Below are 105,811 nucleotides of genomic sequence, written 5' to 3'. Positions count from 1 at the left end.
CCATGTTTCACTGACGAATGCATCTTTTTCAAAGATACCTTCAGAACTGAAGAACTCCATAGAAATTTATGGAACGACGTATTGACTTTGAAAATATTTGCCAGCGTATGTATATAGGAATTCCATGCAAAATATTCATTTTGGCAGTGTTTTTCCTATTTCAAAGGGTAAGGCTTAATGAGTCCCATCTATCAGCATCCAAGGAACTCTTTGTTTATATCTTACTCATATTGTTGTTTATTCGTTTAGTCGCTTCCGACTCTTCGTGACTTCATGGACCAGCCCACGCCAGAGCTTCCTGTCGGTCGTCAACATCCCCAGCTCCCCCAGAGACGACTCCATCACCTCTGGACTGTCATCCATCCACCTTGCCCTTGGTCGGCCCCTCTTCCTTTTGCCCTCCACTCTCCCTAGCATCAGCATCTTCTCCAGGGTGTCCTGTCTTCTCATGATGTGGCCAAAGTATTTCAGTTTTGCCTTTAATATCATTCCCTCAAGTGAGCAGTCTGGCTTTATTTCCTGGAGGATGGACTGGTTTGATCTTCTGGCAGTCCAAGGCACTCTCAGAATTTTCCTCCAACACCACAGTTAAAAGCATCTATCCTCCTTCTCTCAGCCTTCCTTATGGTCCAGCTCTCGCAGCCATATGTTACTACAGGGAACACCATTGCTTTAACTATGCGAACCTTTGTTGTCAGTGTGATGTCTCTGCTCTTAACTATTTTATCGAGATTGGTCATTGCTCTTCTCCCAAGGATTAAGCGTCTTCTGATTTCCTGACTGCAGTCAGCATCTGCAGTAATCTTCGCACCTAGAAATACGAAGTCTTTCACTGCCTCTATATTTTCTCCCTCTGTTTGCCAGTTACCAATCAGGCTGGTTGCCATAATCTTGGTTTTTTTGAGGTTTAGCTGCAAGCCAGCTTTTGCACTTCCTTCTTTCACCTTCATCATAAGGCTCCTCAGTTCCTCTTCGCTTTCAGCCATCAAAGTGGTATCATCTGCATATCTGAGATTGTTAATGTTTCTTCCAGCGATTTTAACTCCAGCCTTGGATTCCTCAAGCCCAGCTTGTCGCATGATGTGTTCTGCGTACAAGGTGAATAGGTCTTACTCATATTAGCTGAGAAATATCACATGGGCTACTTCAGTAAGTTGAGTATATAGATAAAAAGGATAATTACTTAATGTATAAATAAACATATCTTTGCCTATTGCCATCAGTTTTGACTTAGAGCTGTATTTTGCAATTTGCCCATATGGGTTAATCAAATGCATCAGAGCTGGAATTAAAGTACTGTATAAGGTTCAGAAATAAACAATGAAATATCAGCACAGAATGTCCATTCTAATGAATTATGCAAAAACCATGGATGTCTTGCCTAACAGCACACACCAAGGATTCAAAATATAAACAAAAATATCAAAGGAGAAATTGAACCTCCTTGTCTAGTCCCTTTGTAGAATGAACAAGTAGGTAAAAAAAGGGCCATTGACCTCTTTAGATTTTGGGACTGCACATTGATTCTGGGACCCATAAAATTCACATGTGATCTTGAAATGAAGTGCAAATTTATTAAGACTTATTGCACCATGTGGCATTTTGGTTTCTCTCAGCCACTGATTGCAAGCTGGTTGGATTTAGCATGTATGAGCCCAGTCATGATTTATTCAATAACCACAGTTAAGCAAACCATGGCTTTGCCCTGTGCAATCCCAGTTCCTGTATCTTTTTTCTAGAGTGTCCATCCGCCTTCCCCCACTTGGAGCTTCGGGGACATGCTGAACTCCAACTCCCATAATGCTCAGGCAGCATAGGCAGCGCTGAGAATTGTGGGAGTTGATGTCCAACACGTGGAAAGGGCTAAGAACAAATGGTATGCGTCCATGATCTTATTTATGTGACTAAAAACCGTTCCTAAAATACTGGCTTCTAATTGATTGAACTCAAAGGCACTACGTTAAGCGTTCAGAAGTAACTTTAGTGCTTTACTACAGATGCCTAAAATGAGACAGACAGCATTCCCTGCCTTATGAACACGCGAAATTATTCCCGCGGTAGCCTTTCCACCAGCCAATGGGCTCTCTAGTTGGGGTGCACATGCGCATTCTGCCTTTGAATCCGTGCGCATGCGCTGTTTGAAGACGGCTGCATTCCGTTCGTCTTCGCGTCTCACTTATCTCAGCAGCCGTGTCTCCGGAACTTGGGGGTTAAAATAGAAGGGGTCTAATAGAACGCGGCTTTGACCTTTGCCCCGGAGGTGAGAGGTGAAGAGTCAGGGAAAATGGCGCCCGTGTCTAGTGAAACGGAGATGCCGATCGGGCGTGTGGAAGCGGCCTAAGGCGAGCCGGGAAGCGGCGCTCATCTCCCCGGAGTTGCGTATGTAGAGACCTCTCTCGCCGGCCGGGACCCTGAGAGGAGACGTCCCTCCGGCTCCGCCAGGAGGCTTAAACGTCGCTGCTCTCGGAGGTCGCCCGTTGCCTCCCGGAATACCCACTCGCTTTTCTTAGAGCTTCTCGTCACGGGCCGCCGTTTCCTTTCCGAACAAGCTCCCTTGTCTGTTGGAGAGCTCCGCCGACCATCCTTTCTCGGTGCAGCTGGAGCCCCATTTCATCGTACTCCTTTTTTTTCCAACCATCCTAACTTGCTGTGAACTGAGATCGTGGCTTTGAGCCCCTCGGCAAAGTGTCCCTGTCCTGGGCAGCCTCATAAATACACCGTTTGAGAAAATTTGGCAGCTGGACATTCCCTTTTTTTTAAAGTCAGATGCTCCCCTGGAGATCAGGTCCGAAGGGTTGCTAAAGATCAAGAAACTGGAATAGAAAGTCTCCACACAATAAGCCTAGAAATATTGTAAGATTACCTGGAATAAGCCCCGACGGGGTCTGTAGCTGAAACATAAATTCAGCCATGAGGATTACTTGTAGATTAATGTTAGTGTCCTTTTCTCCAGATGTGAACATCACTAATAATACAGCCTAGAAGTATATGGTGACATGATACAACCCGCTATTACAAATCTGAGAAGCCTCTGCACTGCATAGCTAAATGGCTGTAGAAAATGTTTTAACAGTTTGGTTTGGATACCAAGAACTACTAATAAGAGTAATCTTTTAAGTACAGCAGTATAAATCTGCCATTCTGTAACTAGCGAGGGAAAGCTTTTTTTAAAGATATGATTCCTTGCTATATAACATATAATTACATCACATTATGGCCTTGAATATGAAGTGTAAATAACCAAGTCTTAGAAATTGGTGTTGCTAGTTTTCTGATTTAGAAAAAAAAAAGTATAAAGGACTCCTTAAGTTGATCGTATGCATTTTTACACCCATTTTTCATTTTTAAATGGGTAATGCTGCCTCTGGATGCCTCTTTGGACTATTCTGAGATTTACTGCTGAAAATGCTTTAATAAGAAGAAACTTGTCAAAAAAGGAAGAATTAGAAATACCTGTGGAAAGACTGAGAAAGAGGGTGGTGGTGGTGGTAACACATGTTTGATTTTCACCAAAATTTGGTGCTTCCCCTCATCATGAACAGGAAGAAAGGAGACAAGGGATTTGAGAGCCCAAGACCTTATAAATTATAAGTATACTTATAACTATAATTTACATTTTTAAGCTATCATGAAGTATCATTCAAATGTCCAAAATTTACCTACTTGTTGAAGGCTGGTATAAGCAACAACAAAATTAGAAATTTGTTGAACTTGTATTTTAATGAATAGATATCAATTTCATATAAAACAGAATTCATCTTTGTGGGAGGGGCCTCTGCTTCATGTAACCACCTGGGATATAGCTTTTTATATATCAAAAATAGCTTTGTGCCTAAAGGTAATATGCAGCATGTTCCCACAAACAATTTGAACTGGATTTTTAATGTGAGTTTTATGAATTACTCAGTGATGTAAGATTGTCAAATACATTTAACAAGTTTTTAAGTTTCACACTGGTTCTTATATTTACAAGGTATTGCATTGATTTCAGCATAGTTAATGTGGGAGTGTACTTGGATTATTTATTGCTACATATGGTTGCTCTGTGATCAGCCGAGAAAGATGAGAACAATTGAGAATTTGGGGACAAATAAGCATGACATGTGTGCTTGCAGTGAATTGGACAATTGAAATGTCGATCTTTCTCTGAAATTCTCATAATAATTCTTATCTCAAATTTGGTAAGAAAGGAAAGCTCTTGGTGTCAGTGAAACAATTTACCTACCTAGTTCAAAATGTATATTAAGAAACATACATTTCTGAACTGTTTTTAGTGAATGAAAATGAAATCTCAGTATGTTTATACTGTTAGTGCTGAATGTGTTTTATATTCACACATGGTATAAAACTTTTTCATTAAATGTGAAATAATGCATAATGAAAATACATTTTGTTTAGCCTTAGCCAGCCTTGGATTGAATAATTCTAAAGAAATGTCTAGCAAGCCTCTTAAAACTATTATGTTATATACAGCACACCCAAGAAGATGAGCTAGGAACCTGTTTTTACAAATGTTATGTATTTCTGTAAACTTAGATTTATCAAATTCTAATTTATTTTGAATTTTCTTTTTTTCCCAGCACAACCCACCAAGTGGTTTGCATCAACAACATAAATTTCCAGAGAAAATCTGTTGTTGTAAGTATGTTAAGAAGAAGGGAGTATAGCTTAGTAATAGAAACCAAACTTTGCATGCAAAAACTTGCAAGCTCAGTTTCTGCATCTCAGATAGGCTCAGATAACAGATCAAGGGGAAACATCTCTGAATTAATGCCCAGTGGCGTAGATGATGGCTGGCTGGCTGGCTGTACTGGCTTCACACGTGGTACAGATTTCATTAATGATTTTTCCTGAGTTAATCACAGTTGGTTGAGTTCAGAAATTATTTATGCTAAGCTATAAGCTGTAGTTTACATTGGTTTGTCGTAGTACAATGAGTGTTAACATTTTTATGGTTTTGTGGTTTTATTGTGTTTGTGAGCTGCCCAGAGTTGTGCTCTAAGATGGTTGGCCATACAAATATTTTTAAATAAATAAAGTATTACAGGGTTTAGCACAATATATGAACTAAGCTGTAGTCTGATATGGTATAAAGAACTTCTTATGTAATCTCCAGCAACTGCTGCTAGTAATGGATTGGATCCGCAAGATCTAATTTCAGATCTCTGCTTAGCCATTGAACTTGTTCCTGTCATCTTCCTCAAAGAGAAGATGCGAAGAAAAATACTTCATTTGACACTATCTATTTGCACAATATATTCTGTGTTTGATTTTAGCCCAGATCATAGTTTGAATGTTTCTGCACTAACGCATTTTTGTGAGCTAAACTCATTTTGCAAGTTAATTGAAAAGAAAAGGAATATATGCTTTTCCTTCTAAATAATATAGGGGCCTTAATCTCTGTGTGGGAATTCCTTCACTGATCAAAAAATGTATCCAAAAGCGTCAAAAGCAAACGTTCTAAAGTTACTGTTTTGTTTCTGAGGAGGACAGTGCAACGCTAGACAGTAATATTAGAAACGTCAGTGGGAAAGCAAAAGTTACTCAGATGATAGAGGAGGGACCTCTTTTTCATACTATAAATAAGGGTCTGTTTGAAATAGAAAATAGGTTTTGGTTTGTCCCTCAAACAAACCATTGCATCCTAGAAGTTCTGCTAATAGTTTTGCATCAGCTTTGGTATGAAAGAAAGAAAATTCAGAACAGTTTGATTGTTCTGAGTTTTAGCTATGAAACAAAATCCAGAGAGATGCCAGAGTGAACATCAGGGGCAAGGCTGAAATAACCTCTTGCCTCTATCTGGCCGCAGTTTTCCTAGCATCTTCTCATCCCTCCCTCCCCTGTTTTACCTCAGCTGCAAATGTCCCAGCATTGCATATCACACCAAAACGCATAAGTTTTGTTTGGGTTCAGATCATCCCAAACCAGCTGTTCCTTGGACAGAATCATTTGTGCACCTCTTTGTTTTATAAAAAACAAATAGCTTTGAGTATGAGCTTTTTGAGCTTAAAACTTACTAATTATATGGAGTCTGACTTTTTTTTTAATTGTAGGGCTATGTGGAGCTGACAATATTCCCTACAGTTGCAAACCTGAACAGAATTAAACTGAACAGTAAGCAGTGCAGGATATATAGAGTAAGAGTCAATGATCTGGAAGCAGCTTTTATATATAATGATCCAACACTAGAAGTTTGTCACCATGAGTCAAAACAGTAAGTACCAGGTCACACTGGCTAATGTACATGTCATTATCATTGATTTTCATGGCAGATTATAAATTGGATTTCAGAACCACAGATTCCTTCTAAATAGAGATGTTTTGAGAACTAGAGCAAAAATATTGATGATAATGCAGAATTTAAAAGACTATTAGGAATATAGTGTAAAGCCATGTAGGCAAACAAATCAACTGAGTGTGAAACCACAACTGCTAGAATGCAACAGGATTTAGATAAGTTAGCCATAATGAACAGGATTCATTGTTACCACTTACTGGAAAGTTAATTCTTAATTCACAATTTCATTCATTGGTAATTCAAAATTTTATGTATCCAAAAACTCTGCATGTACGACATACACAATATAAAGTATATCAAGTCAATTGTATAGGCAGTCTAGTCATTTGGAAAATTGTTTTGTCACGTGTGGAGTAGCAAAAAAAGCTATTTTGTCAATTTTATGGCAATTATACTGATTTGATTTTCTGGTCCCGTTGATAGTGACAGCCTCTACAGTCTGGATCCAAGATTTTATTTTGCCATAAACGCTCAGCCTAACTTATATAAAGGGTTATATATAGCCCTGTTTTGCAACCTGCAGAAGCCTAGATCATAACCCCTAAAATTGTTTTGTATAAGGCCTTGCTCCATGTGCTGAATCCATGTTATGGGATGATACAATATGGGATAGTTTTCTCATGGTTAGTGAATGATTTTCTTAAAACACTTAGTTCAGATGTTCTGTGGTTATTGAATGGCTTTTCCAGGTTGGTAGAAGAATGTATTGTCTTAGAAATACAGTAATTGCTTGAAGGGTTATTACTTTGGAATGTTTTGTTATTTTGGGGAGGAGCTGCTTCCAAAATGTGAATTACCTTTCTTTAATCCAGTTTGTGTTGAAACTTGAAACAATATATTCATGTTGCAGGCGAAATCTCAATTACTTTTCCAATGCCTATGCTGCTGCTGTCAGTGCTGTGGATCCAGATGCTGGGAATGGAGAGTTGTGTATTAAAGTGCCATCAGAGCTTTGGAAACATGTTGATGGTACAGTATACCTATTGATTTGTGAAATAACGATACTGTATCTTTGAATTCCAGTTGTTATAAATGACATCTATATACTCCATATTGGCAGTGGATCAGTGCCATTTAGTAATCACTTGATTTTTGAGGAACTGTAGAATGGGTAAGCAATTCAATTTTGGGAGTTCTCTCAAGCATTGTAGGCTAATATACAGGAAAGACAGTATTAAGAGAAATGTTTCTGATTTCTTATTCTCAGCCAACACATTTTAAAATAGAGATTTAGGATTTTGTTAGGATTCCTACACTGCTTTCAGCTTCCTAATTTTCTCTTTCCAAGTACATTAATATTATAAGTGCAGAATTCTCTTGAAAGCAAGGATGAATGTATACATTTTAAAGTAGTGGTTATTTTCTGTTGTTACAGAATTAAAAGTGTTAAAGGTACACATCAACTTTTCTTTGGATCAGCCAAAAGGAGGCCTTCATTTTGTGGTCCCTAATGTGGAAGGCAGCTTGGCAGAAAGAGGTGCTCATGTTTTCTCTTGTGGTTATCAGAATTCTACAAGGTGAGATTTGTCAGTCTTATTTTCTTAGTAACTGGTATGTGCATTCCTCTCTGTCATGTCTGTTGTAAAGTGCTGAAAGAGTTAGACATTTAGCCCATTTTGCTTCACAGTTACTTCAGAGTATTTTAGGATTTCTACATTTCTTGCCTGTTTGTTTCTAAGTCATGAGGAAAAAAATGTCATGAATATATTGATAAGGAGTATACTATCTACTGCCGTTTTTCAAAGCAAATGTAGATAGCATTTTATAGTTCTTTTGTACATAACTAAATTTATTTTCTTTTTTTCTATACTCAATTGATTATGTACCATCAAGTCGCTGTCAACTCTTAGCAACCACATTTATTTATTTATTTGTTTGTTTGTTTGTTTATTTTTCGAATTCTACCACCGCCCATCTCCCCTGAGAAGATTTTCTCCATGACAGTCTATCCCCAACCTGGACTTTCAGATCTTCCAACGGTGCACTCATTGCCACTGTAACTGAATCCACCCACCTTGCTGCTGGTTGTCCTCTTCTTCTCTTTCCTTCCACCTTTCACAGCATTAGACCCTTCTCCAGATAGCTAATGCTTCACATAACGTGTCCGAAGTAGGATAATTTGCGCCTGGTCATTTGTGCCTCGAGTGAGAACTCTGGATTGATTTGTTCAGTGATCCATTGGTCTGTTTTCTTGGCTGTCCATGGTATTCTCAGAGTCTTCAACACCAGAGTTCAACAGTATCAAAACTCTTCCTATCCCGCTTCTTGAAAGACCAACTGTCACTTCCATAGAGTGTTACAGGGAATTCCATGACTTGCATGATTCTGATCTTTGTGGGTATAGACACATCACGGCATTTAAATAACTTTTCCAAGGCCTTCAATGGCTGCTCTACCAAGTGCTAGTCCATGGGTTATTTCTTGCCTGTTTGTTCCTTTGCTGTTAACAGTTGATCCTAAGAGGCAGAAGCTATCTACCACTGATATCATTCTCAGTTCTAAGGCAGTTGTTGTATCTGGCTGGGAAATTATTGAAGTCCACACATCTTAAAGTTGCCAAGTTTGAAAAACACTGTTCTAAAGTATCTTGGACATTGACATCTCTACTGTACAGTATTTCAGGATACTCCTTCTATCTTTCTTTGATCTCCTTTGAATTGGTTGCTATTCTTCTATACTAATGTAGGATTCTTAGTTGGTTTATACTAATGTGCAGAAAATTACATTTTCTGACAGTTTAAGAAGTGCTTAAAAGTTCAAAATCAGTGGTATAGTATTTTTCTTTCTTACAGTAAATGTTCAGTATTGCCTTAAATCTATTGTTTGTCTACTAATTCAGATAAAACTGATAAAAGTATTGAAATTCTGTATTAAAAGATAGAATTTTTAAATCTTTAAAGTAGAAAAAAACTTCCAATTTTTTTAAAAAATAAGTTTTCAGAATGTTGAAATCCACAGATCACACATGTGGGACTAGCATATTATTTACCTGAATGGGAGATGTCTGTCAGTAAAGGAATTAATGAAGGTCCTTTCCCCCCCCTCATTTTGATGACAGACAAGTCATTGGTTTAAGGTGCAACTAAGATATTTTCCCCAGATTAAGGCATGCACATTTATTCAACATTACTTACTGAACAATGTGCTTTGTTTCTTGCTAGGCTATTATGATCAGTGGCACCACTATCTTGAATCAAAAATATATTACAAATGTTCTTTGAAGTACAGATTCCTGAAGCGTTACCATAAAGTAAAAATTTAATAGAAATCCTAGAGTCATCCCAAGTTTCAGTACTGTAGGACTGCATCCTGATGTTTAAACGCTTTTATCCATTTCTAAATTGATAGGTCTTGCTGCTTCTGATCAAAAAACATTATACAGCTGTTATATATTTTACCTTAATATATTGATTGTGGTCTGTAAAGAAAAGCAGTACAATTCGTAGTTGAAGCCTTATCAGGAACTCAGTCAAAAAAAGGCAGGTTTGTGGTAGTTCTTGAGATAAGTCGTTCTTGCATCTTTTTGTTATTGATACAATGCAGTAAGGGACAAGGGTTTAGTTAGGATCAGTGATTATAACTGCCTATACAATGATTGTTAATACAACTATATTCTTTGGGTAAACTTAAAAGCCAAAATGCTTTCATGTACGTATCATGTTTCACAGTATCACAGTATCTATCTCCTGTAGGAGATTAGCTTAACATTAGGGAAAGGAGTACAAAATCCATTGCTGGATGCAAGTTTTTAAGATTTTTGTTGGTCCTGATAAAGCTATCACTTAGCTGTGGACTTTGATGATTCCCCCCCGTCTACTAATGCAAGTATAAGGTAAAGGTAAAGGTTTCCCTTGACATAAAGTCCAGTCGTGTCCGACTCTAGGGGGCAGTGCTCATCTCCGTTTCTAAGCCTTAGAGCCGGCGTTGTCCGTAGACACTTCCGGGTCATGTGGCCAGCATGACGACACGGAATGCCGTTACCTTCCTGCCGAAGCGGTACCTATTGATCTACTCACATTTGCATGTTTTCGAACTGCTAGGTGAGCAGGAGCTGGGACTAGCAACGGGGGCTCACCCCGTCACGCGGATTCGAACTGCCAACCTTCCGATCGGCAGCTCAGCGGTTTAACCCGCAGCGCCACCGCGTCCCTCAGAATGCAAGTATGGCTTCTCTTTATTGTGGAAAGAGTAATTCTTTCTGTTTTATCAACTTTCTCTCTAGGTTCTGGTTTCCTTGTGTTGACTCATATTCAGAACTCTGCACGTGGAAACTGGAGTATACAGTTGATGCCACAATGGTAGCAGTCTCAAGTGGTGATTTAGTGGAAACTGTGTATACTCATGATATGAGAAGAAAGACCTTCCATTATATGCTGGCGATACCTACTGCTGCATCTAACATCTCTTTGGCTATTGGACCTTTTGAAATTCTTGTTGATCCATATATGCATGAGGTAATGCTCTTGGATGATTTTATGTGACTCTTAATATTGAACTAGATTTGTCTTAGTGTGAAGTTTTGGTAATATGATTGAGATACCACTTTATACACATTTTAAGATAATTATACTTTTACTAGGATACTCATTGTGGTCTGTCCTTAATTTTCAAGGCTACAGTTGGATAAAGAGGCAAAAGAAATTGATATTAAACTTCTACTGGCTTTTGTCCTTTTCTGTTTTTGCTTTGTAATATTTCATTATTCATATATCTGATTCCATATAATTTCCCAGTTTTAGTTTAATGTTGCTTTTTATGATATACAACTTATTTTCCAAAGTTTGAGACCGTTTGTTGAAGGCTATCATTAATGTCCTTTTCCTGGATTTCTAAATACTGTGTTATATTTAGCAGCACATGCCAAAAATTGCTGGTAGCACCTGAGCAAAGAGTTATTCCTGTTGTTATTGTTGCTATTGTAATCAAATTATTCAATTACATTTTAAGTTCGTTTTATTATCCTAGGTCACCCATTTTTGTTTACCCCAACTTCTCCCCCTGCTCAAACATACGACGTCATATCTCCATGAAATATTTGAATTCTATGAAGAGATACTTACCTGTCGTTACCCTTACTCCTGCTTCAAAACAGTTTTTGTGGACGAGGCCTATGTGGAAGTAGCTGCTTATGCTTCTATGAGCATTTTTAGGTTGGTATTTATTATAACTGTTCTGTCTAAGCAAAAACTAAACTGCCATGGTTTGTTTTAAGTGGGGCTGTCCTTGAAGATGGCTTCAAAACTGCAATTGACATAGAATGCAGCTGCTTGCTTGCTGATCAATATTAGTCGATTTAGCAAAATAGCATCAGCTTTGTAAGAGATGTATTGGTTGCCAGTAGGTTTCCAGGCCCAGTTCAAGGTGCTGCTGATTACCTATAAAGTCCTGCTTGGGGATTTGTTACCTGTGGGACTGTCTTCTTCAGATAGACTCTGCCTGCTCTACGCAGTCTAGCAGAAAGAAAATGCTCCAGGGGTCCACCCTAGAAGAGATCAGGGGGTTGGGACATTCCCAGTAGCGGTATGTGACTAAGTTTTTGTAAGAAATACCTGGATATCAACTATGTATCGCTGCCTATGCAGTAAAGAAAGGTTTTAATCAAAATCATTTTTGTATTAGTGTGAAGGAGCAGGCTGCTGGAACAAAACTGCAGACACCTCTGCTGCCTTCTTTCCCTCCCATTTGAGCCTTCTCCCCAGCAGCAGCATGGCAGAGTGGCCAATAAATCTGCAACCTTGACACAGGTGTGGTGGTGGGGAAATGAGAGGACAATGGAGGAGATGTGTGGAGTGCTTGGTGCTCTCTGAGCCTACTGTGGAGCCAGGGACTCCGCAGTTCAACCCTGAGCTACAAATACTCGCTTCGATTGGAGGAGATGTGTGTTTTGGAGCTCTGCAGACACCAGCAGGCAGAGTACAGCAGCCAAATGAAAGAAGGCATTTTTCCTTCAGAAGGAGTGGATGGTCTAGGGAGAGGAAAAGATATATAGAGGCCCAGGAAGAGAAAGCACAATGTAGAAAAGGCTCAAGAGCTCTACATGCTGTCCATTAACAGAGGAAGAAGAAGAAATCTCGGGAGAGGGGACTTAAGACAGAAAAGGCTTAAGAAAGAAATGTTGGTACTTACTAGTAATAGTATAGAGCAGTGTTTTTTAACCTTGTCAACTTTAAGATGTGTGGACTTCAATTCCCAGAATCCCCGGCCAGCCATGCTGGCTGCAGAATTCTGGGAGTTGAAGTCCACACATCTTAAAGTTCCCAAGGTTGAGAAACACTGGTATAGAACATAGTATATAGGTAATTGTAAGAGGGTACTAGTTGATAAGAGTATTACATATTGAACAGTAATAGATACAGTATAAATATAATAATAATAATAATAGAATAGTAATAGTAATAATAGTAGTAGAAATAGCAATAGGAATATAGGAAGCACTCACATATTGCTTTTGTATGTTTGTTTTTACAAAATAAGGCATCTCCCCAACCCTTTTTTTTTGTTGTTTATTCGTTCAGTCGCTTCCGACTCTCCAACCCTTATAGGGAGATATAAAGAAACCCCTTGTCCAGGGTCCAGTGCTTTTGGGTCTCTCTTGATTCTGGGTCAGTCTAATTGACTACATTTAAAAAAGAACCTGTGACAGTTAGCCAGGAAAAATATATTAAGCAAAGGTAGATTTTTTTTTTTTGAGGAACAGTGAACATTCACTGATAGGATAGATAGGACTATTAGAATTCAGCTTTAGCATTGTTGAAAATTAATCTGTAGAGTGAATGGCTTTGGATTGGTTCTAGTTTAGGACTGATGATACCAACATATTCAGTTCACAGCTTATGCTAAGTTATCATAGACTTACGATAGGGGTTTTTTACTATTGTGGAATGAATCCACCTGTTCAGTGTTATATGTAGACTAGACCATTATGGCTTATTCATCAAACTATAGTTAAAAGTTCTTGATTAGTATTGTATGATGAATCTGTAGTCTACTGATGAATAAAAATTTAAATAACAAAAATGCTAACCATTTAAATGACATTTGTCAATTTTATTTTCAAATTGACTTGGTTCTCTGGAGTCAGGTTTAAAGACATAGGGTGTTGTCTGTGTTGAGGGCTTCAAATTTCAATTCTGTAGCTACAAATTATGAATCATGGCAAGATGTGAAAGTTGCTATTCCTTAGAAGGCTGAAGTACGACTCTGTAAACGTTAACCCTACTTTGAAAGACTCTTACAATTTTTGAAGCAAACTTTATACCTGATTTTTTGTTCAAAAAAGCAAAAGTGTATGTGTGCATATGTGGGGAAACAAAGCAATTTGGTGGTATTTGTCTTTGTAAGAGAAATACTGAAATAAATATTTTTATGGTTTTGAGTTCTGAAGAACATCAGTTCTTATTTCTAAGATACTGGACTGATGTAGCTGAAATAAAAAAGAGCCAATAGGGTAAAAACGATTGATAGAGTTTACTCCGTTGCATGATTAACAAGAGTTGTGCAGTTTTATGCATGCCTGCTCAGAAGGTATGCCACCATCTGCATTCATAGTGACTTCAACTTTTGCAAAATAAATACAGTTGTAATCTAATAAACAAATATCAGTATTACTGATAGGTGATTTTGGATCCAAATAGCAAAACTAGATAGGACAGTATTAAGTAATAGTATTTCTATTTTATTGTCAAGATTGTTAGGCTGATTTAATACTGAAGATTGTTGAATTCGATTAATACAAAAGTTGTATTTCAAGTTTATTGGACTCCCCAAAGAACGTATTTGAAAGGGTGGCCATCAGATTTTGTTTGTTAGAGGTAACGTATAGAAAGGTCGAAGGCTCATTGACACACATGATTTGGTCTTGGGAAATATTGGTACTCTTTTGGAACAGTATTTCAGTGTATATAAGTAGATTCAGGGGGAAATCCTTAAATGATAAAGATGTTAATGTGATTCTGAAGTATATCCCCAAACTGGGGCATCTGTCTGTCTTTGAGGAATTATGGATGGGGAGTGGCAAAGAGAATTACAGTGAGATATTGAAAAAGTGATATTATTCCAGATATTAAGGATTGGCTTTGGAAATGTGTAATGTATCTCTTCTAGAAATACATTAGTATCTTCAACTAATCAAAGAATGAAGCAATATGTTCTCCTTTGGTATAGATTTCATGGTATTTTACAATAATGCAGGGGTATGATTAGGCAATGCTTCGAAACTTCTTGTATGTGATGATAATATAGTATTATAAGGAATATTTTGTAAACTAGTGACATCTGTATGTTTAACATATATGTTAGATGTTTAATACTGCAATTTGCTATGTTCTGTTAAGGTCTTTAAGCGTTGGGGGTGTTTTTTCCTTTTAATCTTGGTTTAGTTTAGTTTTAATTTTGTTGTATATTAATTGTTTTAATATTGTATGGCTCTTTTCTGTTGGTTACTTTTGGTAGTCTAGCACTCTATTTTTTGCAGTCTTTAAAAAAAAAATATTTAAAAGGAGTGATTTTTTTATGTCAAGACTTAATTGCAGCATAGTGATATTTTTCTTAAAACAATTGGTTAATCTAATACACATTTATTATGTACTATATATTAAGTTGTTTCACTTGCTTTATAAAGCTACTAATAAAAATAGTTTGTTTATATTAGTATAAAAAACTATGCTTGCTTTTTTAATTTTTCACCATTTGACATTTATTTTGTTATGTTTTTAAATTAGCACAAACCTTTTGCACAGTGCCATGATAATAGATGAGACTCCTCTAACCAGGAGGTGCTTGGCTGAAGCTCTAGCCCAGCAGTTCTTTGGCTGCTTTATATCTAGAATGTCTTGGTGAGTAAATGAATACTTTGGAGAAAGAATTTTGCATTTGAGTATATGAAGGATTAGCATAATGCTAAATATAATGTAGATTACTACTAGTACCATCATGGGCTTCATGAATAATTGTAAAAACCATCATTGACAGCACTGCTGAATTTACTTAGATTAGTGTTTCTCAACCTTGGCAACTTTAAGATATGTGGACTTCAACTCCCCAGCCAGCATAATAAAGCCCCCAACAAATATTCAACAAATACCTCAAATCATGGCTGGTTAATTAGCAGAAACTGAAAGCATTTCTGAAAGGATAAATTGAAAGTACAGGTAGTCCTCATTTACCGAGTGCAACTGAGACCAGCAACTCTGTCAGTAAGGGACATGGTGGTAAAGTGAAAAGTCGCATGACCGTGCCCAGCTTATGATGTCAGTTCTGGCTACAGTCTTTAAGTGAATGTTTTTTTCTCCCTCCCTCCTTGCAGAGCAGAGAGATTGGAGAGGAAGGGATTTCAAGGGAGTAAGCTGTTTGCTCTTCTACACATAGAGAGAAATGCAATCACACCAGCAGCCTGGGGCTGGAAGCCATGGGCATGCTATGCAAACAGCTTACTCTTTTGAAATTCCTTCTTTTCCAATCTCTCTGCTCTGCAAGGAGGGGGGAAGGGTCAGGCAAAGGAGGGATTGCCTACAGAAATTGCTTGCTCGTTTTCTCATCCCCCAACTCGCAGAGCAGAGAGATTGGAGAGGAAGGGTTTTCAATAGAGTACTGAAAGCTGTTTGAGTAGCTCACCCATGGTACGCAGCCCAGGGCTGCCAGCACAATCGCATTGCTTTTGATGTGTACAAGACAGGCACTCAAGCCTTCCAAAGGGTGGGGGAGTGGTTAGGAGGTAAAAGCTGAAGGTGTGAAACTGACTAGTCTTGTCTCTTTCCAGACAGGAAGCAGAGTCGCGGTCACGTGATTTCCCACTTAGTGACCACTTCACTTAGCAGCGGAGTTGCCGGTCCCAATTTCGGTCATTAAGTGTGGACTTCCTGTATAAATACTGTATTTCTCCAGTGTTTATCACAGTTGCTTACATCAAACTGTACATGCCTGGTCTGGAGAGGTCCTTTTGGAGCTCTTCCCAATTTGTCTTTGAGCAACGATTTCTTTCTGGAGATAAGACTTGCCCCATCTTTGCTTGCCTTTTGAAAGCTGTGCTTTGAAAGACTGAACTCTTTCAAAGTGAGTTATAGAAAAAGAGGATGCCATCTGTGATGGCTGGGTATTGTTATGGTTTTGCTGTTAGACGATGGTATGTGTACCTTTGGTATCTTAATTTGTTTCATTTATTATTTTTCTTCAATTTTTTATTGTAGACATTTTAGTTACTTTGGCTATAGTTTTTAATTGTTGTTTATTCATCATTGAGCCAGTTTGGTGTAATGGTTTAGGCACCTGCCTAGAAACTGGGAGACCCTAAGTTCTAGTCCCACTGTAGGCACAAAGTCCAGCTGGGTGACCTTGGGCCAGTCACTTTCTCTCAGCCCTAGGAAGGAGGCAATGGCAAACCACTTCTGAAATCTTGCCAAGAAAACTGCAGGGATGTGTCCAAGCAGTCGCCAGGAGTCAACACTGACTCAAAGGCACATATGTATGTATGTATATATTCACCTTGTAAACTGCCAGGAATCTGAGAGGATTTAAAGTTAGACAAGCTTATAAAAATGAATAAATAAAATCTGCAACTTTGGCTACTCTTCAGAAACAGAACAATTTTCAGTTGCCAAGTTTTTCAGTAGCTTTGGGATTCTCCATGGTCCCACTTGAGGACATATACCTCAATTGAGAGATGATCTGTCTTTTGGTTACTTAGATGTCTAACATTGTTTAGCTGTGAAAATATTGGTACTAGGAAAATACCAGGTAGGAGCAGTCTGAATTTAGACTACTTTGTGAATCAAGAGAGATGTTCTTTTCTTTTCTTTTCTTTTTTGCTTACAGGTCAGATGAGTGGGTATTAAAGGGAATCTCTGGCTATATTTATGGACTTTGGATGAAGAAAACCTTTGGTGTTAATGAATATCGTCACTGGATTAAGGAGGTAATACATCCAGCACTTTTGGAAGCATCTCTGAATCTCCAGAGGATAAATTCACCAAAGCTGTTGGTGCTCTTCATATATTTAAAGCAAAGTTATCACAAATAGAGGGACATAAACCAAGATCCAAATAACATGTATGTGCCATTTTGGAACTATTCTGTAAAACAATGTGGATTAAAGGCCTGGGTGGTCTATGGATCAGATAAACAGCTTTCTGAAATACTAATGTAATCTAATGATATATTTTGATACAGCATTTTGTTGTGTTGAGGTGCCGACCTAACCTAACCAATTAAGTATTAGTTAAGTGTCAATAAGTCACTGTACAGAAAAATCCACAAGGCTCTGAGAACTGGAAAGCGCTTGGTGTGATTTTGGTTGTGACAAGATAGCTGGTAGGATGTTAGGAAGAACAGTTCTATATTAGTCTTCTCTTTGATTTTTTAATACTTAATGTGGGGGGAATTTATATTTAAAGAGGAGTGTTTAGTTATGTGAGCTCCCTCCTGGTGTCAGTGGTAGCCTAACCAAGATTCTGGTTTACTACCTGAGTCAGAATTGGGCTCTTGTTTTAGAGAACTTTGTACTTCTCTACCAAGAAAATGCTTTGTCTAATTCAGCCATTCCTGATCTGGAAGTTCTTCAGATGTTTGGAGATCCATATATCTACCCTGGTTCAGGAAACCAGCATACTGTAGTTCCAAGTAACAATTCCTCTGAATATTAGGAATAAGACACCCAGCAAGAAAATGTGTGTGTGGGGAGGAAGCAGCAGTCCCATGATGGGGCTATGTAGAGCTTCATTTTCTACAGTTGAAAGCAAATTGTTCTTCTATTATCAGTTTACAAATGTTTTGGTAAAATGTTTGTAATGTAATATAACTTTATTGATTCGTCAGTTGACCATATCAAAAGGTAAAATGTTTGTATGGAAATGTGTATTCCTTTTCTTGAGTGGGGGGAGCTTTGAGTCAGTCTTGACTCTTGGTGACTGCATTTCCTTGACAACGTTTTCAGAAGTGGTTTGCCTTTGCCTTCTTCCTTTGGCCGAGGGTGAGTGATTGGCCCAAAGTCACTCAGCTGGAACTCACAATCTCACAGATATGTCTATGATGTCACCAAGTCAAGCTCAGATCAAAGGAGCTTTGTCTTTTTAATGCATGTGTGTACATATATTTAATTGGAAAACTGCATTGTAACGTTCGGAGAAATTAGAATGATAATTGTGTTCTGGTTCATGTATTTGTTGGGAAAGGGCAAACTTGGTTAGTTCAAATTAAAGTGTGAACCAAATTAATCCTTCCTCATCCATCCCCAAAATTTTCTCTGGTAATTTATCCCATTATCTTTGCCATCAGTAGTAGGGTTAGATAAGCAGCCATTTCTCGGCAACTATATTCCATTGCAGACCTCTGAATTAAGTACAGGTAGTCCTCGCTTAACAACCACAATTGGGACTGAAATTTTGGTTGCTAAGTGAAGCAGTCATTAAGCGAATCTGACCCGATTGTCCTTTGCGGTGGTTGTTAAGTGAATCGTGTGGTCATTAAGCGCATCAGGCAGTTCCCCATTGATTTTGCTTGCTGGAAGCTGGCTGGGAAGGTTGAAAATGGCAATCACATGACCGTGGGATGCTGCGATGATCGTAAATGTGAACCAGTTGCCAAGTGCCCGAATCATGATCATGTGACTCTGGGGATGCTGCAGCGGTCATAAGTGTGAGGACTGGTCACAAGTTGGTTTTTTTCAGCACCATCGTAAGTCTGAACCATTGCTAAATGAATAGTCATTGAGTGAGGACTACCTGTAATCTTGATAGGCTTCTGAGAAACCCCAGGATCCTGTGAACTAGATTACAAATCATTATAGAATATGGTTGTTAGTGGAACAGTGGAATGTGGTTTAAAATAAGAATGTGCTTGTGATTCAAATTTACAACCTCTCTGGGGTGCGTAAATATGTAAGAAAAAGATAACTAGGTTCAAAGAATATGCTTTTTGTTCTTACGTGCCTTGATATGTGTGTTGTGGTACTAGTCTATAACTAGTCTGCGCTTTTTAACTAAGTACACGCTCACAATATAATATGTTTTGCATTTCAGGAACTAGACAAAATAGTGGCGTATGAATTAAAGACTGGTGGTGTCTTACTGCATCCAATCTTTGGTGGAGGAAAAGAAAAAGACAAGTATGTTTAGTAAGCAATGGGTAGAGTTACAGGTCAATTAATATATGCCTATTAGAAAAGTAATGTGAAATTGGGCCTAAGGCTTAAATTATTTCTTTATGATGGTCCTGTGAAGGACACATTTGTCAAATATTATCCGTATGTGTGTGTGTGCGCCTGTGAAATGTATATTAACTGAACATATATAACTGAACATGTAACATATATTAACTGAATATATGTTCAAAAACCTTTCCAGTGAAAAGAAACAGGTTCACTGGAGAAATGAAAATAACGTTTGGCTTATTTCATAACTATTAATACGTTTTCCAAAAGTTATCTTCCATAAAATTCACGTACTGAGGGATGAATTATGGAATAGCCATTATTTCTTAGCATGATGATAAAGAGGAACAACAGTGTACTTTTTTTTTAATTGTTCATAGAATGCTACTAATATCCAGGTAAAAGCAAATCACTGTTTCTTTTCGAAACAGGTGAATGTTTTATTTATTACTTTGGTTTTAATTTTACATCCTACACTTAGCTTAGATGTTCTTCAGAAATGAATAAAGTTTACAATAGCATGAACTCTGTTTTTAGTATTGTAGATAGTTAGTTTACAATAGCATGAACTCTGTTTTTAGTATTGTAGATGTTTATAGTTAATACTGTGTAATTCATGAACTGGTAGAATCCCATCTGCCTTTTTTATTTCTGTTGTAGTCTCGGCTGCAATACGTTTTTTATATAAACTATACCATGAATGAAAAATTACCTTGCTTTAATTTTCCAGCCCTGCATCACATTTACATTTTTCTATAAAGCATCCTCACACATTATCCTGGGAATACTATACCATGTTTCAGTGCAAAGCCCACTTAGTTATGAGACTGATAGAAAACAGAATAAGCATGGAGTTTATGTTACAAGTAAGTATTTGGATCATCTCTTGAAAAATATTTGATTCTTTTACAATTAGTGTTTCATTTCTTTTTTATTTATAACTTGTTAAAAATGATTGATTTCAGTTCCTTATATATAATTTATAAAATATAGATCACAAATAAGGAAATTCTCTCCATTATACCCTCCATTAATGCTGAGAGGTTATGAAAAGTTACCTTGTGCTTCAGAAAACTTTGAGATACTTTGTTTAAATAAGACTTGTAAATGGGGTTTGAATTTGGTTAACAAAGCTGGCTAAGATGAGTGGTTAACCTGTACCCAAAGATGATGTTGGATAAGATTTCTGCAGTCATATACATATTTAAATTGTGAAAAATTACATTAAACTTAAACATTGTAACTGTACAGGTAGTCTTCAACTTACTACCGTTCATTTAATGATGGTCCGTAGTTATGACGGCCTTGGAATGGGCGCTCTGTGGCCTGTAAAGCACTTCTGAGCGTCACAAAACATCGCCCCCCCTGTGCAGTCACATGATTGCATTTTGGGTGCTTGGCAACCAGCTTGTATTTATGACTGGTTGCAGTATCCCACGGTTACGTGATCACATTTTGCAAAGTTTTTTTGCCATTTTCCGGCAAAAAACACCCATTGGGGAAGCTGGATTTGCTTAACGATCATGGTGATTCGTTTAACAACCACTGAAAAAATGGTTGTAAAATCAGGTCCAGTCATGTGGTGACTTGACTTATGACCGCAACAACTTATGGAAATTCCAGTCCCAATTGTGGTTGTAAATTGAGGACTACCTTTAATCCAGACAAATGGATGGGAATTGCCTTTGGGAACAGGTTGTAGGAAAACAATCTGTTGTCACTTTATATTGTTTGGTTTGGAAAAGTCTTAAAAGAGAAATCCTGAACAATATTTGCTGTATTGATACTTGTTTGGATTTTTTTGTTACATTTCTTACAGACGAAATAGGTGATTAACAAAGCAACTGCATCATGTTACCTTGTCATCATTTTCTGAGTCTAGATCAGCGTTTTTCAACCTTGGCAACTTTAAGATAGGTGGACTTCAACTCCCAGGATTCCCCAGCCAACTGTGCTTAAAGTTGCCACGATTGAGAAACACTGGTCTAGATAGTATGAGCACCTATTTACATGGCTGGCCTTTAATTGTCCCTTGCAGTTTGAGTTGTTCTGTACCTAAATCCAGATTTCCACTTTTGGTCTACAATAGCGTGCCATGGAATCAGATCTCTGCTTACAAAACGGTTACACTCATTATTGATGTAAACAACTCAATCTGTTCTGAGGGTTTTCCCATGGAAACAATTAAAATAAACCTAATGCTTTTAGAAGCATGTTTTTTCTTACCTTGTATTGGATACTGAGTGTATAAACAGTGATGTCCTAAAAGGCATTCTGGAATATAGGCTGTATTAATCTAAACAGGAGTAATTGGGATAAACAGCCAGGAAAAGCTCTCGTGTGTGTTCTTAGAGACAGAAAGTTAGCTCAGAGACATTGACATTAGGCTGATCCAGCAAGACATTGTTTATGTTTAATTTGCAAACAGAATGCATTTTGGCACTAATCAATTTTCAGAAATGTGTTCATGTCAAGAGTAGTTGCAGGAGTAATGACGTTATACTGTATGTAACAGATGTGTTTTGAAGTTTAGATTTAATTTGTATATTGAGCAAGGACTTACTGAACTCTGAGTTCAATAAACTATAACTGGCTGTATTTTCACAGCGCTAAGACATAAATATAGTTGAAAAGTACACTAGCTGAATTCACATGCTATGCTGAGTTCAAAAAGTAAGCTAACTTTTGTTTCAGTGAAATATTTAAATTTGGTCTTTCTGATACTCCCTGCTTCTCTGTTCTCCATAGAATGTTTAAAAGCAGTACGAATCTTGTTTTTTATCAGAGGTGCAACACAAAGGAACACAACCAAAGTTCCTCCAACATTTGCTGCTGATGTTACTTTTTAAGTGACAGAAGGCAGAAATTATCTAGTGTAGGAGAAATGATCTTTTAATTGTTTTAATTAAATTAAATGTTTTTGGTCTGGTTCTATGTTCAAAGGTCAAGTGTGATTTTCAGTCTTCAGACACTTGAACATTCCTTTTTTTAAAGGTGTACAATTATGTTGCTGTCACTTGCATTACTCAATAATTTAAGAATCACTTCAAATTAATGAATCTGACCAATTTATGAATCTGACTTAATTTCATCATAGGTTTTCAACAAATTGTTGAGTCTAGCTAGCACAGCCTCTTCCCAGAAGTTCCAATCTCATATGTGGAGTCAGATGCTGGTTTCTACATCTGGGTTTTTGAAGTCCATCTCCAATGTGTCTGGCAAAGACATCCAACCTTTAATTAAGCAGTGGGTGTATCCTTTTCTATTGCACTTTGGGCTACTCACATGAAGGTGAAAAGCAGCTGTTCGTAGGGCCAACTAAATGAATGGTTTGAGATATGAAAAACAATCTTTGACAATATTGTTCAGACAGTGGAGTCCTTGGTGCTCTCTGAGCCTTGTTGTTTTCTTGCAGATGTTACATTGCTAGACTAGGCAACATTTTCAGTATGAAACACTGAAAAACACTGAAAGTTTCGCACTGAAGATGTTGACTAGTCTGGCAATGAAACGTCTGCAAGAAAACAACAAGGCTCAGCACCAAGAACTCCACAGTTCAACCCTGAGCTAAAGATTTTCTCTTTGACTGGTATTGTTCAAGCTGTTGTCGCCTTTAGTAAGGACCAATCCCATTTTGATGGTGGTTTTATTTAATGCTTAAATGTTTTATGGTAGTGGGAGTATCTTGGAAGGAGTGTGGCCCCTCTGAAAAACAGACAGGAACTCTAGTAGAATTCAGGGCAATGTTACCCAAGGATTCTTGTAAATCTTCATTACAGATTAATGAAAATACCACAGGTAAATGGATTCTCAGGTTTGAATTTTAAAAATGTAATCATAACACCAAAACAATTGTGACAATGCATACTAGTAATTTAAATTACTGTACGAGTTAATGACAAGGAATGGTTGGTGCAATCTTGAAACTCACAAATCTACTTGGCAGTTCTAATCTGTTAGTTTGTGGGGATATTACCTTGTGGATAGAATGACGTTCACAAAAGTAAATACAACAGGATTTTTGTTTCCATAGATAGTTTTCACCCATGTAGTGTCCTCGATGATTAAGGTGCAGATTTCTGCCAATCTCAGTGCAGCCACTCCTTGTTTAGTTACTACCTCGGTTAACGACCATTCACAAATTCAAGTAGTCCTCAGTTAACGATCATTCAAAATTATGATAGCGGTGAATGAGGAGACTTACAATGGGCCCTGGAAGTTGCATCAGTTGCAGTGTCCCTGCGGTCATGTGATCATAATTCAGGCGCTTGGCAACCAGTTCGCAATTACAATGGTCACAGTGTCCGGCGGTCGCGTGGTTGTCATTTGTGACCTTCACTGTTGGCTTCTGACAAGCAAAATCAATGGGGAAGCTGGCAGGAGATCACAAATGGCGATCATATGACATCATGCCTAAAAAAGGAATTTGCCTGATGACTGGAACCGCTGTCATAAGTCGGTGTGATCATGTGATGTTGCGCTTTAGAACCCTGTCACTTAGAAACAGAGTCCCTGGTCCCAGTTACCATGGTTAGCCAAGGACTACCTGTACAACAATAGAGGTAAAGAGTAGTAAAAAGTCATTTTCTGACCAATGTGTGCACTTATGACCAAATTTCTGCACCTGACAACAACACACGCTAGATTGGGTAACACTGGTCTAGCTTCATGGGAAAACTTTATCTGAAAGAGACGGCAGCAACCAGCAAACTTTGCAGCGTCCCTCTCAGTCACATATTCACTTAGCGACCATTTGGCTTCACAACAAAGTCACTGGAATGGATTGCAGTTGCTAAATGAGGTGAGGGTGTAAAGGTGATCTGTATTTGGGGTTGATGGGAGATGGAATCTAAAACATCTGTTTTAGATGCATTAATCATGGAAGATGATTCTGGACGATGAATTTCATACGTTGTTCACATCTTCATCACGTACAGAAGTATATTCTTTACCCAAAATATAGTGTACCTTGATTTGCCGTTTCCTGAAGCCATATGTTGTGGATAGAGGAATTCCAAAAATGGTAATTCCTTCAGTAAGGAGAGACTGTGCTTCTCTTTTAAAAGTGTGCTTTGCTAATCCTAAACTGTTGCTTCAAAAACAGTTCAAAATCTAGCACATGAAGGAGATTCTCAAATTGAAGCAAACTCAATTTAGTTCATTTTACAGGTGTCTTATTTGGCATCAGCACAGATTGTCATTCATTAACCCATTACTTTTAATCAAGCCTAATTTTCTAAACACCCCGGGAGCTCTCCAGAATATATGAAATTTGCAAAATGATACAATGAGCCAGTTCCAGCATTTGTTTTTCCTTTAATTGCTCAATTTTTTTATGATTTGCAGCCGGCTGCAACTTTTCTGTTAATGGAATGCTTCCATCAGCAGCCTAAAAAGAAAGTGATTTCATTTGAAGTCTACTCTAGAATATTTAACCTAGGGCAGATTTGAGGTATTTCATTCTGTTGGACAGAGGTGGGGGAGACTTGACATGTGAAGCTCTGCAGTCAAAAAATGTTACGTGTAACTACAGGTGGTCCTCGCTGACTGATCACTCTTTCAGCAACCATTTGAACTTACAACAGTGCTGAATGGGTGGTACTTACGACTGATCCTCATACAGTAGTTGCAGCTGTTGCAGGGTCCCCAGTCACATGATTGCAATCTGGGCGCTTGGCAACCGGCTCATGGTTATTACATCACAGCAGCCCATGGTCACATGATTGCGATTTGCAACCTGCCCTGCTGGCTTCCCACTAGCAAAGTCAATGGGGAAGCCAGCAGGAGGTCGCAAACGGTGACTTCATGACATCGCACTTAATGACAGCATGATATTCTCTTAACAGCAGCAACTGGAAGTGCCAGAACTGCTGTCACTAAGTGTCATGGTCACAGGATGTTGCTCTTTATGACCATGTTGCTTAGCAGTGGACAGTCTGGTCCCAACTGCTGCTGTTAACCAAGGACTACCTGTACATGTAACTAACTTACCTTTATTAATCTACATTAGGACTGTTCAGATTCAGATTTCATACAAGAGCAAGATAAATATTTGAAATGCAAAGATGTCTGTATGCAAAATAACTTTTAACAATTTGGGATTGTTATTGACATATTCATCAGAGAAGACACGGTTCTTCCAAACCCTAAATAGGTGAAACTTGCGCATTGCAGTTGAGTCTATAAGCTTGAGAAATATATAAGGTATCAGTTTTTATCCTATTAAGTTTGGCAGAGATCAAAGCAGTGTGGTCAAATTTTATGGCAGTTTTGCATTTAATAGAAAACGAAATGTACTCGAGTTAGAAATCAAGCAAGACTATACCTCTCCTGGAACACAGAAATATGTGGTAAGTTTACTTTTTTCCATCTTTTCCTGAAATCTGTCAAATTGGCTAAATATTGCATTATAGTTCCTTTTGTGTTAAGTTACTACCATTGAATTAAATGGCCATTTTATTAGCCTGACCTCTGTTGGCAGAAGTAATGGCCCCCACTTATTTTAAATGCTTCTTTTGTGTCTCATTAATGAAAGTTGAGTATCCTTTCATTCATTAAGCTCTAAGGCTGTATCCTTTTTTTCTGTCCACCTGTGGAATATTTTCACTTCCTTCTCTATAGCCCCACTCCAAATATCCTCTAGAGTCAAGGATACCATACTCCAGAGCAGATGAGAAGAATAGCTTAGGGAACAAGAGACAAAATGGAACTGAATGTTTCTTTGCATGAATGGAATTCTGCTTATGTTATGTTGGATTTTATCCATGTTTTTTATAATTCTTTCTGTTATATGCTATTACCGTCAACTAAACCTTGGTCAATACTTAAATAAAACTAGGTAAAGGTGTTGAATTCATTTCACTTCTAGCCTCTGTTTATGTTTTGAATGTCAAAAATATCCAAGCCTGCTTTTTAATATGTAAAATAGTACGGCAGTAGGATTACTTTAAAGTTTTTCCAGCAAGAAATAGCTGACAGAGAGCAAATATATTAAACACAGGATTTAGTACGTGCAATAAATATATTCAAGTTCAAACCTCTGCTTGTCTTTGAAGTACACTAAGTGACAGTGGTCAAATCAGTTTCTTCAGCCTCCCCTGTGCAGGTGAAGAGGGTATCAGTGGAAATGCAACTTGGGCTGTCATAGATCATTATGAGTAATGGTACTTTACCTGCTAACCATATATCTTTTCCAAGGGTCCACTAAAAGTGACAGTGCAAGAGCTTGATGGATCCTTCAACCACACGCTTCAAATAGAAGAAAACAGCCTTAAACATGACATACCCTGTCATTCAAAGAGCAGACGGTAGGTTTATACCACCAATGGGATTTCCTTATGAAATTTATATTTGAAGTGACTACCACATTTTTGTTATTATTAAACATGTTATATCAAAGTCTCAGAACTATGGTAGTGCTGCATTGTTCAGTATCAACATGGCAGTGTGAAAACTGTAGCCTGCGTGTGAGGAACTCACACCTTGACTCTTCCAAATATTAACATTGTTTTGCAGAATTGATTAACACAGCATTGATGTCTCCAGTTTGATCTGGTCTTCTGACATTGCTCCAGCAGGATAGATACAATCAACTCTGCCACTGTCGTGCAGGAATCTTAGTTATAAGAAGGTGGTGGTCACTAATACGCACTTATGTCTCCCTTTCAGGGATAAAAAGGTTAAAAAGCGGTATTCTGGGTATCCGGACAGTATGAACTATTTGCAGTCCAATTAAAGCAATTGCAAGAAATGGCAGCTATACAAGGAAGTAGGCTCAAGGAAAAAACAATTGCCACAGCAATAAGAACCAGCAAAAATATTTCACGATGCCTAGTTTGATTGACAACCTAACCATAAGCTTCTCTGCATTTGTTTGACCATGATTTAATCTTTTTCTTTTTTTTTTTACAAAAGAAAAAGACAAAAACATGATTTCAGTATCTCTTGCTGGTTTTTATATGCAGCAATAAGAAGAAAAAAATTCCTTTGATGAATGGAGAGGAAGTGGACATGGATCTTTCTGCCATGGAGTAAGTAAATTTATGAAAATCACAGGAGTTTTTAAAATCTTCCATGTACAGTATTGTCAAATACATAATACAGTATTTGTCCAATATTGTAAAAGAGGAAGTACTAATCATTTGTGCTGGGGACATTTCCTTGCCCTGGTTCTGCATTCTGACACCTCTGGACTGGAGGGAATGTTCGAAGTACAGAAGAGGGGGTTTGGGAACATTCTTTAATTTGGAGAGCCAAGAACTGCTTTATAACAGTTTGCTAATAGCTTACCTAAGTAGAAATTGAGGCGCCCGAAATATCCAGGAACTCTGATAAATTTTGTTATGCAGTATGAAATAATTGTCTCCCTAAACCTCTTCCTATAATCATGGATCAGTGGCAGGTAACAGGCCTATTCTTGCATTCTTTCTTAATTGGAGTATAAAAAGGTTTAAGTAGCCATGTGAAATATATTAAATTTATAACGTTCCTACTTTATAAAATTAATACTGTTTTGCAGAGAGGAAGAGAAATTGCTCAGTAATATTTTTAAAATCACAGTTTAGTGTTGTGCATGATCTGGTCCCTTCTGTTCTTGGTTTTTATTAACTGTATTTTGTATGACACTGGAATTAGCAAGCTGGAACTAACAATGGACTTCTAAACAGCGTTTGAAGTGGGTTTGTAAATCAGGCTTTAAAAGTTAAGAATCAGATTGTACCTTGTTAGTTGAGATGTCATGGCAATTCAGGGGTACTGGACAACCAGATTGTAAAGAAGAAAGCCCTTCTGAGAGAGAGGAAGAAAAATGTGTAAGTCATGAAATGTTCCTCAGTTGCCAAATCGTAATACTGTATACTTGAATTATGATAGCCCCCAAATTTGTCTATGTAGTTATGACTGTTTATATTGTGCTACCAGGGTGAGTGGTGTCTTTGTAACCCTCCAGAAAGCTTACCTTGTAAAATTTGACACAAGATAAGACACCAAGGGAATCAGTAGAAACTGAAATGAGGCAGTACAGAATATTTCTGTTACGTTTGCTTAAGGTTATTTTCAAGCATATAGGTTGTGATGTTATTTATTAAGGTTACAGGTAAACGTTTATTAAAGCACAGAGTTCACTATCCTGAATGTGTTACCAGTTTTCATACTGAAAATATCAGAGATTCCACATTCAGGAAAAAGAAAAGAAATAAATAGTGCTATTAATTAGTTTGCTGCCCTGGCCTAAGTTTTTATCATCTTCTTTCAGTGCTGATTCCCCTTTACTGTGGATAAGAATAGACCCAGATATGTCTGTTTTGAGGAAGGTAGAATTTGAACAGGCTGACTTCATGTGGCAATATCAGCTCCGCTATGAGAGAGATGTGGTTGCACAAGAGGAATCCATTTTGGCTCTTCAGAAGTTCCCCACCCCAGCATCACGGCTTGCACTGACTGATATTCTCGAACAAGAGCAGTGTTTCTACCGAGTGAGGATAATGGCGTGCTTCTGTCTTGCAAAGGTGAGAAGTGGCCGGGGGTTCTGTCACGTGCTAATGCGGGTTCTTAAGCCTGAGCAACTGCTAAAGGTGAGGTGTGATGCAGCAAACTGGGAACAGGGTTTTTACCCGCCTCTTCTCACTTTGAAACCACAGATCAGGGTCTTCTACTGTAGGGTCTATGGATACTGTTGTACTCAAGTGCCACTAGATGGCATCAGCATACTGTCAAAATAAATAAATAAATAAATAAGGAATGGCCAAACCTTGTGAGATAGAGAGATTAGATAAAATTTGTATATTCTCGTGCATAGTTTTTGTTGAGGTTTCAGCTGTTCTTAATTTTTTAAAGTTTGAAAACAAAATAAATTTTAAATGGTTAGTTCAAAAAGTGCCCACAACATGGCTTGAGTGCGTGTAGTGGTGCCCACTAGCAAGCTCAAACTGCAGCAAAGGTGGCTTGAATATGTGAAGTATCTAAGCACATTCCATGATCTCCTGTATTTTTATTTATCTTGGTAACATCATGTTTCTATGATACTCTGTAGTTTACCTTATCACCATATATGGAGCCTGTTCAGAATCTGGTCAGATTGCTGAATTTTGCATGTAATAATCAATCTATTTTAACCTTGTATTGTTTGATTTCACTGTCAGGACCAGAAAAATGTGCAACATATGACTGTGGTCTTTTGAGGTTGGAAAAGTTAAATTTATTCATTTTTCTTTCCTTTCTGTAAATGGTATACTCAGCTTTTAAAGAATGGTATGAAATTCCAAGTGTTGTGGCTCATATTTCCAACTCTTATAAGTTGTTTTAGAGTCCCTTGATTTAATATCTTTTCGTCATAGCTATAAGCAAACTAAAATTATGCATGATATTGGTACCCTCAATTCAAAGTACTGTGCAGCTAATTGGATTCTTGGCAATTTCTGAATGTGTTTTCTTTAAACCCACCCTCTGTGCCACTGCAGAACCTTTTAACTATCTAGGTATTTTAGAAGGTTATATAGCATGAAAGGAATGAGTAACTAAGATTGGCATCTGTTTTCTAATGGAAGAAAATCCCTGTCACGTTAAGACATACGGCAATTCTTGGGCACCTCTAAAGTATTTCTCTAATTATGACAGATTATGATGATCAGTTTGAGAAACAGAAACTTGTATTTTATTGTTACAAAGCTGCAGTGCTTAATACAAAGTAAAATTTTGCCTCACATTCAGAATTGTGTAGGCATCCAGGTATATGGAAGGTAAGTGTTTATATACCTAACTTGAAAAAAGGTTCATTATAATTTTCATAATAGTTGTTGAAAGTGAGGTCCCAAACACATTTCTATCTCAGTAATCCTTAGGACTAAAGAAAATTTGTTGTTCATTTGATATTTTGACAGATGGTTGCAATGCATATCATTTCAATTTATCAGAATTACCTTAATCACTTTGAGTGGTAGTAAAATGTTCATGTCAACCTGAATAATGTTGTCTTTTCCATGTAAGTTAATTGTGTTAAAAAGAAGAAAAATCAATACTAGAAATCTGGTAATTTAAAAACAGTATTTCTGGCTAGCAGAAAAAAAGTATATAGTATGAGGTATACAGCAAAGTGTGCATCAGCAACATAGCTCAAAGTGAAACTAAAAATCTTTTAAGAATTTATATGGGAATTGTTTGAAAACACTCACTATCCCACACTGCTTTTAGTTGCAACAGCTGATGTAAATGGTTTGCTGTACTCCCCATTTCATCCTCACAACAGGTGCATGAAGTAGGGTGGACTGAAAGTAATATAAAGCTCAGAAATACACAAAACTAACAAATGTGCTTGGAAAGGATAGTGAACAATTTGCTTGCCACTTCTGAAACAATGCTGGCTAGGATTGGGGTAGCCACTTGCCTAAACAGGAACGGTGAGGCACTCAGAGAAAGTCACATGGATTGCACAGTACTACAGTAAAAGAATAGAACAAGAGTGTAAACTTGCCCAAATTGTCTGAAGGAGGTTCACAGCCAAACAGGGTTGGAACCTCTAGCTCTTCCCTTCACAACAAATGCATAGGTACTATTTCCATAAATAAGATGTCATTCCCTAATGTGGCCTCTGTTAGCAAGTTCCTTTGGCATTAACCCTTTTGGAATCATTGGTCACTGTCAGGGTTGATTTTACTGCAGGATTTTTCTTTCATGTGCCAGTACTTTTTACTTTTTTTTTTTCTTTGAGGAGCAGTGCCAACATGGATATCCACAGGGGTCAAGATGGTGGCACAATCCCATGGCTGCCATCCTCACCTTTTTGACTCCCCTTCCTGGAGACACCTCTGGGTACCATTCTTGCCTGCTTCTTGGGCTCCTAGCCACAGCATTCGTTGTCAGCACTGCCATAGCCTTGTATTGCCAGCCAAGGATGGAGCTCACTGTTTATTGATTGCTTCCACTTTGCCCCACGCTCGTACTCCACGCCTGTTTAGGGACATGGGTTTAGTGCTCTCTTAGATACATTAACCTAAAGCTCCACCATATGTTAAGGAGACAAATCAGTAGTAATTTTTACCATTGGTAAGTGATACCCAGTTGAAAAGGAAGCAAAGCCAGGGTAATCCACCCACCTCTTGTCCTGCATTAAAACACTAAAGATAGTACCACTGTCTGTCATACTACTAGGGTAGAATAGGGATTGACAATGAAGTTTAGCCTGGCATACTTTTCTGCTGGTTGACCAACTGGAGGAAAGCACTTGAGCACAGCTGTCTTGCTGTGATCTCCATCTAGCCATTAGGTAAAAGAGGACTACTTTGCTACCTTTTCTTGTGAGGGTTTGCTTAAAGAAAAGTGTTCTTCCGCGTTCTGTACTGTGTCTACAAACGGGGTAGATTTCAGTCATTTACTAGCTAGTAAAAATAGTTGTCTTAATTCAGAATGCAGGGCAGATAGACCAGCTGTTAACTTTGCTTTACTGCCATGTCTGTTTTCCAACTGGAACTCTATACTTGGCAAGATTCTGAATTATCTTTCTCTGTGGGTGATCTTGTACTCCCCGGGTGGCGGAGGCATGGTTGAAATCTTCATTGAGGTTATTGGCAGGATAAGTTGAGGAACTCAGTAACGCTGGTGCCTCTTCCATGGCTAGCTTCTTGTCAGTCTTCTTCAAAGATTGAATATGTGGCTTTTGTAAGTGGGGGGTGTTTCTGAAACATGGATGGGAGGAAAATAATTAAAACCAGATATTGATTGTGGAAAATAATTAGTTACACATGACCTATAGGTAAAAACTCTTCCATTGACTGAAGTTAAAGTATCTGCTGAGATTACAGTGTATTTACATTATAGTGGTGAGAAACTATCTATGCTTTAGGTAGCACATTTATTTATAGATTTGGTTTACAAATTATGTTCAAATCTCAAGGGTGACTCAGTGACCTCAGTGACAATATTGGAAATGACAGAGAAGCTGCCTGACAAGTGTTGCTTGATCTTTTTTTGCTGTGTCAAGCCATGTCGTATAGGACAAATGTTGGGCTACTTCATTCTTACTGATCACATACAGTACATAAATGCAAGAGCTTTTGCATGCATCAGTGCTTTAGCTTATGGCACAACTATAAGTTGAATTGAATTGTAAACCGCCCAGAGGCACTTGGCGAGATGGGCGGTGGTGAAATGTGAGAAATAACTAACTAACTAACTAACTAACCAACCCCCCTTCCTCACCCCCAGATTGCAGGGATTCTGTATCAGATACATATGAGTTACAGTATTCAGCAGGCGAATGCGAAAGTGGGAAGATATGAAAAATGCTGATTGAAAGGCTCTGCCTTTTAAACAATTAGGAATATTTATTTATTTATTTGTTATTCACATTTCTATTACCTATTATTCATTTACAGAATATTTTTTTTCTTCTTTTCCCCACAAGCTGGAAATAAATACGATGAAAAGAAAAGTTGGCACTGAGAGGTAGCAATAGACCCAGCTTTGCAGTGTTGTTAGTAATGTGGCTTCTTTTTTCCCTCCTAATTACACAGATCGCAAATTTCATGGTGAGTACGTGGACAGGACCACCAGCCATGAAGTCTCTCTTCACTAGAATGTTCTGTTGTAAGAGTTGCCCAAATATTGTGAAAACCAATAACTTCATGAACTTTCAGAGCTACTTTCTGCAAAAGGTAAAAAAGGGATTTATCAACTTACATGGTTTTCTGAACACAGCAGCTTTCCATGGTAGAGCTTGGTTCAAGGCTGGATTAGAATAGTGGGAGGAAAAACAAAAATAGTTGCTGTTCTTTGATACATTTGATATCATCGTAAGACACAGCATTTCTTTGCAATGAAAAGCAAAATGTGCTTCAGAAAAATGATAATTAAAAATGGTAAGTAATGATTGTCTGCACAAAGATAAGCATAAATATTATTAGATACGTTTGGACAACTTGTCTGTGGTTTATAGCCAACCTTTTTGTGACTGGCTAATTTGGTACATTCTCCCCAGTGCTTAACTGCCTGGTTAGTGCTCTTTAGCATTTCCTGGTATTAATCATTTGGGAAGTAGGAGTGGGATATATTGCTATTTTCATACCTTGTACAGTTAAGTAAGTAAAATTCATTTAATGATAGCCACCATACAAATGAACAAATAGCAGAAATAAGCCATAATGGGTATACAAAACTTGAGCTTCCAGAAACATTTTGTTTATCAGGAGACCGCAATCCGTCTGCCAGCCACTGTTGTCAATAGTGTACCCAAATAGTTAAGTCTTCTGTTCTGATCCTGCAAATCAATTTTTAAATGCAGTCTCACACCTCTGTTTCTTCAGAATTGTGACTGTGACTCTCAGGAGTCATTTTATAAGGGAATTTTGTATGATACTAATCTTACTGTTAGAGAGTTAAATTAAGTAGAGAATACCATATGGAAGGCAGAACGATGTTCTATAACCTAATGATTTAATTAAAATTTTAACTGAAACAATTACTTATTAGGGTTGTGTGTTTTTCCCCACAGACAATGCCAGTTGCAATGGCCTTGCTGAGAGATGTTCATAATTTGTGTCCTAAAGAGGTTTTAATGTTCATTTTAGACCTGATCAAGTACAATGACAATAGAAAAAACAAGGTAAGACATTGTTTAAACTAACAGACTTTTTAATTCATGAGCCTACTGTTTTTATATGTAAAGGACAACCACAAGGCAGATGGGTGCATATTTTTATGGAATATATGAGGGACCATCATCTATTTACTTATGCAAAAATGTGTATACCTCCTATCCACTGTACATCAAAACTATCCCCAAACATCAACAAATGAAAAGATGAATAAAAATACGATAAATAAAACACAATGCCTTAAAAATAGATGATGTCAAAAAGGTAGGCCACAACTCCCCTTAGTGACCAAGAGCTTGGCAACATTGTGTAATCTTAACTGTCTTACAAAAGTCAAGCAGATTGGGGGTCCCACAAAGCTCAGGGGGTAAGCTTCATAATGTGGGGGCTGCCATCAAGAGGAACCATCTCTGGGCCCTCATTCCCTTCATCTCACATAGGTTGGGGATGTTCTGCACCTTCTTTCAGGGAGAAACACAAGATAGGCAGAATCTGATTGGAAGGGACAGTCATTTACAGTGTAATATATGCACATGCACACACAGATTTTGTGCACATGTAACATTGAATTCAAGAACAAAAGGACTGTCTTCACAGGTGTGGGATGCATGTGGTATATTGAATGTTGTGCTTCGGGAAAATGGGACAGTAGATGCATCTAGGAAGGGAAATAAGTTCAGCCAAAGTTCAAAGTTAAAGAGTCATAAATAGCCCTTTAATTTCCAGGTATCCGTGAACGATCAGGAAGTAAGGCCATTTACACTTTAAATTGATAACCAGTGCAGGGCCCACAGCACAGGTGTAATGTGCTCTTGGTGCCTAGTGCCAGTTAGCAGCTGTGTTGCTACAGTTGCTGAGTGTTCTTTAAAAGTGGCCCCACGTAGATTGCATTATGCATTGCACTAGTCCAACTAGGTAGACCACGAATTATCATTGTGATAGCCTCCTGCTCCAGGCAGGACTGCAACTGCTAATCATCCCAAATTGCATTTATATTGCATCGCTTTAGGAATCCTGGTGCAGAACATTCTGATTAAAGAAATAAAACTTAGCACAGATGTTCCAGTCTTTTTCAGCTGGAGCACCTTCCAGATGTGTGTGAGGACAACGGTCACATAATTCCTTAGCCAGCCAGCCATTACTGGCATTTGAAGTCTGCACACCTGGAGGGCACCCATATTGGGGAAAGCTGACAAACACAAAACTTTTCCTAGACTCTGGATCTGGAATCAGAGTCTAGACCACTGTTTCTCCACCTTGGCAACTTTAAGGTATGTGGACTTCAACTCCCAGAATTCCGGGAGTTGAAATCCACAAACCTTAAAGTTGCCACAGTGGAGATACACTGATCTAGACACTAGAGCAGGACAAGTAGAAGATAAAGGTAACAAGTAAGGGGTATGAGAGCTAAACCCCTTGATTCTTAGATTTAGATGATAGGAAGTTTCCGCACTGGGCTCCATGGTAAAAAATGCACTTGGTGGCCAGAATCAAGGATATTTAAAGACTTCACAACAAGAATTAAAATTGGGGACTGGATTCAAGATTGAATACAATAAAATGTTTGGTTGCTTGAAGAACGAAAGGAGACCTTAGGAAAGTCCCTGGCTATTTGATTATTCTAGCAGAGCATTGACAAAGGCAGTGAATTACCAAAGGCATGAACATAGGGAACAGTAAGTTGTAAATACAAAACAAAGAATATCATGAGGGCTATCCAGATCTTCAGCAGAGCTATACAGGGGTGGGCAAGCTTCAGGATTGGGTCACATTTTAAACAGGCTCTGCACTGTCCAGGTTAAAGATCTCTGGAGAAGTTGGGTAGGAATTTGGAAGGGTGGTAGGCATGTGCAGATATATGCAATGTGTGAAGCCAGTTGAGTATTCTTTTGGGGGGAAGCTTCCTTTTTTATATCCTTTAGGTGATGACTTTCGTATTTGCAAAGCTTTGGGATTGTTTTAACTTCATACCTGCTGGTTCAAATGATTTAGTGTTACTATTTTTAACTCTGTTCTGTTGCATTTTATTCTGTTGGCATTGTGATTTTTCATTGCATACATTCTTCATGTCTATGTAATGCATGCAACTTCAAGATGTGTGGACCTCAACTCCCCATGCTGGCTGGGGAATTCTGGGAGTTGAAGTCCACACATCTTAAACTTGTCAAGGTTGAGAAACACTGCCCTATACTAAAGGTTCATTTCCTTAATTAGAGCCTCCAGTTTAGTGGATTGTGTTTGGCAGATGCTTTTCTTTGTCATATTCTGCACTGCATCTTAATGACTTTTGGTCTTTGACTTTAGTTTTCAGACAACTATTACCGTGCAGAGCTGATTGATGCGCTAGCAAACTCTGTAACTCCTGCAGTCAGTGTGAACAATGAAGCCCGGACTTTAGATAATTTAAATCCTGATGTGCGCCTTATTCTTGAAGAGATTACCAGGTTCTTAAACATGGAAAAACTGCTACCCAGTTACAGACACACAATTACAGTCAGGTACGATACAGAAATGTTACGATTTTCTGGAAATATAAATCTGAAAGAAAGTTAGATGAATTCCCTCTTTTTCCCCTTAAGTTTGTACTACTGAGCAGTTAATTCTGATTCAGTCAGTCAAATCTTGTACCAAGTCGCTTTTAAAAATGTTCTGATTATTATCAGTAGATGCATAAGAGCCAAGAGAAAAAGGAGAGATTTAATAGGTACCTGGAAAATCTTTTCAGAAAAAAATGGCCTTGAGGAAACCCCCCCAGTAAGCATTAATAAAACAAACGTGTTTGTAGTTCTTTAACATTATTTTCTATTTATCCTGTGAATTTACAGTTTATGGAGTCCTGACAGCCAGTCAAAGGTATTTTGGGTAGCAGGTCTGTGCGATTGTAAAACACATTCCAGTCCGTGCTGTGTGTGACACAGGGCAGTCCCTTTACAAGCCTAGATCGTTGAAGAGGGGGACTAGCGGGAGGGGAATCTCATGCATAAGGAACACAAAGGGAAAAGAAGAAGAAGTCACAGGAGCAAGAGGTTCTTAATATAGGCTTACCTCCATATTTACTTGCAAGGTTTTTCTGACTGCAGTTGAGTTCATGCTGTACTGGATAACACAGTGAAAATATTAAATGGCTTTAATGTTTCTTAATAAGTTTCAGAAAAAAAACACTCTTCTTTTCATTACTTTCACACTTCTGTAAGATTGTACGAGAGGCAACTTGAAACATTAACTACAGGTAGTCCTCAATGTACAACCATTCATTCAGCGACTGTTCAAATTTTCAATGGCACTGAATGAGTTGGTTACAACCGGTCCTTGAAGTTCCGGCCGTCCCAGGACCCCCACGTTCACGTGATCACGATCTGGATCCACGCTTGCGATAAGTCGCAGCACCCTGCGATCACGTGATCACCATTTGCAGCCTTTCCTGCCGGCTTCCCCAGAAAGCCAATGGGAAAGCTGGCAGGGAAGGCCGCAAGTCACTGGGGTAAGTCTCCCCCACCCACGCGCTCTCCCCCGGCCCCTCTGCAATTGCACCGACCACTCATGCACTCGACCTGTGCTGCACCTCTCCTTCACCCTCCCTGACCCACACCACATCTCTCATGCATCCCCGTGCACCCTCCCTGGCCTTCCTATGCACCCCCTTGCTCCCTCCCCCACCCGGCAGCAGCCACTTACCTGCCTGCAAGCTTTGACTTGCAACTTCCTGCCAGCTTCCCCACTGATGTTGGTTGTGGGAAACTGGCAGGAAGTTGCCTCGCCTAGCGATTGTGGGATTCAGTTAACAATGGCAGCCGGGATTGCAGGGATTGTTGTTGCTAAGCAATGTGGTCGCGCTTTATGACTGCATCACTTAGCAACAGAGCTTCGGGTCCCAATTGCCATCATAAGTCAAGGATTACCTGTAATGAATTTTGCATAATTCAGAAATTATGGTAATCTTCAGTTTATTTTGGTCATGCTAAAGCATGTTTTTTATTGCCAGTGGCTAGAAATTTGGATTTTATAGCAGATTTCTTTTTCTCTCACACCTTTCCTTCGCAGCTGCTTAAATGCAATTCGGATCCTGCAGAAGAATGGGCACGTTCCAAGTGATCCTGCTGTCTTTAAATCTTATGCAGAGTATGGTCATTTTGTAGATATTCGAATAGCAGCTTTGGAGGCTGTTGTTGACTATACAAAAGGTGGGGAGGATAACGCATTTCTTTTAATAAAAGAAGCTCCCAGTTTTCTTTCCCGCTCTTTTAAAATGCATCACATTTTAAATCCCTTCAGAGATTTTGCAGCTCTCTCTGCACTCCATTTGGTTCAAGAAGTCCGCCTGCTTTACCCCATTCCCTGCGTTATAAAGCATCAGGCAGCCTGTGGAGAAAATAACCTCTTCCTGCAATTTCATAAATTCCATTGCTGTTATGGATGTGAGAGCAGTAACCTTGTCTGTCAGTAATTTAAATGCTTCTCCGAACACCCCCAGGTTGATGATGCTCTTCGCAGCCTGCCAAGTAATGGCGTAAAAGTTTGTGGCGCTTAAAAGTTTGTGAGCCCTTTTGAATTTTCAGTATTTCTGCATAAACATGACCCAAAACGTGATCTCTTCTTCACACAAATCCTAAAACTAGATAAAGAGAACCCAATTAAACAACTGAGTCAAAAACATTATACTTGTTTGTAACTTAAGTTTTAGATCACATTTATGCAGAAATACTGAAAATTCAAAAGGGCTCACAAACTTTTAAGCACCACTGTAGTAGGTTGGAAAAATGCAGCCTCTTCCTCCTTCCACTGGCTATCATCAGCTTAATGCCTGTTTTCAGTTATTTTGGTTCACAGATGAGATTTAAACCTTGCCAACCCCATAGATGAGGTGGGTATAAGTCTGTGTGTGAGTACACGGGCATACTCTTATGCTGAATGGGTATAATTCTCAACCTACTTTTTATTATTTCAGAACACTCAAGAAACAAAGCCAGAATCATAGCATGCTGGTTTGTTTTTAATTACTGGAATCCCTGTTATTTATTATTTCAGTTTTGAGGCCACCCAACTCCCCAGTGACCCTGGGTGGCCAGGGAACTTAAATAAATAAAGTCAGGGAATATAGCTGGCTCTCATTGTTATGGTTCTTATTCTTTTATTTTCTCCTTCAGTGAATAAGTAGGAATTGTTCCATTTATCCATACCAGTAATGAATCTTATCACAGTTGCTTGATATCTAAGTCTTGAAAATGGCGTGTTTTTTTCATAGACTTATTTGCTAGAGACTCTTCACTACTATCGTAGCATGTAAACAGAGGGCATACCAGACAGCCCTCATTTCCCCAATGTTTTAGGGGATCTGCCCATGAAGAGTGGAGCACCATTTGAGAACTGCTATACTTCGATCTAGGAAAGAAGATACTACAGCTTCCTGCTGGAGTAAGAGGGATACAGTACAATTCTTTTGACCACCAAACTGTTTAAGAATCAATAGAAGGGAATATAATCTGTAGCTCAGGGTTGAACTGTGGAGTCCTTGGTGTTCTCTGGGCTTGGTTGTTTGCTTGCAGATGTTTCATGACCCAACTAGGTAACATCATCAGGGCACCAATGATGTTACCTAGTTGGGTAATAAAACATCTGTAAGCAAAAAACCAAGCTCAGAGAGCACCAAGGACTCCACTGTTTAAGAATCCTCCAAGGTACAATGCTGATTTGTGCCGAGAGGCTTTTACATGGAAGCAGTTGAGTTGCCGTAGGTACTATGCACTCAACTGCACAACCAAAAGGAGGAACTGCAGGAATGTGAATGGCATGAGTAACCAAAGCATACTTCGCTTCCCTCTGTCTGAAGTTTTAATAGTGACACTTCATGATGCATCTGCTTTGTGATGCTTTGTAAAAATTGTTTTGTAAGTTTCTTCCTTCTTCTTCCTCTAGAAAGTTTTTCTAATTACTAGCTGGTGAGGTAGATTGACCATCTTGTTTAACAGGACATACTTTTATCCTTATAGTTGACCGAAGTTATGAGGAATTACAGTGGCTGCTAAACATGGTCCAGAATGATCCAGTGCCCTATGTCAGGTTAGCCTTTTTGACAAAGTTGCAACTTTTCAGTTTACTTTATATGTAAATAATACCATAAATATAAAATTGCTTTTCCAATAACCCCTTTATAACTACCTGCTTAAAACAGTATAGTTTTGGGTTACAAATCTCAAATGATTTTTCTCCCTCCCTCCCTCCCTCCCTCCCTCCCTCCCTCCCTCTCTCTCTCTCTTAGAAAATACATTATACTGCTGTGTTTCCTTTCCTTGGAAAACAAATATAGTGCCCTATTAGCCGTAGTCCCATTTTTCAGCAGGGAAGATTTGTAGGACATCTTAGTTTCTCAAGACATGGGAATTATCCTTGGGTCATGGCTAGGTTCATGCAACATGCTAGACTAAATTCTATTGATCAGTTTGTATGAAGCCAGGCTCCACGTCTTATGTGAATCCAGGCATGTTGTGTGAATATAGCTTATAGCAGTAGTACTCCGATTGTTATTGCTTGAGTCAGTAGGTTTAGTTTATTGGTTTCAGTTTCAAATCATAGCCAATTAAGCAAGAGGGCAGCAGTTTTCCATTTCTGTGAGAAGAATTATTTAAAGTGAAATCCTAAAACGCTTTTCCTAGCAGTTGCCCATATTTAACTGGTTTCAAAAACATAGCAGGAGATTGCAGACCTTTTTTGTTCTTTGTTTTTTGTTTTGTTTGTTTGTTTTTGAGAGGGAGACCCTCCTTTAATTTTTTCTTTAATTTTTCTCCTTTAATTTTTTTTTCTTAAATTCACACTACTCCCAGTGTATTAGAACAGAATAAGGCATCATTCTATGTGGATACTAAAGAAAATATTACAGATAGTCCTCGACTTACAACTGCAATAGGAACCGAAAAATTCATTGAGTGGTGCGGTCATTAAGTGAGACATCACATGACCACACCCAATTTTACAACCTTTTTTGCTGCAGTCGTTAAGCGATTCACAGCAGTCATTAAATGAGACATATAATGTGACTTGTGACCTTCCCTGCCGGCTTCCCCATTGACTTTGCTTGTTAGAAACTAGCTGGGAAGGTCACAAATGGTGATCACTTGAGTGCAGGACACTGCAACCGTTGTAACTGGACAATGGTTGCAAAGCACCTAAATTGCAATCATGTGACTGCGGGGATGCTGCAATAGTTGTAAGTGCAAGGACCAGTCATAAGTCACTTTTTTCAGTGCCATCCTAACTTTGAATGGTCACTAAACAAATGGTCATAAGCCAAGGACTACCTGTACTTGGTTTCTGGTTTGTAACTGGGGACAAAGATTATAAATAATACATTTGTTGAATGTTTTGCCTGCTGACTTTAAGTTAGAGAGTTAATAGTCCAAGTCTGTATCCCCAATGACCTGAATACTACAACCTTTGAACAATACAGTATAGCCTCTTTTCCTGTTGGTTTCTTTGTTTTGTTAGTTCCACTGACCATTATTGATCTGGGACTTTTCTCTAAAATGTCTGTTGATGCATTTTTAGAAACCTAGGCAAATTCGCTGAATGTGATTTCTTAAGCTTTTGTGAGCACAAAGGACACGTTCGATCCTATAATATTACATTTAAGGACTTCCTTCAAAATTTGAGAAAATGCAAGAATAAAAACCTGCAGCTTAGAGTTTGTGTGGATTAAAAGTTGATTTTTGTCTTCTTTTAGACATAAAATATTAAACATGTTGACAAAGAATCCACCATTTACCAAGAACATGGAATCTCCTTTATGCAATGAAGCTTTGGTGGATCAACTCTGGAAGCTTATGAATTCAGGTTAAATCTTTTTTTTAAAACTACTTATACTTTTTATATTATAAAACATTAATAATTTATATTTTGGTATAATAGATACACCAGATAGCTGTTCCTACGCATATATTTGCTTGTTAGTAAGTCCCACTGATTTTTGGAGGGCTTATTTTATTAAATTCATATTCTTCTTTTCTAGCATGGTACTTGAGGCAGCATGTGTTTCCCAGGCACTCTCTGTTGTTATACAGAACAAAGCTAGACATAAACATTCATGTACCTTCAGAATTTACCCTATGACATTATAACCTAAAGCACACACATGGAACTTCTTTGGACTTAATTCCTGCACAATTTTCTCTAACATAGACTTTGTCTTGTAGTCAGGTCTGCAATAAACATTATTCTAAGTATGCTATAAATGGGAACCACCTCCACTGTATACTGGTTTGCCTTTGTAATAGTGAACTTACGGGCTTGGCTTGATCCTTATGATAGGTTTCTTCAAAATTCAGCTCAACGTGGAAAGCAAATGTCACATCGAATAAAAGACCAGTGATTTCTCTAGGAAGAATAAACATAAGACTTTCACTAACAGACTTAGTGCCAGAGATCGCAATCTTCAGACACTGAGTTGTTATAGTCCTTCTTGTATAATGGGGGAGAATACATAGGAAGAATATTCAGCAATTTGCTATTGTTCATCTGTTAACTGAGGATGCAATGTAACAAAGGAAGTTAGCTTTTATGCAATCAAGGCTTTCTGCTTCCATCAGCAGAACTGGGAGGAGGCTGTTCTCCCCTTTGCAGCCCTTCATACATCCTGTCTGCACAATGTGGACTTTCATCTTGCATACTAACTTTGTTATGCTCTTTGTTTCAAATTAATTTGATTAGAAATAGGTCTGGCTGCAAGGGGAATCAAACAATGCATAATTAATTTATAGACTTCGTTGCCACAAGTTGTGATGGCTACTAGCTTAGATGCCTTTTAAATGGCATTAAGAAATTCATGAGAGTTAGTAGATTGGATGGTGACATTGGTCACTGTGTTTATATGGCACTTCTGGTTTCAGAGGTCTAACATCCTGCTTCCCACAGTGGCTAAACATACTTCTGGAAGGCCCGCAAGCTGATTATGAAGGCATTCAACCTTTTTCCACTCATCTCTCCCAGGAAGTGGTATTCAGTGGCACTTCTTATTCTCATAACAACCCCTGTGTTTTTTTTAACCACATATTAATCATACATATAAAAATATGCTCTGGATTTTAAAAATCTGTAAGAGTTTTGCAAGTGAACCATTTAGTGGAATATTCACGTGTCTTGTCCTGGTAAGCTGGTTTATTTTAAACGCACAATACTTTATAGAAGAAAAATGTTACACAAGAGTTCTGTCACTGTTTTCTGTTTTCCTGTAACAGACCCTATCTTACCAAGGGTGTAAAAATTGATTTTCAAAATCTGACCTATGGTTAATAATGCTTACATCAGAACATTTATATGTGACTTTAATCTTGTGTGACCTTTATACATTTGCAAGTTTACAGCTGTGCTAGCAGCTTAAGTAATTGGGGGGACAACCCACCCACCCCAGTTATTTTTGGAAGGATTCGCTAGATGTCAAATTCAGGAAGTAAATAGTTTGGATCTTGTCTTGTATTTTAAAAAAAATACTGAAGTGAGTTGGTCTTACAAAGTTAGTCTTTAACTTATTGACCTTGTTGTAACAAAAGAAGTGATAATGGGAGAGATATTCTTGATTTTTGAAGGGTTAGCAGCAAATCTCTGTGAGTCTTATGGACCTTTTATTTGTATTGTACTTTCTGTAAAGAACAATTGTGAAGTCCCAGATTACTAGTAAGAATATTTATTAAGATAAACTCTCTCTAGTTTGATTATTTGGAAGGCCCATTGAAATAATCAGATCTTCACCATGTCATTACATATTAGGGGGAGTGTAAACTGCCTCCCAGAATAAAGCTGGAACTAGTGAATGCCAAACATTCCTTAAATAAATATTCGTATTTAAAATATCTGCTTCCAAGGCAATCAGGGTATCCAATAACTGGTTTTAAAGTTCAGATTGCATGCTCATATTGTTACCTTCATTATCTGAATGAACAAACTAATTCTTGGCAAAGATCTGTTCTTTCTGTCTGTGGTTGAAATCAGTCTATATATAAATTGGAAAGAAAAGAAAAGCAAGGGGAAATAATCTCTGGTTTATTATCTTCTGGAAGATCGGTTCAACTTTGGGTGGCAAGAACTGTTGAGCTTCATTTCATTGTGTTTTTAGTCTGAGCATTCTTATCAGGGCAAAAGGGTCCTTGTGTCCATACAGTATCATATGCCGTAGGATCTTGTAACAGTCATAGGCATATGGGTCCGCCTTATAATTTTCCTCTTGGGTGAATTGTGCTTGAGAAACATGCCTTTTACTTCATTTACTGGCTAAATTTCAAAATATTTTTGCTTCCCACATGATAAATATATCAGCTATCTTTTCTTGGCCTTACCTTGCATGCAACTTCAGGTGTGCACATTGTGACATAAGTTGCAACAAATTTCTGCAGAATACAGATGAGTGGGGCTCTACTGGCTGGTAACTTGTTTAAAAAATAATTTAAACGTTATAATTGCAATAGTAAAAACTAATACAAACTAAAAGAAGGAAAGAAGAGGAGAAAGAAAGAGTAAAAAGTGCAAAGGAAAAGAAAAAATAGAGAAAGAAAGAAAGGACTTCCAACCTTCACCACAAGTGTAAATGATTTTAGTAACTTTTCACCTCCTCTTAATATACAACCAATGATCCTGAGCATTACTGGCAGTTTGGCAAGAGAAGGAGGTGCACTACTTACTCTGCACATCCTCCAAAAAAACCTCTAGATTTCAGACATGAGCAGGACTAAACCCTGATATGTGAGGTTATTTGGTGATAGCAGTGGAGGAGATAGTGTGCTGCTTGTTAGGTCCTGTCTGGGATATGGGAAGGATACCCAGGCTTTCCATTTTGGGCTTTGTAAAACTTAAAATAGTTTTGTTAAAAATATTTAAAATTTCTGAATAAAGAATGCTGATTATTAAAATAGTCATGCTGCCACTAAAGTCATCTGTGATATTTCTCGGAGTAAATCAATCAGAATAAAAAGACTAATAGAAACTAAGCTTGCTAGATCCCCTACTTGGGCACTCATTTTTGTACCATTAAAGTTGAGGCAGTGAGCTTATTGTTATAATGGAAATCTTCAGAGAAAAAACTTGGAATATATGTCTGTGTGTGACAGTTTCAAATCAATGAGTTTTGTTATGAGTTTGCATTTTTTTCCTTTTAATTAACCCTTATATTTGGTATATCCATCTGGCCTTGTATTGCAGGCCATGTGTAAGTCAAGGGAGGCTGGGGGAGGGCTTGGGAGGCCCAGCGCAGGCTGCATGTGAGTCAGGGGAGGGCCAGCAGAGACTGTGGGCAGGGAGGCGCTGCGGGCAGGAGTGACTTCTGGAGTGACTTGAGACCTTCCCTGCCGGCTTCCCCATTGACTTTGTTTGTGGGAAGCCAGCAGGAATGTCACAACTGCCAATCATGTGACTGGCTCCCTGCGACATCATAATCGCAAGCCAGGCCCCCCAGCTGCCAGATTACGATCATGTGACCATCAGGGTACTGCAATGGCTGGAACTTCGGGGAATGGCTGTACGTCCATTTTTTCGGCGCCTCCAAAACTTTGAATGGTTGCTGAACGAATGGACATAAGCCGAGGACTAGCTGAGGTAGTCCTCACTTACCGAACACTCATTCAGTGACCATTTGAAGTTACGCCATCGCTGAAAAAGGAGACTTACAACCAGTCCTCAAAAGTTGCAGCGCCCCTGCAGTCATGTGAACAAAATTCGAGTGCTTGGCAACCAGCTTGTACTTAAAACCAGTTGCGGCATCCCAAAGTCACTTGATCGCCATTTGTAACATTCTCTGCCGGCTTCCCACAAGCAAAGTCAATGGGGAAGCCAGCAGGGAAGGTCTCAAGTCTTCCCCCGCCTTTCTTCACACCACGTCCTCTTTCCCCCCTTCAATTGCACGAACCACACCCTCCTTCCCCCCCTTTGCTTGCATGCATGCACCTACCAGCGCCCTCCCTCCCAGGCCTCCCTGCGCTTACACACACCCCGTGCGCTCTTTCCCCGGCATTTCTGTGCTTGTATGCACCCTGCACCCTCCTCCCCTGGCCTTTCTGAGCTTGCGCGACACTGCAGCATGCCCCTCCCCAATTCATGTGCAGCCTGTGGCAGGCCTCCCTCGTCCCCCTGCGGCCCCCCTGCGCCCCCTCCCTGGACTCCCTCCACTTCCTGCTTCACAACCTGCACGTCTTGTGGTTTCGATGACAATGGGACTGCCTGGATTCCCATTGCTAAGCAAAATAGTCACATGACATTGCGTTTAATGACCGCATCGCTTGGTGATAGCAATCCCAGTCTCAGTCGCCGTCATAACCCCAGGCCTACCCGTAGTTGTGAAGTTTGAGCCCGTACGGCTTGCCGCAGAACTCGCTGTGGATGGTGCAGTGCTGGGCGCAATGCCTGTGAAGATGACGGAGGATCTTTGCTCTCTCTTTGCTTCAAAGGTACATCCCACGACTGGAGGCTGCGCTGTGGTGCTGTCGACCTATACTTCACACTGTTTGGTCTTAGCAGGCCTTCCTGCTTGCCCCTGCCGGAGCTTGGCTTGGTCCTTAACCTCAAAGAAAAGAAAGCTGTACTCAATCCTACTATTATCCCTGAGCCCGGGGCAAGTGGCCCGGAACCTCCTAACAATCCAAACGCTCTGGGTCAGGTAGTTGGCTTCCAAAGCACAGTAAGCAAATTCCTTGATTCCTTGCACAGCCTTAACTCCCTTAACTCGTAGTAGCTCAGTTTCCCACAATGAAACCGGTCTCCATTTTTAACTCTTGTTCTTTCTGATTTAACTGCGGTCTGCTTCCCTTATTTTGTCAGTGTATTCCACTTCCGTGGAGGGGAATATTGGTCAAGGCTTGTCTCCACTCTCACGCAACCATTGATTTATCAGGCTGTAATTTTTCTCATCCAAGTTGCTTGAAAAGTGAACATTATGCCTACATCTAATCAATAGAAGATTGACTCTTATGGGGAGGGAAACTTCCATAGCCAATGGCACACATTTTAAGGTATCAGCCTGTGTGATAAATTGGCACATGGACAAGTGATGACAAATGTAAATGATTGTGACTTTAGCTTTTCCTCTAGGCTGACATTCTTTTTTACTAGTGAAACATATCTTTCAGTAAAAGGCTGTATTAAGAATCTTACTTGTAAGGCTCTCAATTTATAAGGTAGCTTTGTTTTGGCATTGGTCATAACTAACCTATGATTAATAATATCCTCTCTCCCACCCCATTCTCCCAGTAATCTTGCTCACGTAGGGGCCTAATATCCGCCCTTTTTTTTTTAAAGAAAAATAAGGAATGGCCGTCATTGTTTAGTAACATATTGACTATTTTTCTGGTTTGGGAGGGTGACAGCTTGTTCCATTGTATCCAGAAGGAATGATTGCATTTGTCTTCTCAAGAATTACTCCTACAGCTGATATTGTGAAGGATCCCAAATGTATTATGTTCAGTTTCCAATAGATTAGAATTGTTTATATTCCTGTTGTTATACCACTCTCAGTATGTCCAAATTTAATTTTTTAATTGCTTCTCAAGGAGGATGATCACCTTGTTAAGGAAACATCAGTCATCCCCCTTCCACATCAGCAGGGGTTGAAGAGGAAAGCTGATACCCCTCTTGGGTCCCCCCTGGAACCTGGCCAGATACTTGAGAAGACCGAAGACAGCAAAGTTAAGCTCAAAATAAGGGTAGGTAAATGGTAGACAACTGGAGAGTCATGCATATAAGCTCTAGTCTTAAGATGTCATTATATGGTTCTGTGCTTGACTGGGAAAAAATCCAGCCCCTTTTGGAAGATGGATTGTAACTCATCACATGATACTTTGGATTATGGGTGAACTTTATTTTAAATAAATAAGATACTCCAAGAATGAGGTAGGGAGTGAAACAACTTTAGCTTTTGACATTACTGTGTCCAGTAGCTTCCTCTGTCCCATAGTGCGAAGAAACTGCTGACGCCAGGTGGCTCAGACTAAGCAACCCGTTGTCTGCTGCATTTTTATATTTGTGTTCATAGCCATATCTTAAGGAGCACAAATGAATATTTCTCATTCTATGCTGCTTAGGAGTATTTGACAGTAAGTGAGATTAGGCTGTTTAAACGACAACATTTTTGTTTTTAAACAAGCTTGCTTATTGTAATTACTTTCAATGGAGGTGGGAAAGAAAACATATTTAAGCTAGTGAATAACACTCCTTAAATTTGTTTTGTTTTTGTTTTCTAATGTTGTAGTTTTCAAATTCTCAAGAGGAGGAAGAGATTGATATGGACACTGTTCATGACAGTCAAGCTTTTATCTACCATCATTTGAATATGCTGGAAAGACCATCAACACCAGGTTAGTGATAGGGTGGATAAAAATCACTAATAAAAAAATATTCTTGTTTTTAAATTTATCTAAATCTGATTTATAATTTAAAAAGACAGTAATACCTTGTTTACAAAAATGTAAACAAGAATGTTTATTATTCAGTTTCACAGCAACGTGCAAGATCTATACTTGGTCATGTTCATATACATTGACATTAACATGGTCATTCATTTCAGTTTTTCATCTTCTGAACATGGCTTAGTCCATGCTTTTAAATGTCCATTTCAGTGATGAAAGTCATATGTACAAAGACAGAGGCTAGATGGAAGTGTATCCTGTGCTTAGGTGATGGTGAAACTAGTCCTAGTTAGGATAAAAGGATATTCATAATGTATTCCTGTGGAATCTACAATGCAGCAGAAGTACATTTTATTTACTTATTTATTTGTTTGCTTACCATTATTTGTATGCTTCCTACTCATTAGACTTTGGGCAGCTTACAATCTGGAAAGCATTAAAACATCTTCTAACATACAAATATATACGCTGTAGGTGGAAAATTTAAGTAACTTTTTAAAAATGTACAATAATTGGCTTCTTTTACCTCAGACTGACTGGCTAGTACTACCTTGCTCCTGTGGTACAAGTAAAAGACTAATAATTAGATCCCCAAGTCAGTTCCTAGTGATACCTTTTTTAAGGAAAGCATAACAATCAACTCCAAGTGTCTGAAATATACCTTCTGAAAAGGGTGTGTTAAGTGCCGTATCAGCAAAGCTTCAGTAGTCAGGAAGAATGTAGGCCCAGGGCCCAACTAAATCACAAACTTCTTAAACTGCTTTGCGTGCATCCTTAGGCAAAATCAAATGCAAGCTAAACAAATCCAGCAGCAGGTATTAAAGCCTTGCAGGGCAGACTCTGCCATGAAGGAAATGTTAATTAGATGTGAGCGTCTCCTTTCTTAAGTTGTTTTTCAAACAGGCTATAGTTTTTCTCAGTGAGCCATAATCTTCTGACAATTCCCGAGTAGCTCCCTGAATAGCACTCAGAAAGCACAGTGCTGGCAAACAGTGTGTGGTGTTTTTTTTTAATCAAAAGCTTCCCGTTTCAAATAGCTGCTGTGATGTATGTGAAAAATTTGTCCCAGATCTTCCACTGCTTCCACTCAACTGGAATGTATTCTGTGTAGGAGAGGAGCAATCATTTAACAAACCTGGTCGATTCAGGATTCCAGAATTCATGTGAGTTGACCAAAGCAGGGAGCGTATTTCAAAGAGTAAGTTGGAAATCTGTTGGATTCAATAGCTTCCATGGGCCGACCATTTTATATGTCACAATACCACCAGAGGCTTTGAGTACCAGTTAACTTCATCTTTTCTGTATTATTTTCATTTTTAATTGTAAGCTATAAACAGAAAACAGTATGTGATGCTGTATTTCGACATCATATACAGTGACCATTCGTCAGGCCATAACGTAAGTGGTAGGGTACATCCTAGGAACTCAGAAGAAAGAATGCAAGTCAGCAGGACTGGAAACAACGTCTGTTGTCTGAAATCTCTAAAGAGCCAATGTCAGATAAGAGGAAGCGATACCAAACTGGGTGAGCCAATATTTTGGCTTGCTGTATCACAGTTTTCTATGTTTACATGGTTGTATAGCCTTCACATGGCATTTATTAAAATTGAAGGACTGCTTGGACATATTCTTCTAAAGCAGCGCTCCCATTTTTCAAATAAGAAAGGGATCACTTGTGAACCCCTTACAGAGAACGAAATCTGGTAGCTTCTGTACAGGCACAGCACTGCTTGGTTGCAAAGATAATTCTGAAGCTGTTGTTTTGGCTTCTTTCTTAAATAACAAGAGGACAGCAGCTCATCTGAATAATCTGTAAATGAATTGAGTTAAGCTTGAAGACCCAAAAGTGGCCTCTAGAATCCTTATGACTTTTCAGATTTGACGAGTTTCCAACTATGACTAGAGTTTTTCCTGTTCTGAAGCCAGTTTTCTAACATAGTCTTGTACTGTCTCCACTTGGTTCTTTAAAACAATTAATGTTTTATTTTGCTGGGAATACTTAGCAGATTTCTTCTGGAAAGTCTTAAGGCACAGTTCTCTACATGGACAAGGCTTTTTTGTCACTCCTAGGTTGTGGCCATGTATTTAATAGCTTTCTTTCAAGTCTTTATAACATGATGACCATTTAATTTTCAGGCTTTATGCAGTCTCTGGAATTTAGATCTGAATTTTATATTTGCATGGCAAATATCCTAAAAGTCCACAAACCATACATCTAACCAAAATCCAAATTCAGGGCAGATTTCCAGGAAGTGAAAGTCCAAAGAAACATTTGGGTTAAAATTATGAAGCTTGTATTGGAATTAGTGTGGGGAGTTTGGAAGCATAATAGACAGGGCAAACTGTGCTTGTGTTTGTGGAATTTTATTTAAAGAACATAAATGTTATAAGGAATAATTCTGTGCAGTTCTTGTACCAGTAGGGCCATACCTGCAAATGGGGATGTTGTATGTTCCTAAATTTGGGCATTTATGGTGTTAAGGTTCCTTGACAAGTCTTTGGTCTTGAAAATTGCCTAAGACCTTGTAACATGGAAACAGCCACTGAAGTGTTATATATAATCCAACAGACAGGTTCGACTACCATATGCCAATGGCAGTTCTTTTGGAATTAGCTCTGTCATTTTCCACTAGAAGCAAGAGAAACACCTTGCAGGATCAGCCTAAGGCTGTAAACTAGCTTGTGTGTGTGTGTGTGTGTGTGTGTGTGAGAGAGAGAGAGAGAGAGAGAGAAAGTTTTAACAATGAGAACTAATACCAACTAAAATAGGAGAAAGGGAAAGGAAGAAAAAGAAAGAAAAAGCTAAAAGTGCAGAAAGAAAAAAGTAGAAGGAAAATATAAGGCAAGATATAAAGAAGTGGCTTCTGATCTTCTTCACAGCATTTGTAAGCACAATTATATTTTAACCTCTCTAAAGTTATATCATGACTCTCTTCTTTCTATAACCTATCCTGTCTAATCATCAAAACCATAAATCGTAAGTTCATTTTTTCTTTTTTATGCAAAAATTCCATAAGGGGTTTCCAATAAATGTAGATATTGCCTTTCTCTAATCAAACAAGTCAGTTTAGCCATTCAGCTTTTTATTTCTCAGTGGCCAACTAAATGCTGCTGGGGCGCTCATGAGCAGGTGATGGAAGCATACTCCTTTCCCACCATTATTCCCACGGAGATATGCTGCCCCTAACCTGAAGGTAACGTTGAGTCTGAGACTGTCAGCCCTCAACAGAACTGCCCTCCAGTCCCTTTTGAAAGCCCATCTACATTAGTGGTGATCAGTATGGCTAAACTTATGGTACCCTTACTCTTATATTTTCATATCTCAGTAACAAGCATCTGTGAGAGGGAAGACAATTCAGCCTCTGCCTATGTATATTTATTTGTTGCTGGACTGAGAGCTGTGCTCTGAGGTGCTGATTTAATGGATGTACTGAAAAGATAACATAAAATAACCAGTCCTCCCACAGAACCAACCATGCACAGAAGAGTATTAGAAAAGGGGGGCAGACCTTTTCAAATGATACTCAGAAGACGGGAGACAGGCTGTCAGAGCTAGTCATCGCAAGTCCTCTGTGCAGATGTGAAACTCCGGTGCCAGGGAATTTGTACTACATGGCTTTGGATGGTGTGAGACACCTTATATGGGTCACGTTAGTCCTCGTGATTACCTCCTCTTTCAGACATTTTGTGCTTTACTAGGTGGGGGGAAGAAATTCCATGATTTGAGAACTGTTGACCCTGATCACTGAGACAGTTAATTAGCAGGGTTGGGACAACTTTCTTACCCTCCTAGTTAAATAGAGTATTAATTAATTACAATAAATATATTATTGTAAGCCAAGAAGTAGGGGAGGAAACTGAACAAGGGCAGAGAGTGTATGTGAGCTAAAAACTGAGTTTTGATTGCTGAACCAGTCCACTGTTTCCTGAAGAATTCTGATCAAATTACACATTTGATAAAGGTTCTGAAGAAAATCAGAGTTATTTTATATATTTTTTTCCATCTGGAAAATGATTTGTGTTATGAAACATGCTAAAGATGTTCAACAAATTGAATTAGTACAAAATAATAAGGACTTGGGAGTTTTTGCTTTAACATTAGAGATTCATTTGCATGACCAGTATTATCTGGGGATCAGATTGGCCTATGAATATAATCAGTATTTATAGCACTTTACTAGCATTTCATAATACTTGTTTTGTGCTATTCTTATACTGCCCAATGTGGGGTATAAAGTAATAAACAAAAGTTCCTGGAGACTTGTGCCAGAAAATAAACAGATGTTACTTCAGGGACCTTTATAGGAAACAGCTGCTGTCATGCGCTGCCTACTACTGAGTAAAACACAGACACTAATTTAGGGAAGATCAGGTTCTGGTTTATTTCAGCATAGTGCATAGCTGGAAAAAGCTGAGAGTGAAGGGAGCGCGCCGGTACGGGGTTTAAATAGCCCGCGCCGGTCAGCGCCCCCCCCACCTTGGGTTGTGTCATCCCCCCAAGTCCTGTATGCTTCGTTGCCGGTAGGTGAGGGGTCGCGGGGCCCCTGCTGGTGCCCCGGGCTCCTCTCGTAATCGTTTTCTTCCTCCGGCCGGTGATTGCTTTCAGCTGGGCGATATCCTTTGCGTTCCTGCTGACAGCTCCAGGTGTGCCTCGTGATCCGCCCAGTCTTTGTCGCTCTTTCTTCCCCCTTTGTGTTCTCTTGACTGGATTTTCCGGCCGGGGTCGTTCCCTTCTCCTCGGGGTCTGTGTCTGTTGTTGTGCGTCGCTTTGCTTATCTTTTAATCCCTTGCTTTTGTTTCCACGGTATTGTTATGTGTGCCGTTGTGCTGATGCATTCAGCTCAACGGTGCTCATGACATACTGCCCCCTGTTCGAATGGTGGCCCCCCCCCCGGCATTCCGGTTTTTCCGGGAGAGCTGTCAGATTTTTTTTTTTTTTTGTATTTCCCGCCGGAGTGCTTTCACCCCTCCCCTTGCTCCGCCCTCTACCGCGTTTCCATCTTTTGGGTGTGTTCCGAGTGCGCATGCCTCGACCACACCCTGCGAGTGCGCATGCCTCGACCACACCCTGCTCGTTCTTGCTCAGTTTGTCATGAGAGGAGGCGTGGCTGGTCTGGTGCTGTTTCAACTCCAGGTAGGATCCTTATCTTTTTGTTTTGTTGATTGTTTTGTTGTGTTGTCATGTGTGCATCCTGGCCATTTGCCCTCTGGCGATGCAGCTATGACCAATCTTCCCTCCCCAATGGGCCCGGAGAGGGTGGGGGGAGGGTGAGTCTCAGGGAGGAGGAGGCCTACTCAAGTCGCGGGCTTGGGGGGTCCCTTCCCCTGGGGGCGACACGGGTGGGGGGGGAGGCCCGAGGGGGGAAGTGTGTCCTAAGGGGCCGGTTCAGCTGGGCGCCCCTTTGGTTTGTCGGGGTACGTCGTGTGGAATGCTCGGGTCAGGTCCGGTGCCTTAACGTGTTGAGCCGCCACCCATTCTGGGTGGGGGAAGTGTTTCCATTTTACTAAATAGTATAGTGTGCCTCGTTGACGGCGGGAATCGAGTATTTCTTTTACCTCGAAATGTTGGCCGTCGATCATCACTGGGGAGGGCAGAGGCGTGCTTGGGTGCCATCGGGAGGTGGTTGCTGGTTTCAGGAGGCTGCTGTGGAATACCGGGTGGAGTCTCCTTAGATTGTGCGGCAGGTCCAGGCGTACTGCCACCGGGTTCACTATCTGTGTTACTCGAAGCGGCCCGATATACTTAGGCCCCAGTTTCTTCGAGGGTTGAGGTGATTTCATGAATTTGGTGGACAGGTAGACCATATCCCCTACTTGGAATGTCGGTTGTTGGCGCCAGTGCTTGTCGGCCTGTTCTTTGTAGGCGGACTGTGCTTCCTTCAGCGCTGCCGTGATTACTGGCCATGATTCTGCTATCTTCCGTCCCCAGTCGCCTGCGCCCACTTGGGGTCCCGGGGGTTGCGGTAGCTCCGGTATGGGTACGAACTCGCGCCCGGAGACTACTTCGAACGGGGTTTTCCCTGTACTCATGTGAATGGCGTTATTGTAGGCGACTTCTGCAAACGGAAGCAGGTCGACCCAGTCGTCTTGGTGGTAATTGGTATATGAGCGTAGGAATTGTTCTAGTGTGGCATTGAGGATCTCCGTGGCTCCGTCCGTCTGGGGATGCCAGGCTGTGGATAGGGCTTGTTGGGTCCCAATCAGTTTTAGAAAAGCCCGCCAGAATTTCGAGGTGAATTGTGTGCCCCTGTCAGTCACCACGCGTACGGGGCATCCGTGTAACCTGTACACGTGTACGAGGAAAAGTTTAGCCAGCTGCTGGGCGGACGGGACTGATGAGCAGGGGATGAAGTGTGCCTGTTTAGAAAAGTAGTCTTTCACCACCCAAATGGTTGTTTTCTTCTGGCTGGGTGGTAGATCTACTATAAAATCCATGGAGATTTCCTCCCATGGTCGGGAGGGCTCCGCCACCGTTTGTAGTAATCCCAGGGGCTTTCCCGGTGCCCGTTTGGCCATTGCACATATCGGGCAGGATGCTACGTAGGCCTTAACGTCCCGTCTCAATGCGGGCCACCAGAACTGTCGTGTTAGGTGCAGGGTCTTTAGAAACCCGAAGTGTCCCGCTTGTTTGCTGTCGTGTGATCTGTGCAGGATTGCCTGGCGCTGCGAGTCCGGGACATATATTCTGCCTTCCCCCCATGCTAAGTCCTGTTCCATTGTCACCTTGTCAGGGTTTGCTAGTAGCCAGGGGTCGGTTTTGAGGGCGGCGGTGAGGTCCGCACGTATCCCTCCTGGCAGTCGCGGGTGGCGCCGTCTGGTCGCTGGTTGGCTTGCTGTCGGTTGAGATGTGGGGTTGAGCTGTTTCTGAGCGCTGCTTCGGGTGGTCACTGCCATTCCCAGCTGGGAGGCGGATAGGACCGTCCCAATCATATCTGGGACGGGCTCTTCGTCTTGGGGTAGTCAGGAGAGGGCGTCAGCCAGGAAGTTCTTTTTGCCCAGTATGAACTTCAGTTGAAAGTTAAAGCGGCTGAAGAATTGGGCCCATCTGACCTGTTTCGGGCTGAGGCGTCTGGGCGTCCGGAGGGCCTCGAGGTTCTGGTGGTCTGTCCAGACCTTGAATGGTTGGGTGGCTCCTTCCAGTAGATGCCTCCGTGTTTCTAGCGCCGATTTTACCGCGAACGCCTCCTTCTCCCATACGTGCCAGCGCCTTTCCGTCTCCGAGAATTTCCTTGACAGGTAGGCGCATGGTTTCAGGATTCCTGCAGGGTCCTTTTGGAGCAGTATGGCCCCCAGGGAGAAGTCTGAGGCGTCGGCTTGGACCACGAACGGCTGTTCTGGGTCCGGATGTGCGAGGATTGGCTCTGTTGTGAACAGCGCTTTCAGTCTGTTGAACGCTGTCTGACACGCGGGAGTCCAATTTAGTACTGTCCCTGGGTTCTTGGCTCGCCGTGTGTCCCCAACTCCTTTAGTTTTGAGGAGGTCTGTTAGGGGGAGGGCTATCTCCACGAACCCCTGTGCGAATGACCTGTAGAAGTTCGCGAAGCCGAGGAAGCTTTGAAGTTGGCGCCTTTTAAGTGGGCGTTCCCAATTCACCACCGCCTCGACTTTTGCGGGGTCCATTTCTATGCCCTCGCCGGAGATTCGGTACCCCAGGTAGTCTAGGCGTGCTTTATGGAATTCGCACTTAGATGGTTTGGCATAGAGCTTCGCCCTTCTTAGCTTTTCGAGGACTTGCCTGACTAGGGTTACGTGTTCTTCGTGCGTCTGGGTGTAGATGAGGACGTCATCTATGTAAACTAGTACCCCTTTGAACAGGTGTTCATGCAGTACCTCATTGATGAGCTGCATGAACACTCCCGGGGCCCCCGCTAATCCAAATGGCAGCACCTTGTACTGAAAGGCGCCTAGGGGGCAGTTGAACGCTGTTTTCCATTCATCCCCCTCCCTGATTCGGATCCTGTAATAAGCCTCGCGGAGGTCCAGTTTGGAGAATACTCTTCCCGTGGACAGGTGGGCGAGCATGTCTTTCACGAGGGGTAGGGGGTATTTATTGGATAGGGACACCGCATTGAGGCCCTGGTAGTCGGTGCAGAGCCGTAAGGTGCCGTCTTTTTTCTCTCGGAATAGGACGGGCACTCCGACCGGTGAGCATCCTGGCTCTATGAAACCCCTAGCCAGGTTTTTATCGATGAACTCCCGGAGGGTTGTCATCTCCTTCGGGGTCATCGAGTAAATCTTCGGCCTGGGTAAGGGGACATCGGGAAGCAGCTCAATTCTACAGTCCGTCTTGCGGTGGGGGGGTAGTTGGTCCGCCTCCTCTTCCCCGAAGACCTCTGAGAAATCAGCATATTGTTCAGGTAGTTCTTCTGGGGTTGCTGTGTTGTCCTGGGCTACTGCCTCTGCCCGTCCCACTGTGGGGTTGATCCTGCCCACCGGAACTGGCGCCCGGTACGCGCCGTCGTCGAATTGGAAGGTGCGGGTCTTCCAGTTAATGCGCGGGTTGTTGGTCGCGAGCCACGGTATTCCTAGTACTATGATGGGTCGCCCTATGTGAGTTACCACAAAAGATGTTCGCTCGGTGTGGGTGCCCATTTGCAGGGTGACAGGCTCGGTCTGCGTCGTGGCTGGTTTCCCTCCCGCTGTTGAGCCGTCCAGTTGGTGGAAAGCCAGCGGTGTGGGGAGGGGGAGACAAGGCAGGTCGAGCTTGGCGACGATGTCGGGGTGGATCAGGTTCTTGGAGCACCCCGAGTCCACTAGCGCCGCAGCCGTGGTGGCTCTGTTGCCGAAGGAAAGCCTGATTGTCCCCATTATTATGGAGCTTTCGTCGCTCTATGTGTTTCGTGCCCCTGTCCCACCGCCTGCCTCGCGGCGCGTTTTAAGGCAGGCGGGGAGCGTTTCCCGCCAGCCGGTCTGGGACTTCGACGTCCTCCCCCGCCAAGTAAGCGTCCAAGTCTTCGTCCGGTGTCGCTGTGGCTCCGGTCATCCGGTGGGGGGGGGGCGGCGGTGGGTTATTTGGTTTGAACGTCGTTTTCAGTGCGGGTTTGGGAGCGCTAGTTGGCATTCTGTTGGAGAAGCAGTCTGCCGCTTTGTGCCCCATTTTCCCGCACTTCGCGCAGGGTCCGCGAGCAAACTTCTTCTTTTGGTACGTGGGACCGGCCGGCCCCAAGTGTGGTGCGGGTACCTTTGGGCTGTTGCTTGTTTTGTCCTCTGCCGTCGTCATCAAGAAAGTGTGATGAGCGTGCTCTGCTCTCCCCGCTAGGTAGATCCAGCCTTGCAGTGTCTCCGGGTCATCCCGGTAGAGTGCCCATTGGCGTACCTCGCGGCTGAGGCCCCTTTTGAACATCTCTATCAGGGTAGTCTCGGACCAGTCGTTAATCTTCCTTGCGAGGGCTTTAAATTCGAGGGCGTAGTCCGCGACAATTCGTGGGCCCTGTTTGAGGGCTTGAAGCACACTTTTAACCCTCTTCTTGGCTAGCGGGTCCTCAAAATAGTGCTTCATCTCTGTGATGAAGGTGTGGAAGTCAGAGAGGGCTGGGGAATTGGACTCGTACATTTGGACGTACCAGTCCGCCTCCCTGTCTTGCAACTTGATCGCCACGGCTGCGATTTTGTCCGCTTCGGAGTCAAAGGAGTGTCCGTGCCGCCCCATGAACTCCCTGGCGTTCATGATGAAAAACGACAGCTTCGTGGGGTTTCCGTCAAAGGAAATGGGGAAGTCCTTTGGGGCCCTGGTGTTCGGTGGATCCCCTCTCCTCGTGTCCCGTCCCATGGCTTCTTCCGCCGGGGAAGCTTGCCTGTTATCATTTGGCCTATGGGGGTGCCATGACCGCTCGGGGTTTGAATAGGGGTGTGTAGCTGCGCGGGTATGTTCATGTGAGGCATGGAGGACATCAACGACTGCAGCATGGTCCCGAGGTCCCTTAGTTGGGCTTCCATGGCCGTGAGTCTGGCTTGCGTTTCTCGGTCCAAGGTCCGCGCCGCAGCTGTGATTGGACCGGTCGGCGTCTCCGCGTAGTTGGGCCACCAGTGGGGGTTAGGCATTTCCGTCTGCTGGTCAGCTCCCTCGACTTGGGAGCGAATCGGCTGGTTCGTCCCTCCGTCCTCCACCGCGTTTCTTGCAGTTGGGCTGAAGCTCCACGCCTGTGGCTGGGGTGCGATGTGGGGCGGGGAGGTCTCCGCGGGTCTCGGGAGGTATGTTGCTCCCTCCCATGGTCGGGTCGCCTCCGCCTCCCTCCGGGGGTGGGGCTGAGGCTCGGGATGGGCCGGGAGGGTGTCCGTGGCTCCTGGGGTCCGCGTTGCCTCTGGCCTCTGTCGGTTCTCCTCCGCCTCTCGCCGTACGACTCGCTCATCCTGGCTGCGACGCGTCGGCTCCATCGCTCTCCACTCGTGTTCTTCTCGCCGTCTGTTCCTCCCGCGGCTCGTTTTTGTCCGGTGGGGCTTGGCGAGGCTGAGTTTAGGACTCTTAGCTTTATGTCATGCACTGCCTACTACTGAGTAAAACACAGACACTAATTTAGGGAAGATCAGGTTCTGGTTTATTTCAGCATAGTGCATAGCTGGAAAAAGCTGAGAGTGAAGGGAGCGCGCCGGTATGGGGTTTAAATAGCCCGCGCCGGTCAGTGCCCCCCCCACCTTGGGTTGTGTCATCCCCCCAAGTCCTGTATGCTTCGTTGCCGGTAGGTGAGGGGTCGCGGGGCCCCTGCTGGTGCCCCGGGCTCCTCTCGTAATCGTTTTCTTCCTCCGGCCGGTGATTGCTTTCAGCTGAGCGATATCCTTTGCGTTCCTGCTGACAGCTCCAGGTGTGCCTCGTGATCCGCCCAGTCTTTGTCGCTCTTTCTTCCCCCTTTGTGTTCTCTTGACTGGATTTTCCGGCCGGGGTCGTTCCCTTCTCCTCGGGGTCTGTATCTGTTGTTGTGCATCGCTTTGCTTATCTTTTAATCCCTTGCTCTTGTTTCCGTGGTATTGTTATGTGTGCCGTTGTGCTGATGCATTCAGCTCAACGGTGCTCGTGACAGCTGCACACTCTGAATTGTTTGGTGTCAAATGAGTTGGGATGCAAATTGCTGCAACTTTGTGTCTTTCAGGCTACTTGGCTCATACAAGAGAAACCTACAGCAGGCAAATAATCTATTTGGGATCACATTTGTTCTAAATAACCACTGATCCTGCAAAGTAACCTTTTGCCTCTAAAAAAGAACTTGTTCTTCCTTTCTCCAAAATATGATACCATACTTTCTGGAATACTTTGATTTAATTATATATATATATTAAAAACTTGGGGATAAGTACCTGAAACTCTTATGTTCATAAGTAGTGCTTAGTGATACCAGTTTATTGCCCCTAGTCCTGTTCTGTCACAAATGGATATTTGACCAGTTTGAGAACCTTCCAAGTATGTCCTGCTTTCAGACCTAGAAAAGAAGCTAGAAATTGATGTACCGAGTTTAGAAAGAAAATAAAGAAATAACTGGAAACTTTGCATTTGAAATTCCAGGACATCTCATTGTCCTCATAAGAAACTTATATACAGGTCAGGAAGCCACTGTCTGAACAGAACATGGTAAAACAGATTGGGTCCAAGTTAGCAAAGGAATACAACAAAGCTACATACTCTCTTCTTATTTATTCAAGCTATATGCTGAATATCTATTAAGGGAAGCTGGATTGGAAAATGGGCATGGTTTTAAAATTGAAGGAAGAGACATAATAACTTGCACTATGCTGATGACACTACCTTGATAGCCAAAAATGCAAAGGATCTGCAAGTCCTAGTCAAGGAACACGGTGAAAAAAATGGGACTAAAATTAAATATAAAGAAGACCAAACTAATGACAAGAGGTACAACAACCAGCCTTAGAGCTGAGAATGAAATATCAACGTGGTGGATAGCTTCTGCCTTTTAGGATCAACTTTCAACAATAATGGAACAAGCAGTCAAGAAATATGCTGCAGACCAGCACTTGGTAAAGCAGCTATGAAGGCCTTAGAAAAGTTAGTTAAGTGCTATGATGTGTCTATGGCCACAAAGATCGTGCAAGTCATGGTATTCCCTGTTATACTCTGTGGAAGTGAAAATTGTACTTTGAAGAAGCAAATTAGAAAGCGTATTGATGCTATTGAACTTTGGTATTAGAGAAGACTTCTGAGAATACAATGGACAGCCAAGAAAACAAACCAGTAGATCATCAAATAAATGAAACCAGAGTTCTCATTCCAGGCGCAAATGACCAGGCTCAATGATCCTATCCTATGTTGGATACATTATGCAAATACCTAACTGTCTGGAGAAGGCTGTAATGATGGGAGAAGTGGAAGAAAAGAAAAGAAAAGAAAAGAGGATGACAAGCAACAGGGTGGATGGACTCAGTTACAGTGGCGATGGGTATACAGTACTGTTGGAAGACCTGAAGGACCGGGTTAGAGATGAATCATCATAGAGAAAATCTATGTGGTCGCTAAGAGTCGACAATGACTTGATGGCACATAATCAGTTTCTGTGAACAAAGAGATTATCGTTATACCCTGCCATCTGGGCTAATTTATTTAAATATTGCATCTTGTTTCAATTTTTACTTAATATTTTTGGAAAAACCTGGGGAAGGGATTCAAAAGATTTAACTTATTGTCTCCTATGCCTGCTATTTGCCTAGGAAGAAAAACTCCCATTGGTGCAAGTGAGATGTTTTCTACAAATACTAACGGCAGACACAGGTTAGATCCAGATTGGGGGCTCCTATACCCTCCTGCTGGTATCCTAATCCTGCCCCTCACATCTTATTTATTTTGGCCTTGCATTGCAAATAAGTAACTATGCATAAGTATAAGAACCAATATAGAGGAAATTATGTATGAGAAACAGGTCAACATCAGGGAAGATGTTTTTTAGACAACATTTGGCTTTTGTTGGGATATCTGGTTGCACCTTGGTGTTCTCTTGGTTGGTTAGACTAACCAGGTTTTAAATGTTTAATCTATTAAAATTTTTAAGTGATTGGTTAAATGCATCGGTATGATGCCTGTGGCATTTTCTCTCTTATGTGGTATACGCCTTCTAAGTTGACTTATTGCATGATCTAAAAAAAGAGAAAGTTCATTTCTTCAGATTTGTTGAATTATTTGTATGCCAATTAATATAAATTGGTGGCTTAATCAACTGAGTAACAATAGTTTCTTCTGTTTTTAATGAGGTATACAGACCTTGCCCTAGTAATAATATTTCAATTAAACTCCTATTGTAGTTATTTGGTTATTTAATAATTCTATTTATATTAAAATGTTTGCACATTTTTTGTGACTCTCTAAAAAATTTTATTTTAGTCAGTGTTGATTCATTTCAAAGCTGTTCAAATTGTATAATTTCTTTATAGAAAAAGGATTCTAAATCAGTGGAAATAGTCACCATTAGTGTTCATAACCTATTAGTTTAAATTTTCACTTTCATTTATTGGGAAAAATGACCTAATATGCAAAATGGAAAAAAATGGGAAAAAACGCATCTGGTTTACAATAGTAATTTTTTGTACAAACCAAATCTGTGATTCTTCAAAAGCAAACAGAAACACTGTTGGAACGTTAATTATATTTTTGCCTTAAGTACAGGAGCTTTGAAAGCATCAGTGCAAACCCTTTTTCAGCCTCTGATGTCATTCAACACCTGACTTAATACTCTGAAAAACAGATTTTATTTGTTACTCGGTCTTCAAAACAGTATGGGTGATTCACTCTCTTGCAGAGATCAGAAAAATCCAAACAGCCAGAGTCAATTCTCATCTTCATTTAAACTTTAGCTTTCTGATTATATTGTAGATGATAAATTTCTTTCTACAGTGCTGTGTGGGTAAATAAGGAGTATGCTGCTGAGCAGGTTTTTTGTAAACTACATTATTTAAAACATGATTACAGATTTATTGTTTAATAAATAACAGCTTCATTCTTGCCTTCAGTCAAACCCCAGGTCAGAGTACATGCTTTGTACCCTGTGTGTGTGTCTGTGCGCGCATGTGCGTCCTTCCCGGTTTCGCATCCCCAATTTAGTAACTACCCTGTAAGATAAGCTAAGCAAACAAATAAAAGCTGCCCAAACATCATGCAATGAGCTTTGTAGCTTAGACCATTCAGGGCTGAATCTATATCTGCTTTGGATCTGTATCCAAAATTCTGTCCATTGCATCATAGTGCCTCTTTCTTCTATATCTTCTTTTTAATCCATTACTGGCCTAGATCTTTTTAGTAAGAGGCGGTGCAGAAATACCGATCATCATCAGGAAACATGAAAACAGTGCTATTCTAACATTATAGCTGTTGCCATCAAGAAGCATTCATCTTTCCGAACCTCGTTCCTCTGTGGTGGAAGATGCTCAGAGTTGTAGTCCAACACCCCTGGAGGACACCCGGTTGGGGAAGACAGGTTGGGTACATGATACCTCTCCCAATTATATAAGACCATAAAGCAATCAGGAAATTTTTGTAATCTAAAATTGTGCATGTACATATAAAACGTAGTTGGAATTGTGAACAAGGTTAAGCCAACTAAAAGGCCTGACTTAACAATATATTTAATCTCTGAAATGCCCTGTTTTTACAGTTAACACCAAAAGGTGTTGGCTGGAGTTGAAAGGCTAATGGGAGCCAAGGCAGAGTAGCCACAAGTCATCACACAGTGTGATACACCGTAGCTCCCCTTCTTTTCCTTTTCTTTTGTTGGATTTGGTAGTGACTTCCACAGTCAAGTCCAGGAAAAGCTTCATGGCTTCTCCGCAGAGGCCATCTTTCCTTTCTTGATTCTAAGCATCTGTTTTGCAGTAAAACTAATAATGAGGTTGGCTTCTCAACACTGAAAACCAGGCGGAGATGCCAGGCGGATAGCTAGCATAACATGTGTTCTGTTCCAAAGGGTATTAGTAATCACTTCAAAAGCAAACGCGCGTACCTCGCCCTTTGTGGTTATTCCAGTCAGTTCCTAAGAAAGACCCCCTCAATTATTAAAGGAGAAGAGCAACGTGGGAGGGTGCCGAATGAGCGCAGCCGGTGCATTGTCTCATAAACAATGTGAAGAGTTCTTAGAGCACGTTCTTAATCACGGAGAATTATGGGAATGGTTTCCCATCTTGTAAAATTGGATGCTAAAATTCAAGGCAAGTAAGTAAGTAACAAACTCCACTTGAGAGTGGGAAATGAAGGGAGAGAAGCGAAAAGTGAGTGTGAGGAGGTTGTAGCCCTTTATTATGGTGGGGTTGGCTGAAGAGTGGCTACTGCTCTGGTGCTAACATAGTCTTCACCACCAGGATACCTCGATATTTTGGGGGCTGAATCCCAGTCATTAAGCTCAGCACAAATATTAGAAGGAAGATAAAAGGCACTTGGTTTAAACACTATCCCTAATTAATTCCAGACCCTGAATTCACTTGCCAGCAGATTTGCAAAGCTAGACTGATTATCACTACTAACTGTGGTTACTACAAAGTAGTAATTATGAGTGCTTCATTTAATTTAGGTTGACTTTTGATAATATTACGTGCACCATACTATCATTGTATTTGTTTGTTGTTCTATTTTATTGTGTTTTATTTGTTTGTTTGTTTATTTGTCCCCGCCCATCTCCCCCCATCGGGGGACTCTGGGCGGTTTTATAGCAAGATTACAAAAATAAACAGAATACAAAAATACAAAAGGTAGACAGTGAAACAAACTGTTTCACAGTTAATGAACTACCAAAAAAAAAAATCCACCCTAAACTGTACATAGAATTAAAAAAGAACACCCCTCCCCCCAAAAATAAAAAGAACCTAGATAAAATTTAAAAGCCATATTACTACTGTACATGCAAGGTTAGTTTTAGTAGAGATGTCTGGAAAAAAATCTGGCAAGTGAATTTAGGGTCTGGAATTAATAAGAGTGTGTTTAAAGCAAGTGCCTTTTATCTTCTTCCTAATATTTGTGCTGAACTCAATGAACTGCGTGCATCTTATTTGAGCATTAGTGATTTCTGATAAGTTGGTGAGTGCGAGATTTTTAGGCAAGCAACGGTTTTAACTCCATTGTTTGATTTTGAAACTTTGCCCATTTTTCCCCCCCTGAGGTTAAAAACCTGCAATTCAGTGGAATTTGTCTTCCAAAAGGCTTAGAAGATGTTTGAGAGCCATTACAGTCCTGTTTTGTACGGTTTAATTTCATTTAAATTTGGTTGCAGATCTCGGCAGACTTTCTTTGAAGTAAATCCCTTTATTCTCAGTATCAGCTGCTTTCAAATAAGCACCCGGGATATTTATAAGAGACAAAAGAGGAAGGAACTGCAAATATTTCTCCAACAACTTGAATTTTAGCTAGAAGTTTAACTGAGGTTTGAGCCAGGTTCTCTCTCTGCTTGGTTTCTCTTTCTGGTATACTTCATTACATTCCTGTTTTGACAGCCTGAAAAATTCATTTTGTACTTTTGTATCTGGTTCTATACTTGTGCTTTGCAATGAGCCTAAAATCTGGTATGGTTTATCGTGCGTTAGATGTGTGTACCCAAATCACCAGGGGTACACTTTCTGTGTTCATGCAATGAATTAGGGATGACAGCGTTGTAATTAAAAAGTAAGCCTGTAATGTGGAAGCTGTAATTATGTGGTCAGAGGCTTGACTGGGAATAGAACAAGGCAAGAAATCCAGCACATTAAAGAAATGGCAATATGAAGAAACAATATACTTGGGATGCCTACGGAGACCTTGCTAATCTAATCAACTCTAGCCCCATAGCAGAGACCATTACCGCCCCTGGTCACTGTGGAGCAACATCCTGCTGAAAATGTTCCCATGATAATCAGAAATGAGGGCAGATGCTGACATCCAGAGAGGGGTGGCGAAAGAGAAAAGGTTACGAAATGATACAGCGATGGAAAGGCCCAAAATTACATGCCCTCTCCAAAGGCCTTGGAGGACATTCCTGGAGATCTCCAGAAATTTCCACTCCTGGAAATCTCCAGAACCAAAGTTTTAATGTAACAGAAAGAGACATTGATTCGGTACAGTTGTTTAAGTATATTAAATATAGTTTGGTTTTGTAGTCAAGATGTTAGAAGCGTTGGTACAGATGAGCATATTCAGGAGTTGGCTATTAAGTCTTTCCAGGTTGAAGTTTAAGAACATCTTATCCCCATAATCCCTACTGCAACTGACATTTATTTTACTAGGAGATAATAATCTAAAGTTTAGGATTTGGGATACAATTGAATCATTACAGGGTTGACCAAATAACCTGGTTATCTCTTGCTGTAGACTGCAAGTTTACGGAGTATAAGAAATGGCAGCTGAGTATGTGGAACCTTCTTTCTCCCCACGTCCTCTCCCCCTTTCATATGTTTATAGTCCAGGTAGGAATAAAAATTATTTTGAGATTTCTATCCCATCGCTTTTTCACACATTACAGTAATTAGCCATTGCGGAAATAATTTGTTACTCTATTCATCTTGTGTGTTTTGAGTGTTCCTTTCCATGCTGGCTATTGACAGTTACTGCATCATGCTTGGTATGTATCTTTGCAGAATTTGAGTGTTTCTGTTAGAAAAACCTAGATGCTTGAGGCTGTGAGTGAGCTGGTATGGTGTCATAGAGAGTGGTACACTCTGAATTAGTTGGAATTGTAATTTTTCAGGAAAAGACCAAGCGTATTGCTGTTCCACTTGACACTTCCTATGAGAGAAATCCAGCTGAATAAACCAGGAAGGCTCCGTCCTTGGTTTGTTTAGCACTAAATACCATCCTTGTTTCTCTTAAGAAGGCAGACTGGTAAGTTAGGTTTTGGTTGTGGCTTATTGAATCTGACTTGTTCAGGGAGAAAAAAGAGAGAGATTCAGATTTGGATGTAATGGTGAATAAGCTGCTGGCAAGGTTTCTCTAGTGCTTCCTCTAGTTTGGTGGCAGGAACCTGGTGGGCACATTTCATCAGGTTGCACTAGCATGCTTGCTCATTCCCAGTTAGTCATAATTCCAAAGAATGACTTACTGTTACGTTGAAATTGGACCATCATGTTATACTTGGGGTCTTACTGCTTTTTAGCCATAAGAAGGAACTTGCTAACCAAAGCTGGCTTCTATTTGGATGGGAGACCACCAGGAGAAGCCACCAGGTCTATAGGGTAGATTAGAAAGTCAAGAAAATATCCCAGAAGACGACAGTGGCAAACCACTTTGCTTTTATTGCCACGAAACCTAATGGCTATATCTAAGAATCAAGCTTGAGTCAAGAAAAACTTTGTTTTTTATTTTTGTTTTGCATCTATAAAATTAGGTATAACTATACAAATTAAAGTAATTGATTTTTCTGGACAAGTGCTGCATAGTCTGCTCTGTGACTTGATAAGCATCATCTTGCTGTCTAACTAGAGATGCCAGGACTGGATCCTGATACCATCTGCATTCAAACCGTTGGTCACCTGGCGAGCCATACCCTTCCCACAATACGTCTATCTCCTGGCTAGGCAGGTTCTGCAGATAGTTTTGATAGCCCTATAATGTTATTTTTATAAGCTGATTTTTGTAACAATGATTAGAAAAATCAATAGAGTGCTTTGCAGCAAAAGGTTTGTAATCTTAAAACCATTGACAAAAAATAAATTTATCATAGAGATGCTGTTAAAGAGGTTGTGCAGGAGCGTAGGGCAGAACTTTCAGCTTTCCAATCTTTCTGTTTCTGTTTTTGTTTTTAATGGACCTGTCTTCCTTTTTTAACTTCAGGTAAAGAACAGTCTTCCCTGGAGCCGAACATGTTGCCAGTGCCTCTGCCTTCACTGGCTGGCTTTGCTAAAGAATCCGGCTCTTCCAGGCACAGCGAGCATCACCATCATCACCATCACGAACACAAGAAAAAGAAGAAGAAGCACAAGCACAAACACAAGCACAAACACAAGCATGACAACAAGGAGAAAGAGAAGGAGCCTTTCACTTTCTCCAACAGCCCAGCCAGCGGACGGTCCATTCACTCGCCTTCCTTGTCAGACTGATGCGAGGGACTCTGGAATCGAGAGAGCCTTTGCGGGTCTTCATGATAGAAACCAAGGCGCCCCCGGGGTTCAGAAACCAAGACAAGACTCCAGGTTTCTGTGCTGTCAGTGAGTGGAAGTAATCAGACTCAGGTGGTGTGAAGGAACGAGAGGGTTTAGGAGTCTCTCAAAATGTTCCTCCAGCTGCCCTCCTTATATTCTCCTTAATACTTTGGTTTGAACTTCAGGTGGCTGTCATGACGTGAAGGAAGCGTTAAACAAAAGCCAGCTGCCCCCCTTCTCGAAAAGCTCTAGCGCTTGGTCCAGGGTTTTAGGACGTAATTTAAGCTTCCCGAAACCTTTGCATAATTCTCTCTTCCTTTTCTTTCTATTCCTTAACCATTGCAACTGTCCCACCACTTTTTCAACTCTTTGAGTGGTTGCATACTCAAAGATTTCGGTTTTTAATGTTACTCCTTCTCCTTGAATTTAACCTGTTTGAACATTGGCAACCCTGGACAGTCACTTCTATTGGATTGTTTACTTTTGCAGGGAAAAAAAATGCTACTATCTGTACTGCGCTCTGTAATCAGACTCATAACTGTGTGATGGAGTTGAAACAAAAATTACAAGACTGGCAAAAGAGGCTCTACTTAAAATGTCAATTAATCTTTAAAATACAGTTGTGGGAAAGACAACAATGCAGAAATTTTTAGTTTCTAATCCACTTGCTGGGAAGCGCTCCAACAAGATGCTTTTAAATGTGTAACAGTTAACTCAAAGCATGAAGCTGTGACTTGAAGAGTTTTATTCATTGTAGTAAAAATGCCCAACAGATATTCTCTTGAAAAACTCTGTGATTATGTGAAATAGGACTGCTTTTTAACATTTTTACTCATTTCTATGTAATATTAGTGCTTTTTTGCTCTATTCCTAATTTTCTAAAATTTGAGTTGTCTGAAAACTAGTGTTTTTTCCTTGAGAATTCAGCCTTAGGCTAAAGATTTTTATAATTTTGTGTGCTTATTTCTTTAGTGTGACTTAATATTTGTTTAAGCAGACAAAGCTGATCTACAAAGAGAGATTTAATAAGGTAGCCAAGATTTTTTTTTTAAAAAAAAATAAGGTCATTCATTAATAAACGTTTTTGTACAATGCCCTATTAAATATTCTGAATTCTTGCTTTTGTATAGATAAGCCTAGGAGAAAAAGAAGATTGTGTGCCATCATGCAGGTTTGGTTTTCTCTGTCCTGCTGATGCTATATTACCCCAAAAGTGCAAGATTACCACTGTCAAATCTTTGGAGTAAGATTATAAATATCCTGTATACTTTCAGTCAGTATAGAGGTGCTGGTTTTTAGCTGGAATCTGTGCTAGCTTGCTGCAGCGTTTTCTTCATTTGAGCCTCAGTTTTTTGCTGTAATCATTCTTTTCTTTTTCTTTTTGCTACTGCTGAGGGGCATGAGTTTGGTTTACTTACAAATTAACGGCGTGCTGTGGAGCAGGTATTCGGAAGAGTGTTTCAGTCTAGGATAACATCCACTCAATCTACAAGCGTTAAGCAGGTTCCACGTTTTGTACTTGAAGAAAGCTGCAGCTGCTTACTGTAACTGAAAGCCATTTCTGGTCAAACTGTTTTCATGGGTTGCATTTACTTATTTTTTAAACACTTAAAATTCCTACACCACCCTTAATTCTCAAAGCAGTCATAGCTGTAATCCTATGTTAAATTTTGGATTTGGGGGAGTGGAGCATCTTCGCATTCATAAAACCATATGCAATTGATGGGAAACATTTTTCTTAGCACCATTGACTGAGTGGAGCACTGTCGTGTCTGTAAACGTCAAACCAAAGGCATCTGGTTGGTTATCCTAGGAAGAGACTTCTGGCCAAAGTAGGCCTTTGATTGATTCAGTAGAACTCTTCTTACATTTTGTATAAGTAAGTTAAAATTTTGGATACTCATACGAAGTGTTTAAGACAGGAAGCTACTTTGGTCACTCATCAAGGCAAATCCCAGCCTTGCCTGCCTGCCTGCCTGCCTGCCTGCCTGCCTGCCTGCCTGCCTGCCTGCCTGCCTGCCTGCCTGCCTGCCTGCCTGCCTATCTATCTATCTATCTATCTATCTATCTATCTATCTATCTATCTATCTATCTATCTAATTTTTATCCCATCTTTATTATTTTTATAAATAACTCAAGGCGGCGAACATTCCTAATACTCCCTCCTCCTCTTATTTTCCCCACAACAGCAACCCTGTGAGGTGAGTTGGGCTGAGAGAGAGAGACTGGCCCAAGGTCATCCAGCAGGCTTTCATGCCTCAGGCAGGACTAGAAGTCTCAGACTCCTGGTTTCTAGCCCTATTTCTTAGCACTCATTAGTGAGGAAGAGTAATGAGGTTGAGAGTGTGGGACAAGTCTTAGTTTTTCTTCCATGGCCCCATTGATGCTACAGCTGCACTTGAAAGAGCAATGCCATCAAATCCTCAAAAGCTCTCAAGCTTTGGATATGTTTTTTATTTAAGATATAAATGCCTCAAAAGAGGCTCATAAAATACAGTCCAGGTGCTCGTTCATTAAAAACTTGACAATGTTATAGTTTCCGTGACAGTTACAAGTTATTTTAAAATTATTAAAATTTTTAATGTTACTAAAATATTTATATTACTATTCAGCCATCATCCCATGGCACTTTACCAAAATGAGATAATTTTTTTAAAATAATCAGACTAAAATTCAAAAATTGCTGTAGGCTAAATAAAATAATGCTACATATAAGAAAATATAAAAATGTGATACTGAAATAAGGATAATATTGATCAAGATGAACTTCTTTGGGATGTGTTCTTATCTGCTTGTCACAGCAGGTGGCAATACCTAGCCACCTTAGTCTGATCTCAAAAAACGCTAAGCAGGGTCAGACCTAGTTAAGACTTCAGTGGGAACTTGCCAGGGAATCCCAGATCAGTAAACTAATTTGGGAATTTGAAAAAGTATCTCAGAATAAGATGATAAACCACTTGTATTTTGCCATCAAGAAAACTACAAGACTGTGTTCATAAGTCACTAATTGACTTAGAGGAGACAGAGCAAAGTACATACATAACTGGAAGCAAATCTATAAATTGATGCAATAATTGAAAATAGCAGGATTGAGTTCTAAGCAATTGTGTTTAAAGGTTGTGCTGGAAACTGCTATGGAACCAAAAGATAGTTTTAGAGGTAGACAATAATGAAAAACAGATGTTAACATCTATGGCTGTACCAGATGGACAAACACATATCTCAACTGTTTAACCAATTCAAAACCAGATATATTTCAGAGCTGAAAATACATTTCTTTTAGGAGAAGAAAATGACAGCAGCTGTTGTATAATTTTCTCCAGCCCAAGTCACCACCTGCAAGGATCAGGAGAATGTAAGATCTTTGAGGATGATCTAAATTATTGTATAGATGGTCCTCAAAATACTTTGGGTTTAAGCTTAAGCCATTTAAGATTTTGAAGCTACTAAAAACGGTACATCATAGAACTTTATAGATGGGACATTCATTCATTCATTCATTCATTCATTCATTCATTCATTATTCAAATTTTGTTACTGCCCATGTCCCCCAAAAGAGGGACTCTGGGCGGCATATTATACCGGGTTACAATCTTTCCAATTGTGGTAAGGTATATTTCTACTTAAATTCCAGTAATTATTTCCAAATTGGCATCTATAAATTTATGCAAATCTGTGTGTTTCTTAACTCCTCCCTTTTCAGGAGGGGTATTCTTATGCAGAAAGTCCTTCTATTTCTGTGCAAACAGACACATTTACCTTGTGCTCTACAAGTTCTTTTAACATTTGGATGAAAAGATTAAGGGAATGCTTATCAAATCTTCAGAAGAGACAGAATAGGACAGCTAATAACATTCAAAACAATCTTGAGAGGTTGGGAAGCAGGCTGAAAGTAATAGAACAAGAAAGATAAACATACTGTAAAGTTCATTGTTTAGGCCAGTGTTTCTCAACCATGGCAACTTTAAGATGTGTGGACTTCAACTCCCAGAATTCCCCATAGCCACATGCTGGCTGGGGAATTCTGGGAGTTGAAGTCCACACATCTTAAAGTTGCCATGGTTGAGAAACACTGGTTTAGGCAAAATAAAACTAATGCAGAGATATAGGATAGGAAATTCCTGGCTTTTTAAAAGTATGGGGAAAGGATCTTGGAATTCTAGGTATTCACAAGTTGAATAGGAGTCATCAGTGTAGTATGACTGCTAAACCAGTAAATGAAATAAATGTAAAATTTCCAAAGGTCAAGGCAGAAACCAATAGTTCACTATGTTCTGTACTGGTGAGACTCCAGTTTTATATTCAGTTCTTGGCTCCATATTTCAGCAACACTGTAGAGACTGGAACCAGTGCAAGACAGTAAAGATGATCAAGATGGATACCAAGTCTTTGGAGGAGAGACTGTAAACTGCATATGCTTCATACTGAGAAAAAATGATTGAGAGGGGAATACAGAAACACTTTCCAGGTATCTCAAGTGTTGTCATACAGAAGGAAATCAAAACTGTTTCCCTGTTGTTTCAGAGTGTAGGCGTGGAATAATGGATTTAAATTACAAGAATGCAGATTCTGCTGGATGTTAGGAAAAATTCCTCATAGTAAGAACATCATGACAGTGGAACCAAATTGCCAGGCAAGTGGGACCTCCCCTTTTATGGCTGCTTCAAAGTACTGATAAATTGGAAATGCTTTAGTTTGGATTCCTGCACTGGATTGGCCTCCCCTTTTATGGCTGCTTCAAAGTAGTGATAAATTGGAAATGCTTTAGTTTGGATTCCTGCACTGGATTGGCAGTATAGCCATAATGTTGGGTGGTTTTCCAACTCCAGCATTCTTGGAATCTAAATGGAGCTCATGTCTATTAATGGCTATCAGATGATGGTTTTTCCATTCCATTTTAGAGATGGAGTGCCTCAGAATCACCACTTGTTGCCTGAAAGCTATGAGGGAGAAATCTACTCCATCATGAGCTGCTTGTGAATTTCCAGAGATATTTCTTTGGCCACTGAAGGAAGCATCATAGATGGACCTTTGGTTTGATGACCCTGCAGTGATCCTTGTATTTTCTCACCATGATCGCTTCCACACTGTACTACACACTTTACCAGTCAGATGGATTAATTATTATGTGAGGTCAGATTTTTTTTACTTTAGGGATGTGCCAGGGATTTAGGGAAGTTAATGGATAATTCCCAGAAAAGGCCTAACAGTAGAATGTATCTTCTGGGGCAACCAGGCCACCCTATATAGTGGAACCAAAGATCTCCACATGCATCACTGCACATACTTTATTACAAACAATGATCCAGGTACATAATATCTCAACTTTTGAAAACAATTTTCACATTAATTTAAAATAAGAGGGACAATCCAAAATCATATTCTAATGAACAAATATTAAAACTGTTGCTTGATCAAATTAACTGGGGTGTGTGTGTTGTGTTCACAGGTTTCCAGTCACTTACTGCTGGCTTAGTAAGTTTCATCTGGGGCCCTTAATTAGAACTTGGAGCCCAAACTGGTGTGTGTGTGTGTGTGTGTGTGTATGACAGTTTGTGATTTTTGTAGATCTACAAGTCATGGTGATAAACATGGAATATATTTAAATATATTCAGATTCAGCTTTTGCTCCTACATGTTCACCTATGGGTCAGAACAGAGCCTCTGCATGTTTTATTTTTATGATGTAGTTTAAACCACAGAATTTTACTCGGTGGTGGTATAAAATGTATAGTAAAATATATATAAAAATAGGCTATACATGTGCAATTGAAAATGATGGAAAATGCATTTCAGTTCTATTTCTTTCTTCTGCTTCTGATGAAGTGAAATCAATAGCAGTAGCAAACTCTTCACAAAATCATTTCTAAGTAGGATGACAAAGCTTTTGTTTTCTTAGGTTCTACTTGTCAAGCATTTCTGCTTTTTTATTTTGTTTTTTAAGAAGCACAATACTTTTGTTGATGTGTAAAGTTTTCCAGTTAATCCTAATACAGACCTTTGATCTGTTCTTCCTGTTCCAGATTTGTTTCCTAGTAAACACTGTGAGAAATAAATGCTGGACAATTGCCATGCATTTTGAACCCAAGTGAATTTGATAAAGATACAGCTGATGGTGCAACAGCTGAAAAAGAAGCCATAAAATGACACTTGCTTAGTTCATTTGGGATTCTCTACAAACTTTGGGCCACAATCTTCTTTGGAAAAAATACTGTGAAGTTTTGCATCCTACATTTTTCTGAATATGTGAACACCGATGAAGTGTGACTATCACGCACCACTTTTTTTTCATTCTCATACTTTTTAGTATTCATGTATGTTTTCCAAAACACATTTGTAACCAGCTATTGGCATGGAGCCATCACTTTAGATGGTCCCCAACCTTGATGGTATCTCATTTACTTTAACCCATTCAAAGTACCAGGACAGCCATTTTGACTGGTTGCTCTTGGTGGGGAGAAAGCTTTAACACTCACCCAACTGAAATGCATTTTGCATCATTTTCAATTGCACATGTATATCACTAGAGAGGTTAATGTTTCTTTCTTTCTTCTATAAAGCTGATTCCACTGTAGGGGAGATCACTTTTTTTCCTTTCTGCAAACACTGATTGAAATTGAGAACATTAAGGGTTTGATCTTCCAGCTATCTTGAGCAACCAAGATAGAGGTTGCTGATCGTGGGATCTCCCTCAGAATAGCTAGGGTAGGGTAGCAGCATAAAAAAACAAACTTAGATATACAAGTTTCTTCAGATAACTCTCAAATGGGAGCTGGGGGCAAAGATTAGCCCTTCTATCCTACTCCCAGTGATTTGAATATGTATGCATATGCAAGAGAGAAAGGGTGCATGTGTGGGTAAGTATGTAGGTATGTAGGATTGTCTAATACCATGTCCTGTCCCCCTGAACAGCCCTGAAAGGCTTAATGGAAGCCATTTCAGCCCCCATTTCCCAGCCTTTTCTAGAATCATAAAATGTAAGGTTTGGGTTGACCTTGGAAAAAATCTAGTCCACACCTCAGTGCACAAATCCACTACAACATCTTTCCAATTTGGCCACTTAGTTTTGTTTAAACATGCCAGTGAAGAACAGTCTACCACTTCCCATTGCAGTCTATTTGTTGAACAACTCTTACCATTAGGACTTTTTTTCCTGATGTCAATCAGGATCTTCTTCCTTCTAATATGAACACTTTCCCCCCCTTTTTCCCTTGTCTTTTGGAACAACTCTGAGCAAGTTTGCCCTATTTTTTTACATAACAGCCCTTCAGATACTTGAAGACAGGTATCTTGTCCCCCCCCCCCTCCCAGTCTTCTCAGGATAGCTTTCAAAAAATTATATCAAGCTAACAAAAAGCCCATAAACCTACAATGGTCAACAGGGAGAGAGAAAGGTTGAAAAGAAAAAAGAAAAAGAGTCTTGTGGATGAGAGGCATATTCCTTCCTCTGAAAGGAAGGAAACTCTCAAGGCTCTTTCTGACTTTAGTTACTAGGAAAATGTTCTTTTCTGTCGCCAGCTGATCCTTTTGGTGACCAAATTAATGAACAAATCCGTTTTGTACCACTGTGGAGAGATTATACAAGGAAACAGGATCCTTTTTCCTTGACTTGTTAATTCAAGGAACATAGCTTAAAAAAACAAATACATTCCCCTGAAGGAAGTGTTGAATGAGGATTACACATCCTTAGTAACAGAGAGGGGCACTTGACAAGAAAAGGAATGCCCTGCTCCAGCTCTTGATAGGTTTACAGAAAAGATTTATACAATCTGAAGAGAAACCAGAGGATCTTTGGTAGGTTTGAGCAGCCTTTCCCAACCACCTTTCCTTCAAAATGTATTGGACTTGAGTTCTAGAAATCCAGTGAGCAGCAGCTTTTTGAGATCTTGGGCAGGTTCTTCCTATCACTTGCTAGGGATGGAGGACAAATTTGTTGAGTTCGCTTTTCAATGTTCATTAATCTAATTTTGCATGTTTAAATCAGTATCCTAGCAAACACTTCCTCACTGGAAAACCACAGCTCTCTGCATTTTGCAGCGTAACTCGCCAATAATAAAAACGGCATACAGTATTAGGGAAAAGGTTACACAGAAATGATGTATTCTCATGAAAGCGATGTATAAATATGCACTATGTCAAGAACTATTTGCAAGACCCGTGCACACTAGACAACGGTGCAAAGAAAAATACATCTCTTGGAAGAAATAAGCACCAAAATGGTTTGAGTCACGAATCTGTATGGAAGAGGCCCAGCACAGTCAGCCTACAGCTATGGAAGCTCACTGGATACCTCTGAGCCAAACATTGGCTGTATTCACATGACTCACAGAACCCCAAACAAGGCAACCACATTTTAGCCTAGTGTGTTGTTCAAACTGAGCTCAGAGTGGTTAGTTTATTTTCAGGGTCTCATGAGAATCCAGAAAGGGATTAAGTAAACCAACGTTACATAATTATTGGTCATTGGGTCGTGCCATGACCATTATCTCTCAGTCTAACTTATAGGAGTTTGGTTGTGGACATAAAAATTAGAGGAATGAATACTACACACTCTTCCTTGAACTCCTGATGGAAAAGTAGGACATAATTCTAACAGATAAATAGTTGGGGGAATATCAGTGTTGTGGCTTGTAAGATCTTGGAAGAGTGAAAGAAGGAGTAAGCTTCAAATTGTTCTCTGATAGTAATAACTTCATTGATGAATTTCAAATAAGTCAAAATGGCCCATGGAAGCTTTATATAAGCTGTAGCAGCTCTTTATTATTTTCCCTTTTGCTCCTAAATGCTCCTGCTATCAAAATGCATGCAGTAGAAAGATGTCATCAAAGAACTCAAATAAAATAAAATAATAAAATAAAGGTGTAGACTTTTTAAGGGAAAATAAAAGAAACAAGCTGGCTGCCTGAAGCATGGAATAAAAAGGATTGTGACTAATACGCTCCAATTTAGTTTTGCATTGTTATGGTATGATTCCATATTTGATCTTTCAGTGTGAATCACAGTTGAAACACTTTCTCGTTACGTTGTTAAATCTACCCATAAACATACCCTCAGTCATCTGGCAGAAGAACCAAAATGGCACACACTCATTTAACAACAAACAACTCCTTACTCAAAACTTTTGCTAAAGGATTTGGTTGAACACTTTACAGCTTCTTAGTTCCTCTCTCCCTCCCAATCTAAAAAGAAAGCCTAGATTAGGATGGGCAGGCTTCAATCTTAAGGCTACTCAAAACCCTTGGCCCAGTTTCATGTATCTTCAACTTTTGTTTTCCATGTACCTTCAACATGAACACTCCTCCAGGCAATTGGATTTTGAACAAGAGCAAACCTTCTCCATCTTGTAATTTGGGAAATAAATCAGGGAAAGAGCACAAAGGGTTTCAAGAAGGAAAAAAGGATGTTACAAGGAGGGAGAAAAAGGTGTGTCAGAGAAAGAGGCAATTGCATCACCCACTTTGGGTCTGTCCTACAATTGCCACATGGTCCCATGATTACTGCTTTGAGAGAACAAAGTAGAACCCAGTGCTGGGCCCTTATATGTACCTCTCCTGCATATTCATATATAAAGTTGCATGAATTGAAATAGAAATTTGGGATGGAACTCTGCTGATAGTACACATTTTTATTTTATTTATTTTGCCCTTCTTGTCCTATCTTTATCTTATTATTTTCTTCTGACTTGGAGTCTATTTTAGATGTTCCTCAGTGTCCAAATGATCTCTACCAAAGAGAGGGAAGGGTTGCTCACTTATTGAACTAGGTGAGATCAACTTTTCTGAGCATATCCAGTCCACCTCTGAAATCCCAAGGCACTCACCACTTGTGACTCATGTTGCTTCCAACCCATCGTTAGGCAATTGCTGCCTTAGATTAATGTGGCTTGAACTCTACAGCACTGGTCTAATCCTTGCTGAGTCCAAGAGGTTCAATTAGCAGAAAAGTTTACTGTGAGCTGTATTTGAGAGGTCTCATCTTGTGTCGTATCCCACAATCCAAAGGCAAGCCTTTAAGCCACATCTGTAATTTGACTTTCTGGCATGGCTTTGCCAAGTTCACTTGTAGGAGCCATGGAATTTTCTTTCTTTCTTTCTTTCTTTCTTTCTTTCTTTCTTTCTTTCTTTCTTTCTTTCATCATCAGCTCTGCAGCATCAGCCAAAAAAGTTAAAAGGGAAAAACAAGAGAACACGGTTGCTTCTAGCTCGTAATTCTTAAAGATTGCCCAGTCCTATACTAAGTCAGGCATATTTACACCCATTGATTTCAACTCTGCACAGGACTGAGCTGGAAGCCTGTTGAGAATCCTGCTTACCTGAGAGTAAGCCCCTTTGAATTAACCGAGGCTTACTTCCAGATAAACACACACATGGCCATACTGTAAATTAAGGGACTGGGAAAAAAAAGGCACTCAACATCAAAGGTTTATTTTAGAAGAAAAAGATCACATGGTCCTGTAAACAAAGTCAGACAGCAAAAAAGAAGAGCTCACATTTTCCAGTGGAGCTACTAAGAATCTTTTATTACTTGGCATTTTCATATCTGATCTCAAACCAAAGGGCATTTTGTAGGAAGAAGAATCAGCCTGATCTCATCATTACACCAGCAAAGACAAAACAGAGAATAGAGAACAAATGTAATTAAAAAATTTTTTTTAGGGAGGTTGGAAGTTAAAGGCAAGAGGCTCTACCCACATAGCCACTTTATTTATTTGTAGAGTTCTTGGTGCCCTCTAAGCGTGGTTGTTTGCTTGCAGATGTTTCATTATCCAACTAGGTAACATCATCAGTGCTGATGATGTTACCTAATTGTGTAATGAAACATCTGCAAGCAAACAACCAAGCTCAGAGAACACCAAATACTCCACAGTTCAACCCTCAGCTATGGATATTCTCATTTATTTATTTATAAGATTTATATGGCCACCCATCTTGTGGCATACAATTCTGGCTAACAACAGTAATAAAAACACAACAAAAATGCAACAAAAAAAAATCAAGAAAAACCAGGTGTCCAATCCATCAAATACACCCATCTACACAATCCCCCGAGCTTCAACCTTACTGTCCCAATTCTTGGGGGAAAAGCCAGCTCTTCATGGCTTTCTGAAAGGTTAAGAGGGTGGAGGGTCTGCCAGATCTCATGGGAAGCATGTTCCATAGGGAGACCATGGAAAAGGCATGCTTCCTGAGTCTCACTAGATGGCAACATTTAACGGAAGGGACTTGGAGCATCCCCAAGTCTGAGCTGATCTGGTGGAATGGGCAGATTCCCTCAGGGAGAGGCAGCCCTGCAAACAACTTAGCCCTGGGTATACCTTAAAAACACCCCTACCAACACAAGCAGGGCAAGCCACAGTATATAAACTGAGAACAAGGCCCACTCCCTCTTCGCACTGAAGATGTTGCCTAGTCTGGCAATGAAACATCTGCAAGAAAACAACAAGGCTCAGAGAGCACCAAGGACTCCATACCTTAAATTGCATTCAGAAGGAAAATGGAAGCCAGTGCAGCTCATACAACAATGGTATAACAAGGGCAAACCAAGGGACAAACAGTAGGGTGTTAGCTGTCACATTTTGGTTGAGGTTACCACAGACCTCAACCAAAAAGGTTGCCTATGCCTACCAGTTTAATACATACAGTAACTGTCCTTTCTGTCGAGGTCTTGTCCCAGTGCCTGGAGGTTATCAGTATCTGGATGACAGGAACAGGCTTTAGCTGAACCCTAACAAGACTGAGTGGCTTGCTGAGGACCAGTTCTGGGGATTTTCTATCCTTAATTCTGAATGCGATTGCCCTTCCCCAGATGGAACCGATGAGCAGTTTGGAGGTCCTCTTGGATTCACAGCTGCTGCTCAAAGAACAAGTGGCAGCTGTGGCCAGGAAGGCCTTTGCACAGATTAGTCTTGTGTGTCATTTGTGCTTTTTCCTGGGTCAAATGCCCTCCTTATGATCACTCATGCCCTCATCACCCAGCATGTGGACTAAAGTGGTCTGCCTGGGGGTACACTTGAAGACCACTCCAAAGCTTCAGAATGGACTTACCTTGGTGTACCTATATAACATCTCTGTTACATGAGCTGCACCTGTTACCAGAAGGCTTCTGGGTGCAGTTCAAGGTGCTGATTGTCACTTAGAAAACCCAACATGGTATAGGATCTAGTTATTTGACTATCCTTCTTCCGCTGTTTCTGCCCATTCTGCAAGATCTGACAAAACTGGCAAGTTCCAGAATGCATATGTCAGGAAATGTTATCTTAGGGGACCCAGAAGGTTTGCTTTCTCTATGGCAGGGCCTGCCCTCTGGAACAGCCTCCCCTCTGGCAGGCTGAACAGTTTTCCTTCAAGCAAGCCTTGAAAACCTGGCTTGTTTCTCAGGCCTTGGGCTGCAATGGGGTGTCCACTGTGGGATTTGTTTTGTACATTTAAAGCGTATGTTTCCCCTGTAATAATCACCTTTTATTTTTAGTTTTAGTTTTGGCTTTTTGTTGTATTGCACTGGGTTGTTTATATGGTACCCAGAGTTGGTGAATTTATGGATGGCCCTAGAATTCTAAAGAATCTCAAATACATACATACATACATACATACATACATACATACATACATACATACATAAGGGCTCACATTGTTATCCTGCTCCCTATACTATTTGGATAGCCTTGGAGCTGAAGAACTAACTCACACTGTTCCAATAATGCTGATAGAATAATATTAACATGGGAGGTAACCACTTCAGTTGACTCATCCCCATAATTGCTGCCTTTCTTCGGCTGTGTTCGTATCACTAGGGAATTGGTGGAAAGAAAGGCTTGGCTTGAAAGAGACTTTATCTTACCTTACAAGCCCAAATTTAGAAACTACAAATGGCAATTATTTCAGGTTTGGATGACCTATTATGCAACTAGGCTTGGTTAAAAAGCTGCATTCAATCTAAAGGATGAGAAGGTTTGGGCAGATGCAAATAAAGTGTTTTGTGCTGTATTTTTAGCTTAGCGTGAAAAACACAGCCATGATTTCATTTCATTGTTCCTTCCTTGCATATAGCTGCAAACAGAGTCTTGTTCTTCCTTCCACAATTTCACTTGTTCTTGTTGCAGATTTAGTGCCAGTTCTGGGGAGACTGTGCTAGTGATTAACCCTGTGCATTCTGAAATTATGGTTTGGATCGAGGAATGCATCTCTTACAAACATTGCTGCAGCCCTCAAGGCATGTTGCAGTTCAAGGGTTCTTCCCGGTGTTGGAATTTTCTTAAGCATCCTGGATCTTGGTATGACTTTTATCATGCAAGGTTTTGCCAGTGTGTCCCAGGAGAAGGAAGCAGGAGGCCAACCCAGAGAGAGTGGAATAATACTGGCTCTGATAGTTCCAAGACAACATAGCCGATCTTCCTTTATCTAATCTTTCCCCCCTTCTTCAGCTAAACTATATGATTCCCCTTGATTCAGAGTTGTAATGGTCTCCTAGTCAAGACACTCTCTGTAACTGTCAGTGACAACAAAGGACATTTGCTGGTTGTCATGAATTCTTCCCCCATCCCCCACCTACCCTGCATTGTCAACTGCAGTCTTGAGCAAACACAATACCACACTTCTCCACAAATCCCAAGCCTTGAACAGAACATAGAAGTTTCCTAAAGGAGACAGAGACCTTCCTTGCTTTGGGACTGTAACAAGGGGTTCTAGTAAACAAAACAGTTAACTTGTGCTTTAGCACAGGGAATTGTGCCAAAATGGAATAGCCAAGTCCCAGATTCCAAGTTGTATTTGTCAAGCATAATAAAATCCAGGACAAAAGCAAAATTTTAGCTGTTGTTGAATCAGTTGTTAGTTGCTCTCTCTAGAGGATAAAACAGGTTTTAAAAAAAACATTTTTATTCCATTTTCAGCAAAATAATAAGGAATAGACAAGTAGGTGGAAATGCATACTCAGTTTGAGCAATGTGATAAGTTATTAAGTACAGAAAATCCAAGATAGCAGCTGAGCTGTGCATAACAGAACTGCAGAATGGTGGCAAGAGTAGCTCTATTAATTGAGCTTTCTTAGCTTAGTGTACTAACGTCAGCATGGTCATGGAACTGAAATGGAGATAGATTTCATGTCAGTCAAAAACACTGATTGATTGATTGATTGATCAAATTAATAAGGCCACCCATGTATCTGACAAAACTCTGGATGGTGAACATAAAACACCAGCAATTGTAAGACATATGCATATACATAGACACAAAAACCAAATCGAGGCCCCCTCATTAAAATCTCAAGGATACCAATGCTATACTTTAACTTTCTTGCCAGAGCTCCAATAAATTAACAGCTTGGCCCCAGTGCCTGGTGGAAGAGCCAGGTCTTCAAGGTCTTCTGAAAGGTTGGGTAAGATTGAGTCATCCAGATCTCTAGAGGGAGGCTGTTCCATACAGCAGACAGAGAAGGCATGCCTTCAAAGGGACCTGGTGCCTTCAAAGGGACCTGAGGCATGCCAACCTTGCCAGATCTGGTGGGATAGGCATAAACCACCAGGGAGAGGTGGTCCTGTAAGTAATCTGGCTCCATGCCCTGTTTGGTTTTAAAGGTGATAACCAGCACCTTGAAATGCACCCAGAAGCCCACTGGGAACCAGTACAATTCATGTAGCAATCACGTTATGTGTGAGTACCCTAGTGCACCCAATACTGCACAAGCTGCTGCATTCTGGATCAACTGAAGCTTCTGAATGCTTTTCAAGGGCAGCCCCATGTAGAGCACATAGCAAGAGTCCAGTCAGAAGGTGACAAAGGCATGAGCGCCTGTAAGCAACATCTCCTGATCTAGGAATGGGTGCAACTGGTGCACAAGATGTATTTGTGGAGCCGCAAGTCCAGGAGGGCCCCAGATTGCACACCAATTCTGCCTGAGGGAGTGTAATCCCATTTAGAATTAATGATGGAGAATCAGCAGATACGGAGGGCCCTGAAACCCACAGCAACTCAGCCTTGTCAGAAGCATTGCAAATAAACTGCTTGTAGTTAAGTCTTTCTTAGCTGCTTTGCATTTATCTACTGAAAGAAGACCTTGAAGTCTGACATGTCTGCCCATAATTGCTTTGAAGTGGAAGCAGGTGATTTTAACACGCCTCTTTTGGAGGTGTGTTGCTGGACTCTGCTCTGACATTTGCACCATTGACCCCTGCACTGTAACTGGTCAATGACAAGTTAGAAAGAGGTTGAAGAAAAATGGGGAAATTAGAGAGCCAAGGATTATTCACATGACTAAGTTTCTGTGGGAAAGATTCATTGGTACGGGCTTCATCCACACAGAAATGGGAATGTTTCCACTTATTCTTCAGCACCCACAAATACCACGTGAACAAATACCTCACCCACGTGAACAAATACCTCACTTTTTCTAATGATGGCATATTTAGGGCTCCACTTTGACCTCCAAATGTTTCGTTGTAAACTTCCCAGAGTCCCCCATTGGGGGAGATGGGCGGTGACATAAATTTAATAAATAAATAAATAAATAAATAAATAAATAAATAAAATGGTGTGTTGGGGCATTACTCCAAAATGTAGTGGATAGAACCAAGACAAAAACTGAATTTGGTATGTTCAGTTGCATTTGAAATTCAATAGAGTGTGATTAAATCCAATCACATTTCCTTTCTTTCACAGTCAAAATTGCAATTTGCTAAAAATATTTGGGAGAGCCAGTTAAATATAGTGGTTAAGGCACAAGGCTAGAAGCCAGGAGGCCGTGAGTTCTAGTCCCACCTTAAGCACAAAGCCAACTGGGTGACTTTGGGCCAGTCACTTTCCCTCAGCCCTAGGAAGGAGGCAATGGCAAACTACTTCTGAGAAATCTTGCCAAGAAAACTGCCGGGACTAGTCCAGGTAGTCACCAGAAGTCCACACTGACTCGAAGGCATCTATCTATCATCTGTCTGTCTGTCTATCATCTCTCTCTCTAATTATATCTACCTATCAATCAATCAATTATCATCTATCTATCTAATCTATCTACCAAAAGGCACAGCAAGATAACCCTCTGGCCATTGCTGGTCAAAAGCACCCACTGTATCCTAGCTGTTCTTCTGCTTCTGCTTTTCTTGGTCTGGAGAACACGGCACACCTATATGTGCCACATGGACTGTCCTACTCTCCAACTGGCCTTCGAGCTGCTGGACATAAAATTCAGCTGGCTTGCCAGTCCATTGAAACTGGCTGGGGGAATTCTGGGAGTCGAAGTCCACACTTTTTAAAGTTGCCCAGGTTGAGAAACACTGCAGTAGATGCTCTCACATAAAATGGCTCTTGTGAAGGGGCTGTGCAGTGCTGCAGATCTGAAGCCAAAAGGTGCTCTACCACAGAACTTCTTGAGTTTAATTTTTGGTACCTTTTCCTCAGTTTCATGAAAAACCTTGCTTTAAGCTTCCTATGATCTGTGCTGAGTAGCAGTTGTTTGTTGATGTTCTCTGAAGGACTGCCCTGGGGACCTTAACTCCCAAGAATCGCCCATACCAGTGTCCATTTTCAGAATTGTTTGCATAGTTGCGCATCAGAAGCTAAAAAAGGGCTTTGGAGCAGATGTGGCATGCCCTCTGCACTTGTCAACATCTTCTTAAAGAAGCTTTCTCTTTCCAAGCTTGTACAATAACTGCCCAGTCCAAGGAAGGTCCTCCGAAACACTTTGTTGCACTTGGATGGCACTCCTGAATTCAAATGTCCATTTTCTTGGGGTCTCAGTGCCCAGGAAAAGAGGCAGCCTCAAATCAAATAAAACCACTCTTTATTATGGTCATGGGCCAGCATTAATGCACCTTCCTTAAAAAGATGCCAACAGGGCTTAACATTGTGTTCAGCGATCTTACATCCAAATATTGATTTATAAGTTACATTCCCATATTGCACTAGGCTAAAATGTGGGTTGTTATTTTTATGACTCTGTGTATTGCACGAATCCAGTTGGGGAGGCACGCAAACCTTTTCTGTAGGGCAAATGTAGGCAACAGTGTTAATTCAATAAACCCTGAGTTAACATGTTTGTGAATACAGCCATAGGACTGGAATTGTGCATGTGGCCTAGGGACTATATTTCAGTGGGAGTGATTGACTTTCTAACAAGTATACATTGGACTGTAGCCTTAAACTTGCCTGACAGAAAATGCCATTCCAAAAACTGAGGCTGACTTTCGAAGGCATACTTACATGATGGTGCTGTGAATTAGAGGCACTTTTGCTTCGCTGTAATGCTGAAGCATGCTGTAATGTAGTATTTGCACTTTTTCAGTTGGGGCTGTTGATAAGTTTAGGCAATTTGGGGAAAAAATGCTTAAAGCAATTCTTCCAAAGGTCATTTCATTGGAATCTGGCTGACGGTGCTTAGTTACCTTGGGACAGAAGAGTGTCCCATGAGCATAATGGCTGGGGGGTAAACTAATTAAGCTTGCCTGGCAGGACTTGTGGGGAAGTGATGATGCATTTCAGGGAAAGGATAGATGTGGCATGTGGGTTTGGTGTGGCGTGGTGGGGAGAAAGACGTGAATCAGGAACAGCTTCTTTGTTCAGAAGACATCTTCCAATTGAACCATTGTCTGCTGAGGACAGCTGGCACCAGGACTTCAGCTGCACTGGACCCCTCTTGAAAATAAACAAACAGTGGACAAAGCACACAAAGACTGTGTATCTCATGTGAAAAGAGGAAAAGCTTCCGCAGCAGAGCAGAACGCTAAAAAGGCACTGAAGATCCTACCAAAACATGGATAAGAAAAGCAAGCTGGTAAGAAAACACATCTCATTGCCTCCTGCCTTTTTAATTTGTTATTTATGTTGCACTTGAGAAGGTTAACAAGTCCATTTTTATTATGACTCAGAGCTAGTACTCTTTGTATGCCTGCTTATTGTGAGCAATCTTGGGGGGGCATTACAGAAATGCATGTTGAATAAGTAGGTTGCTAGTAATGCTTGAATACTAAATAACTTAAAATTTTGGCTTGGAGACCATCCCTCCCCACCCCCCAAGCCCCCCGCAACCTGGGAGATCCAATTCCATTGAACTAATCCTCTGTAATCCCTAGCCAGAATATCAGAATGGGGTTGAAGACAACTGAATATAAGGCAGGGAGTAGGTTTTACTGCTCGTTGATGTCTTAACACTAATCCTTTCTAGTTGTAACACCACTGGAAAACAGCAAGGCTGAATGGCACTCCACCTGAGTGCTTCTGAAACTGCACCTCCAAAGCTGAGTTTGGATGACTAACATGCTATAAAGAAGCAATCCATAGTTCTGCTCATGGTGTTGTATGAACCCAGCCTATGCATGCTTCCTGGATAACCAGCCCCAAACAACAGATTAAGAATTCTCAGCACTATGCTCTAAAAGATCTTGTTCGTTTTTTAATGGTTGTATAGTATTAGGAAGAATTCATCCTCAACTTTGTTCATCCTCAACTTTGTGATAAGATTTGTTTGGTTGCACATAGTTTTATTGGGTGCACTCACCAAGAGATAAAGGGAATTGCTCTGGAGAAAACTGAGATGTGCTTGGCCTACAGCTGTTGAAGTCTTTCTAGACCTGGGATTCTTCTTGCAGTTAAACTCATTTTCTAAGAGAAACTTGGAATTTCCATCCCACCATGATAATACCTTCAAATAGCTACTAAACTTCTTTATAGCTGCTTACAAATGGCAAATGTTGATTAGAGTATTATAGTGATAAGAGACCTTGCAGATCATATTGTTTTCTAGTGAGAACTTCGTGAAGTTACCATTATAGGCTAGTTCATTCTTTCCCTTCTCTTTCCTTTTTGCAAAAGAAAAAAAAAGCAAAGAACACTAGTGACCTCCCCACTTCACACACAGAAGGGAAAAAGATAATAATGTCACCTCCCTTTTCTCAGATAACAACAAATCACCCCAAAGCTTTAAAGGTCTGAGATTCTTTGGAAGTGAAACTGTTTGGGCTACAGAAATACTTACACTCAAGACTTGACAATTAACTGTTCTTAACCAATCTACCTAATCTATTTCATGGATTCTGTTAGCTTTTTAAAGAAAATGCTATTTTCACAATGAATGTAAATACAATGGATGTACAAACAGGGGTGTATGCAGGGAGCGAGTCAAAAAAGTTAAGATAGTGGCCACAACTGTATTTCCACACAAATTGAAACCTTCCTTCCCTTTATATGTATCACAAAGGGAAAGCTTTGATCAGGTGGTTGTGACCACCATCTTGACTTTTTTGACCACCTTGCAGACACCCCTGGGTGCTCCCCTCTCCCTTTAAACAAAATCAGTACTGGGTAATGTGTTCTAAGCCATAAACAGAATCCACCTTCAGCTCAGGAGGAAAAATAATCCTGGAAAAGATTGTAAGAAGTTCGTTTTGTTCACTGTATATATACAACACTCTGGGTTTGCTTGCTAAATTATGTTTTGAATTGTCATATCAGTTGCTTTGGATTATGCCATCCATGATGCAAGCAAGTATGCATACTAACCATTTCCTTTTTGTCCAAAGATTTAAGTAACAGCCTGTGTTGAAAATACAGGAAAGAAGCCATGTAAAAACTGGTCATCCTCTTGGCCTTAACATGTGTGCACCCTTCATCCTCAAACAATATATAGCAGAGTGTGAAAACTTTCATAATGTTTCATATGAAATAAAGCCTGGTATGATGGTCTGTAACAAACTGTAAACAACCATGGTCTGATTATATATTTTTTGTTAGGGCCAATGGAATTGAAGACAAGCTTTGGTACCCTTCATCAGGCAGATGAAGGAAAGAATAAGGGGATTTTTTTTTTAACCTTATGAAGTGTGCATGAGTCATATGCGTAAGATCAGGGAGGTAGATGAGAGGGAGACAACAGCCTTGATAATTAAGTAGGCATTCTGGTGACCTCCATATGTTTTGGACTACAGCTCCAGTCATTCCAGATTGAGTGGTCCTGAGAAGGGATTATGAGAGTTTCCTTAAACATCTGGAAGACATGTGTTTGAGTTACAGCTAAAATTACTGGGATTTACAAATACATAATGGTGCATGGAAGAGTGTTGTGGGTCACTCACCACTGTGTACATATGTGGCCAATTCCTGCAAATCAAGCCTTAACTTTATAGAACTTTCTACCAGAATGTTGAATAAAACTCTCAGGTAGATTTTAAATCAACAAAACGCAGCTGCTGTCATCCCAAAACAGCCCTTCTCAAATATTATAGAGCCTTCCTCAAAGATATTAGATTGATACTGGAAAAGAAATATTTCCACACAACTGAAGCGCCATGCTTTTTAAGAGAATTATTTATAAAAAGGAACCACACGTTACCCTTCTAATAGAATGTTGGAATAGCTAAACTATACATAAATCTTATGTTACTGTTTTACACACATATTTACTCTTTTCTTTTTCCAGTGCCATACAGAACAGAAAAGAATAGGGGACAGTAGCTATTGCTTCTACCATATCTATTTACCACTTCATACATTGACTTTTCTTCCTTACACTTTTCATCACTCTTCTTTTAAGGATCTCATCAACTCCATCAAATCACAACTTTCTCAGTCTTCCCCTTCCTCTTGACCATTTCACTCTTCCTTCATATGTTTCTTCTGTGATTCAATCTTCATTCATCCTCTCTATATGATCAACTCACCTCAACATATTTCTTCCATTCTGCTCACTCACCTTTGTTCTCATTCATACTTTACTTTTATCTCATACTGCTCTTATTTGCAGTAGTATTATTGGTTTTTATGAGTTCGTATTACTAAGTAGAGTCTTCCCCAGTATTAGAGAATATGTGTAGCTCACGGCTGAATGGTTGAGTTCTTGGTATTCACAGAGCTTGGTTGTTGTCTTGCACGTGCTTCATTACCAGGCTAGGTAACTTCATCCGTGTGAGGGAGAGTAGCTTGCCTTGCTAGTCTTGGTTGGGGTGTGGTTTCTTCCTTGATGGTTCCTTGATCAGAGTATTGTTTCTTCTCTGATTATTTATTTGGTGCTGTTTCCTGCTCATCAACAATCATGATGATGTTACTTAGCCTGGTAAAAAACAGTCTGTGAGAAATCAATCAAGCTCAGAGAACACCATAAACCGAAGAGTCTTTCCCAGCTAAAAAACTTTCAATGGCTTTTTCTTTGAACTAAATAACCCCAGCTAACCTTCTTCCCAGACAAACCTCTCACAGCTGACACATGCTTTCAGTTCTTTCTGGTGCCTCTGTTTTCCAGAGTGATATACTTTCCAGGTCTTTCTCTGCTGAAGTCCTCTTTGATCAGATCTCTTCCTGAAACCTTCTAATGGTGGGTTTTGCTGCCTGCTTAAAGCTTCACCATCATCCAAGACCAGCTTTCTTCCAACTCAGCTATCCATTCTGACTTCTGGATCTTGTTTCCTACAACTTTCTTTGACAAGTTTTACCTTCTCTCCTACCTCTATCAGTCACATGTCCATTTATCAACTGATGGTCTCTATTACACAAACCATCTTGATTTTTTTTTAAAAAAAGTCTGATCAGAACATCTGAACTATAACATTCTTTTTGCATTTTTTAAGTACCAATCCAAAATTTATTTTATTGTGTCCTTGTAATCCCAAAGCATTCATGTAGATACCAGTTGTGAAGCAAATGTATCTACAGTCCTATTGTGGGCCAGGAGAACGTAGCAAAATTAAACCAGAGGGCCTTCTAATTTACACTGTAAATTCATTCAGAGGTCTAATCTGAGAACCAAGGTTGCAATATACAAGTAAAAGAAAATGCATTACAAATAAAGCTAATGCTGTTATTTTGGAAACATAAAGCCAGTCGTATAGATCTGTCCCTAATTTTGATGAACAGATCAAGGTGAGTGTTTTGCATTTGTCTTGAAAGCAAGGGTGATATGTATAAAAAAGAGAGATTCAATTGCATGATCACAGTTGTCATCTTGACTTTCTTGAGCCCTTCATATAGACATGCCCGACTGTAAGGTAATGGCTTGAAGGAAGAGCTGGAATCAGAAACTAGGTCTAAACAATAACAACAATGGTGGGGGGGATTCAAGATGGTGGCCACAATCATACGATTGAAGTCATGTCCTTTTGATGCACATAAACATCAGCAGGGCTTTGACTGCATGGCTGTGGTCACATCTTAAGTTTTGGACACCCCCAGTGGACACCCATCATCATCACCATCACCATTTAAAATGATCAATGTCTGTATCAAATCGTCCCCTTCTTGAGTCTAAATTATGTTAATGAAGTAAGTAGACATAATCTATTTTCAAGAACCAGAAACTTGTTTTAAATTAAAAGAAGCAGCGATATGTGATCCTGTAAATGTGTATTATTTAACATAAACATAAAAATAGAATTCGGCAGGATTACAAGTGTGATTATGGGTTAATGTATGTCCTGCTTTAAAATATTTTATAGAAAAAAATCTACCAAGCCCAACAAGAACCCTCCAGAAGGAATAGGGATCAAAGATGTTTCAACTAGATAAGTCGCTACCAAAATTTAAGAAAGTGGATGTATCAGAAAATGGAGAATTGCTTGAGGCCAATATATGAGGCACTTGACTGAGTGGTTACAAGGAAACACAAGCTTGGAAGATGAGGAGATCCAGTAAGTTGAGTTCACAGAACACACTAAGTTGTAAAGCTCAGTTAACAAGTATATGCTGCCAAGTTACCCCCAACAAGTTTGCTACATGAACTTCAGCTTGTGATGTTAATCTAAAGCAGTGTTTCTCAACCTTGGCAACTTTAAGATGTGTGGGCTTCAACTCCCAGAATTGCTGGCTGGGGAATTCTGGGAGTTGAAGTCCACACATGTTAAAGTTGCCAAGGTTGAGAAACATTAGTCTAAAGTCTCTCCTGGACCTGAAGTAGGTGCCACCTTGGATCACTGGCAACTGGACTCTGTAGCCGAGGTTTATTGCAAGTTACAACATCTGGCTCAGTTCTGAAATAGACAGCATCTCTTTCAGACCTGGGCAGTACAGCAAACCACACATTTCCATGAAATAATTGTGCATAGCGGGAAACGGTTATATGCTGGTATGCCTGCCTGTTTTTGGTAAATGAATGTTATGGCTTTGTGTGACCTGCTAATACAGCTATATGGTAGAAGTATAGTATTAATCCAAGAAAAATGAAGGCAGAATAAAGTAGGACAGAGGCGAAGGCTAGCACTGGCATTACTATCCATCTTAATGACCATATTTTCCAGTCACTTTGTGGTTTCTTTTCACTTACAGTGCTACACTGATGTATTTTCCCTCATCTTTATTTTTTTCCCCCTACGCAGCTCGAATTTTGCATAAAAAGGGAAATTCCACTTTATAACCACGTGAAGCTGCTCTCAAATAACGCTTCCTCTATTATTCTTTCAGAGAACAATTGCTTTCCAGAAGGGAGCAATGTAAGCATTTCAGTAAAATGCTATGATGCATACCCAGGAAACTCCCAGTTATCCTCAAAAGCAGATTATATTTCACAATAAACACAAGTCAGACCCACAAAGTGTAATTTAAAAAATTCTACTGTAAACCAGCTGTGGCCTTAATTGGAGGATATTCTTCAAAAATGCATTTTTGTAAGCTTGGAGCATTTATTGCTTGGTGTAGCCTTTACAAGATATGTGTGTTGGAAACTGAACAGCAGGTGCTTTGGACCAGATAAGGAGGAAAAAGAAGCAGACCCTGGGCTCATCCACACATTCTCCTAGCTGCAGCATGAAGAGGTCACCATGTTCTTCAAGGCTGTGTCCTCCTGATGCTGCTGCCTTAGTCTCATCCCAGCCTATAGCTGAGGCTGCCTAACTGATTTAGCTGACCCAAAGTTTGTGGTGTTTTCCATTTCCTCCCAACACAAGAGTTATGTTTTCTGGTGCTTTGGCAATGTCTGCAGTGATGACATGGTCAGAGGTTGGGATCTCCTGAGCTCCCGTTGGCCACATCAGGCTGCATCATTCATACCCCTTCTCCCCGGGCACACAAATTGATTTGTGCTGCTGAAGCAACATGACATCTGGCTTCAGGAGGCAAGTATCTGGTTGGTGCTTCTAAAAGAGCAAATCGGGCCTTAGTGGGCTCCTAATTAACACATGTGTTCACCACCTTTACAGAACAGCGAAAGACCTCTTTCAAAATAAGTGTTGCTCTTGCACAAGAATCCCAGACAACACGCTAGATCTATCTTTAGAAAGCAAGATCTCTTTAAACACAAGTCTAGCAGAATGTCTTTCTGGCAAGACAGCTGGCCTAATGCTTCTGCCAAGGGGGGCTGCCATTTTGCCTACTCCATGGACTCACTGGCCTGGACTTCTGCACTCTGGTTTTGGTGGCACTAGGTCCCATGCAAAGGCCAATCACGACAACTTCCAGAGCTGCCAACCACAGGTTCACACAGGGACTTATGGTGGAAGCCACCATTCCTCCTGAGAAATTCTACTTGGAAATCCTACTCAATCACTGCCCTGTTGTGATAGAACATCTAACAGGCCCAGGGAAAGCTGAGAAGGAAAGAGAATCATTACAAAAGAGATACCTCGGCCTTGGGGAGGGGATGGAGTGAGAAAGAGACCCTGAGCGTTCAATGCCTTAATCACAGTAGGTATAACTTGACTGGGAGAATGGCTGTGACAGGCTTTCAAGATTCCATTGCATTATCCTACTAGCAATAAAGATCTTTCCAGAAATCTAAGTCTGTTTCCTGAGTTTGGCAGCCTTGCAGGGCTTGACACCTCTTAAACAGTAGCCCCTGCAGGAAGGGAGCAGCAACAGAGAGAGACTTGGACAGGCTTTTAAAAACTGATGTCAGCCCTTTGAGGTAGGCCAGGCATGAAGTAGGTATGTCAGGGATTCGAGGAATGCTATTTATGGTAGCAATGTAGAATAAGAGACTCTTGAAAGCCTGTCCAAATTGCTCCCTGCCCCTTCTTGTACTAACCAAAATCAAGGTGGGTTTATTTTGAGTTTCTTTCTCACGTTTCCCTCTTTCTCAGGACTGTGCAAGTCCTCCTTAATGTCTCATTCATTCCTTCTTTATGCTCAACTATATTCCTTTATACTTCTCCATCATGCTACCAGCCTTTCAATCCTGATGCATACTTCGTTGGATATGTGTCTATCGCTCCCTTGGAATAACACTAGACACATGTTCAGAACTACCCACGTGATAGAACACCTCTGCACCAGCAGCCTTTCACTTGGGCAATTTGAAGAGCAATGCTTGCATTATATATGATGTATCGGGTTGCAGCCTTTCAGTCCAGTCCTATAGTGCAGTGAAAGTAGCAACTGAATTACCAAGAGAGATTCAGTGTTGTCTCCTTGCAGCCCATTGCCACAGATTCTTTGCTGAGCATGTTGCTCTTTCTCTTCTCTTCGCTTCTCTTCTCGTGCCTTCGAGTCAGCGTTGACTCCTGGCAACTGCCTGGACTAGTCCCTGCAGTTTTCTTGGCAAGATTTCAGAAGTGGTTTGCCCTTGCTTGCTTCCCAGGGCTGAGAGAGACCCAAGGTCACCCAGCTGGCTTTGTGTCTAAGGCAGGGCTAGAACTCATGGTCTCCTGGTTTCTAGCCTGAGGCCTTAACCACCACACCAAACTGGCTCTCTGATCATGTTGATACCTACTTATTAATGGAGTTAAAACTTCCATCAATAAAAAGGAAAAACAATTGCATATTTGGGTTTTCTAGGAATAGCTTCTGGTAATGCTAATAGTCAGGAAAATGCCTGGATAAATAACACTTTTTTGAATAGAAATGCTTTACTGGAAGCTCAACTGATCTCAGTAGAGAGACCGTTATACATGGAGTCCTTGAAAATGCCTTGTCTGCACTATTACTAAATGCACATCAGTGAGTCATGGAACAGTTAACAAGGCAGCTTGTGTAAATCATAAAGTTCAGAGGGGGTTATAGAGAAAAGAAAAAACCCTGTTGCAGATGCTCCCATCCTGGAAGGAATGTTGTGGTGTCCCAGGACCTCCTTGAAATCCCTTTCTGTATTATCTGCAAGCCTGCTGCCAGCAAAAGGATTCCCCTTCTTGCACTTAGTATATTCATTTCAGTATAGCTCTCCACAAGGTAGTGGTTATGAGTTTGAGCCCCAATACTAATACTGTAATGGTATGTGGGAATGACCTTGGGAGACAGGTGGAAGAGCCGCAGACAACAGTCAGACAAGCAATAGCTGAGTCCAGAGAAGGAATGGGGACATGGCGAACGTCTCAGAAGGGACCCTCCCTAGTTTCTTGGGCTGTAAAGGCAAGGGGGGAAGAGATATACTTTCAGACTTGCAAGATTCTGTTAATGTAACTTTACAATAAAGATAGAGCTAGTATTTCTGGTCTGGACAACCCACAAGGCTGACATATACTTACACTGGGACAAAGTTTGCATTGGGATCCATTTGATGGGAGCCAGTATTTTGTAAGAGATGGATTGCAGTTGCAGGTCATATGGACAAGGTAAAGCAAACAGTACTAGAGCACAGTTTCAGGGAAAGCTGAACTCTCCTAGTTGGCATTTTTGGAAATTTGCTATTAATGAAGATCGAAGAACTGTGCATCCAGCTGGTTGTGTGAGTTCTTTTGACCTGATTAGACTTCCCACTTTCTTGGCTCAAATATGTCTCACTGCCTATTTAGCTGAATCTCCTGGCACATTGCTAAAAAATATTAGATCAACAGAATGAAACAAAGAAGACTTGTGCTATTGTTACTGAGAGAAAGTAGATAGCTGATGGGCTTACTTCTTTTACTTATACAAATCAACTTACCAAATGATTGAATTTTTAAAAAAAAATAAGATTTAAAATTTAAAATTTAAATTCTTGATCAAATCAAAGGTTAATATATATTTTTTTCTCCAAATGCTACTCCTTGTCAGGAGTCAGGAACCTAATTTTTAAATCTTAATTTTTATAATGCTGACATTTCAGTAACAGAAGCAGCTGTTAATTTTTAAAGTAAGAGATTCTCTCTCAGCTTTACCAGTACTGAAGTACAGTATTATAGTGTTTACCCATTCCAACCAGAAAGCTATATTCTTTGACCCAGGGAGTTTTGCAATTGAGCGAACCAATTCTCGTGTGATTTGTTTTTCCTTTTCCTGGAGCAAGAACCAAAACTCCATAAAATTTTAAATTTTAAATTGCCAGAATTGCAAAACTATGCTGAGTTTTGGTTTTTGTGTCACATGTAGTTGTACATGAGGCCATCAATTAATTAACCTTGAAACAGGCAAACATTAAGTGGGTGACATCACATCTAGCTCCATGGCAACCACAGGTCAAGTGACACCTATCTCCACTTTTTCAGGAGGATATACTTTATATCTGTTTCCTGCACTGAGTGACATGGAGTTTTTGGAAACCGAGGAACATTCTATAGTTTGGTTGTCATAGACAGATCACCATCCGATGAAGCTTTGACATACAGTGACTTAGGGCTTTATATGGATGATGGTCAGGAAATATTTATGGCACCTCAGTAGATGATTTGGTTGACCTCTAGGATGGAAAATCTTTCATGAACGACTTGGCCATTCTTGACTGTTTTCCCCTTTTAAAAATTAACACGCTTCAATCCCCATAGGAGGTAGTGTTTTTAATTCCAGCAGTCTTTTCGAGACAAGAGTAAGCAATTGGTTGGCCAGCAGAAAGGCTATTACGCTGTAGGAATATTCATGATCTATGTGGCCAACTTCTGCTGTTGAGGGTACTGCCACAGCCCTGTGTATGGATTGCCTAGTGCACTATGGGAAACAGCTCTCCCCATCAGTCTGTGTAAGTATGGCACGACAATCAGAGTGGCATCTGCTTTGTGCTCCCTCTTTCAGCAATACAACTGAAATTCCTGCATGCTAGGACAGGATCCATAAGCATTTATTCATGTAATTATTTTAATTTGGTGCTCCTCTGTTGTGCACTGTATCCTTGGGCCAACCACAGCTGAGTGACCACTGACCTCTAGAACCACTGGGATACACAGGGCTAAAATGATGGTACTCCATGCCGTACATTTGGATAGATGAAATTTGCTGTTGCTAGAGCTGGGCTATGATTACTTGCTGTGCTGGTTGGAGTACTGTCATCTGATGTGGTTGAGGGGATTCCATGGAGCATGGACTCTAATAGAAATGTCTGCTTAGAATAGATGATAGTATAAATAAATCTCTGTTTGGGTCAGATGCTGGAGGAATAATTTTCAGTTTTCCCCAAGAAAGCTGGGCTAAACCTTGAACATCTTGTTTTTAATTGGTGGAATTACGCAATGGTGAAATGGTACAATTTCTTAATTTCAACCATCTCTGGTGTCCTTGTGTGTAAACTCTAGGGGATGTGCAATGATAAAAACCACATGGCTTGTCCTCTGAGTAATTTCTATGTACGCTGTTGCTCTTTAGGATTTGAAATATAAAGTAGTAGATTCTCTGATACAAGACTTGGTTTGAAACAGAATAACAAAAACAAAACTGTGATCTATTGTTTTTAGTTGCAACAGCATTTGTACTTATTTTTCTCCCTGAAAAAACAGAAAGTACTGTTCTAACCACCAAGATGTATGTTTTGCTCTTTCCAGCATTTCCCGTTGAATTCCATGGTAATCTCCAAAGAGTGGAGGGGCCCTTAACTTGTGTTTCTACTCAGTTCACTAAAATTCCACTCAATTCAGTAGAAGCTACTTCAGATAGATATTTTCAAGACCTCTGCCTTTTCTTCTACTTTATATCTCTGAATTAGATGTTCCTTCAAACGAAGGGCAGCGACCATCTTTATGCATTGTACCATTTTAAGAAGAAGGACCAACCAAGTTCTTTTTCATTGCTTTCATGGATTCAATTTACCAAATGGGTAAATTTTTTATTTCACAGCTTTTTTCTGTCCTTCAGATTACCTGTATGTTTGCTCTATTTTAAAGCAGGAAATGAGGACCTCTTCTCAATTCCATTAAGTCCAGGCCATCTAGTGACTAAATTGTATAGTGACATTGTCCACAAGCGCATTAAAAATACGATTTCACAAAAAGAAGCATGACATTATATGCCAACTGGATCAACGGATGAGAAAGAAAAATACTACAGAAGCAACGCATTTACCTGTAAAACAAATGCAGTTCCTCGGCAAGCATTTGTTATGTAATAATTTTTTTAAAATTCCAACCCCAACAGGCAAAAAAAAAAAAACCAACAACCCAAAACCTAGCCCAAATTTCAGCTTTCTTACTCTGTCATTTTGAATTTGGTCAAAATTATAGATCTCACTACTATGGAGTGAGGCTCCGGGTAGTTGTGGGGCTCTGAAAGAATAAATTCCCAAGTTGTGACCCACTTCTAGCCTTGTCTCTGAAGTAGGGCATGCTTCGTATGTAACCTTTCATCAAATGTTGTGGAAATTACAGAGAAAATTAGAGTTTTACATTCAGAATTACAATACAGGGCTGTAAAAGGGAATCCAGGGTCAGTTAGCAAATCTAACCTGAAAAGATTATTTGATTACATGGGTGGAAATAATTATATCTAGGGTGCCTCGTGCAGGTGCCCTTCAGATTATTAAATCGGTGTAAATAGCAAAAATCCAAATCTTACCCCAACAATTTGGTTAAATGTAAGGTCTGGGGTGTATCCTTCATAGGCTGGGTGTGTGACTTGACTTCACCCCTTGCTGTGGCTGTTGCCCTTCCATGTGATTCATTTGGCACAAACTAACTCTGATCAAATGCCAGCCTTTCTGTTTCCCCCTTCCCCCCTCCATGGGTCTAAATGCAGAAATCCTAAGCAAGATTGTTGACATGCCAAGGAGTTTACTCCTAAACCCACTTATTTGGGAGTGTGTTGTGGATGTCAACAGACTGGCTTTTGAATGGACTTGCATAGAATTGCAGTGATGTCCATTGCATGCATATCTTTAGGCTTGGGGCAGAAATGCTTCAGAATACAATCACAGGATTGGAAAGGACCATTCAGCCCCCTGAGTCCAACCTCTTGCTCTGTGCGACAATCCAAATGGAAGCATCCCTAAAATGGCTGCCTAGTCAATGCATGCATACTTCCAGCAAAGGGAAGGCCCCAGCCATTTTGGATCATTAGTTCCACTGCCATTTGCTCTTGATCTTAGCAGTTTTTGGTAGTTTTCTTCACATCAATCCAGAATTGTCTTCCTGTGAGTTAAACACTTTTATTCCATGTCCCGTGGTCTGGACTAATGGAGAGTAGGCCATGGCCTTCTTTTTGTGGCCTCTTTGACATTTTTGTGCTACTGTATCTCCCTTCCCTTCCCTTCCCTTCCCTTCCCGACTCTCCTTCTTTCTCTTCTTCCTTCCCTCCTCATAGAATTTCTCCAGTCTCCTAATCATCTTTGTTGCCTTTCTTTAAACCTCTCCCAGTTTGTCTGAGTCTTCTTTAAAGTATAGTCTCTCATAAAAGTAAGTTCTGATGCCTTACTCAAGGTGGACTCTGACTAGGGAAGCGTAGGGTAGCACTATTGCTTTCCCTGTTTTAGAGACTCTGCTTTTTCCAATGCAGTCTGGAATTGCTATTTGCCTTTGTTTGCAACCATGTGACACTGTTGATTCATAGTCAGCTTAACTACAATTAAGCATCTTAGTTTTGCTTCATGCTCCTTAAGTTTTTGGCTGCAATGGCCCTTGGATTTATTTCTAATGAGGCAAAGCCAGACAGTGCTTTATTTCCAGAACTGGTACTTGAAAGATCTGCTGCATCAGAACTTTTTCTTTTATCCATTCAATCCTGTCTGATTCTCAGAGACTGCCTGGACCATTCCCTGCAGTTTTCTTGGCAAGGTTTTTCAGAAGTGGTTTGCCATTGCCCCCTTCCTAAGGCTGAGAGAGAGGGACTTTACCGATCAGCTTTCGCCTTTAAATAGCTGCTGTAGGAGAAGCATCCTTTCACTTGCCTTGAGATGGGATCAGCCCTTGCAGCATAGAGAAACATCCTCACAGGGTAAGCTAGAGCAATTAATAAATGTAGTATAATTAACAATAAATGACTAAAACAAAACAAACAGTAAAGTGTAGCACCTAAGACATCAAGCCAGCATATCAGTAAACTGAAGGAAACTAAATGCCTTTTGCAACCACCCTAGAGAACATCAAGGGCTGTGCCATAAACATCCCCTGAGAGAAAGAATTCCAAAGATGTTCAATCACCACTGAAAAGGTCGTTCTTGGGAACCTGTACTTCTGATGGTTTGGCTCTTAGAACAACATACTCCGTGTTCTTCCTCAGTCACTGATCTGGATATGCCTGCTATTATCCTGTTTGGATAATCCATCTATATCTTGCCTCAGTGTCTGAGATAATTCTATATTGCCCAAGGCAAAACTGGCACAATTACTCAGGAATCTGATACCGTAGGATGCTTATGTCACAAAACATCTTTAAGGGCCAGAAGGCTCTACATATTTTTGCTGCAATGTACCAGAAGAGCACTTCTATCATTCAGAAGTTCATCCATGCAAGGCTATAGCAAGCAGATGGTCTACTGACTGCATGCTCTGCCTCACAGATTCCAGGTTGCATATTCCCTAAATGAACAGAATCATCCAGATGTTTTTAACTATAATGTCCTAAGTTCCTAATCATCAGCCATGGTGCTGGAGCTGGTCAAATAAACTGCAGTCTGAAACATCTGGAGAGCATTAGATGACCTATCCCTGGACATATTTTTCACATGGCATGGATTTTTTTCAGGGATCATAATTTAGAGATAAATCCCTGAGGTTACAGAGGTCTTGATCTTGCTTGTTCACTTTTGCTTTATGTCTTTATGCCCTGATTAGTCTGTACAGAGATCTGAATGTGTTATCCAGCCTCCATCTGCTTAACAGTCTTGGAATTAGCCTCATTGGTATAAACCTGATAGGCTTCCAAATGTGTATTTGAATGCCAGTTGACTTGAATGTCTGCATTCTCCAACCTGAACTTACCTGATCTTCTACGCTTGTTTCAAAGGTCATCCTTAGATGTCCTGGCAGGGGCAGCTCTAGTCATTTTGCTGCCTAAGGTAAATATGGGTCAAGAGAAGTAGTTCTGTGCCCATGCTATTATCAGAAGGACCACAGGGGATGGTTTGATGAGAATGTCTTCTCCAGGGAGATGCCAACTTGGGTGTGTTTCATATATCCAGTTAAAAGCCTTGGAAGAAGAGATGACTTGCATGTTTCCTTTGGCAATTTTATTTTTCATTGAGCATAGCTGCTGATTTATGTAGACTTAGTGTGACCGTTACTGTCTAGTTTTTAGTGGAATGTGCAGTGTGCCTCAATTAGTAATGAAATATAATCTGTATCAATTGGCTATTTCATGTGCATGTTTTTTGTGTTTCTATTTTAGTCCTTTTTATAATAAGTATTTTGCTTAACTAGAGAACAGAATTCACTGTTGCAGAGGAAGAGATTAGGTAAAATCCTAAGGGGATGGGCTACTGAAAGCTATTAATCACAACAAATAGGGTCTGCAGCAAAATGTGTAACCTTTACCCTTCAAGGTGCCAATAAACACCATATTTTTTCCATGATATTATATTTTTTCCCTTTTTAAAAACAAACATACAAGCAACAAGTCTTCCTAACACTGCATTTGAATATATGAAATAGATCTTGAAAACAAGCTATTCTGTATCATATACGTTTGAACCGGTAGAGGAGAAATATGCAGATGTAGGAACACTTCTTTAAAGTGCCATTTGTAAAACTAGAAACATCTTTGGTCTTGGATTACAACAGCACATCTTATAAAGTCAAATAGGAACATTTTACATCATTACTTTTGGCCAACCATCTAAACCATTAGCCGAAGACTCAAGGAAAGTTAGTATACAGTTTTTTGTATTTCCTAACTTAGCTATTGTTATCTAAATCTCATAAACATGGCATAAAAAAAGTAATGTATCTTTTATTCAGAATAAAGCTCTCTTCCCCACCCCAGCCCCAGCTCCCCAAATAGCTAGCTTCCAGTGATGGTCAGTCTGAAAGTTCAATAGGTTTCCATCTTGAAGTGTCAACTAGTGGCCATTCTCATTCGTTGCAGACACTGTTAAGGTGGGCATATATTAAGTTTTGGTTTTCAGTTCACAAAATTATAGAGAAGAAAAACTCTATGTAAGCCATCTCATCTAATCCTCCTCTTGATTTGGGAAATCCAGACTTAGACCTCCACTTAGGTTCATTAGCAATTTCTCTTCTGATTGATGGAATTTAGTTTCTTCAATCATATCAAAAGTCTCAGAATTTAAGCCCATCAGATAACATTCTGCCTTCTGGGGCAGCCAGGAATAAATATTTACCCTCTTTTGTGTGACACACCTTCAGAGATCTGAAGAATGTTATCATGCCTCTTCTCAAAATTCTCTTAACCCAGACTTCAACATCTATGAACTGGGACCAGATGGGAGGAAGGAAGAGGAAGATTTCTCTTTATAGAAGAGGATTCCTATTAACTTCAAAAATATTTCCTTAGAATCACAACCAGCTTCCACTATTACTTACTTTGATCCTTAGCTTGCAAGATGGGTAGATTTTTTTTTTCAAGCTGTTTTTAAATTGCTGGAAGTTAGAAACTGTTATTGGTCTTCTGAAAGATCTCTCAGTCATTTGCAGTAAATACTAATCTCCCAGCTGTTCCTTCCTGCTTTAGACTGCAGAAAAAGGTCTACTAGAATATACAATCACCATTCCTGGGTATGGTGAGTCATTCTATACCTACAGTTAGTAATGACATGTGTGTCAAGAGCTACGGCAACATCTGAATCACCTTCAATGACTGAGAAAATGATTTGAAATCACTACAACATGACTGTTTCATAACATACTCTGAGCTTATTTGAAGAATTCCTCCAAATCAAATTAAACTGTTTTGAGCTCCTTCAGAACAGGTCCATCAGATCTGGCCTGCATGAACCCAGATGGCCATTAAGTGGTAGTGCAGCATTAGGTGTCTATAGCTCTGACATCTACTGATTCCTTGAAGGTATGCATAAGCTCCTGAAGAAACCTTCTATAGACCCCTTAGGTCTTTACAATGCCTGGTGATCCAAACATTGGTAATCTCAAGACTGGATTCTTTCAATGTTATGTATGTGGAGCTGGTTGGGTCCAAAATTGCAGTTAATGCAAAACTGTATGGTTGGAGAGCTGTCACTACTTTAAGCCTGTTTTGAGGGGCTTGCTGGGGCTGCTCAGTTGCTATCATGTTAGGTGCAAGGTATGTGTAATGACATACAAACATTTATACATCTTTGAATTGGGAACATTGAGGAATGTCTCTTCTCTTATATATCTACCTACGATCTCAGATCTAGTGGGGGCATCCTCTTGCAAGTGGCACAGCTGGTAGTGATTAGTTCTGTAGCTGCCCATGAGAAAACAGTATTGATACTAATATTGACCATTAATATGGACACATACTTAATAGAAGCATGCCAGTTGTGAAATTCCATCGCTGTTCATATATGGTTGGCAACAAGACTTTTCAGCTTTTGGTGCCAACTTAAGGTATGTCTGTTCAACCAGATATTTTTGTACACCTGGTACTGCAATGCCCTTTGATCTGGTTTGGTATTTTCTCATAGTTTCTAAATGATTTATGATTTTAAGCATGTTATTTTGAGTGATTCTTCACTGAATTCTGTCCTAATTGTTTTAATCTGTAAACTTTTTAAAAGTGACATCTGCTTTGGGATCTGTGCTTTAATATTGAAAAATTAAAAGAAAAAAAACCCCTAAAACTCTGCTTGCCCATTTTGGAAGTGGTAACATTTATCCTCTGCTTGAGGTCCCTTGCAAATATATATGTATTAATTCCCAAGATTATGTGTGTAATCACACTCACACACACACATTCAAAATTAATAATAATTTGTAATTCTCAGATTCTAGGGACAACTCCAGTAGAGATTCTCCTATTCCTCAGCCTAGATTGAGAGTGAGATTACAAAAATGGCCCATGGCATCCAACCAGGATGACCAGATTTTGCCAGTCTTCTAAAACCTCTATCACTTTGTGTGATGGGATGTGAAGGTGACCTTGGAAGATGGGAAGAAGAGATGCCACCTAGGAAACGATCAGATAAAAGAGAAAGGAGCCCACAACAGAGTAACAGCCAGAGGAAGAAACTTAGGAAGGGCCTACCCTAACTGGTTAGGCAGTAAATAGAGAGGGTGGGAGATTTGTACTTTTAGACTTGCAAGATTGATGTCAGCCCTCCCAAATAGACCAGACAAGAAACATGACCAGATGAGCTAATTCTACTTTATTGCAAAGGCTGCATTAGCAGAATCTTGCAAGTCTGGCTGGAGAATTCTGGGAGTTGTCCACGCAGCTTAAAGCAACCAAGGTTGAGAAACACTGCTATAGCTTATCTCATATAAGGTATAGTTTTAGTCATCTTGTGGAGCTGGCTTCCTGATCTGGACAACCTCAAAAGGCTGACATGGAAGCCATGGAAGGCATAATGCCTACTTCCCTGCTTTTTAAAAAAAATACTCCCCTAAAGAGTCCATAATTGCATCACTGAAGTTGGACTACTTTGGCATCAAGTGTTGGTGCACAGTTTTGGACTATTGTCTGAAGTTTGGGGGGATTTTTGCTTGCCCTTTTCATTTCCCATGTCCATTTCCTTGAACCCATCCAAAAACCAATGAAAATGGGCCCAAACCAAGCTGTTTTTCAAGAATTTGTGCTCAGGGTACATTAAACCTGTGATCTCGTTCCTCTGAAGGTTCCTGATCTCATTCCCACCCTTAAGATAAAGAGTCTTTAAATTTAACTTGAGTCCTAATGACTCCATGATGTGTCCCAGTGGTTTTCTGGGCACGAATAGGGAAATAGTTTGCCTTCCTCCAAGTCTAAGCAATGACCCTGGGATTTCCTTGTAGTTTCTCATCCAAGTACTAATGAACATAGTTTTGTCAAGATTGGGTAAGGTTGGTTTAATGCTGTCTCTCCACCCACATCTTAAAAGGTAACCCCCCAAATTTGTCCCCACCTCCAGTGGCTTTACCGGATGATCTTCTGAGGCCTTCAAGAAGGTCAAGAGGCTGAGTTGTGGCTCTTTACTATTCGGAGATGGACCTGCTTTTCTGCTAATACGATTCATCTGGTTTGGCCCAGTGTGCTGTGTGACCCAGCCATTCTAATTTGTAATCTATGTGTAGTGTGATGTGTGAACCTAGCCAGCCTTATTCAAAAACAGTGGTTAAACAAACAATGGCTTTATCTAATATTGAATGCTGTGGCTGAAAAGCAGTTTCTGATGTTCGTAGGAAGGGTTTTTTTTTCACAGCTCCCTCTGTCAAGATGACAGAGCCAGTTTGGTGTAGAGGTTAAGGCATCAGGCTGTAAACCAGGAGACCATGAGTTCAAGTCCCACCTTAGGCACAAAGCCAGCTGGGTGACCTGGGGCCAGTCACTCTCTCTCAGCCCTAGGAAGGAGGCAAGGGCAAGCCACTTCCAAAAAACCTTGCCAAGAAAACTGCAGGGACTTGTCTAGGCAGTCTCTGAGATTTGGACATGATTGAATGGATTAAAAAAAAAAAGTCAAGATGGCTTCTTTTCAGCTGAGACAAGAAAAAATTGTCCTGCATGCTCTCTTAGTCACTGATGCCAGGTCTTTTTCATTAGTGCTTGTATTGTCCTGTCCATCAGAAACATGCAGCCTCTTCACTGAGCTCTCAGTGTGGATTTTGAATCCCAGAATAAATATGCTACTGGTTTCAAATGAGTACGGTTCGTGCAGTTTGCTCAAAGGTAAAGATGACTGCAAGTCCAGCTCAACTCTTGATGGCAACATGCTTCACTTCTCTCCACTGGCCCTATGAAGCACCAGGAGTTGTGTCTCACCCTGAAATAAGCCCTTTGTTTAACATGAGAGCGCCTGTAATGGGACATCTGAAAGTAAACAGCATTTTCTGCCAAGCTGCAGCTAAATATGATCAGCTTGCCAAACAGACATTTGGGTTGCTTTTGAGTATTAGAAGCGGTCAGGGAATAGCTAAGGCTTTGAGCAGTAAATCTGGAAGGCCGTTTCAAACCTCTCCTTGGTTGTGAACTCTTCTGACAGACTCAAGCTAATCATGTCTTTCTCTCCCATTCCTGCCACCACTTCTGTAGTACAGACAACATTGCCCCACTTCTTGGGGTGGTTGGGATGACTACTTGGAGCATCCTGGAAGGATGTTGTAAATCTTTTCTGAAGCCAGTCTTACTATATTAGACAGAAAGGTTCTTTCTGTCCAATACTCTTCAAAAGGAAGTAATTTGTTAATTCTCATTTATCAGCATGGGGATCTCAAATGGCTTTCTAACTTATTTATTTATTTACACATTCAGGCAATTTATCTACCATCTCAATTTATTTATTTATTTATTCATCAAATTTACATGGCCACCCAATTCCTATCCTGAATATTAAATGGCATGGGCAGTTCTTTAAGATCTTCATAGGTTTTTTCCCCCGAACTTAAATGACTTTTTTTACATTTCCTCGTAGTATGGAACAAACAATTCTACATCAACTTAGCTGGAGCACAAAACTGATTTTTGATGATTCTGTTTCGCTCCGCTGACTTGTAGTAAATGTACACCCCAGCAGTAGAAAAGAGAAACACTTCACTGCGATTTGTGGAAATATTTTATGCCTCGCCATTGTGCAGTTCCACAAACGTTTTGCTGCTCAACATCAGGCTATGCTATCTAGTGCAAGCAAATATGACTCTGGTTTAGAATAAACTGAGCATCTCTTTGGAGAATGTAACATATAATTTCACTGAAAAACCAAGGCTTCTGCTCAGATGGAATTGTTTTGCCATGTAAACCGCAGGAGAGAGGCACAGCATCCTGAAAGGGTATATGTATGTGTATATAAAGATCAGATGCCTACCAAAACCTTGTTGGAAAAGGGCAGCTTCTAATAATGCCATTTGGATGTGGAGAGTGTTTGAAGCACCCTCAGCTGTGTTGAAGAAACGTACTGAGGATTTTTTGAGAAAATTGTGAATTCATGATGTGAGGATTGGACTAGGTGACCGCTAATGTCCCTTCTAACTTTCTGATTGCATTCACATATCGCACTGAGATATAAGGTGGTTGTATAGTTTTGGCTTAATGTGGGGCTAGCTGTTGTGAGTCATACACCATGGATAATGGCTTGACAGATTGGGTCAATCCAATTAACAGTGGTTTATTTAGTTAACCATAGTTACCAAATAATGGTTTAGCAGCATGTGTGAAGGCAGTTTATCACTTAATAAGAAGAGACAGCCAATTGAGTAAGAGGACCTGGTTAAATGAAACCACGTGATAGAATCCTGATTCTGAGCCTCTGCAATAATGATCATGGTTCCCTTGGAATTAAGACGTCTTATGAAGCTTATGTCCTGAAGCTGGGGAAG

The 105,811-nt window shown here is 40.3% G+C and overlaps 1 protein-coding gene across 1 annotated transcript; it reads left to right on the top strand.

Moving 5' to 3' along the window:
- Window positions 1-3,344: 3,344 nt before the first annotated feature.
- On the top strand, window positions 3,345-68,528 carry TAF2 (TATA-box binding protein associated factor 2). Its single transcript, XM_063299631.1, has 26 exons — window positions 3,345-3,587; window positions 4,584-4,638; window positions 6,054-6,214; window positions 7,149-7,267; window positions 7,674-7,815; window positions 10,521-10,752; window positions 11,264-11,448; window positions 15,019-15,132; window positions 17,108-17,207; window positions 19,309-19,394; window positions 20,170-20,305; window positions 22,537-22,691; window positions 25,675-25,789; window positions 26,637-26,746; window positions 27,404-27,469; window positions 28,693-28,945; window positions 32,945-33,085; window positions 33,922-34,032; window positions 36,329-36,522; window positions 38,066-38,205; window positions 40,012-40,081; window positions 41,739-41,848; window positions 46,444-46,673; window positions 47,542-47,694; window positions 48,240-48,345; window positions 67,115-68,528. The coding sequence occupies exons 1-26, from the start codon at window positions 3,496-3,498 to the stop codon at window positions 67,378-67,380; spliced, it is 3,642 nt and encodes a 1,213-aa protein (XP_063155701.1). The 5' UTR covers window positions 3,345-3,495; the 3' UTR covers window positions 67,381-68,528.
- Window positions 68,529-105,811: the final 37,283 nt, after the last annotated feature.

Source organism: Candoia aspera, chromosome 3, assembly GCF_035149785.1.
Source record: "Candoia aspera isolate rCanAsp1 chromosome 3, rCanAsp1.hap2, whole genome shotgun sequence".
NCBI classification, from domain to species: Eukaryota; Metazoa; Chordata; class Lepidosauria; order Squamata; family Boidae; genus Candoia; species Candoia aspera.
Note: the sequence above shows the minus strand (reverse complement) of the source record. Positions and strands in the feature narration are given on the sequence as shown.

What these genes read in the sequence shown, in the direction of transcription:
- TAF2 (XM_063299631.1), top strand. Translation starts at nt 3,496, where the DNA reads ATGTTTGATTTTCACCAAAATTTGGTGCTTCCCCTCATCATGAACAGG. An exon ending in GGAGGAAAAGAAAAAGACAA is followed by an intron (nt 19,395 to 20,169) that starts GTATGTTTAGTA and finishes TTAATTTTCCAG; the next exon opens with CCCTGCATCACATTTACATT. An exon ending in AAGTTAAGCTCAAAATAAGG is followed by an intron (nt 47,695 to 48,239) that starts GTAGGTAAATGG and finishes CTAATGTTGTAG; the next exon opens with TTTTCAAATTCTCAAGAGGA.